Source organism: Micromesistius poutassou (assembly GCF_964030765.1).
Source record: "Micromesistius poutassou genome assembly, chromosome: 2".
Taxonomy (NCBI): Eukaryota; Metazoa; Chordata; class Actinopteri; order Gadiformes; family Gadidae; genus Micromesistius; species Micromesistius poutassou.
In genome coordinates, this window is record NC_140272.1 from 13,089,202 (window position 1) to 13,233,380 (window position 144,179).

The window sequence follows — 144,179 nt, forward strand, 5'->3', positions numbered from 1 at the left end:
TCATTTGGGCTGGGGCACCCAGCGGGAGACACTGGCTTGGCGGTGTACAGTCAGCTCCCCGCGACGCTCGTTAGAGGCCACTCGTCCCCTGGTCAGCGAGGACGTTTTCATCCGAGCCGGAGCAAGGATCTTGTAATTAACACACACATTGACTACGCCTATAAATAATTGCTCAATAAAACACAAACAGACGGGGAACACATGGCAGCATCTGAAAAACAAAACAAAGTTAAATAAAATGACAAGCCAAAGCCGCTAATAAGCCAGAGTACCTTTGATCTCGGCGCTGTTCGGTGGGAGGGGGGGGGGGGGGGGGGGGGAAGGGATGGTGGGGTGCACCGTTCTACCCAGAGCCAGGGGGTGAATCGGGGCGACGCTGAACTCACCGCTGAAGAATGCGGGGATATTCGCTGAGTAAGCAAACCTCCCTGAGCTCCAGCTGCCCAGGACGACAGAGCGCTGAGCCATCTAATAGCGCAGGTGCAGGTCGCTGCCCCCCACCCCCACCCCCACCCGCCCGCCCGCTCCATAACATGCAGTAAATCCCTGCGGTAAAAGGGGCATCGCGTGTCCGCTACAAACCACCGGCTCGCAGCCGGATGGACTTTGGCGAGGAGTTTGACGGCCAACGATACGCAAACGATAAACACAGACCTACCACTGTCCTTACCTGCGGGAGGGAACCAGAAAATAAACCACATGGCAGGGTGGGAGATAGTGCATGTGCACTCCGGATCGGGAGCTGCCGTCTCCATGGCCATGCAGGGCCCGGATGGCCTGAGATGGACACTGATCATGAGACGGACACTGATGTAGGAAAGGCAGAGGGATTACCAGAGAAGAAAAGGGGAAGGATTTGCTCGGTGAAACCCGCCCTCTGCTATGTTTACAACAGTCTTTTGATTTGTCCCCCCCCCCCCCCCCCCCCGCGGGGGCATTGAGGTCATTTGCTGTCATGTAGATTTAACTGAATATTTAGCGTTAGAGTCTGAATGGGATAACACAGTACGGGATGAGCTGTTCAGCTTGGGTTTTTATGTTGTGAAAGTGCAAGGCCGAACAGGTTTATCAGCCTGGGAGTTTGCAGGAAAGTGTGGTAACATCCAAGCCCAAAACTAAATAGAGATTACGTTGACGTGAACTAGGTGAATGTTGGTGATCCACCTGGCCCTTTGCGACCATTAGAATCCTAAGATCAAACATACAATTTCCCCCGTTACATTCTGAACATTTTATGACACTATCTTCTTCATGCATTTATGGTCTTATAAGTTAAAAAAGAAAATACTAAAAAGACACTATAACAAAAGTAAAAAAAAAACAAAGTCTGACATAGTCCTCAGAGATGAGGAGCATGGTGGCTGAAAAAGAGAGGTACAAAGGTTGTGGGAAGGTTAACCAGGAGGCGTCCATCTCCAATAAGAGACCTTTGTTACATTGCCATCAATGAGTCTCAAAGCGCACCAGTCAGACACACATCTCCGTTGTTCATGTGAATATTCTCCTCAAGGAGATTTAAGTAAAGAATGGGATCTGGGATACTTCAATATCTTTATAAAAACATCTCTTGTCTCTGTGTCTGGTTCCTATTCATGTAAGGGTGTGCCAGTTGTATGTTTCAGAGGAAAAAGAGCATGGAAAAGATTATGTTCAATAACAAAGTTTAAATGAAAGCCATTTTATAACCTTACAAAGCGATAAACGCTTTAATGCGAGCTCTGCCAAAATATGTGAAAAAAAAAAGATTGAAATCCCTTTTGCGCATAGTTTTTTGTTACTGATGGCTGTTTTCTAGATAATAATGAGTCATAGTCAGAAGGACTTAGTTTAAAACCGCCCGGTAAAATACCATCATTTCTTGTCTGATTCTGGCCTCTATTTCCATCCGAACCTCTTGCCACAGTCTCTGTCGTCGTCTCGTCTATCCTCTTATTTGTTTTATGACCTATTGTCACACTGCTGCTGATACTGTGTTGGACTGGCCCTGTTGTCAAGGCAGCAGCCGACTCCAAGCATGCTCATCGCCTTGGCAACAAGTCAAACAGCACAAATAAACTTGGTCGGATGAGGCACAGAAAGAGGGGCGGGGGTGCAGACAGACAGAGAATGAGTGGAGCAGTCAACTATGCATAGTCTCCTTAAGTCGTTAAGCTGCAGCACAGGGACTGCTATCTTGTGCTCCGAGTCTCTGATGGTTCAGCGGATTAGAGTTGTACAGGCTGTAGATGGTTTGAGTCTGATACTGGGAGGCACTCTGGAAAGTCAACCTGACCTAGTGTCTGCAAACCTCACCCTCTTTATATTCTGTCCATTTTAACCCCCCACATTGTTTTTTTTCTCTCTATTTATTATTTCTCTCTAGTGCATGCACACACACACAGCCTCCTTATCTAAGGACTTTCCTAATTAATTAGCAAAAACTGCAAATGTTGTGATGCACAGTGATGCCTATGAAGCCAGGGTGTGTGTGTGTGTGTGTGTGTGTGTGTGTGTGTGTGTGTGTGTGTGTGTGTGTGTGTGTGTGTGTGTGTGTGTGTGTGTGTGTGTGTGTGTGTGTGTGTGTGTGTGTTCGTTCACAGGAAGCTAGCAGAACCTTTTATTAGTGTTTACCTTCCCTCAGCCATCCGGTTAAGTAATGCTACCATATCGTCCATGCAATACAGAGCCAACATAAAAAAAAAGCAGAGTACACACACAAACATATGGCGAGGATGTGCAATAATAATAAGCGATTGTTTCCTGACAATGCAAATAGCTTCCATGAACCTCATGAACCCGTTTATAGCACGACCGGAGGAGCATTGCATATAAAAAGTGGATAGCGCGTCCGATTCAGCTTTGACTCATTGAGAGACTTGGCTGTGAACAAAGTGTGGATTGCACTCTCAAATGATGAAGAAAACAGCAAGAGAATGAGCAAGAGAGACAGACAGACAGACAGACAGACAGAAAATCTGAAGGTGGGAAACATTTATATGATCAGAGAGAAAAATAAGCAAACCGGCCATTAAATGAAGCATTACAAAAGCCTACATTTAGACACACACACACACACACACACACACACACACACAGGCTGTGTTTGTTTAGATATGTTGAGCTTCTTTTAAGTAATCTCCAGGAGGTCTCAAAGTGTATAATCAATACAGCATATTAAGCCTAGTTGAAGACGTTGCAGCCAAGGCATTTCTCCCAAATGTTGGGAAATAACCAGTTAATTATCTGGGTTCTGTTGGCTGTTGAGGACAGCCAATACTGGGGGATCTCTAGGCATCAATAAACCGCTGAAGCGCTGCAGAGTCATCAAGCCTGAAGACATTTGGCTGTGGCTCTGCCCAGAGATGGGGTTGCTCAAGTACCAGGTTGGTGATTGAGAACCATTACAGGATAAACCTGCTGTTTAAGTTTCACAGGTCTGGTGTGAAAGTGTTTAGAACTGAAACCATAGTATGATTTATATATGGAAACAACTCAAAATCCTGTTCAGCATAACAGCAGAAAGACCTTCTAAATAGGAAAGAAATATAGCTGAGTAAAAATCCCTCCTTGGTTGATTGTGCAACAATACTGACCTCTACTGGCTGCCATTGATTGTCATTATATTAGAAAGTTGTCAAAAACACAGTTGAAAACTAGAGCGGTTTTATAAGCTAGTTTATTTGTGGACAATTCTCTGATCTAGGTTAATTTGCTTTTATGTTCCTTCCCCCAGGATGAGACCAGGTGGCTGGACAGTGTGTGTGTGTGTGTGTGTGTGTGTGTGTGTGTGTGTGTGTGTGTGTGTGTGTGTGTGTGTGTGTGTGTGTGTGTGTGTGTGTGTGTATGTGTGTGTTGGGGGGTGGGGAGAGCAAAGCAAGAGCAGGGATTGAATCAAAGAGCCTTTGAAGCAGTACAGAGCTTAAGGCCGAGCGATCTGGGCCGGTGCTCTGCGTGTCTGGATGGAAGACGTGATGCATGGTTGGATGCAGGGAGACAGTGGAGTTTGCGGGGCCCCGAATCAAGGTTGGATTACCCGTACAATGCTAAGGCTACAGTGAGACATCCAGGAGCATTGGCGGGTACAAATGTGTTCCGACAGACATGCAATGAATGTGGACTGCTTTTCATAGAGCACGCATCCATCAACCCGAAAACAGAATGGATGAGCACAATAGAGAGGGAGGGAGATTGCAACATCAGTAGAATGATATAACTTAGTTTAGACAAAAGAACAACAGGAGAGGGTTGAGAAATGAACTGACTTTAGCCCCATTCTATCTACCTTAGCAAAGGTTTTCAATCCTCCTTCGCCTCACTAACAGTATCGCTCTGATCGAGTCTTAATATCAGCAAACATAATGTACAATTTTACATTCCAGCAGCCAATGTGCATTATAGTTAAATGAAAAAGGAGGGGGGGTGGGGGGGGAGGCAGCTGAAATTACATGAATTACCAGTCGCAAGGCAGGGCCTGGGTGGGTGGAAAACTCAGGCCCTGCGCTGTCTCTATATGATGATACCTTCTTTTATTCCAGGAGACAGTTCAAAGGCAGATTAGCTTGCTAAGCCTACATTAGGGCACGGATCAGAAGCTAGGGCTAAAAGAATCAGGGGGGAATAACCAGCATTGCTAACACACGATTCAGGAGGAATTAGCAATGCTTTCTAGTGCATGAAAGTAAAGCTAAAAGTATTCTAATCTTCAGTTGAATCAAAAGGAGATCAACTACGGTACAATAATATGAAATTAGAATGATGGTGTATGATAAGCCCAAAAACATTATAAGCCTCACATATATGATACAATATAATACTGCATTAACTACTGTTTTTAAATGGTTAATTAATGATGAAATAATGTTCCATTCTTGTAAAGGGTTACCAGTTAAGGAAACAGACGATAACTTCCATAACCCATCTTGGAACTTCTGAAATTTGTTTAGCGTGATCACAGGATCTGGCCATTGCTTGCTGACTTTCCAACTTTTTTTTCCCGACTTTCCAATCACTAGAGAAGGCCCACGAGACCATCTCCCGCGACAAAACACACTTTCCAAACCATGGGACTCATTAACACTGTACATGCATACGCCTCCATTATCTGTCCTCTTGATTTCAATCCTGCCTGGCTTGTGGTCCTTAGAAATAATCGGTCCTTCCCACTCACTACTATGGGAAAGTGTCCCCTCCCCGTGTGAGGAAAGAGGAATATGAATCAAAGCACCATGACAGTTAAAACATTTATGAGCAATTTATCTTCAGATGTTGACCTTGCCATGAGAAAGAGAAAGGAAAAGGGCGGTCAGACTGGTTTCCGACACACACACACACACACACACACACACACACACACACACACACACACACACACACACACACACACACACACACACACACACACACACACACACACACACACACACACACACACACACACACACACACACACACACACACACACCAGACTGTCAGAGGACTATTCTGATGTCTATCTTGCTGAGCTGAGGAGCCAGGGAGCTCAGGCACCTGTTAGAGATGACCTTGATAAGACTAGTTGGGATAATGGAGCGGAATCACGAGTGATGTCTGCTTAGTGACTAAATATGAATAGGCTAATATTGTTTTCTGTGAAGGATCAAACATTTTGGTTTTGTGGGAAATCTCCAGTTCGCTCCTCAGGTTGGACGTGCTCGCCCCCTAGTGGCCGGTGGAGCACATCTCACAGCCAGCGCACATTACTGTCTAACGCCTCCACAGTTGGTCTTAAAGATCCAAAGAGCTCCATGTGGAATCTAAATAATCCCAACAAATATACTGGTCATAGTGTGGATAGTAAAATCCACACTCCTTCCTCCCTCAGTGACCTTTACACGGCACAGCTTATAAAATAATAAAAAGGCCGTCCCTACATTTCCCAAAAGCAGTGCAGCGAGAGGCCGGCCCCGATGCATGAAGGGGACGCAGACAGTGGACATTAGGGAATATCTCTCTCTCTCTCTCTCTCTCTCTCTCTCTCTCTCTCTCTCTCTCTCTCTCTCTCTCTCTCTCTCTCTCTCTCTCTCTCTCTCTCTCTCTCTCTCTCTCTCTCTCTCTCTCTCTCTCTCTCTCTCTCTCTCTCTCTCTCTCTCTCTCTCTCTCTCAGTTGCTTGCCTGCAGCAGACGACGTGAAAAGGGTTAACGTATGTTATTCTGCTATTTGTCGAGGCGTAATTGCACGACTGCTCGTTGGGGCACGGCGCTATCGTCAGGTTTCATGGTACGTATGTAAGCCCTCACTTCTAGGTGGAATGTCCCCATCTACAGGGTGATATTATCTGAAACCTATACAGGGGGCGAGCTATGTGGAGGTGGAGAGGGGCACCCTACATCTGCACACTCTCTCCGTTTACACGTAGAAAAACTCAGCTGGTGCACACACACAAATGCACACACACACAGACACACACACACCTGCTCCAGAGGTTCGGCAAGAAATCATGGCGTGGTTGCAAGATGGATCGGGTCCAGGAATGACAAATAATTTCATAATTTCACAAACAAATTAAACAAGTGAAGCAACACTGAATGTGGGTGAAGAAAGACTTCTAGAAATTGTAATGATGATGACCCACGGCATTATTTAGAAACAGACAGCAGACGCACATCTGTTCAAGAACAACAACACCAATCCAACTGCCATGGCCTGCACTGTTACAAGGGAATGAGGCAAAGCGTGCTGAGTGTGTGTGCGTGTGTGTGTGTGTGTGTAATGGACGCCTGCCCGTTGACTCCTAATGCCAGGTCCCTCTTTGGGATTCTTCAGCAGCACAAAGAGCTACCATGGAAGCTCGGGCCCAGCGCATGTGTGCGTCCAACCTCCCCGTCTCCGTGACCACGGGGCCTAATCCTCACAAGAAAGCCCAGGTCATTACAGCCAATCAAAGGCTCTCCTTTAGCCCTCGTGTAAACACTGAACAGCACAGACACAGGAAAGCTGATCCAGGGCCGAGCAGCGTGGAAGGCCGGGAATCAAAAGGGAGAGAGGGATCGAAACGAAGAGAGGGGGAAGAAACAGGAAGGGGGCAAAGGAGAACGGAATGAGGAGGACGTATCAGAGCAAGGGAAAACCTACGAGGAGGAGGAAAGAAGGGAGAAAACGATGGCCAGGTCAAATGTGGATTACCACCAGGTGCCCCACGGCTCCTTTCGTTCACATGATCACCGAGCGGCAGCCCCAGAGGACGTGTCAGAACACCACTCTTTTCGACACGTATCCCCTTTACCCTAGGACAGACTCAACATGTGGAAAATGCAGTAAAAAGTAAAAAAAATGTTTAAAATAAAACCACCTTCCAACAACACATTTCCCCACCTCACCCTATGTGGGTTCTGCGAGTGGGCACAGATGATGTCACTTTCCTCTTCAAAGTATCGCTAAGGCCCCCGGGAGGGAGCAGGGCGGTGGAGAATAAACAGCACTTTGGTCCACTTACTGATACAGCTTCTCCAGCAGACTCCATTCCTCTGGAGCCTTTCCAGCTCCTTGCCAACAGACAGACAACGGACATGGTGATGAATGGTCTAAAAAAAGTTCCTTATGTACCGCACTGGTCCACCAGTGTTTCCTTCTCTCCCCTCCAAACTCCCGTCCATCACTCTAGCTGTAACTGTTAAGCCTCCCCCCCCCCCCCCCTTCCAGCCCGCCCTTGCAAAACACACTTTTATTCTTTTTATGAGGGCCATTCTTCTGGCCGGGCGCACTGACAGATTTATTTGCTGGCCATCGTGTTAACACTATGAATAGCAGGATGGGCTGTGTTATGTAGATCAGTCTGGGTTACCCAGGGGACAGACGTCAGTGGAGCCATTCAGAGCTAGGTTAAAACTCAACCCCAAGGCCTCCTGTTCAGCACCGGGCCCTCTCCCTGCTTGCACCCCATCTTCCTCTTAACCAGACTCCCTCCTTTAACAATGGACCTACCCCCTCCCTGGTCCCCAACCAACCCTGTCCTGCTGTTGGTGTGCTATGGTTCCAGCTGAAGCCCCGGTCAATACCAGAACAAGGTTTAATTTACCTACACTGTGACTGGGGAGTGGTATTATTCAATCTGTTGAGTTTAAATACAGAATTGCAATTGAAGACTTTCAGGAACAAGTGATCTTCCAGAGGCGGACAAATTTGCCAACAGGTCAAGTGTAACCTTCAAGCTAACCAACAGGTCAAGTGTAACCTTCACGCTAACATTAGCATTGGATAGCGGTAGCACTTGGCCGCTGTGATCTAGAAGTGGGTCATGTGATACGGCAGATCAGATAGCCAACGCACCACACATTAGGCTGATGGTAATAAGGGTAGTAACGAGTCTCATTAGCACACGGTAAATCAATCAGCTCAATGGCAAACATTTATAATTCAGAAGGCGTGTATTGTGCTGGCTATAAGACCTGTCTGTTAAGAGGTGCCTTCTCGTCTTACAGAGTTACACGGACACACACTAGCCTCTCAGAGAAGCTAGCGTTAGTTTCAGATTCCAACATTTGGACACAATTTGAACATTTCTCATGAGGCACTTGCTCACATTCTTTGGTGGAAAAGAGAGGTTGCAGATACGTAGTGTCCAGATGCTGCTATTTGAACCTAAAGAATCTGAAGGAGGATTTTTTTTGTGGTTTTCTAAATGGTTCGTAATGAGAAACTAGGGGATTCAATCATGTACTTAAGTCAAATACCATCTCAGATTTATGCTGGTGGATGAGCTGAGTGAATTTTAAATATGGTGACACTTGACTGGATTCTCTGTTTTCCCTGAATGGGAAACAGTGCAGGCAACCAGCACTATAAAAAGCAGTCACAGTGCTCCCCAGGATGCAAGCTTGGCTTAGATAGAAAACCTCTTTATATAGAGGCTGCACTGAAGAGGAACGGAAAGGCAGGGAGTGGGGAAGTGTGGGATGGTGGAGGTATCTGCTTTCCTTGTGTGCGCTGTATACCAAACTCTTTGATATTGTGGAAAAACATGAATATTTTAGTGAATCCAGAGAAAGACGTGTAAAAATATGATATGACACATGGGGTCAAATTGGGGCTACATAACATAACCCAGTTTAAATCATTATCAATTTAGATTATTTTGTGCTGTGTCTCATTCCATTAATTGACGTATTCAGAATGGAGGACATGGGTGAAAAGTGCTTCCAAAGAAAATAAAAAATGGGCTATGAAACAAGCATGAAGATCCGTCTGGAAATCTATAGAAGCTGGTTTTAAGGCTGTCGCTTGACATAGACACAATCAACTCCTGGAAGTACCTCTGGATCTCCCCATCTCTAACTCCAAAGTCATGGAAATCCAACCTCACAACTTTATCTGTGTCAACCACCATGAACATCTCTTATTTGTGCTTGTGAAATGCACTAAAAATGTGAGATACTCTGGGGTTTCTCCTCACAAACAAAGATTTGTTGTCGTCATAAAACAGGCTTCCACAAACACAAAGCAGGGATTCCTCAGACTCAGCCCATTGAAACGTCTTCCCTTTTTATATAGAGACTGCAAATACAGACAAGACTACATTTAAGACTTAGCTGGGTTGTCTATTGCCCTTGTAATAGTTACGAGGCACAGATGTCCCATGTCCCAACATTGTGGACGCTACCTTGATCCTAGATTCAGAGATCATCAGCATCATCTTTACATTTTACGGCTACTTTGATCAAAATGTTGGTTGAATAATGGACACGCCTTACTTTTACAATTTAAACAAAATAGCCATGTTGATTGTGTTGTATTACTTACGTGGGGTGGTACAAACCAAGGACATAAAAATAAAACCTCTCACCTGAACGCTTAAATGAATGATAAAACATGTTAAATGCTGACTACAGTCATTTGGCTTAGTTTTAACATTGATACTGATCCTGGAGTGACTGGTGCTAAATGAGACCCTGGGGTACTATAATGCGAGTGAACATTGGACGATAGCTACCGAGTCTCTGCCCCTTTCCTATCCACTTTACATTGTGTTTAGTTATGTGACGGTTAATCTGATTTTAGTGAGATTGCAAGTGGAATTCTAGCCATGTGAGATCACTTGTGTATTGACGTTGTTATATATTCAGATCCGATTCGTCAGAATTAGCTGCAAGCTAATAAAGTTTGGGGGGGATTTGGGAGTGTGAATAAGTGGTGGACTGTAGCACAAATCCCCTTCTCCTACACCGACTCTAATAGCACTTATAACGCTTTGCTATTTTCACCCAGGCCTGATCCACAAGGCCTTCAATTGTTTCACTTTTTTGTTTCACTCTTGCTCTCAGAAAAAAAGAAAAAAAATAGTCTTTAACACACTAACTCAATATTCATACTGAGGTACCTTACACATGTGGATCCTTTTCCCCATTAGAGCCCACTGAGAGATCGCACTGCTTCATTAGGTTTTGTTTTTGCAGTGGCTGCATGGTTATTTACCCTACCATAATAAAAAAGTGCTGTTTTGGGACATGTTTTTCGGAAAACTTCTGCAAAGGTAACGGTGATAGTAGTGTGGGCAAGAAAAGGCCAGGGAAACAGGACGCGAGAAGTCAGTAGACCTCTAACAGTTTGCCTTACCTGACCTTCAAGTCGATTATTATTGATTCTTACGCTCAGTGAATTGCTTTTTTTAACCACACACTGCCAACAGCCAACACTCTGGCTGACATCCACCATTAGAGCGATGATTGACAGCTAATCATTATCCTCTGTGGACCCGAGCAGGGTCAGGTGAAACTAACACAGCAAAATTGCATGGGAAATAGCACAAAAAACACAAAATTCTGCCAAATATATGTGAAATATATGCGAAGAAATATATCATCCTGAGTATGTTGACTGTCATTGGGTGAATTGTTTTTCCCTTTACTCTCATGTGATTTAGGATGTCAGAACCATGGAAACACAAGCGGTGTTGCAACTATTAAACATCGAGAAGAAGAAGGGCAAATAGTAGGCTTACCTCCATGTATGGAGGCTGAAGCCAGGACACTGATCTCCGCAGACGTTGCACGGCTGGCCTCTCTGTGACTCGTCTGCAGGCTTCACCTACAGCAACACATTTCATGTTCAAGTAAAATAACAATTCTCAGCTATTACTTGTTGGTCTACTTTACTTTTGACTAATTCTACACTAAGATACTGCACTGATTCTACTACATTTCAACTAAAATATGTCCCTTTTTCTTCACTACATCCGATTATGTAGGCCTATTTACTAAAATGTCAGGTCAATCAGGGAGAATGTATGTCAATTGATTTAAATAAACTGTATTGTCAGTTCACTTCACACACTTCATTTTTCTTTTAGATATTATTTCAAAATTGCCTACACAAATGTCATAAGCAATAGGCTATATTGTGGATAGGTTAACCATCTGGAGCAAGATGAATGTTGATCATAGGTCAGCGGCCAAATAGACAACGCGATCTGTTCCATTTCATCACCGATGATGTCTATAATGAGGCTTGTGTCAGCGCCTTATCTTCACTAAACACATGGAACTGTGTGCTTCCAGCCACGGGGCAAATAATAAGAACCGACGAATCACGTCCAAGAGTGCGTAATAATGCGTAATCTATCGTTTGTTTTAATGACAATTTATATCAACATCTAAAAACTTGAACGATGACAATGTATCGAAAGCACCAAATATGCACGATAAGTTAAGTTAAGACTACATACCCATCTGCTGGAGTTTCTCTTCTTGGAACTGCGACTAAACATGACCCTCTCGTTTTTGGACCCCCCAACTTAGCAACCTAGAAACGAAGACGCAAATCAGCGACTTCAAAAGTACAGGAGCAGGTTGGTCCCAACGGCAACAGTGGACGCTCGTGTTTCCAAACAAACTCAACACATTACAGTGGGCTATACGGGTCCTATCCAATTCCCAGAGTGATTAATGAATGAAGCTTGTGTCTTCCGGATCACAGCTCCACCCTACTGCCCTCCACAGCCAAAGGGACAGGAACAGTGATACACTGGACAACTGCACCGTACATTATAAACTAAATCTCAATATGATATAATCGAACTTGTCCGTTCCTGTAGAAGTAGCTGTACGCTTTGTGATGTCGTGATTCATACAGGAATTAAGCAAGTACCATTACTTCTTGCCCACACAGTGCTTATATGCTTTTTTGTCCAACGACATAACAAAATTGACTTGCATCCACCCACGAGCATGCCACTTATTTCCTAGAGATAAGCACAGACGCACTACAATTCTACTGACATTATTCTAACTTTATCATAACATATTTGAACCAAAACATTTACCCTTTTTAAATTGATCTTAGAACATTTGTAAGAATCTCACAATGTGTATATTTCCTATAGTAATGCTCCCTCTGCAACTGCCCAGTCGACTTGATCATTGAATTATAAAAGTATTGCAGTGCTCTCAGCACAGCGTGCACTAAAAGAGGAGAGCCATAGAATCCAACGAGTTCTACAACATATTGTATCTTACAAACATGCACTCTTTTCTGCATTCTCTCTAATAGTACCAATAGTTAAGGTGGGCTAAAAAGGGCAATAATTCCCTACAAGAGCCTGATAAGCTTCCACTGAGTTCCACTGAGTATTCAATCCAACATGGTCATTATCATGCCTCCTTTGTGCCTTTTTTTTCAAACACTCTAAATGCCAGGCCGTCACAAAGCAGTGGGATGATGTGGTTGTACTCCTGAATAGCCACATCTTAAATGTCTTTGTATTGCATACGCAGAACAATAGCTGTAGAACAAGAGCGCTGCTAAAACCACAGTTGTTTCTCTCAGTTATTGCAGCAGAACGAGAAGCTGAACAGTCAGACATGCAGTCGAGGGGTGTTAAGTGGTACACTTAAGTGCTACACTTTTCAAAGGCTGGCTTGATGCTTGTGTATTTTGGAACAGGTTGCACAGTTCACCTGCATGTTGCATGTATGCTTGAATCATGTGTGAGTTGTGTTTAATGGGGGAATAACATTAACCACACACACACACACACACACACACACACACACACACACACACACACACACACACACACACACACACACACATATATACATACCCTCTCTCACTCCCTCACTTTTACATGCTCTCTCTCTCGCTCACTCTCACCCACTCACTCACACACACACTCGCTCTCTCTCACTCGCCCTCTCTGGCTCTGTCAATCTCTTATTCTTCAACTCTGTCTGTCACACTTTCATTTCCACACTCTCTCTCGCTCACTCTCTCGCTCACCCACTCACTCACTCAATCTCTCTCCCTCACTCACTCACTCACTCACTCACTCACTCAGTCACTCACTCACTTATCCACCCTCTTTCTTGCTTATTCTCACTCGCTCACTCCCCCCATTCCCTATCTCGCTAGGTTGCGGGGTAGCCCCCCGACATGAGCCGGGGCTGCGTGCTGAGCTGTGGTTCTAAGGCCTTCATGATGATCTGGAGGAATGGGGCTGATTAGGGTGGCAGACGGAGATGCCCGGAGGACCACTGTGTGATACACAACTTTCATTTTCAAGTTTTAAGGACTTTTTTGGACTACGGATTTTAAACATTGACTCGTCCTCATTTACCTACAGAGGATTGTATGCAGTTTGGGGGAATTTTCTCTTGGAACAGACTTGGTTGTGTTTCTGTCCTTTTATGGTTAATATATCAAGACAGAAATATACACATAAAGTAGCATATCTTTCACTTACTAGCTTCTTAAAAGATTTGTAATATCATTTGATCTCATACAAACCAAAGAACCGTTACTTTGCACTCAGTACCAACCTTGGGCAGCACTCATTGAATTTCGGACAATCGGGTTTAGATGGCGAAGGGACAGCCAGCGTCATTGTGACAGATGGAGGTGTTTGGGACATCTGCATCAGCCTGTGGTCCAGCAGCAGTCTAATCTGTGTGGGAAGGTCTCACAATGTACCTGAGAAACAACCACAGCTCTGTACTGTGTGTGTGTGTGTGTGTGTGTGTGTGTGTGTGTGTGTGTGTGTGTGTGTGTGTGTGTGTGTGTGTGTGTGTGTGTGTGTGTGTGTCCGTGTTAGTGAGTGTAACTACTGCTCAATCTCGCAATTATTAGTGCTATACGGAGGAGGTGCTGCTTTCTGTATCTGTGAAACAGTTTTTTGTAATGTGTCATTTCTACATTCTGCTGCAAGTTGTTACATTTGTTTGCATCTACTAATCTTTATGTCCTTTATAATGTATTGCATTAATGTGGACATAAATACAGATGTTCAGTTGTAGGTGTGCATGTGTGTGTGTGTGTGTGTTTGGTCCTGTGTTGCATTAGCAGGGTTGCACAGTGGTTACGCAATAGTCTTTACTCTTAAATCATGTCATGTCATGTCATTTCATCATGTACCCTAACAATCTAACAATAACTATAGGCAATAGACTTTGCTTTTGACATCTGACAATAAGGTGTTTGATTGCTGCAATGGTTGAGATGCTTCATAACTGTAACTGAGTAAGAGAACAGAGCCTGAGATACAGGCCAGGTATATCAGCAGCAGAGTGTGAATGGAGATAAAGGGCCAGAGGGAGAGCTGCTTTAATAGTTCCTGCCTCATGACTTGCTAATGAGAGGCTATGCTGAACAAATGCCAGAGTCAGGAGCTGAACTCACCAATAAGTGCTTGATATAGCTAACACTGTGGGATTAATAATGTGATAGTCACAAAGTTGAATAGTTCTGTAGGCTGCATTATGTAAAACAACAAACCGAGGGTCATACAAACAGAAACACACCAAAGGGACTCTGTTTAAAACTTTTTAAAATCTTGAGGAATTATAACTTGCTGTATATGTCTGTAGGTGTTTGGCTCTGCTTCTATGTGGGTGAACTGAGCTGTGAATGTTTTTACACGTTGTCAGCCACCTGGACTCTGTCTACAGGTGTTAACTGATCTGTGTGCATGTGTGTTTTTGTGTATGTGCTTGTGTGTGTGTGCATGCATGTGTGTGTGTGTGTGTGTGTGTGTGTGTGTGTGTGTGTGTGTGTGTGTGTGTGTGTGTGTGTCCGTTTGTGTGCGGTGACCAAATGTGACCAAACAGATCACATGTCCACGAAGGATCCATGGTAACAGCTAACAATAGGTGATCCACAATGAGTCAGAGGGCAAACACTCATACACACGCACACGCACACACACACACACACACATTATGAAAGTCACATCCAACACATCTTGTTATAGAGGCAAAGTGCCGTTTACCACCATTTCACGCTGAGAATAAACAAAAAACATCAAATTTCAGCACTACTCTGGCTAATCGTTTGGGACAGCTCTTTAAAAAACACATTGTCATTCTGCAGGTCCTTCAGTCTACAGAAATACCTCAGATATATAAATGAGATCAGACAGATTGTTTCTAAACCACTGAGCGTGACATATTCCCTGCTGCTGTCGATTTCCAAGTTCTGTCTGGAAAATGTCATGCGAATCAGGGCTCATTTCTTTGCATATAATCAAAGCAGGTGTCTCGACTTAGTTTCCGACTATAAAGCTGCCAAGCATCTGTGGTTTCCAGTAGACAGAGTGCCATAGGCTACCTTGATTTGACTCGTACTTTTACCATGACACCTGTCAGCGCCCAGCATTCAGGAAGGAGGAATTTCTAATTCGTAATAACCTCTGGGTACTGTTTATTGAACAATAAAATTGGAACACCACGCTTATCACTATTCATTAAGGGAAAAGACATTTCTATATCCTTCAACCACGGATTCAGTACAGAAACTTGTTTTTATTACATTATATATATTACATAAAATGGAATATAATAATAAAATAATAATATAAAAGTATAAACCTGACAAATGACAAACAATCCTTTGGCATCAAACCACTTAAAGCCTATGAAAGCCTTTTGAATGGGTTTATTGGGTTACATTTGACAATTATTGTGTGTTATCACTGTTAAAACGGTGCTATGTATTATGTATATTATATTTATTTATTAGGCGCTGTCGTGATTTCTTCTGCTTATAAGCAGAAGTCCCAACTGTAGATATCCAACCTTCATAACAAAATAAACATTAGTTAGGGACCGTTCTGAATTTATGGGATGGACCACTGGAGAAAAATAGGGGGGGGGGGGGGGGTTATGTCTTAATATTTTTCATTTTTCGTTGAGGGGTGGGTCACCCAGCAATTTTTAGTCTGGGGGGGGGGGGTTTCCGATAACCTTCTTAAAGCCTTCCCCTTTTTTCATTCCCATGGCATGAAAATTTCACTTTATGAGGTTTTCTAACATTAAGTTGAGTTCCCCTAGCCTCCCTATGGTCCCCCAGTAGCTAAAAATTGCATTAGGTGTAAACCGAGAAGTAGCTATCTTACTCCGTCTTTGAAAAAAGGATCGCTGAAACGTGTCGATTTGGGATCTGGCCCCATATGTTACCTCCCCCAGGCATGCAAACTGGTTTGGGGTGAAAAAGGTGAGAATGATGCGTGAGCCGAGGAAAACACATACCCACTAGGGGGTTCCAGGGTTATACTCTGGGGAGTTATAAAAAAAATAAAAAAATAAATGGCGTAATGAATTATATTCATCAGACAGGAACCTTTTAAAGGTGACATATTATACCACCAGGTTTGACTGTGATAAGCCATTACAAGCCTTTTTGATCTATCCAGCACACATATAGGTGGACACACCCACTCTTCTGACATCACAAGTGGGTGTGTCCACCTATATGTGTGCTGGATAGATCAGTCTGCCAGCATACACTGGGTATGCTGGTAGACTGATCTATCCAGCACACATATAGCAAACGTTGCTCATCTATCCATCATACATCTAGATGGACACGCCCACTTGTGGTGTCAGAAGAGGGGGATTTTCGGCTAACGGCTTATTAAGCGCTTGTAACGGCTAATCACACTTACACCTGGTGGTATAAAATGTCACCTTTAATCCAGGTTTGCTCGAAATAACATAAACCATAAATTTCAGAAAGATAGTTAATCATACAATTTATTAAAGTGCTTTTTGGACTATTGCTTATCATTGAATGACACAAGTGTTATTATTGAGTTGAAGAAGCCAATGAGCTTAAGAAAGCGAAATATGCTGAAATGGCTGGAGAGGCAGCACAGCGAGGCTGGAGTACGCGACTAAGGCCTATTGAAATCGGTGTGCAGGGGTTTGTGGCTAGATCTGCTACTAGCTTGCTGTCTGAACTGGACATTTGTGGGCGAAGTCTGAGGCAGGCCTTGACCTTGACAGTAACATCACATTCCACAGCTAGCATCTATTCCTGAGAAAAAGCTGATATTAGCATTATCAAGTACCACTGCATGCACCATGTATTGCTAGTACTTACTACATATGTATATATTAATTACTGGGTAACTACCCTCAAATAAGTTGCTACTGTGAAATCAATAATGAAAGTATTTATATGGTTACAGTTAATGGCTGGCGATGTCTATTTTGCTGCAGGTGAAATGGTTAACTGACAATATATTTATGTTTATATGTTTCTTTTAGGCAACGTGATCTTGGGAGAAGAAAAAGGAGGGCTTCCAAAGCAAAATTAAACAGGGAGTTGCAGAAACTACAGGATCAGTTGAGGAAAGTCGAAAAATGAGCAGAAAAATTCTGAAAGCGGCTCCAATGATCAAAAAAGGACCATCTATCTCCAAGATCCAAAGTCAACAAGTTGCTTGGCAAATCTCGGGCACATCCCTAAGGAGAACCCTGTAGTTCCATACAGCAGTAGCTGAGGAAGTACGTACCAAGTACGTACATTCAAAGAGAGAGATGACAGATAAGTCATTGCAGGAATAGTCACCAGCAAAATCCTGAAGAAGTACAGGCTGCAGAGATTGGCAGAAGAGGTTTTGGGATTTTCAAGGAGGAGGTGGACAAAACTGGCAAATGAAAATGTCTGCAGGTACCAGAGGAAGAAGCACGAGGGGATTGCTGCCATGCTGAGATCAACGGTGAGATTGTTCTTTTCACGTGACGATCAGCAGGATCACAACTGGAAAAAAGCAAACGATGACAAAAGAAAAGAAGAAAATGCAGAAAAGATTGCTGGTGGATTCAATGAAGAACCTCCATTTGAAGTTCCTGGCTGAGCAGACCAACCTCCGTCTATCATACTCACTGTTCTGCACACTTCGCCCCTACTGGGTTGTGCATCCAACATTGGCAGATTGTGAAACATGCATGTGCAAACAACATGAAAATCTAGGCTTTATTGACAAAAAGCTTCACCAGATGCACATCATCGACACATCCAATTTGGAGAGCCTGACACAAGCCATCACGTGTGACACCACAAGCAAGCAATGTATGTATGGGGAATGTGAGGAATGCAGCAAGAATACCTATGCACTCACAAGCCACTACAGAGCCACCGATCGTGTCTCCTACCTTCAGTGGGCCACTGTGGACAAATAGCACAAAAATGATCCTGGAGCAGCCTCAAAGATCACTTTGAAAAAAGAATTTAAATGCTCCCAAGAAGAGCTGGTGGAAACGTTTGTCATTTTGCTCCAGAAATTCAGGAGCTATCTCTTTAACATCAGGCAGCAATATGCTTTCTCACGGGCCCTGAAGCTGAACCTCCCTGCAAATGAATGTGCAGTCCATATTGACTTCTCAGAGAGCTACGGCCGCAAGTACAGCGCTGAAGTACAAGCTGTCCATTTTGGTGCATCACACCAACAGGCCACTTTGCACACTGGGGTTTACTATGTGGGGGGGGGGCATCTGCCCCTACCTCCTTTTGCACTGTATCGGCATCCAGACTGAAGGGACCACCTGCCATGGAACACCTGGAGCCCATCCTGAGGGAAATCCGAGAGAGATTCCCGGATGTGACAACGATCCATTTTTTTAGCGACAGCCCCTGCACACAGTACAAGCAGCGTGGTCATTTTTACCTCTTTTGTACTGAAATTTTCAAGAAGGGGTTTACAAGAGGAACCTGGAACTACTTTGAAGCCAGCCATGGCAAAGGCGCCCCGGATGGTGTGGGTGACACATTGAAGAGGAGGGCCGACAGGCTTGTCAGCCAAGGAGTTGATATCCCCACGGCATTGTCCCTGTACCAAGCTCTGAGTGAGGGACAATCTTTTTTCTGGCCGTTGAGGGAAGATCTCCATTGGTATCCCTTGGAGGATGTGCTGACTCATTCCTCCCCCAGAGAACGTTACCTCACGCCACATAGCCATCGCAAGAGAGGTATGGGATACTCTGGCCAGCCATGAAAATTAAATCTGAACATTATAACATCAGCTTTTTAAAATATTGATCAGTTCATGACTATTTTTGATATGCTCATTCATTTTAATGCCAGGTTGTCGGCCTACTGTAATATGACTATTTTTTATGTTTGTCCATTGAATATTTGATCAGATTGTTCAGTTTGTGGTCTTGTTGACATGATAATGATTTTTTTATCATTCCTACTCATCCTGTTGATCCTTCATCAAAACGATATATAAAATATTACTAAACAGTCCTGTGGTCCTGAATATTTATTTGTCACATTTATGTCATGATCTACAATCAAAAGTAATGTATCCATTCAACCGTTACTTTGCACAACCCTGTTACCATATAATTTTTATTAAAATAATCTTAAATGATTTTCTCAGCTCACAAGGGTTTAACCTATTGTCCTTTTAATAGTTTGAATGATTATATGCATAATGTATTTGAGCAAATATTTGAAAATAAATACTGAAATTAGTAAAAAAAAAAACGTGTGACTATTGAAAAGTTGGGCAAAATAGATTTCAAAAGTTGCTTAAATTAATATAAGTCAAGTCTTATCTGAAATTCCATGTGAATGTGACTTTCTTTACTTAATGGTAAAGGATTTCTTAAACAATATTTTAAAATGTACTTTTTTCAGGTTCCTGAGTATTCATAAAAGGGTTGCGCCAAGCATAGCACACAACAAATAAAACATCTCATAAAAAGTGTACCTTTGATGCCTGAGCTGGACGAATCAAATTATTTGATGGTTTATTACCTGTTTTTCTTAAATACATAACAGAAAATGATCAAATAATGGGTCAATTTTTCAAAAGTGTTGATGCCTAAATTATCCTCCAATTCTGGAATGACCCGGTTAGTAACATGTCCTTGGCAACAGAACAAGCAAGTAAATGGCTGTGGGTAAGGAGAAAACATACTTCCTGGGGTGAAAGCTAAGGTAAGCCAGCTGACTAATGTGCTAACGTGTTTGTTTGGTCAGGGTTAGGGGTAGGGCTAGGGGTACGATGCAGTAAAGAGTATTTGGATGCATTAAATGTGGCAATGTGGTGGCAGCATAGAGGGGGGTGACTCCAGGATGTTGGTTTCATTGTTAAGCCCTCAGGAGGTGTTGTGGGCCTAACTTAACGAAACATCAGTGAAAGAGGGTGCCCACTTGATAACCCCAATGAAATGCTGCATACTGCATACTGCTGTTAGATGGGCCATTTGTCTTGTGTTTTTCACCATTGGTTGGTAGCTTAGTGGCCGGCGTGCTTGTAAGGTTAGTTTTGGCAGGGGCTCCTGAATATGTGTTTTCCTTGGATTTTGGCACAAGGGATTATAACATCTGATCCTGTGTATTAGTGAAATATTGTAAATTACGATACTTAGGCCAATATTCAGGGTGGAAAATATTTATTAGCCAAATTACCTTTTAGGTTTTAGTACTTTCCTGTAATTATCTTAATTTTTCTTGCACATAAAATGTATATTTCACATGAAAGCACATTATCGTCTAGAGATGTTATGTGATAAACATGTGATGCCAAACGGCTCAATTTATGACACCAGGCTTTACATTTCACGTGTCACGTAAGACAAACAGAAGTATCTTTGTACAAGAATGCATGTGTAGGCCTATCACACATATATTTAAAAATTAAACACAATATTAATAACATTTGGACGTTTCTATGACCTGATACATGTGGTAAAATATGTAAAATAAAATAAACAGTTGAATAAATACAATTAAATATCCTAATCATCCCTTTTTATTTATGGCACCTGAGAAATTCTGACACTGAATTGGTATTCTGACATTTATAATGACAGCTATGCTCACATGGTGGTGATTGTCAGGTATATTGTATATCCTAAAATAAAAGTAAAATATATAATAAACATTATATTCAGTTGTGTTATACATTTCATATGTCAATACAGCATTCTTCATTTAAATGTTGTATTATTCCCTTTTCCTTTTGTTTTGTGCACATATATACTCAAATAGAGGAACGTATTAATGAAACTATTTCTCAAGTTCTAGAAATCATACCTCTGCTTAAGTGGCTTATGGTGCTGACTGTGGCTTTCATCACCTGATGAAATTCAAAAGACTATAGCTGCTATAAGTGGCCATGTTAACACAATGGCTGTTATTTGACATGACCTGCTTCCATTTCAAAGACTATTCAGACCTCAATTCACAAAATGCATAACGTATGTACACGCAGATTTCCGTTTTCTCCAAAATGGTTCTCAATAAGTAAAAAAAAAACAACAACACAAGACACATTAAAAAAACGAAATGAGTACCCTGATATAGTTGCAAAAGTTAAACACATAAGTGTGGGCAGCGGTGAATTGAACACAACAGTGGCTATAAAAGGATGTGAGGTACCGGTTCGCAAGTGTTCACTGAGGAGGTGTGGTCAGACAGACACAGAGCTTCAGGCAGTGTGGATAGACTGGGCCACTGGAGAGATCTCTGCGGTGCACCTCAGCCTCACTGAAGAGTGAGGCCGACGCATCCTTCCTGGCCCGAGGTGCACGCAGAGCTCTTTCATGTTGCTCCAGCGCTACAGATCTGTCTGCTTGGCTAAAGGCTAAACACTGTTAGCGCTCCCTTGTGTCCCTGAGCTCCACCTGAGAGACAGGCCCCCCCACAGGGGGAAAGCGGATCCCCTCTGATGTCTGCCCGTCAAATCCCGACGGTACCTTTAGCCCGCTGAGCCGTCCTCCCGTGTCAATGGTCACGTGTGCATTGTGTGTACAGTATGTGTGTGTGCTTGTGCCTTTTGTGTGTATAAACGTGTGCATATGCTGTGTGTGCCAAAAAGAGTATACCTTTTTTCTGTTGTTTTGTGAGTGTTTGTGCGTGCGTGTCTGTGTGTGTTTGCATGCGTGAGTGTATGAATATGCTTCTGTGTTAAATATGTGAACGAGTGCAAAGAAGATGTTTTTGGAATTGTCTTCCGTCAGGTGTGTTAAAGTCTAGCACATGTCTTGCCTTTTCCATATATGCACCATTAGTAGCACTATGACCATAAGGCTATGTGTACAGTATTTCCCAGAGTAAGACTGTAATACGATAATGCTGACACACAGATGTACTCGCCTCTACACTATTGGATACACAGTATTCAGTATAGAGACAGCAGTCAGTCTACAATTACTGTAGAAGAAAAAGCACAAGAATGAACATAGCTGCTCATGAGGTATTCGTTAAAGGCTTTGATTGGGTAATAGCTTGTAACACTGGGAAACTGTGAGTTGGTAACAGTGTGATGCTAAAAAAGGCAGTTTGAGCTGAGAAAGTGACTGGAGATAGAGACAAACTAGGATGATGACAATCATTCCAATCAATATCAGAAGATTGGAGAAGATTATAGCTACAGATAGCTATACCAACGCTAGTGAACAGTGGAGTGTGGATGTACCACAATGGCTTTAACAAGACAAAATGGTCCATCTTGCCAGAAAGAAACAGCATATAGCAGGTTTTGCCTCACACACGGCAATCAACAAACAAGTTACATTATTATATAACAAAAGAAAAGCATTATATAATAAATATATTTATACAGTACTTACAGCACATTCATTTACATTATGTACACATTGTGTGGGACGAGGACATCTGGTGGACAGAGTAGAGGCAGTGATTGAGACAGCTTTAGCACCACTGAACAAGAAGGCACGTCCTGGCACGATATAATCACCTGAAAAAGACCTGCCAACAAGATCAAAAAGAAATGATAAGATAGATTAATGACCCTGCTTTTAATCAAGAATGCAAACCTTTAACAGAGATGCATTCTACAAGTCAACATTTATTTTTAGTTTACACAAAATATAATATTGTAAAGGTCCATTGTAAGTGACGTTCTCGGGGACAATTGTAGCATTCATTGGTTGTATAGTACACCTGTTTTATGTAGTGGATTCTATTCCAGTATTACGGCCAGGCTGGAGGAGGCGGATGGAGTACATGTTCCACAGTATCCACCGCACATTCCTGTAACTCTGCTGCCATCCTGTGGAGGCAAGAAGAAGTGCACGGTGAGGTCTTTCTAAAATAGGTTTATAATAAATACAACTTGAGTAAGTACTAGGCCCTGTGGATATGGATAAACAAAAAGATTTTTGTCAAATGCAACTTTAAAGCATCCGAAATGAGGCATTCCACTTTCAGGTTTTTATTTTTTTGAAACATGTGGAAACAACCGCTTAACACTTGCTCATGTTCTAGTCATGTCAGGTCAAAAGTGCTATGCACAAACATGATGTCAATGAGTAGCCTTAGGAAAAAAACATTTAGTGCTGTATAGAGGGAGGATGGAGATCCTGTTCAGTTGGTTAAGGAGTCAATCTGTTATAAGTAAGCTATTTGTGACAGGCTTGTCTTGGTTAGATAGGTTTGCAATTAACCTTTTTAGAAAGTACATGCTCAGCAGCTTAGAAAAAAAGGATACTAAAAGTTTAAAGACCACCATAGTGAACAAGCTCATTAAATACAGACACACAGACAATAACATACTTTGCATGCATAAATCGACTCCCACAACACAATGAGGAAGCCGTGCCAGGCTAACGCCCTATCCTAGGGCATAAACAAACCACAGGGCACAACGAGTGGCTTGGCTGTTCATACCCAAAGAGCCCTCTCCATCTCACTAACATAACCTGTGCTCCCTTTACACCGGCCGCTCTGTGGAAATCAGACCAGGAACGTATCCCTGCTCCCTCCTGTGATGCCAGGAAAGCACTCTACAGCCTGATCTCCATTTCAAAGAGAGAGAGAGAGAGAGAGAGAGAGAGAGAGAGCGGGAGAGAGAGAGAGCGAGAGAGAGCGAGAGAGAGTAGGGGGTTGAGGGTACTTGAGAGAGCAGCTGCCCAATAAGGGTCTTTCCCAGCAGGGTCTCAGGGAGCCAGAGGAGTTTTGGATGAGGGAGCCCACTTGGGAATGTGCCCAGACAGCCTTCTCCTCAGCTCAAGAGTGCAAAGAGGACGGGAGCGAGAGAGGGAGAGAGAGAGAGAGGTAGGGAGGGAATGAAGGAGGGAGGGAATGAAGGAGGGAGGGGGGAGGGAGGGAGTGGGGAAGGTGGGTGATTGGAGGGATTAAATGTGAGCGGAGTTCATGATGAATAATCAAAAAAAAACGAGAGTGGAATCAAGAGGCACTGATGTAGGGAAGTAGTGAAAGATGGGGAATGAGAATGGGCTGCCAGGAGCTAATGAATAACAACTTAGGACTGAGTGTGCAAAGACTCAAAGCCGTTATTCCTTGGTTTAATGGAACTAAGATACCAAAGGGGGCTCCAAGAAAGATCGCTGGCTTTCTGTCTTTTAATCGTGCCGACTTGGAGAGCGTGATCTAGCGTGAAGTGTTGACCCGGTTCATCTGTACCTGTGATCTACTGATCTCAGCCACTGCATAGTTGCCCTGGGTGATCCAGTGGGTGTCCTGGGCCACCTGCAGTCCTGTACCTGAGAGGTTGACTCTGAATTGCCCCTGCAAAGGAGGGAGAGGTTTGGTCAGAGACAAGCTTCAGCATGACGACAGGCGATTGGCAACGCTGCACACATTTCCAGTTCTAAAAATATAGTATATACGTAAACTATATATGCCTATATAACAGGGCTTCATGACATTTTCTCTACCACAAACACGAAGAGAGAGAGAGCTGGCTAACTGGTAAATCTGGCTATTCCAAATAGAGTAAATTAAGCACTCAATGCAAGTTCACATACAGTACAGGCTATGAGCTCTGGAGCCGACTATGGATCTGGTGAGATTGATTCATTCTCACACCTTATGATGCATATACATCAGGTGTGAGAATGAATCATCCTCACACCTGATGTAGCATTTACATCAGGTGTATATACTGGCTTGTCTAGCATATACACCACACTGTGTGACAGCACAGACAGATCACACAGAGTCACACACACACACACACACACACACACACACACACACACACACACACACACACACACACACACACACACACACACACACACACAATGAAACAAACAGAGAGGGGGGCTCCCAACTGCCCAGCTCCCATGTTTCCAAAGGCAAACCGTGGAAAACACAGTAGAGGGGGAAAAGTAGGTCAAAGGGTGCATTTGAGGTACTTCTTTTTAACTTTTGTCTTCCCCTCCGTGTTTTACTGGCTTTCCCTGGTGGTTGGCTGCTGATCATTAACAGGGTGGAGACGCAGGTCATCTGGGCCGCACATTGGGAGCAGGATAGGACTAGAGGGGTACGTGGGTACTGTGGGAACCTCGGGGCCAAGAGCACGGCAATCGTGCACATAAAGGAGGAAACACCATAGGGGGCAGAGTGTGCACGTTAAGCATTTGCACACGGCCATAAATGAACCCACAGCACAAACACAGAACACACTCAAATGCAACTGTGTGTGCGAAAACTAATAAACTTGTGTGGGTTTTGTGTGTATGCGCTCCAGTGTCTTTTGATATAATCATTACCAGCCACATTGGGGGTTTCCTTTCCAAGAAGAAGAATAGCTCGAATGAGTATTGGTTGGAGCCACATTTAATGATGACTGGCACGGCTGCTTTAAAGCTGAACCCTATGATACTATGAAGACTATGTTGACTGGAGAGTAGATTGGAACAATGCTGATGTACTGATATTCCTTCCCTCGTCGTAGTTCTCACCTGTGGACAGTGGGCGGCGCTAAAGCAGTCTCCAGCTGTTGCAAAGGGGACTCGCTGGCCTTCATGGGTGGATGCAAACTGCCAGTCTGTGGCTAAAGGACAAAACAGAATGACAAGGACGTAGAAGAAGAAAAAGAAAGAAAGCAGTGACACGTGACGTATTTTTTTTTAATGCTGGAGTAAGTTCGTCTTTCTGAAGCGTCATTATACCAAATATTTTGAAAAGCTTTCCAAGACCTTTTTGGAGCTTGTGAGATGCTGGTCTGTTTACAACAGATGATCCTAAACGTAACACCAGTTTTGTGTAGTCGTGCAATTTTAACCTAAACCCTGCTCCCTTTTAAGTGTGTCTCACAAATCACCTGGCAAGACATCTTGACTCCATTAGGCCAATCAGCTATGGGCATAATTAAGTGGAAAAGGAAACTAAACCTTTAGTGAGAGTGATGACATAGGAGAGCTCTAATTAACGCAGGCCTAGGAGGGTGAGGGAGACGTTCTGTGTCTAGCTGTCTCCCCGGCTATTACCAATTAGCTCTTTGTTTAATTGTTAACCTGGTATGCGTCTTACTACTTTTCCGTTCAGTAATCCCCTTAGTAGTAGCAGCATTGAAAGTCTTCCCTCATGAAGTGAGTGTGTGGGGGTGTTCCCATGCATGGTATTTATAGTAAAACTTAAGTTTACGACAATCATTCCCGGAAATCCCTGTTTAAACAACCCCAAGATTCTCCACTTGAAGCGTGAATGCTAATGCCTGACTTGACAAACGTCTTTTCTGAACTGTAAAGCCCAGATCTCTTTATATGGAAATGTGGTTTGAATGCAGCCTCCCTTTTTCCCTCGGTCAGGCTTCTGTGGGATACGGCTTTTACTTTAATAGTACATAAGGAGCATGTAAAAGTCTCTAACAGACACGCACTGTAACGTACACCTTGTTTAAGCTGTCACTACGAGCAGCAGACAACCTGTTCTTACCTAGAGGGATCCTTCAGGTGTTTCCTAATTGCATTGTGACCTTGAGTTGATCACGGAAAGCCCTCGGCGGTGCTTTAATGAATTCTGAGAAGGTTTGACTGATTCATGAACGCTGAAACGATTAATCGTTTAATCGTTGAATAATTGAATTGTCATTTACTAAGTAGAAAGAGTTCCTTGACAGATGTGTGTGAGAGAGAGAGAGAGAGAGAGAGAGAGAGAGAGAGAGAGAGAGAGAGAGAGAGAGAGAGAGAGAGAGAGAGAGAGAGAGAGAGAGAGAGAGAGAGAGAGAGAGAGAGAGAGAGAGAGAGAGTGAGTGTGTGTGTGTGTGTGTGTGTGTGTGTGTGTGTGTGTGTGTGAACTCACTGATGATGTGCATCTTGCTGAGGTCCAGGCGGACCTTGGAGAAGGCGGAGAGGCCAGCTGCGCTGTAGTCTTTCCTGCACTCACAGTCCTCTCTGCTGGAGCCGTTTGCTGGACACTGGGTGGGGTCTATCAGTCTGTACAATGTACGACCCATAGAGCACACACACACACACACAATAAAGAGGAAGATATGTGAATAGACCGAAACTCGCACACACACACACACACACACACACACACACACACACACACACACACACACACACACACACACACACACACACACACACACACACACACACACACACACACACACACACACACACACTCTTCATCCCTCATTTCACATTTCACTTCAGCCTTCTCCAAATAGGCTTCAGTCTAAGTGAATCCCTTTTTCTGAAGTGTGTAGCATATTATATTAAAATAGGACACTAGTTCACCATCATCCCCATTAGCAGACATTACCTGAAGCCAAAGACCTCGGAGAAGTTCTCCCGTTCCCCAGCAGTCAGGGTGAGGTACTCCTGTGGCGTGTCCGTCTGTAGGCCAGCACAGTAGACCTGAGGGAGCAGAGGAGGAGGACCAGGAAGATGAGAAGGAGGAGGACCAGGAAGATGAGAAGGAGGAGGACCAGGAAGATGAGAAGGAGGAGGACCAGGAAGATGAGAAGGAGGAGGACCAGGAAGATGAGGAGGAGGAGGAGGAGGACCAGGAAGATGGTGATGAGGAGGAGGACCAGGAAGAGGCGGAGGAGGAGGACCAGGAAGATGAGGAGGAGGAGGAGGAGGACCAGGAAGATGGTGATGAGGAGGAGGACCAGGAAGAGGAGGAGGAGGAGGACCAGGAAGATGAGGAGGTGGAGGACCAGGAAGATGAAGAGGAGGAGGAGGAGGAGGAGGAGGAGGAGGAAGAAGATGAGGAGGAGAACGAGGACAGTAGGTGAAAAATAGGTTGAATCAGAAGGATAGGAAATGGAAAAGTAGAGAAGGTGAGGTATGGCACAATGGAGAAATGTTACAAACATAACAAATATTAATAAGGAGAAATTTAGAATAAATATATACAGATAACATATTTAATCATATAACTTATCATGATACTCATATGATATACTACAACCAGGTTCGGGGGTGAGAGGTTAACAGCGAGAGAATGAATTCAGAGGGAGAACGCATACATTGAAAAATCTGGACTGAGTGACAAAGCCACATGACGTGATCTGGTTAAGTTATATTACTCATGGACAGCGAGAGGACAGGATGTCTGTCTGAAAGATTCTTCCACCACATGTCTTCGTCTGCTGCACCATGGCGTGAGTGAGCTCAGTTATTGTGAGTGAGTAATATAAATGTTCAAGCGTTGAGGTCCATATGTATAGCCCCCACCATACACACATGTGCATGTGTGCACACCACGATGGAAAGAAATGTTAATGCTAATCCTGTCACAGAAGTACAGAAGTACTTCCATTCTCTACCTCTCTTCTTAAATGCAGATGACTGACACATGCATTTTAAAGGGCGTGTCTTCATCAAGTTAGAATATCCTCCAAAGTTACCTTGAGTGCTTTCCCATGGATTCGGAGAAAGTGCTCCCCATCTGGGACGCGCCCATGCAGTCTCTGGACGTCCTGGCAGCTCACAGGCAAATGGCCTGGGGGACAAAGGGGGGAAGGAGAAAGGTTCAACTCAATAGGTGTTTCTTTGAGAAACACAGACTGTATGACTATGCATACAGACACACACCAAGCACACATACATGCACACACCCATACTCAATCACACAGGCACACACACACACATACACACACACACACACACACACGTACACACAAATTTCAAAAGGCCGGTCAAGTGTGGCAAATTGCTGTACTGAATCACAGAAAATTTATAGCGCCTCATTCTTTGATGTTGGTCCATTCTACTGTATTCTACTGTATTGTACTGTACTGTAGGCACACAAGGGGCAGAGAGCTCAAGCTTGCTGTTTGTCTCAGACGGTAAACATTTCACCCTCAGGCCAGACGTTGGAGATAAGGACATCAAGGGCCGGCTAGACTCCAGGCCTCTGTTATTCCACAGATACTTTGTGGCGGTGGGCGCAGTAAGGCGTGCAGCTCCGTCTGCTGAGCCTTCCACGTCAGGGACAGATGTTTGTGGTACTCACAGTCCAGGTTGCTGCAGACCTTCCTCCTCTCTGGCATGGCGTCCAGGGAACACCTGGTGACCTGCTGACCGTCTGCCGTCACACACTGTAGATTCCTCTCCATCACCCCACCCCCACAACTCACCGAGCACTGGTGGACGGAGCACAGCAGAGCATCGTTTGAATACTTGATTCTGATATGTTAACGAGGTTCCAAGGGTGTGCATTGTTTTTCAATTACGGGACCACTCTGTCTTTTAACTGTTGTGAATCAACGCGCTACAGCCGTAGACCAGCTTAGAATACTGTTGAATTTCTGAACTATTTTGTAACTGTTCTTTAATAACATCTCTGCTTTTTACAAAAGAAGAAGGACAATGCAAAGTCGCATGCACCCCTAGAGGAAGCCTTGCTCTACTTTTCTGCTGTTTTCTATATGCAACAATGACAGTAGACTGTAGGCTGACATCCAGGAGAGAGAGCACGGCCAGGCAGGGCTCACTAGGATAAATTTTGTTTAAAGCAATTGATGCATATGGGTTTATGGATCAAATATTTGTAATAGACAACAAAAGAAAGTAAAGCAAATGTAGTCAGGTTTTTGGAGTATGAATGAATGCCTGTAGGCTCATGGTCTTATAAATAAATGAAATATTTGATAAAGGCCAAGCCATGCTCACCGGCCCCCAGGTTCCGGCCCTCCATTCCTGCGGGGCCAGGCAGGGGCCCATAGTACAGGGCAAGTAGCTCTCAGGGGGGGTCCCGGGGCAGTTTGAAGAAGACTGATGTCCGTACTCATAGTTGTCATTCCCCGAATGCACCTCACTGCAGGATACCATACGCCGGCGGAAGCCCTGGCCACAGCTCGCTGAACACTGGATCATGGAGAGAATCAAATCCATGATTTATACGTGGATTACCTGCCACTAACCCTATCTTGAGTTTGAGTTTATTTGAAAGAATTATCAGCACTCACGTCAGTCCAATCCCCGGTGACCCAGACAAAGTCACAAGGGTGGCTGTTACAGGGCTCAGAGTCCGGGGCTCGGACCTGGTTTGAACAGAACATGTCATGGACCTCGTCCCCCAGCTGGTCCACACACTGCATGGCCCGTCCCCGATGGCCCGTCCCGCATGACTTACTGCACTACGGTAGAAGGACGCAACCAAGTTAGTTGTGCACCTGTTTGTAAATGGGTAAATACATGGTGAGTGCCCACTTGGTGTATACCCCAATGTATACCCCTACCCCAGACTAAGGACATCATGGCTCAAGGAAGTTCTCATTAAAATCGAGTCCTATGAGCTCAACTCAGAACAATCTATTATGTGGAATAATGTCAAGAGAGCAGTATGGCAAGATCAGCTCATCACACCTAACTTTGCAGTGTGTGTTTGAGATTGAAGGTCTTAAATGAACCACCTATCAGTGTAGGTGCGTTTGATTGGACCGGGTTAGCTGTTGCCTACAGTGTACTGCCAGAACTAGCTACACCCATTTTGACCCAGAAAGATTTTATAACACCTTTCCATCTTGGACTGTGAACATCAGCAATGTTTTGGGAAAAGACGTTAGCCTTTTAAATGTTTTTACTGCTTTGATTGATCTTTGAGTTGATAGTCGAAGGCTGTGTTGAATCTAGAGTCCATCCTGGGCCATGTATACATAAGGGGTGTTAAAATGTCGTAGTGTGCTTTTGGCTTCGACTTGGGGCAGATACACCATTAGGAAGGGGAGCAACTGAGTCTGGTCCATATCAGCCTTCCACAGACACTGTCAAACAACAATGAAAAACGCGGTGCAATAGGGGTGTATTTTGGAAGTTGAAGTGTGGATGCCAATTTATTCTGCAGAAAGTGGTTTAACCACAATACTTTGGGTTCATAACTTTTGTTATTAACATAATTAAACACACCGCCTGTGCATGGTAGGACTCCTTTTCTTAGGACTACGAAACACACATCAGGTGAAATGTGCTAATTAATGTCTAGCTGTTCTTTGGAAGTTAGAAACTTTTCACATTTAATCAGGAACATGTTAATAACATCGAATGTTAATAACATCCAGCATTTAAACAGACTACTCTGCGTCGAAGATATCTAATTGCGCAAGAGCCGGCCTCTGCGTGGCAAAAAAAATAATAGATCATCTGACTTTGATCATAGGTCTGCACACATAGCAACTCTCCTCTCCCTTTCTCTCTCCCCAACGTGCGCACAATGCGTGCGCGGTGCGCCTCCAGAGTAGAGCGAAACTCTCCATCAGCAGGACAGATCCACGCACTCCTCGTGTCACCACGTGTCACATTTTAGACGGGTTTATTTTACAGTTATCAAAACTGATCTTACTTGTTGCCATTCTTCTTCCCGCCATTGGTACCGCGAGGGACACTCGGTAACGCTGCACGGCTGACCGGAAGCCGGTCGCGAGCGGTGGGAGCAATCGGTCTCGTGCGGACTCCGTCGGTTCCCGAGCCGACAGGAGACCTCGCGCCGCTGCGTACCGGCGCCACATGTCGCCGAACACTGAACAGACAACGGGTAGGATTTAGAAATGACAATGCTTTTAAATCGTTATTTTTGTTTTGCTACTGTACTGAACTGCGCATTTCGAACATAGTATAGCCGTTTGTTTACTCACATGTGCACGCATTTGATATCACTGATGATGTCAGGCCCTGTAGCCTAGATTTCCGGATCGATTCGGTAACTTCATTTGTGAATTCGTTTTGTGACATTCAGACACACTAACTATCAATAGGCTAGGGTATTTATAAAATGACTATATAATAACCAAATCATTTATTTATTACTTATTGTACTTCATCCAGTTTATATCACCATATATTCATTTATGATAGGAACCATTAAAAAATGTTTTATTGAACACTAAAAGCCATGTCTTTTTTTTTATTATTATACCAGGCTTTTGTGCCTTCTTAAAATAAAAGAAGAGCAGGATTTGTAAAAAAATGAATAAAGTATAGTCTAGTATATTTTAGTTCCACATCTCCAATATAAATAAGATATGTAAGGGTAAATATGACTTTATGACTGTATTCTATCTGTTGTACTGGCACTGTTATTAATGTTTCCAATGTTAACATGTGTCTTGTGTTTTTCCAGCATTAAATAACTTCCAGGCACCCTGTTGCAAGACCATGCTGCACTTCCACTAAGACCCTGCAGGAGCGTCATTCCCTGAGAGAGAGAGAGAGAGATACACTGGAAGAGAGAGAGAGAGAGAGAGAGAGAGAGAGAGAGAGAGAGAGAGAGAGAGAGAGAGAGAGAGAGAGAGAGAGAGAGAGAGAGCAACCATCCAGCAGGGATGGAGCACACATGTCAGAGGGAGCCTCGACCAATGGGGCGAGTCGGAGAGGAGAGGTAAGAAAAAATTTGAAAGGAAAGAATCAAAGAAGAGCAAAAGAAAAAGAGAGGGAGGTTCTGCCAGCCCAGATGCAAGCCATGAGTGACTGGCCTGAAATCACGTAAAGATGGCTTCTCTTGCAGGCCACTAAAAAGAGAGGGGCCGAAAAGTGTCACGAAAGGATAAGAAAGGAGAAGGTAAGAGAGACTCAAATGTTTGTTCATACGTAAAAAGGGGTGAGAGAACTAATTTTAAAAAAAAATGCAATGAGAGAAAACACAGGGAAAGAGGTTTTGTTTTGTGGCATTTTCTAACATTTTCTAAACTGGATCTCCACTAGTCCGGGGTTGAAAGAGAGCTTTGGACCTGCCTTCCTCCCTGTGCCAGTTAGCTGTAGTGTAGCAGCAGCACATGGTCCCACTCCGTGGCCCCCAGCCCGCCTCAAGGCCGTGGGCCGACCAGCCCACCGCTCACCACAGAATCATGTGGAACACCACCCTCAGCCCAGTTAGCCGCCTTGCTCGGGGAATCAGTGACCACGGCAGTAAGCCCCGTTGTGCAACAGATGTTTGGACACACATCCACACACACAAGCACACACAAGCACACACACACACACACACACCACAGAGCACCAGTAAGCTGTTACACATTACAGCATGAAGAGAAAGAAAGAAGGTCTTGCAAGTCTGCCAGTGTGAAAGCATCAGGGTTATTTGCGAGCAGAGGCTGGGTGAGGGTAAGGATGGGGGGGGGCAGCGGTGCCGTACCTTTCCCCAGCCGCCCGTCTTCCACTTGGGGCAGCGGCTCCCGCGGCAGCGCCTCTGCCTGGCAGGCTTGGGCAGCAAGCGGCAGTTCTGCTCCGGGACGGGGAGCCCTGACCCGGTCACACAGCTCACCGGGCGGTTCCTGAAGCCTTTTCCGCAGGAGGCCGAACACTGCAAGGAGCATACAGGAGTTCATCAAAAAAAGGAGGACAGGTGATCCCGTCAGTGGTCCTTTGACTTGAGGTGTGCCGCTAAAAAATAAACGATGAATGCGCATGCAGTGGCTGAGCAAAAGGTATGGAGCCCCCTGTTTACACAATTATTACTATGATAAGGGAAGAAAATAAAAGTTTATTTAGCAGACACACATTAACATGAAACATCAGTGGAAAACATTAGAATGGGAAACATGGTTAAATTCACAAAGCAACACTATTTTTAAATAATAAAAAGCCAACATACTAAATTACTGAACAATATTTAGAATGTCGTTTATTTTATCTATCCTTTTGATTAATGTCAATGTTAATTGTCCATTTCAAGAATAAAATCCCACCTACAGGTTGAAAAACGCTCATCTAATTGTTTTTCATTTTCTGACATTGTCATGGAAATGGAATCAGTATTTGTTATCTGTTCCAAAAAGCATTGGGATGTTTAAGCTTTGAGTAGGACAGGTTTAAGTTGAATCATTTCAATGTATTATTTCAATAGGATGAATAATGTGAACGAACCAAATGGTTAAAGGGTTCAGAATTCAGGCATTCCTTGTGATAACTGTTGTTGAATAGTTTGATTTGTTCAATTGTTTTGTCTTAAATACTGAATAATAAAAAATAAAAAACGACAGCATGCACCACGTGGGCTTCACGGACCCCGTGTGGAAAAGCGCGCCATGCCAGTCCGCCAGCGGTTCTGATCCACTTCCGGGTTTCTCCTGAGCCACTGGGCGTCCTATAACACGCTCCGACAGTGGACGGCCCACACCAGCCATGCGCGCCAACAAACACACGCACAGACACCAGAGTGACAGCAGGGGGAAGTAGGGTGGGAGGGGCTTGGCTCGGTGGTGCTCGGGTTAATCAAAGGGGGCGTCGGGTGTAGCGATGGATAGGAGGTGACAGGCTCTGGAGCTGAATGAGTCCAGAGCCCCGCAGCGAGGGGCACCGCTCGGCCCAGAGAGGGACAGCACCAACACTCTGTGACCCTTCACCTCATTCTGGGGATGCGTACGGGGTCCACCTCAACAACCATTCATAAAGTGGGGAGAAGTGTAGTGATGAGCGATGAGGTTAGCAGTGATGTAGATGAGTCGCTGTTAATACGGTGTATGGGTGAGGAAATAAATAATCATTTCAGGTTTGGTTTCATCACACTGTTGCGCTGCTCATGGGTGAGTTACAGAGGCACAGCCAAACGATGTTAACTCTGTAGGATACAAAACCAATAAAAACAATTCAATGTGTCTTTCTTCTTCCTTTGAACCAAATAAAAAAAGTAATATGCCAAATAAAATGTGACTAATGATTTTTTCTTTCATCCAGAATAAAAAAGTATTGGTTTTAAGTTTCATTTTGAATTCCAGCGTCTTTAAATGTATTGCTGTATTATAAATATCAGGGGAACTACGCAGATTTATTTTAACATTAGTGTGAACTCTTAGTGTGTAACTCTTTCTTGATGGAGCATTGAAAAGAAAATCTCTGTGGCTGAAGATAATTCAGACAAAAAGATAATCTTTCATTGATGCAGCTGAATATTGATCAATTTAGAAAAAATATGTTTCATATGAATATATAAAACATGTTTTACATGAACTCGGGTAAGCCAATTGCACACTATGCCCTGGGCCGTGCTGGAAATTTTATGAAGAATAGGGCTTTACAGGGAAGGCTGAAGTTATTAAAAACAGACATTTACAATCTAAGGCAAACTGCCAGCATGCTGTTATGCTTTTCAGGCCAAACCATCTTGGTTTTATATAGTAAAAAAAAAAAAAAGGAACCATTTCAGAGCACTTGAATACCCAAGCTTGGGAATTATTAGAAAGTAAATCACCAGCCACTTTCTCAGTCCATGAAATCTCATGCAGACTACATTAATGTTCTCTGGGGCGGAATAAATAACTTAATCACAGTAGCAGTTGTCTTAAATTACCCTGGAGCACACACACACATACTTAACGTGACATATTTCTAAACGATAGACATTAAACCCACGTTCACTCATCTGACAGCTGTAAATAAACAAAGGTATATGATTATTCCTTCTTGTGTGATTCAAATGCAGACCACAAAAAATAGGTGAGTTAGGTGAATCTGCCCTTTTGCTGCAAGGTTCAATATGCTTCATTTGTACCATCTAACTTTGTGTACAGAATTAGTTCAAATAAAACCTTCTTTCAACCACAGTCTCATTCCGCATTGTAATGCAGGCGCTTTGTCCGGGCCCCAAGCAGAGAACCTCTATTCTATGGAGTCTATAGAGTCTATTGGACTCTTCCGGACATCAATAGATGACATGGCTGTTCCGGGAACTTTTTTTTTCCCCCTCTTTCTTTTCTTTTTGTTTCTTTTTTTTTCTCCCCTGGCATCACAACCATTTCCCAGAAGCCATGTGTTGTGTGCTGATGAGAAGAACCGGGCCCCTTCCCAGATCAAATGTGACCCCCTGACCCGCCAATTCACCGCAGCATTGTCTCATCAGAGTCCCCTTCATTGGAGTCACTGTCACTGGCCCCCCAGCATCGGAAGAATGTCATCAGCCCGCATTAGCAAATGGGGCAGGGGCTAACCAGGTTGAGGGGTGGGGTGGGGGGGTGGCGTCGGCAGTGACTTTATAGAAGAGTACGCGTCACCGGGCATCCCTCCGTCCCCTCTTCAAAAAAAAAAAAAAAAACAGCCATAGTGGGCATTAGGAGTGAATGAACATACCGAATGCGATGGGAGGTCCATGGATGCATGGTCACACAGAAAAAAAGATTTACCTTGATAGAAAAAAAAAAACCTCTGTACCCCGCCACCAAAAGCATGATGGCTGAAAAGAGGGACGGTAATGCCCTGACCTCCTGAAATAACAAAAGATATTGCTCAGTGATTTGTACATTTTCATTCAGCAAAAAAACTGCCCTTTGTAAACACAAGTTGGGGAGAGGACTGCTTTCTAAGCTCTTTGCCAGGCCTGAGGGGGTCAACATATTCTCACTAGAGGATCTATGCAAGCCATAGGTGAAGCGCTCTATAACCTAGGCCACTTCCACGCGGACGCTGTAATTACAATAAATCCCAGGGACGGTAATGACGAACTGAATGTTTTAATTGATGTTATGCAGGTTTTAACAGGGCTGCAAAGTTTCCCAGCAGCGATGGCTACGGTGGTAATGAACGTTTATTAGACGTTTGTTAGTGGTTCCATGCAGTAATTCAGGCTTAAAGCGGGAGTTTACCCGTAGCTCCTCTACTAAGGAGTGTGATTGAGATAAGCTTGCACATGGACACACATATGTTTAAGTCTTTTATGGAAGCACTCTTGGTTTAAAATAATAAAAATCAAAGAAGACTTTAGTAGTACCTCTACTTCATCTTTAATCGTAACCTTTTTCTGCAAATAAAAACACAAATTCCAAATACAAAATCCATAAAAAAATTAAATATTTGACATGGCATTATATTGTAGTAGCAATAAATACAATTAATTACATAAATATACACACATTGTCTTGAAACACAGACTAATACTGCCATGTTTTAATGATAGCAACAAAAAAGACAACCTTATTTCAAGAGCCTGTTGGTTATGGTATTAGAGGTGTTATGCTTTACATGAGATCGACTCCATTAGTGACATAAGAAGGGAACTAGGATAACAATGTTTGATTTGATGTTTTTCCAACCGTCACCAGATTTGAGATTCACCTGTATAGATATTCACTAAGCCGAAATCATTGAAAATCACTTGGGCATATATCACCCATATTTGAACCCATATTTTACTGCATTACATTGACTGATGTGGAATAATACTCTTGTGCCCAGCCCGACTGAACAATCGCTCTAATATGTAATTGGTCAAATAACAGCTTGAAGTAGTAGGACATGTTGTTGATGTGTGGAATGTATGCATTTGGTGAACCTTCATTATGTTAGCACCTTTAGCGTAGCGGCCTTGTTTGCGTGTTCTATAACTAGACGGTCTATCTCATATCCGGTAAAGGTGTGAAGTGACGTCAAAACTATGTTTACCAATCCAAAAATGTTACAGGTGAGCAGAAAATAAGGAAGGAAAAAAACAAAACATTGATATTCTGGAGAATCCCTTTACCCATCCAATTCTACACTGATATGACTCAGACTATGCGCCCTGACTTTAAGGCTTTGAGTTTCTGCTTCCATTGAATGACCTGTGCGCACACACACACACGGCAGTTATTACAAGAAATACGTCTTCCAGTTAGTCGACGCCATGCGTAAAGACGTGAATTCACTCGTGTTAACAGGCCCTTAAAATAAGGTATGCTGTCAGAAGAGACAGTTATGACATTTATGAGGAGAAGAGCTGACAAATGGTGGGCGGGCGGATGGGCTTTTGTCGGCGAGCAAAAGATTGCTCCTAACCACAGATACAGAATTTTAGCTTTCACTACCCCCCGTGCCCCCGTCCCGTGTAATCACTAGGAGGTAGTGGCGGATGCATTCCCCCTTCCTCCGGATCTGTGCTTAGGCCAACCTAATGCTGCTGTTACAAAAGCCCACAACAAATACATGCTTGCAAAAAAATATCCATCGAGTGAAAGAGAAGAGGGGGGGCTTGGGCGGTGGGTGGGTGGGGTGGGTGGGGGGGTTAGGGGTGGGGTAGGACTATGAGGGGGTGGGGGGGGGGATGGGGGCAGGTCATCGTAAAAACCAGAGACTGAGGTAGACACATGAAGTTGGCTCAGGGGTGGAGCTACAGAGGGAACAGGTTTTGTGCGGTCCACAAACACACGTTGGATAGACTGCGCGACGGGACAATGTTCTTCAGAGTCAAGTGAGTTGAGTGATGTGTACACAATACAAAATAAAATGCCTTCAAAAAGATTCGAAACTATGATACACTTTTCTATTTGGCTACGTTATTTCGATCAATAAGCAAACCGCTGTTGGTAAAAAACAAAAATGAAATTTACAAACACAAAAAAACGGATTATCATAAAGCGAGGTGCAATAAACAGTAAACAAACCCACTAAACCATTAATTGATTCTCTTTCCTTTGATTTGTCTGTCTCGCGTCTCCCTTGTTTCGCTTATAGCACCGTCGTCATGCTGGTGGTTGTGTTTTAAATGGCTAGCTGAGCTGTGTTTGGTTCCAAGTGAGGTATTGTTGCGCATAGCATTAAGCAACTCCAAGTATTTACAAAGCAAACAATATCGAAACGCAATATAAATATACTCATACAAAGCACCTTTCGGGAAGAGTGATTCAAATGTATTGGCTTGGCATAGTCCACAATAAGGAAATGTGGTTTCAATTCCTCTGCCAAACAATACAATGGGTATTGGCAAGATGTAAAACAAAAGTACAATGCCGTTCTGAGTTGCTGTCGAGCCATTGTGTTGAAAGGATGGTTTGGAAATAGTAATCAAAAAATAACACTGTTCCGATGACATCGCCACTACAAAAGCCACTAAATGGTTAATTTCTTCACAGAATCTACATAAATGAACTGCAAAATAAAGTGTCAAATTAGGATTAGTAACTGCTCTCTAACAAACCACATGTGCCTTGAGACAAATTGAATTCTCGGTACATAAGCCAGTCCAACATCAGCGTTGTCATAACGATGTATTCTTCTCCAAAGTACACAGACAAAATATAGTTTGGCCCCATGAAGGCCGGCGCTCTCAACCAGCATATATCTTGGTCTACCAAGAAGTCGTGTGCAGCACCACATTCTGGAGGTTACAGTTGACTCTTTGGATGATTACAATAAAAAAGGCATCGTATATTCCTGATATACAAAAACATTCATCAGTATTTGCATATGAACAACGATTGGCTACATGTGCGAATACAAAAAGCTAAGACACAAAATAAATCATTTGTTAAGGTTAATGCTATATACAAAAGATAAAAAAAAAGGAAAGAAATATCTTATGTAATAAATTATCTTTAAAAACAATATTTTACAAACTAATTTTGATTGTAATACAAAGTGATCCTGATGTTTAGATGATGTTTTTCTCCAACACGGTAACGAAGGACCGACAACAGTTGGTATGGAAACGAGAACACACCAAGAAATGTTCTGGTGGTTCAATAGCCGTCGGCGGAGCATTTGGTTCAACACCGTCGTCGTGTTTGTTAGCATTAATGTTCACCCCGCGAGCGAGAAGCTCCGACGCTACGAGGAGAACCTCCAGCGATAAGGGGGGCGCCCCCTCGGACGCTAGGGGGGGGGGGGGGGGGCGCCTCCGACAGCGAGGGTAGCACCTCCGACCTCCTCTAAGCGCGACAGAAACACCATTCCAGCGGTCTTGAGAGCATCGACCAATCAACAGGCGGGAGAGGTGAGATGGGTTAGTCGATGGTGGGGGTGGTGGGGCGGGTAGGTGGGTGGGTGGGGGGGGGGGTGTTGCAGGAGGGCGAGGAACAAAAGTGTGACCGCGTGATTGTCCAGCACGAACACACACTTCAAATGTCATCCTGCCCCCAACCCCCCGCCCCCTTCATTCGTGTGTTTTTTTTGGTTTTCGGGGGTCATGCAAAAACAGCTTCAGCCATGAAACTCCTTGTGAGGTGGAAGAATAGAGACTGTTTTAATGGAGGAAAAAAAAAAAAAAAAAAAAGCAGGGGTGTTGGGAGACAAAACCAAAAAAAAGGGTAAGTATGTTTTACGAGCGTACCGAGCTCCATGGGTCCGTGCTCCAGTGGGGGTTCGCCGAACATGACTGAGTATTGCACTGCTCGCGATCCGGCGGCTTGTCCAGGATCTCGCAGCTCAGGTGGTTAAAGCGCTCGCCGTTCGGCCGCTGGCACACCACCAGCCTGGTCTTCACCCCGCCTCCGCACGGCTTGGTGCACTGCCACACACACACGCACACGCACACACACACACACACACACACACACACACACACAGGAACAGGGGCTGTGAGTGACAAGTCATTACAGGCTTACATAAATATACATTAAGGACGCCTCAGGGTTATTACACACCATGCCAACCAGCCCACTACGATAGAGGACGGACCCAATCGGAAAGACAGTTTTACCAATAGTAACAGACAGACGGACAGATAAAAAGACAAGTCGATTCAATTGCATAGCCATTAATCACAGTTCCAGTTCTCAAGGGGCTTCACAAGGGGGGGGGGGGGGGGTAGAAACACTTTTCCCCCCCTCCCCCTGAGAGGCAAGGAAAAAAAACTCAAGGAGGAAACCTTGTGAAGGAACGCAGAAAGAGGCATCCCTCCCTCCGGGGACGGTGAGGAGGTGCTATGAGCGCCATAACGGACAGGGATAACACAGAGACGTGATGGATGTATTAGTTAGTCAGCCAGGCGGCCCGGTCCTACCTCTCCCCAGTTGCCGTACACCCACTGCGGGCAGGGCCCGGACTCACAGGAGCGCTGCTGGATGGGCTTGCTGCGCTCCTCACAGCTGTTGGCAGAGTAGCCGTTCTCGTCCTGGCAGACCACCACGCGGCGCTGGAACCCCCCCGCGCACGTGCTGGAGCACTGTCGGCGCCCCCCCCCGCAAAAAGAGAGAGGAGGTCAGTCTAGGCCCCGCCCGGGACACTCAGATGTTGTTGACCAGTAACCCGGTGCGATGGGTTCCCGTATTGTGCACAAGCCACCACATGCATCACATACACAGAACATGTTACTACTACTGAACTGAATCACAAATGGGCCAGTGGTATTCGGCCAAAGCAAGCAAGTTGAGTCGAGTTCAATGGAGAGAGGATCAGTCGAGGATAAAAAAAAACCAATGCTTTACTTATTGAAGAATCTAACGTTAGGCTATTTATTATGAAACTGAAGCCTCCTCTAAATCCCTCGGCAAAGAAAGGCTGAAATATTCTGGGGGACTTTAAAGTAACACACTCCCGTCTCACATCTCACAACCCCCCCCCCCCCTTTCCCAAAACAGACACAAAGACACATTTCAAAAGCTTGACAGTTCAAAAGGATTGTTGGTTTAACTCGCACAGAACAATATTAACAAAAGGCTGAACAATGTAGAGAGCCCCTTGCACCACGGCTAGCTGCTATATTAAAATACGTATCCTCAGGATGGAGAAAGAGTCGCTCAAGATAGCTTTCATTGTTTCCCAGGATGATTTAAAAAGGGTTATTTTGGGCAGATAGACGGAAACAGACAAACCATCAGTGACCCAAATTTAAAATAGCCACACGATATTGAGTGACCGCAGTGACCTTTAAGACCGGGGTCAAACTTCTGTGGCGCTGCATCTCACTGGACGGATCAGCCCCGTCATAATGAGGAGGGCTGAGAGGGCTGCGTTTGTATATGAGGTTTGATAGACAACGATAGACACAGGCTAGCAATATCACATTTATATATCGGACACCACCTTGAGCTCAAACACACTGGGGGGGGATTTATGTTACCATAGATTCGGATGACAACGGCATGTCTGCACTGCAATATTTATGCTTTTACCATATTTGATTATGTTTAGCTTTTGAATGATTGTCTTTGTCTTTTAATAATTGCCTGTGTTTTTAAAATATGATATATAAAGCACTATGAATAGGCACTGTGTGTGCAGGATGCTACGTATATCAATATACTTGCCTTGCCGTACAACTATAAAGCATATTTGTATGGGGAAATACATAGATAAAGCTTGTAATATGCTATTAAAAGCTGTTTAAGTTTGCTCTAAAACACACCATAACGGCCAATAGGTGTGTTTCCCTTTAACAACTGGCTTACAGCAATGTCTTTAAGGCAGTGCATCTTTACGCCATTTTCTACTGTGAGAAGCCACATTTCATATCCAAGTGAGCCTTGATGGAGGAACAACACATCTGCTTTACATACATCATGTCTTTCTGCACTTTGAACCAATTTGCAGACCTTAGCACGCGGCTGAACTCACCGCACCCCAGGGTCCCGTCCTCCACTGGTCGGCCTGGGAGCGGGGCAGGTTGTTCCTGGGGCCCCCGCCGGCCACCGAGGGCAGCGAGCGGGGGTCCCCGGAGCGGGACGGGCACTGGGACATGGCGCAGTCCTGTTCGACGGGGGGCTGGTCCTCCGGGTCGCACTCCGACATGTTCACTTCCTGGTCGTTGAAGTTGACGCACAGCGCCTGGCGCGTGGTCTTCCCCTGGCCGCAGGACACCGAGCACTGAGCGCACGCACACGCACACACACACACGCACACATGCACGTGGACACACACACACACACACACACACACACACACACACACACACACAAACACAGACAGACAGACAGACAGACAGACAGACAGACACACACACAAAACCAATGAAACAAAAGTGTGCATACACACAACCACAAACAGATGAAATACAGGGATAATAAAACACACACTGTCTACACTAATGTAGAAACGTGTGTTACTACTGAACACCCCCAGTTGGAGTGCCGTAGCGTCTGAGGAAGACATTCCCCAGAGACACCAAACTGTCTGCACAAAGGACATGAAACATCGCACCACAGTATGAAACACTTATGCTGCTCCGCGCACAAAGAATGTACACCCCGACCGAGGCTGTATGCAACATGTGGCACCACAGCCAGTTCACATTTAATATTATAATACAGGGCTTCATGTTTCCCTGTTTTTGCGAAACGCCTTGGTACAAACACACGCATACGCTGTGATGATCACCGCTCACAAACAAGAGGATACCACTCAAAAGAAAAAATCACCCGACTGTACATTCTTACTCCTTTCACGTTTTTTTTTTTTTTTTTACATACAAATTTATCAAGAGACACCGGCTAACCTTTGGACCGAAACAACACTATCCCTCACTCTCAGGGACTTCTGTTCTCTGGAGCGGACCTCATGCTGCTTCCATTAGATTCTCCCATGCCGGTCCCGCATTCCCTCGTGCAGTAGGGACATCTTTTATCCTTACGCAACAGCTGTCTAGTGTAAACCCTTTCCCTAGATTACCAGCACGGTCTGTCTTCATAACATCTCCGGCACGCCATGCGGTGAGCGGCAGTGCACTCGTGGTATCGCAGAAAGAGGGAAATTTGTCAAAGTGTTGGAAAGGCCTGAGATGGAGTCGCAGCGTTTTTCCGCTGATATGTTACACGGTAGAATAAGGTGAGGACATTGTTCATGGTGTTATATTGCATTATGTCATGAACCCTTTCAGGGTGGTGAAAGAAAGGAGACTGACACATTGTTGTACATTTAACTGTGTTTCCCACATGTATCTATGATGTGTGGATTCAAAAGGGAGGGTTTATGGTGTGTGTGTGTGTGTGTGTGTGTGTGTGTGTGTGTGTGTGTGTGTGTGTGTGTGTGTGTGTGTGTGTGTGTGTGTGTGGCTGGGGCAGGTCTTTGAGGATCACACACAGCCTTGGGATGAACTACTTCCTGTTTCCTGCTTGAAGGTCAATGAGTGCCTTGAGCATGTGTGTGCGCGTGTGCGTGTGTGTGTGCGTGTGTGTGTGTGTGCATGTGTCTGTGTATTTGGGTGCGCGCACTTGTGGATATTTGTGTGTGTGTGTTTGTGTGTGTCTGCATGCATGTGTATGTGTGTGTGTGTGTGTGTGTGCCTTTGTGCGTGTGTGTATGAGAGTGAGGTGGACAGAGGTGTAGGCTGCAGCACTGTATCACCAGCACTTTGTTTGATGAGAACCATCTGTAAACAAGGAGAGAGCTCACAATATGTCCCAGCTCAGCCTCCTCATTCCAACGTCTCTCTCTCTCGCTCTCTCTCTCTGTCTCCCTCTCTCTCTCTCTGGCGCTCTCTCCCTCTCTGTCTCTCTCTTTCTCTTTCTTTCTTGCAAAATATCTCTCTTTCTCTCTCCCTCTATTTTTTGCAAAGCATATCCCTTTCTTTCTTGCACACATAAACTCTCTGAAGTATCTCTCTCTAGTCTCTACTCTAGTCTCCTACTAACCTTCCACAAGGCCCCACAACAAACCCGCCTCTCCCCTTCCAAGGATTTCTCCCAAATCCCTTTTCTCCGAACGCAAGCTACGTAGACCAGATGAAAAAAATGTTTAAAAAATTTAAATGTATTAAATCACAACGCAACAAACTGAATAATGTGTGAGGACATGGTGGACTGTCAACGGGGGGGGTGGGGGGGGGGGTGGTTTAAGACACAGTGGACACCTGAAGGGAACAAACGCCATCTCCTACGCGATGTTCACGAACACGGTCGTCCGTCAACCGCGGTGGACGTGTAACGTGCTGACGGCCCGAGGGGGAGGGGGAGACCTCACAGATCCACCGTGACAAGCCTTTCAGGATGCTTCTTCCCCCCGCATATTGTTCTCTCTAACAACCAGCTCAGGCCAAGATGAGTTCAGCGTGTGGTTCCAGCGTGAAGGGCCTCAAACAAACAACAGCATCGTCCGGGAGGAGCTTTTACGAGGACATAGTACAGCAAAAGTTGCTTACCGCCGTCCATTCCAGAACCTTCCACTGTCCGCACGCCACCACGGTGCACACCTCCCGCGCCGGCGGCTTCTGGAGGTGGGCACAGGCAGACTCCTCCGCTACCCCGCCCTGGTTGTCCCGGCAACTCACATAGCGCATCCGCGTGCCTTTGCCGCAACTGGCGCTACACTGTTGTTTGGGAGAAGAGAAAGAGTGAGAGAGAGAGAGTGAGAGATTGAGAGAGAGAGAGAAACAGAGATACAGATACACACACACACACACACCAGGACACACACACACACACATGCAAGAGAAGGCAGAAGAAGGGGCACTTACTTGTGTCCAGGATCCAAATCGCCACTGTGTCTTGTGTCCCTGGTTGGAGGGAGTCTTGGTCCCTGGTGGGACAGGGTGGCTGCTTGGACATTGGGCAAGCTCACAGTCCTATGGAGGGAGGGACAGCCAATCAGAGGTATTGACGATGATGATGTTTGACGCCTCACATATATCCACATACGACTGATTGTAGCACAGCAATGTTAAATACACCGTTTTGGATATTGAAGTCAATAACATTGCAAGGATGTGCATTATTTTTCAATCACAGGCCACCTCTGCTTCGAACCGTTCGTAATTGATGCGCTACAAATCCAAAATGAACAGAACTGGTCGGATAAAACTATGGACCAGACGTTATGCTCCAATAACAACATGCCCAAAGCACCGCAAAACAATATTTGAAATTCAGCTGATGAAATTCAGCTGATCAAACCACTATAATATTATGGACGAAAGTATGTTATATCTAACCTTTGTCGGTAATTGTGTCATAAGCAGAATAAACCACTCCTGGGTGTCCCCTTATTGGAAAATAATGTACACATAATGTACATCGAGCGCCCTGAGCGTCGCCTCAGAAGCCTCGCCACCCCCGCGGTCGCCTAATCATGGTTTATTCCTTACAGCGTTTATGAACGTCTGACCTCTAGGGCCAGCCTTGGACTGGGTTCACGTTTTCTCTTTAGTCATACATATGGTAGCTGACCACGATTTTTTTCACCCTGTCGGGCACCCCTAGCTCCCCCCCCCCCCACTACCACCACCCCCCCCACCCCCGACCACCTTAGCATAACAATGTGAGCTGGGGTTTGCCGCGTCAGTTCAAACTATGGATTGTGGTTCTAGGCGGCTCAGCGTAAAGCCCTGATCCCTGTCATAACAGGTCCCAGTGGAGCGCTATCCAGAGCTCCAATGCCGATGCTGGCGTGGTTGTTCTGAAAAGCCCCACCCCTCGTTCGACCCCGCCTCACTCCCACCTCACCGCCGCCGCCGCTATCGACCCATGACCTCTGACCTCTCCCCCCCCTCCCGAGTATCCGGGGGTCAGGGTTTTTTCCCCCCCGTTCTAAATGGGTTTGCGTGGCAGCGTCTGAGCAGGCTCCACATTCCACACGCCTCCTGCCTCCCAGCGGAAGCGAACAGGTCCTCTCTCAGGTCCTCTTCTCTCTCTCTCTCCCCCGGCACACAACATATCTGGAGCACACATACCTAGCTTTGTAGACCCGGGATGGTGCACGTTTGTGTGTGTCTATGTGTGTGTGTGTGTGTGTGTTAGTGTTTGTGTTCATGTGTATAAGTGTGTGTGTGTGTGTGTGTGTGTGTGTGTGTGTGTGTGTGTGTGTGTGTGTGTGTGTGTGTGTGTGTGTGTGTGTGTGTGTGTGTGTGTGTGTGTGTGTGTGTGTGTGTGTGCATAATCACAACAATAAGCACCCTGATGGCTGGGGCCCTGCCAAGGTTTGACACAAAACCTATTCATGTTTCCTTCCCTTTGATTAACTCAGGTAGCACTTCTCTCTCCAAACCTGGCCTTCCCCTCCACACAGTAACACACACACACACATACACACGTGAGCCCTATTGAGCCCCAGTGAGACCAAGTGAGTCCCAGTGAGTCCCAGTGAGTCCCAGTGAGTCCCAGTGAGCCCTATTGAATCCAAGTGAGACCAAGGCTGTCCTATGAGTCCCAGTGAGTCCCAGTGAGGAGCCCTAGCATGTCCTAGTGAGTCCCAGTGAGTCCCACTGAGCCCTAGCGGGTCCTAGTGAGCGCCAGTGAGTCCCAGTGAGTCTGAATTAGTCCCAGTGAGTCTGAATTAGTCCCAGTGAGTCTGAATTAGTCCCAGTGAGTCTGAATTAGACCCAGTGAGTCTGAATTAGACCCAGTGAGTCCCAGTGAGTCTGAATTAGACCCAGTGAGTTGGCACTGTCCGTTAGAAAATCTTGCAGTGTTTGATTGTAAATGCTGAACTGTTTACCATGTTTACATTTGATTTTTTAAGCTGATGTGTATAATTGGTTAGTGTGGACGACGTCATTGTGTTGCCGAGACCTAAATAAAGAATAAATTAACTGGAAAACGAGCTGCTGTCCTCTGAAATGGGTCCAGGGTGAACTTGCCCTCTAAACCAAGCTAAGCACCACCACACTAAGCACCTAAGCACCACCACACACATAAGGTCAGTTTGTGGGGGGCGGGGGGGGAGGATAGAATAGGTTACGATTATAAACAGAATCTGCAACACCTTAATCAGTGAGGTGGAAAGAAGGTAGTGTTCCTTTGAGATGCCTGCTTTATCATTAAATCATCCGCAAAGCGGAAAACATGATACACCCAGGAAAGCAAAGCCTGCGCTATTTCTGTGCATTACAATTATCGCCGTATGTAATCAAGCAGACTTCCTTCCGAGAGGTGTTGCTGTGGTCATCCCCGAGGCTAGTGGTGAACATCCATGTTGGCTAACCGACAGCAAGCTTGTGGTTAGCTAGTGGTGAAGATCCATGTTCGCTAAGAAACGTCAAGCTAGTGGTGAACATCCATGTTCGCTAACTGATGGCAAGCTAGTGGTTAGCTAGTGGTGAACATTCATGTTCACTAACGGATCGCTTAATTCCACATGGAATATCTTTGAACATCCAGTATCTCTCTTACTCAGTCCAAGAAATATATATGTACAGAACGCATCATGGGATTTTCCGCCATTTTGAGATCCCAAGAGAGAGCTGTAGTGAAGTAAAATCCTGAATAAACATCAATATACAGTCAAACTTTTTGTTTTGCCATGTCTGGCAAGCGAAACACTGCGGCAGTTTCAAACAGAACAACAAATACCCATAATGACAAATAATTTCACAGATGGTCATTGCGATGTGACGCCACGATGTGGATCCTATATAAACCATTCCAAACATTATGCCCACAGAAAGGGAGGCTGATCCCAACGTCTGTCCCATCCATAGTGCTCTGTCTGCTACCAAACCTCATACTTTGTAGGGTACGCTGCTGTCATTTAAATGTCAGCTCTGAGAGTTTCTCTCTGTTTCCACTACATATTGCTTTTGCCTTACTTTTTCATAAAAGAGAAAACTAAACTGAGCTGAACTCTGCTTAATTGATTGAACGAAGGCAACTGCAAACATAGTTTTATGAATTCCAGATTGAGGAATGAAGTGGAGTCCTCCCCATCAATTTAATTTAATAAAATATCTTATTCCCAGACTAGCATACATTATCCATTTGCACCACATTGAAACGTGACATTGATTTTCAACTGGGAATGTTTAAAATAAAAAATAAGTTAATCCCTTCAACAAGACAAGAAGAGAATTGACTTGGACTTTCACCAAAAGACGCGCTTGCTTGCGTGTGCGTGTGTGTGTGTGTGTGTGTGTGTGTGTGTGTGTGTGTGTGTGTGTGTGTGTGTGTGTGTGTGTGTGTGTGTGTGTGTGCGTGCGAGAGTTGATGTTCTACTTTCCCCTTACCACCACCACACAAAATGAAACCATTTCCATTTTCCCCTTTCCCTCCCTGAGAGATCAGAGAACGAGAAGACGAGAGGCCCTGCTCACACCTGGCATAAACATGAGTCCTGGGTGATCTGATCACAAGTGGACAGCTCTGAGTATGTCCGTTCATTAGAATGAGCCTCCACATGCGTCTCGAGTGAGCACTCGTGATTGGCTCTCACTTCCCCGCTCAATATGCAAACAAACACATGCATAATTTCCGTTTGCAAAGGCCAAATGCGTTCAAGGAGGAATACATCAAAACCATACAGACTGGGGCTAGGGTTAGGTGGAATAGTCTTTTTTGCGTAGGAAGGTTCCTTACTGAGTGAAAATATGGTTTTGGTTGGTGAAAGTCTGAAAGGAGCCAATATAGAAAATGTCAATGTAAATAAATGTCTGTTAAGTCACTATCAATCGCCTAATAAGGTATGGGGACTATGGGGATAATTAAAACTATGGCCCACTGATGGATTATCCCTTGTATCAACAGTTTTAGGATTGTTACAAACTGGGTGTCGGTGGCGTTACAGTGTTGGGATCTATGGGAATCACATACCACTTATCACCAAAGGTGTAGCCAATGAGATTGTTTAGGGCAGGGTGCTTTGTAATTTGCCTTTTGTGTAAAAACATTGACCAAGCAATGTCTCTTTAGTGGAGAGGAGTGCTGCTGCCCAATGGCCCAATATATTTCTCGCCTTTTCCCTGATGGTCTGAAACATTTGCTCAATTTGTCGCAAGGTGCTTTTTAAAAAATATAGTCACTAAGAGGATCTGAAAATTCATCAAATCTGGAGAGAAACCGGCCAGTTGGCAACACTGAGGTTATGTGTAGAGAGGGATGAGTGGAGGCTGGACAAACTGAAAGCAGACAGACAGACAGACGGGGGGGGGGTTACCTGGGTGTCGGTGGGTCGTGTAGCGGCGTTGCACTCCATGTCATCCATGACTCCACCGTAGGAGCCCACCACACACTTCACTGCCCGCATCTGGTAGCCCTGGCCACACGAGGTTGTGCACTGGGTGGGGGAGGGAGAGAGAAGGACAGGGGGGGATAGAGAGAGGAAAAAAAGGGGGAGAGAGAGTGCCAAGAGAAAGAGGTAGAGAAAGAGAGAGGGGGGAGTGATGAAGGACAAGTCAGAGGTCGGGAAGGAGGGAGAGAGACGGACAGAGAGCGAGATGGAGAGAGGGAGAATGTGGTGCAGAATCAGTAAGAGGGAAGTCAAAAAGAGAATGAAGAGTAAAAAAGAGAGGGGAAAAAAACATGTTCATTATTAGTAAAACAAAACAAATGGAGACACACACACACTCACACAGATGCACCTGGTACAAAAGCCAGACTCGTCTTCTCTGCCCCCCCCCCCCCCCTCTCCTTGAGCCTCCTACACGCTTCCGGCCTCTGTCGTGCAGATGAGAATTTGGCTGTATCACGATGCATGAGTAACTTATTCGACACCGCACTGACACTTTTTCCACTGTAGCCAAGTCGGCTCAGCTCCCTCCTGCCGGGCTCGGTGGGGCCGCGGCTGCTGTGTCTACCGTCCAGCACATGCTCCGCTAGACGGCCTCAAATATACCTTAATGTGAGCATGCCCTTTGATGGCATGGTGCAGAGTGACCCAATGGGACCGGGGTTCCATCAGCACATAACTCTATCCTGGCGTTAGGAGTGCATCAAAAATGTGCCGCAGCGTACATTTGTCGAACCGTAGAAGTGTTGGCATGACATGGCCACACCTCTGCGCTCACGTACAAACCCAATGGAACTGAATCTCTTGGAACACACATTGAGAACCCCCGCCAAAAGTTCTATCTTTAGAGCCCCCATCCCGGCCATTTGTACAGTAAGCTCATTCAGTGATCCCAATAGAATGTACTGACCATCGGATCTGGGGCCTAGAAAAAAATACCATAGTACCACATTTAAAAATTCCATACGCCCATAAACCCATAGAAGAATAATCAATCTATCATTATTATTAATCGATATATTTAGCTGTTTATTCAACATCTCCTCCCAAAAAAGACATAATCAACTGCGCAAACTTGGCCTTTTACTTTGGACTCAGAGTGTAATCCAACCCAAGGGTTGAGCGGGTCAGGGTTTAACAGAATGCCGATCAAGGGCACGGTACCACTGCCCTGTTCCTATCCATCCCAGGGCTTCTGGCACGGCAGACACAACTGCAATGAAGAAGCTCACCCAGAGGAGATACGAGTATTAACCCCTTGCGTTCTGTCGCTTCCATTCGTCCCAATGTCAAAATATCCTCACGCGCCAGTGACACGGGGAGATACAAGCACTTATCCTGTTCCTGTATCACTCCCATGTGGTTCTTTCACCTCCGTCCGTCCCGACACCAGTGCACAAATGTGTTGACCCAGGCAACCAGCGGAAAAACACAGTACAATATTAACCCAGGCTCCTCCTCACCTGTCCCCAGTGCCCGACCTGCCAGGACGCACACTCCTGCTGCTGACAGGTCTGCACGGACTCGGGCTTGGAGGAGTCGCAGAAGCGGTCGTCCAGCCGGTCCTCACCAAACTGACACCAGGTCTGCCGGTGCTTGTAGCCCTTCCCACAGGTCACCAGGCACTGAGGGAGACACACAGGTGTACGGTGGTTAGAGGCTGCACTCAAGTGTTAGCATGGGTGTTATCGTTGGTGTAAGTATGGGCGTCAGCATCAGTTTTTTTAGCATCTGTGTATGTGTTTCCCTTGGCATCTGCGGCTGACTGGTGAACATGGACACATGGTGACCATGTTATGCAGGATACGTTGATATGAACACACAAAATTGTCTGGAATACAGACTGTCCATCTACACACTGGCAAGACGGGTGTGTTTATGTGTTGGAAATCAGTGTCTGTGTGACTGCGCGTGTGTGTGTGTGTGTGTGTGTGTGTGTGTGTGTGTGTGTGTGTGTGTGTGTGTGTGTGTGTGTGTGTGTGTGTGTGTGTGTACATAGTACAGTGTGCCTGTTTGCATTTAGGAGCACCACATGGGAGATGCAAAACATTTGTGGAATGTGGTCGGCAGCTTTGCGAGCCCCTTGGTCTAGAATGTGTAAACTGTTGGGAAGTTAAGTCCAGCGTTATCCTCTGCGTTGTGGATCCACAGCACAAAGCTTGGTGTATGGTGGCAGAGACTCACGCTAAGCTAAAACATACATGACAGGATTTCTGTTGATCACTACATTTTGGGGTCTTAACACTGTAAACGCAAGCTACATGAACGGGAGGTTCCCTTGCACACACACAAAAAAAAAGGATAGATAAATAAATACGAATGCATTTGAGTTTGAGAACATAGACACACTCCAAGGCAAACAGACGCTAAGCGGCGGGATTTGTTCTTCAATCGCGATAAACCACATCTAATAAATCCACCGAGCCCGCTCATCGTAGAGAGAGAGAGAGCTCTGGTCTGGACGTGGAGAGTGATCTCACCTCAGACCATTCACCGGTCTTCCACTGTGGACAGAGGAACTCGTTGCAGGGCTGGACATTCAGCTTGTCCCTCTGGTTACACTTGCTGTCGTCTGTCCCACACACGGCCCCTCGATGGCGGGTGCCCCCCCCGCAGCTCTTAGTACACTGGGGGAACACATGAAGAGGACTGATGTCACACCCTCATGTCTGCAGTATATAGTACCATCGCAGGTCCGCTCGCACTCACTGCACACATGCACTTTTACGCAGGTGCAGCTATGCAGACCACTCACATGCATGCAGGCATGCATGCAAGCTCATACAACACACACACACACACACACACACACACACACACACACACACACACACACACACACACACACACACACACACACACACACACACACACACACACACACACACACACACACACACACACACACAATAATGAATAAGGTTGAACATTATATCCGTACAATACTATTGATTATGAATGGGGAATTGTCAAAGCAGGCTTGACACACACACACACACACACACACACACACACACGCGCGCACGCCCGCCCTCACCTCGGACCAGGACGAGTACTCCCAGCCGCCCGGGCTACAGTCCCCGTGGCAGCCCTCCTTGTCCCCCGGCCTGTGTTGGTTGCTGCAGTAGCGGTCGTCCACCTTCTGGGTTTTGCCATCACTGCGGCTGATCTTGACACAGTGGATCTCCAGGGTGCGGTACCCCACGCCACACTGCGCCGTGCACTCACTCTTACGGGCCACTTCCCATCTGTGTGCAGCAGTGTCACAAAGCGCGAGGGGATGGGTAAAACAATCACGTCGGTGCTCTCTATTTGAGTATTTGAGCGCGTGGCGATAAGTGAGGACGGATAGAGCGAGTAGAGGGTAGGATAAAGGATAAAGGGACCGAGGTGTTGAAGGATGGGAGGGGCTGTCAAGAGAGCCTAGGTGCTCAGCAGATACGAACAAAGAGATACGACGAGAGTGCAATTCTACACGGAGGACACATTCACGGAGAAGTGCTCACGGCAACAGATGAAGGGGGTTTCTCGGAGCAATAGCGACGCTGTTAAAGGGAAAGGGAGAGAGGGAGAGAGGGACGCTGACTGACCTGAGTTCGCACTCTGTGTTGCAGTGCTCGGTGATCACGGCGGGTCTGGCCGTACCGTCACACCTCTGCTCCGACACCACCACCCTGTCTGACTCTCTGCTGCAGCCTATCTTCCGCTTGCGCTCCCCTAAGAACACACGGGTACGAATGTTACAGGTGTGTTGTCTTTGTCTTTGTTGTTTGGTTTGTCACACAATTACTGAGAATTGACCAACCCCCAAAAGTGTCAAATTCTGCATTTTCAGTGATGTAGGCAGAATTGCCCTGACCTGAATAGTGTACCAAACCCGATTAAATAAGTACAACAATTGGATGAAACATTTTTGATGAATGACTTTCTGTGTTGATGTGTCAGTATGATGTGTGAGTATGTGTATGCCCTGTCTAGTGGTTCCTTGCTCTATGAGTACTTCATGTCCTTAAGATTTTCAGCTCAGTACCGTGTGTGTCTCAACACTGGCTGGAGAAACTCAACATAAATCAGACGTCAACCAGATTAATTGCTCGTGTGTGTGTGTGTGTGTGTGTGTGTGTGTGTGTGTGTGTGTGTGCGCACGTGCGCACATGTGTCAATAAGACTGGTCAGGCATAGAAGGAATTCAGAGTCAAGGCCGACCAAAGTTCCAGAGAAATAACACCGAATAGATTTTGCAGTTTGCTTGCAAGCTAGACACAAGTTCACACACCCACCTACTCCCAACATCTTCAGCCAAGAAGATCAGGAAGGAAAAAAAAAAAGAAGCAGACCCAGGTCTGTGCTGCTATGAACTATCATTTTTGGATGTGATTCCAAAGCCAAAAAAAGAAAAAAGAAAAAGCACAGACCTGTTGAGTTTAGTCAGCAAACCACACGCTGTCTGCCCTATGTCTTGTCCTTTCTCACGTCTGCTCTCTCTCCCTTCACATCTCATCTCTTCTTCCACTGCTCCTTCATAACACTACCGCAGAGCCCACCACCACACGGCCCACCACCACCCCAGCGCAACCCTCTCACCTTGGCACAGGCGGCTGCACTCTTGCCACGGCCCGTAGGCGTCCCAGAAGAACTGCTGCGGTTTGTCCTCGATGGGGATGTTAAAGGAGAACCTCACATCTGGGTTGTAAAGGTTTCCCACTGACAGAACCTGGAGGAGGAGGGGAGGGAGGGGAGAGGGGGCGGCGGGGTAGTACACTGTGAACCGTGTAATAAAATACTGTATAAGTCAAGGAGATGGAGTTATTCCATTTTGGCCTGCGGTGCTGCAGTGGACAGCGGTGAAATAGCATGGTGGCTCCTGTATTAAACAACCTGTGAAGAGTGCTAGCCGTCGAAGGTGCACAGAAACAGACACACATGCACGCACACACACACACCCACACACACACACAGACAGACACACTGGGAAAAGCAAACATTCCTGAAATCCAAACATCTCAAGCGACACTTGCTCCTCCAAGCTACAGGCCGTGGAGGAGAAGCAGCCCCGCATTGCCTAACTAGGGAGTCCTAAAGCAGGGCCCGTTTGTTTACCTGAACAATGATGTCCTCCTCGATGCGCTCGGTGCAGTTGATCCTCTCCACGACGTGGTCCGACCCGCTGTATTCAATGACCACGTTGCCCACTTTGATTTCCCTTTTGAACATGCTCACCACAAACTCCCCGTTGAGCAGGTATTCTGACCGGCTGTTTGAGATGGCTGGGCAGAGAAGAGAGCGAGACAGTAAGCTAAGAGATGGTCCACCATTCAGTATCTGCGCTCAAAGGCGTTTAATGCTCAGTCATAACAAGGAGCACAGGTTAGTGTTCGCAAAAGAACATAAAAGAAAGTATTGTATATGGACATGATAAGATTGTAAGATTGAAATAGGTAGAATATTCCCCTTATCTTTTGGGTCAAAGATATATTTAAACTCAAATAAAATAGATACGGAAAAACAGCAGAGTGTTGCCAATTTTTATCGGAGCACAGCAGGACAAATAGCTCAGGTTGCCATTACCAGGAAGGCCTACAGTAGTCCACATATCTGCATAATTAGTGCAAAAATAATAATCCTCAAATTTCCGGATCAGCCCCATCCAGGGGCCTACAGCGCTGCTCGACAGTCAGAGCCCGTCCTCCTAACGCGATTACCTCGCTCGTTTCCTGCTTCTCTTACTTTCCTCACCATTTCACACATTACATTAAGGCATCCACAGAGAGCACTAAAGCCCCTTTCCCCTCAAAGAGCTGAGCGTGCTCAAGGCCTCAGATGAATGCTTGTACAGACACTCTTCGGACGCACACAGAGAGGCACGCCAGATGAATGACCATAACAATAACAGGCAGAAGCAAATGCTTGGGGACACGCTGTGAGAAACACACACAGAAACCCACACATGCATGTGTGCATGCACATGCACACACACACACACACAGGTTTGCACACATATATAAACATGCAAATGAAAACACACACGCGCGCGCACACACACACACACACACACACACACACACACACACACACACACACACACACACACACACACACACACACACACACACACACACACACACACACACACACACACACACACACACACACACACACACACTTCAAGGAACAGTAATCAGCCTGTCTAGGTCTGTGACTTAGCATTTGCCTTTGCCAGAGCCAAAGACACACATCTTGCACCCACAGATGAGACAAAAGCGAGGAATCCGGATGCTAGATACACAAACCTACACATTGACCGACACATGTATGCAAACATTCTTGAGTGCAGAGCCAAAGGAAACCCACAAGCCAAGTGATTGAAGGATACCCAGAGGATCATCTGTCTATCAGTGAGTTCTAGCTCATTGGCTGGCCTGCGTCTCACATTCGCATTCACATGACGTCTACAAATGGAGCTAAATGCTACCATCCAGGCAGACTAGCAGACTCCAAAAATGCCAAACTCATGTGGAGAAAAGGCCATGCTTAGTTGCCGATGTCCTCAACAAACAACAAGCATGATTTATCTGATCTATTCCGGTGAAACCTTAAGGAGGAAGGAGGATTAGACGATAAGGTCACAGCTGTTTGCAACTTACCAAGGTAGTTGTCATCCTCTGGTTTCCCTGAGTAACTGTGTTGACGCACGTCTATGTTCGTAGCGCCGCTCGGAATCCGCACCACCTCATTGTACCCTGCAAATGGCGAGCACATGGCGCACACCTTGATAAAGTCAAAACAAAAGAGACTCCTCGCCATGGGAAACAATAATACTGTCTCGTTTTACATTTGGAGAAGATCAGAGCAGTTAGAGGAGTCATAATAAGTAAGGATGAGGGGACTGAAGTGGGGAACTTGTGCTTTGTACTCGGGCGGTGGTAAACAACCTCGGCTCAGCCCCGGTCGCTTCACCTTCCCAGTGACGGCGGTGGTTTGTTGTGCTTACACCACAAGCACCAACGATGATCAGATATAAGTCACCATCATCTAGCGCGTCGTGAATTCTTTATCAATTTAAGCAACTAAACATCTGGGAAACAGGTGTATTTGAACGTTGTTTATAATGTTGGATTTGGAATTTTGAAAAAGGCAAAGGCGTCCTAGTTATTGAAAGCCACTGCACAGCCTGTGAACAGGATGTGTTCTACCAATCAGGATCAAGTATTCAACAATATGTGGTAGGAGACTTTCCGGCGCTAGTGTGAGGCCGAACAAGGACAAAACAACTCACCGTAGCGGACAATGTTGAAAGTGCCTGCAATGGTTTTGCAAGAGGAGTTGTCACCTCCGCACACGCCACACTTGTCCCTCCTGGCTTTGGAATTGAGTACGTGGTCACAGCCTGCTTGCTGCGGGGACACATGGGAAGGAAATTTCAGACTCTCTCCAAATACTTTGTGTGAGAGGGAGTTGTACAGCATATTCCCCCGTCTGTCGGTAGCTATTATTCTTAAAACCAGGAAATTGAAATTTGTGCAGAAACTGCACATAAAAACAAAAGTAAAAAAAGTATCCGTCTCACAATTACTTTGACCCGAGAGAGATATTTAGCATGTTGGTCAGCATCCATAGGCATTTCCTCTGCAGCTCATGACCGAGGGGCTCTGGCAATGCTCACCCTGCACAGGCCTTGCACACAGATGTCATTGGTGTCTGGTCCACACGGCGTGCCGTCGGTGACCCGGTCCCTGAGCTGGTAGTAGGCCGTGCTGCCGGCCACCCGGCAGAACAGCTTACACCTGTCCTTCATCAGAACTGACCGGGGGGGGCGACAGAGAGACAGAGATCTGCTGTTTTAACGTCCTCAGCACACCCGGCACGCTGTCAACGCTGTCTCGTTCGGCGGGTCAATCAGAAAAGAGGCGGTGCTTACTGCCGCTGTACTTGGGCACCCAGCGGACGTTTGGAGGTAGGCCGTTGATGTTGAAGTGCCGCCCGTCGAAGGAGGCGCACTGCTCCTCCCTGAAGTCCTTCTTCTGCTTGGAGCACGGCTCAGAGTTGCAGGAGCGGAACTTCATCCTGCGGCCCACGCAGTACATCCCCCCGCTCCTTGGCCTGGGGGGGGGGGGGGGGGGGGGGGGGAAGAGGACACCATGATCAACTACCATCCAGCCAGCCGGCCGGCCGTCCTCACGCATTCACCTACGCAAACATGCGTCTCATGGGTCGCGGTGCCCGGCTCATGGGCTAGGCAGGGGGGGAGGGGGGGCGCTATGTTAGGCCAGGGCTATATATGGCATAGCCCCCGTGCGTTGGGATAGCTAGCGGCATTGCCTGATGAGTCGTTCCTCCTCCAGCAACCCCCTAAACCCAGGATGAAAGGTATCTCAGCAAAGAGGCGCCATCTCAATGTTTTCCAAGAAAAAGGGAGAAAAAAAAAAACAACCGCAAAAAAGCCTCAACACATCAGCGGGTGCATCACCCCCCCCCTGAAAAAGGCCTTGGCGAACGCCAGCTATGGGAGGAATTCCCTTGAAGACGGATGATCCACGGTGCATTGACTAAAAAGGCGACTGGGGTGGGGGGGGGGGGGGGAACGACGGAGACGATGTTCAGGGTTTGTGTTGCGTGACTACAAAGACGGAGGGCGAGCATAAACCACTTACACGGGTCGGTTGCACTCGCGGGCCGCGATCTTGATGCCCCCGCCGCAGGTCCGGGAGCAGGTGCCGAAGGGGCTCCACACGCCCCACGCCCCGTCCACGGGCGCCGCGTCGTGCTCCTTCACGATGCACAGGCCGTGCTTGCATTGCTGCGCGACGCACAGGGAGAACAACAACGACAACAACAGCGGTGAAAACGACGACTGGCGTCGGGAGAGAGGACGAACGTCATCGGGGAAAGATGAGCGGGACGGGGTTCTGGCCCGCGATTGAAGTCAATGAGCCGGAGAGATTAAAATAGGGTGAGATGGGCGAAAATGTGGAGAGAGAAGAGAGCGAGAGAAAGAGAGAGAGAGAGAGAGAGAGAGAGAGAGAGAGAGAGAGAGAGAGAGAGAGAGAGAGAGAGAGAGAGAGAGAGAGAGAGAAAGAGAGAGAGAGAGAGATAGAGTGACCACATGAAACCTAAGGTTTGGAATTGGCAACACATCTATCTCATTCCCCCCCCTCGCATTGCCCTTTGATGTTAATCTGGGAGAAATTATACAGTGCAGCAAATGGAAAAAGAGGAAACCAAAAAAAAAAGGGGGGGGGAAAAGAACAGTTCACTGCTGTGCCTGTCTGGCGGCAGGACTCGGGGAGAAACAACGTCACCCAGATGGACATGAAATAGTACATCTCAGTTTATTGCGGGGATAATGTTACAGCACTCGACCCACACATACATCCCACGGCGTTTAGCGCGGTGGGGTCGGGCGTTAAGAGAGGGGACCAGCGGCTGGTGTAGGCACTCAGAGAGCCATGTTTTTGCCCTGGGATCTCTGGAGTTCAGCTAGTCCACGGCTCTTTCATGTCCCCCTGGTCTTAGTGGCAGGAAGTGAGGGGTTTGTACAGGAGGGGCTAATTATAAGGTACGCTAAAGCTAGCTTTAAGTCACCAAGAGGGAAATCTCCATTAGTCACAACTTCCACCTCCACCTAGGCATGCTTAAATCCCGATGACCATGCAGAGCCCTAAAGACAAGCAAATCAGCCCCTTCAACACATGGCTCAAACCAATCTGGATGCCATCATTGTACATGTCCTTTTTTTGGTTGTGTATCAAAATTCCCTGTCAACCGTTTTGGGGTCATCGTTAATCTACTTGATGGGAGAGGAAAATAGGAAATCTTCTCTGGCTTCTGGAAAACATTACCCTGGACCTATGTCAGTTGGACGCACTGGCAGCCAATCACAGTGGAGCGTCCCCCAGCGAGCGCTTTAACACACTCCAACGCGCCACTCGTGTCATTCCATCTTTTCTGTCTATTGCTTCTACCAACGAGACGTTTGGCTCTGTGTTCCCATGGCACTTGCCTTTCCAGGGGAGCACTCTGTCCCGTCCGCCCAGGGCATGTGCTGCGTACGGCAGCCCCTCTGGGGCCCCTCTGGACTCATGCACCACAGCCGGCGACACTGGATCTGTGGTAAGGGATGGATATGAGAGCAAAACAGCTTTAGAAACAGGCAGTTGTGTGACATGTTGAAGGCTGTCTGCACGGTAAAGCAGGGAAAACTCCAGTCATTCCCAACTGCATTGGCTGCTCGACCGCATTCTGACCAAATTTGTTTGAATAATAAAGTTTAACCTGGAGCAAAGTGGACCATTAGGATTTATCATGGGCTTTATTCTCAATTGATTTGTTTAGGCCAAGACAATCCGAGAACGAATGGCTGATAAATCTTCTAGAACTTCTTAATAATCTTATTGATTATTAAGAAGTTCTAGAAGATTTATCAGCTGGTCACAATTGATAGAAGCTCTATCAATTGTGACCAATTTCAGACGCTCATAGCCTGAGAGATATTTCAGGAGGTTCTCCTCTCCTTCATGCCGGTCCAACATGCATGAGATGACTGAGTTTACGTTCACTCAGCGTGTATATGTATTGTTCACTTACCATATAAGGGCACACCTGTGTCCCAGGCCCAAATATCAGTTCACACTGTTTATTGACGTTGTATATGCGCCCCGGCAGCTGCTGTGAGAGGCTGTATGGCCGAGAGACTGGCTCATCCAGCAAACACTCACCATACCCTGTGCTGTTAAGGAAAACAATACAAATGAGGAATGGAGGAATGGAGGAAAACACATACTCAGTAGGCCTGTCGCAATAAGCAATAAATCAATTAATCGCACGATAAATTCAAATGAGACGATCATTTTGCCATCCGCGATAAATAAGCTTTTTTTTTTTTTTTTTTCTCTCGTGTCTCTCTCTATCAAAGAGACTGGATGACAAGAGTTTTCACTCCGGAGCATCGGTCTCGACAGACCCCTCTCGCTTCCTTGGCGTAATGAGGAGTTAACCCTCGAGTCGTGTCAGTCACTGGTCAGCCGCATGGTCTCTGTGTGGGGAGGCGGAGCCCTGGCGTTACACAGAGTCAGAGCCCGTCTTCCACACGTCTTCCTAGACATTCTCTGCCAGAGTGCCGCATGTGAGGAGCAGCAAGCCAGAGAAAAGGCTAGTTGAGATGTGGAGGAATGAAAAACAAAGATGGAATTGGTTTCAAAGCCGAACGCGACAGCTGCCATGTGGGAGCACTTCGGATTCAAACCGAATGACCGTGGTGAACCGCTGTGCAAGCTGGTATATCGCATTTGTTGAAAAACGGTAGAAACTAAACGTGCCAATACAACAAACATGCATCTGCACCTAAAGCATAATCATCTGATGCAGTTTTCCCAGCTGCGAAAAAAAACTGATCATGGGACATCTCCGTCTTCAGTCCACAATCACTGGGGCGTTTAGGCGACAAAGTACAAACAGGACAGTTCAAATGGTGCGCACTCACTCACCGTTGTAGTTTGCTTCATGTAGTTTTATTTAAATTTTATTTATTGTTTTTGGTTGTTTTGTTTATTTATTTTGGACATTTAAAATGTCTGCCAGTTCCAGTGTTAAACAATCTTTAGAAATAACAGTTTATTGATCTTTGAAAGGTTGTACTTGCATTATTATGCCATTATCATTATATTAGTTGAAAATGGTCTCAAAACGGCAATATTATCGCTTATCGCAATAATTTCTGGGACAATTTGTCACCCAGCAAAATTTGTTATTGTGACAGGCCTAATACTCAGTATGCTTGAAATGGGGCATTTGATGAATAATCTGGCGCCTTATTGTAGAGCCAGAGCCTCCTTTAACGTGGATATATGCAATCGACTGTAATGTACTGTTTGCATTATCGAAGACACGGTGCATTATGGGTAGTGTATGCTGTGACCATGGCAGCTTCAAGAAATAGAAAGAACATGTCATGTATGCTTTAACGTCTATATATCATCAATTCAAGTCATATTATTATTACAGTACATATAATATACTGTATATCAAATGGCGATTACGCAATTCAATTGATCCTTCTACTTTGTCATGTCACATTTGAGCGAGAATATTCCTTAATCTCTCTTAATCTGCAAGCAACACAGGAAGATTAACTTGGTAATCCTCTCGCACGTACGCAACAAGAGCTTTTTAAAACAGCAGTGCAACTTACTCAAGGAACTCTGTGATGTACTTCCTGCTACACTTGGACCACATCCAGGGGTTGGTGTTGTAGTTGAGGGTGGGGGCCATCACGTGCTGCTGGATCTTCACTCCATCCTCTTTACACTTGTTGCTGTCATCATGGGGCATGTTGAACCTGACGATAGCCAACACAAAGATTGGTTTAAAACATGTGGCCATGCAAGATATAACCTTACAACGCATGTTATGCCATCAAAAATATCAGATCTAGAATCAAAATCTATGAATCCAAATGGGAAAAACACAACGGATTAATTAAAGAGGTTGGGGATTTGGCCCGACACTAGACGTTCCCTGTAAAAGCTGTAATGTGTTGTAGATGATTTGACAAAGGTCAATGGCTGAGTGTTTCATTATGTGAAAAGTTTGAAACCAACAAAGACGTTCTCTGGAAAATTGTATTTTAATGACTTTGCGTTTACTCAGGAACTGATGCTGAACAGCCAAAACTTAATACAATACAACTGTGGTTACTTGGATATTGGCTTGCAAAGGGATACCCATTTAAGGCAGTATTAAACAGTGTGCTGCATTCTGACTGCCAAGCAGGGGAAATCAGAGAACTGTGAACATTTATAAAAGGAGTGGCAATGATTTTCCTTATTGTTGCTATCTAAAGCTTATTGTTGCTATCTAAAGAGAATCGAGGGAAAGAAACTAGTACAGTGACATAATTAGCATACTCATAATTAGAAAACACTACATTTTAACTCAGTACAAGCAAAAAAAAATTCCTTCCCTGGTCATGAAACCCTTAAATTGCAAAATGATTCAATCCCTATGTGTACAATACCTACATATCAAGAAAAGGGAATAGGTAAAATAATCTTGTCATCAACACCATAATAAAAAGGTAAGAAAACAACTGAACCATCAAAATGAACAAAATAAGTGATGAGAGAAATATACAGCGTTATACAAGGACCATGGCAGTGTCAAAACAGGGCCAGCACAACCAGATTTCTAAATCCCCCCCCCCGCCACCAGCCAATAACGGGTCCATTTGAACACTTTGTCACGTAATACAACTCAGGGTTACAGATTTAAACTGATGCCATGCAGGTATAAAGTCATAACAGTTAATGTTGGACCCTGGGCCCACCCCTGGCTGAGGGACGCGTCCCTCTGGTGCTAGCCGGCTCCCCCAGCCGACAGGTACCGTACAGCACCAAGCCCCACGGCTAAGCTAAGTTCTCCGCAACGTCGTCGCCTGTTGACGCGGATGTGGAATTTGACAATCCCACCGCTTGTACGCTCGGGGGTTTGGAAAGAGCATTTGCGGGAGATGAGGAGGGCTGTTATGGTCTGTAACAGTCTCCACCGTTGCGAGCTAACCCCCGGGGCTCCGGCCGACGCCGGGACAATGCTGACCTTACTGGGGGGCCAGCAGACCCCACATGGGGCACTTGGCCTTTTTTTGCTCTTTCATTTTTGAATCCTTGCGATTAGAACTTCAGAAAAACTTACGCTCGTCCGTGTTCAAATCTCAGTTTAACAACATAGCCTCACAAAAACAATACATCCACAATACATTTTTTTACCCAAATACATTCATGTTTCCCTATAATCTGTAATAATAAATAAAATAATAACATTAATAATGAATAAATAATGTTTTATTTATTTGATAGGCACGATGCAATTTAACATAGTTCCAGTAAGGTCATGAAACTGATGCAATGAGTTAATAGCTATTGCTTATTTTGCTCTGTGTTGGCTTTTAAGGCTAACCCTATGTACAGTATAATTTAAACATAAAGCTTGCAGTATCATGAAACAACTGAATGTATCAAGTTTGATGCAATTGGTAACATGAAGTGTCCTGGATCTATGAAAAGTGTTGGGGATACTTACACATGACCAAGCTCATGGGCGATGGTGAAGGCAGTGCTGAGTCCATTGTCCTCACTGATGCTGCAGCTCCTGTACGGATCACACACAGTACCCAGCTCTGCAAGGCCTGGAGAGCAGCGGTCAACACTTCATTAGTGTATATTTATCATCAGCATCATCCGGTGTGTCCAGTGTTTATGGGAGTTACTCATCTCCACATTGAAATATCATTGGAAACAATTGCTAACTCTGCCTCTTATAGTTCTTGGTTTCTAGCCCAGGCTCTGTGCTGTCTCCCTCAATAAATTCTGCTATAATATAGTAGGACTGCTTGATCTGAAATGAACCCTGTTCTAATTTTAGATATTTTAGATACACTTACCCAGAGTGTCACACTTATCCCTGGCTCTGCAGATGTCTTGTCTACAGTAAGGACAGTAAGATATCCGTTATTGACCTTAATAAACCTATATAACCGTTACAACCAAAACATGCTCATTTTACACAACCCTTGTGGTGTCCAGGCAGTTTACTGCTGAAATATTGTATTTCTCCAAGCTTTATAGGTGTAACCGATCAGGGAAACTCCAAATGGGTAGCACTGTTTGGAAGTTCAAAATAAGGCTTTTCTCTGTGATCTCTTGTGCTGTTTTCATGCCGTGTACCTGGTGATGAGGATGGCTGTGTCATGGTGTGAATGGTGGTTGTCATCCACAATGTTCTGACTCTGCTGCCAAATGCAGAAGTTCTTCAACGTGGTCTGTGCGTTAAAAGAAATGACTGGACCGTCCTAGTAGACAGACGATGAGGAATGAGAGGAGAGATTGATGAGAACGAATGAGTTAATGACCAACCTGTAGCATTGTGTTCCTTTATAAACAAAAAAAGTAATTAAGTGAGTAATCCTACCAACTCGTTGTTTAATATGACCAGCTTCACGATCACAATGTTGATCAGATTTCCAATGCTGGGGTCTTTGTAGATGGAGGACACCTTTAACGACGGACAGATCAGAGGAACGGCGGTTATGGACACAGCGGTGGGCAGCTTGACAGAACATAACAACCTCAGAGCAGTCCACGTCACAGGGTTCAGGCGTCCCCCAGCTGTGGGCAGGTAACAGTGGACTTGGACGGATTGCAGTGAGAAGACGATAATGACCCGAGCCCCTGTGGAGGAACCAGCTTTTTTTTGCCAGGACCCCGACTATAGGTCATCCCGGCCTCCCCTCCGGGGTCCAGGCCTCAGGCGCCCGTGGGAGAAGCCATTCTTTGAAGTGGTCGAGGACTATGCGCTCTATGTGACATACCTCAGCTTATTTTTTTACATTCATCAAAGCTGTCAGACAGGCTATGCCTCCAGCTACCCTCCCACCCCCCTCTGCTTAGCGTTTGAAAGCGGTGTTTACCCCTGCCCTGGGCTGCCCTTTCGCCTCCATGCAGCCCCCTACGAGACTGACTGACGAGCAAACAGCAGGAGCAGCACAGACGTGTATATGAAATACATAAGAGTCGTCACAACAACATACCACACACACACACACACACACACACACACACATGCATTTTGTAAACGTCCCACTTCTACATCAAAACAACATGTTTCCCAGTCAGCTGCGTTTATGGCCTCCGGGGCAGAACTCACAATGGACATCAGCGTGAGGATGTAGTGCTGGAGGTTGCTGCCGTGGTGCTCCACCATCTTGCTGTCCGCCACCAGCATGACTTCAACGAAGCGCGGGTAGGAGAGGAAGCGCTTTGATCGCCGGTGAGGTCCTGAGTCGCCGCTGCTGTCGTTTGACGCTCGACTGGAAACGCTGCCGGCGGGGCTCTCCTCCCTGGTCAGGGTGCCGCTGAGCAACCCGGAGCTCAGCCTCTCCAGGTCGCTAAGGATCGCGCTCCCCAGGATGGGTGGGGACAGGCTGGGGGCCCCGGTCACCCCAGCCCCTGGCCGCCGCCTGGGCCTGTGCCTCTTATGTCGGTGTTTGTGACCTATGGGACGTAGGGAGAGGAACGTGGGGAACAAAAGAACCAAACACACACATTGATTTACACAAATGAATGGAAAGGACTGTGGACACATGACGCATTGAGACCAGCTGAAGGCAGAGAGGATGTATATTGAAGAAATTCATGAAGTGTGCATGAGGTGAGCACACAGACTGATTTATGATATTTTGCTACACTGTCTACCCACCGCATCCCAATTTTTATAGTCTCAGAATGAATGGGCTGATGGATAAATGCTGCCTGGAGTTTCTTGCTCAGAAGAGGGAACCGAGAGGGTCAGAGAGTTCATGCTAGGTAGACCTGGCACCCAGCCATAAAAATGGAATGAAAAGTGTGTTAAACCCCAAGCAGGCAAGCCCGGGTCATGGCACATGCAACCGACAACAAAAATGTGGAGAGGCTTGAATGCAATCACGATATGCTACCGAGGACAATCAACATTTATTCATTCACTGATTCAAAACAACAGGGCTAAGATAGATCTACACACACAGAGCACCCATGTTCAATGGCTGCAACCACAAAGAAAAACACACGTTCTTAGTTCAACTGTCACAACAATGGTGCTTTGTCTCATTTTACATATCCTTCATATCACGATGGATCAACTTTGACATATCCACCAATTGAATGTCAAATCAGGTCATGATGCCACAAAACATTGTATATGTAGGGTATTTACACAAATCTCAAAACACACAACAAAAGCAACATAAACAGATCATACACATCAACATAACCCCTATTTATTTTCTTTAGTTTAGATGGCTGACGTTAGTTTGAAGTCGGCATAACTTTTGCTTTGATCCATTTTACACCGGGTCAATTTCCGACTTTCTTATCAAACAGTAGGGGAAGTACAAACGTCAACAGGAAGCAGTAGCAGTAAACTGAGATGGGACGATACAAGAGTCCCTTTCCAATTTACTTTTCCTGTGTTTCTGGCAGAAGCAGGCTGACTGCTACAGCTTTCACTGTGGCCTTTAAGGTACATCTTTGTTCATTGCATTGAGTTTTAGCAGTCCAATATGCACGTGTATCTTGAATAATATTGCATGGAACGCACAATCAAATTAATCTGAAACACTACAAACTCAATCACTTAACTGAATTGGTTTTATATTGCATTTTACCAAATGAATGAAATTGAAACAAACTGAATCTGTGCAAATAACCAAGCTTGAAGATAACCTTTTGTTGAATCATTTACACGTCATTTTGTCTAAGAATCTACAACGTCATGGCAGCTCTTAACTTAACACACATTTACCCATGAACTTCAAACCCTTTCCGGTGTCCATTCACAACTCCAGCCCGCACAGGGTTTGCCCCTCTCTAACAATCACTGTACCATCTCATCTACTACATTGCATAATGAGTTCCTGCAGCGATCACACGGAGGACATGAGCGGTGATGCAGTAGCAGCGGCAACTACGTCTGCTTACGTCTGTGGGAACTCTGATGACGAGGCCAGATAATGACAGGCGGCGTTTAGCACCAAATGACCACAGACAGCCAGCAGAACACACGTGCACAGAATCGCATGAAACCTTGGTCGGTCACAGTCAAGAAGGCTTTTGTTCAAGTACTATCTCTCTATGCTGAGAGTGTTGGCTCGCGGGCAGAAGGAGGACTCTGAATGTTGAGTGGAACACAGCTTTATCACCAGTGGACTGACCCAGCTCACTGGATAAATAAATAGAGACGTCTGTACCAGCAGCCTGAATTACCAGGCTGTGTGTGAGGTCAAATATGGTTGAATACCTATCAGACCAAGTACAATCATAGTACATGTGCGCATCAGTAAATGTATGTGAGCATGTGCATTTGGTTGTGTATATGTGTGTGCACATACGTATGTGTCGCTTCTTGGTGCGTATGTGTTTGTGTGTATGTAAATACGTGGCTGTGTGTATATATGGGGCTGAGTATGTATCTGTGTCTGAGTATGTATGTGTGTGTGTGTGTGTGTCTGTACATGTGTCTGTTTCTGTGTGCGTGCGTGCGTGTGTGTGTGTCTGCATGTATTTGTATGTGTCTCTATTCGGTGTGTCTGTGTGTGTGTGTGTGTGTGTGTGTGTCTGTGTGCGTGTGTGTGTCTGTGCGCGCTTGTGTGCGTGTGCGTGTGTGTGTGTGTGTGTGTGTGTGTGTGTGTGTGTGTGTAGTTCCACCCTTCAGCCCCCCGGTAACCACAGCACACAGTACCTGAGGTGTCACAGGCCGGCTCCTCCCCCTCCCTCTTCTCCTTGGGAGTGCTCTTCCTGTACACAATGTGAGGTTTCATGTGTTCTTCCTCATAGTGCTCTCCTTCGTAGCTGTGGAGGGGTTCCACAAAGTACTCCCCTTCCAGAGACGTGAATGTGCCCAGCTGGGTGGATACAGGGACAGAGCAATTTGAGGTTGGTTAATGTATGTTTTCCACAGGTTTGTATGTGCATGACGACGCCTGGATTTATTCTTGCTGTGTTGTGCAAGTAAAAATGAGCCGTGCTTTAATAATTTAAAGGTCAACAACATGTGTGAAATGTGTGGATTTGCAGAGGGCAGCCAGGGTTAAAGGGTGATCTAGAAAGCTATTCAAATTGTATTTTCTTGGCAGACTCAATGGAAGGCCTGTTACATTTCAGACACACAGTGATTGCTACTCGCTAACTTGGAGGTCAAAGACAGGCCTGTACAGGGAAAGTGTCAAGTAAGCAAATGTATTTGTTTTCATGATTTAGTGCAGGAGATCTAGCCGTCAAGTTGAAGACCTTGTGGCAGCCTTACAAGGAAACTAGTGATACAAACTAGTGTTACAACGATACAAACTAGTAAGGCCCAACACTTTAATATACATATTAAGAATGGAAATTATATCTAAGCCTACCTTGTGCTGTAGAGAGTTTATGAAACCAATAGAACAAGTCAATAAATAAATATTTTAAATTTTAAATCATCGATCTTCATGCAAAAGTAATTAGTGCAGCTTTTGACCCTAAACTACAATTTTGTAAGAAAGTGCAATAATTCATATTTAATTATATGTGTCTCTTACATGTTTATGTAATCTGTAAGATGCCCATATGGATTGCTGTTTCTATTCAACATCAGTGTTACATCACGTCGGGCGTGCGTAGAGACGTCACCGGCGACTACCGGAGGAAATTGATTTAAAACGAACTAGGCAAGTAGGGCTGGACTTTACTACGCCGCATGAAAGGTTTCCCTCTCACAATATGACTATGAAGTTCTGCTTTGAATGCACTTATATAGAAGTACACATTAATCACTTGTCACGATAATAAAAATAGTATTGTTTTCACATTTTTAAAGCTAAAAGGGACTCAATGTCGAACTAAAAAAGGCTGTGGCGGGAGTTAAACATTATTCACACTCAGAATCACCGCGTGTGGTGGTGTAAAAACCCAACTCACCAGTCCGGAGCACAGACTGATGACCGCGGCGTGTTCTGCGTGAGCGTTCACATGTCCTTTATAGAAACAGTGGTTCAACTCGGTGTCCTCCTCATCCACTTCCCCCTCTCCTCCTCCTCGCCAGAAATCCGTTATGTTGCTCCCTCCTCTCGGTACTCCAAGAACGGTCACGGTGTACATCGGTGCGATAAATCCAGACTCTAGCGTGAGGTTCAGGTGATAGTCCTGCCCGAACGCAGATATCCTGTAGTGGATGTTCGACGAGGCCCATTGGTCCGTGGTGTTGCTGGCGTCCCGGTCCAAACTCCGCCGTTTCCTCTTGAAGTGCACACTCGTCGGGAACTCGCTGCCTGCTTCATTCACTCTCACCGGGGTAACAATCTCATACGCGCGGAGCCCCTCTGATGCTACTGGGAGAAAGTTAGAACCATAATAAAAAAAAAAAAGTTTTCACCGTAACGTGGGCGTAATGTAAAATAGTTTGATTCTACAAGAGATGTCTACGTAGTATTTGGTACCTGTATCCTACACACAAAAGTATTATAGCCTGTATGTTCAAAAAATGCAAAAGTCAAACTTTGACATTCATTCTAAGAAATGTCAATATGTTTGCGTATTTTTTTATTTTACGTTTCCAAGAATCGTCACAAATCATATGCTTGGTTGACCGTAAACATTCATTCATTCAGAATCAGTTGTAGGCTATACTGTTAAGCAGAACGCATCACTTCTAAAACAACCCGTTGCGTTTTAAAAAGGGAGCAGCCTGACTTACCTCTGCTGGTATTCACATGCAATATCTCCGTGGTTGCCACCGTATTCAGTAAATCAGCGACCAGTAGAAACCCTAGCCCCCCGAAGAGCACATGCATGATTGTCCACATTGTGGAGAGCGGCAGGCTGAATACCGTGCTCCGCTCACTCCAGCGTGTTCCCTCGCTCAAGCGCCTACAGTCTGGGTGCCACATCCAATACCGTTATCCGCGAGTCTTGTTTCTGGCCGGTAAACTGGCGGGACCGGGACGTGAACGTTTTGCGGAATCCCTGGCCAACATTGCATACTGCAAAGAGGAGTGGGGTTTGCTCAGACAGTCAACTGGTGGTGGTGGTGGGCTCTGCGGCTGCCACAAGGCTCGAGCTCTCCCGAGCAAGGGGCGGGCTCAACGAGACAAGTGCTAGTGGTGGAGTGAGGGAGCCTGCCCTGTTAGCCTACATAATATACAGAAAGAAAAAAGAAAAAGGAGTGGAGGGAGAGTAAGAGGGTCTTGTGTTATGAACGAGGCAATGCAGAAGTGCTGTCTCTGTATGCTGGACCTCCTGGGGGTCCTCAAAGATGCGCTGGAGGTGTCAAATAGCGACGTCATATAACACGAGTCAAGTCTTTAGTTGCCACTGAGGAGGGCATTGTTGACAAGAAATACTCATGGCTTTATGGGCTACAGGTTTCGGGGTAAAACAATGGTATAGCCACAAATCTGTTTGTGCCATTGTATGGTCAAAGATCAAAGAGTGTTAAAGCCTGTCACCCGTCAGACCTCTAAAACACTGATAAATAATGTCAATGTAGGACCCCCTCTTGTAGTAGCCCGTTTACGCCCTTACTTGCCCTCTGAGGAAAGAACAACAAAGAAAATTACTTTAAAATCGTTATTATACCATGCTCAAAAAACATTGATGTTTGGACATAACATCAGCTATGAATGCATTACTCCAGGTGATTTAATTAGAAGCACAACTCTGTAGATACCACATTGTGGCAAACACAATGTAATGCATAGCAGACAAAACACATACTTAAAAGACATGAACAGCACTGTAAACAACTCCCTTATAAACACATACACCGCTTTCTATAGACAACTTCTCTGTGAGTAACACCCAATAAATTGAACCATATTGCACATTAAAAGAATCTGTCTCGCCCCTTTGGGACCTGTTGTGTACTCAAGCTGTTCTGGCGGACCACATCCCTCCAGGCCTCTGAGGGTTCTCTTGGTGATGTCCATGCAGAGCTTATGTGCTGCTAAATGTTAGCAGGTGGCACATGCCTTCGGAGCTCATTTGCAGCCGGAGACATCGACCCACAGGTGTGCACACACACACAGACACACACGCGAGCGCTTGAACACATACACAGGTGAGCGGCACACACACACTCACATGCACACACACACACACAGACACACGTATGCTGTAATGGATGCAAACTTACTACAGGTGCAAATCGAAAGACCTAGGGTCATAGGAAGTGTCTCAAGAAATGCGGTCATGGGAATCTCCCTGCACTAAACAGTCCTAGGCAGTGATTTAATAGTACTGTGTTTCACATCTAGGACACAGAAACGTCATGAGTGCCAAACACCCAAGCTGAGGGGTTAAATATATTTCCTCTAGAAAGAAAAGGTAAGTCTAAAAAACATTTTGTTTGTATATTTAGAATTAGGACAGATAGCAGTAACTAACAAATGGTTGGTGGAACAACCAAGACTGATGCAGAAGCTCAGCATCAGCCTGAATGTGCCAGGGTTTTATCGACCATCTGCCCTCTATCAATGGATCTAACTGCAACAGCGGTGGCTGGCTGTCATAGCCCAGAGATGTTGACGGTCAAGCAATAGTCAACATCGCAACATCATAGTCCAGCAATAACTACCTGGCAGCGGTCCACCAGTGTACGATGTACCCATCTCTATTCTATGCAGATCTCTTATCTCTATTCTCTATTATCTCTATAGTATTATATTCTATGCTTAAGCCACTGCATGCTGCTTCCCCTACCAGCTTCACCTCTGTAGAGCTACACCCCTCGTGTGTAGCTCTACATGTGCTTCATTCATATACATTATGTACATGATGCGGGAGGTATGCACTCCCTCCTCCGAGATTCTACATAAGATAAATAAACAATCCAAAATAAAGTGTATAAAAGTAATCAAAAACAGAAGAAAAAAAATTGAGACATTTGCCTTGCAGAATGATAGTTCACAAATCAGGAACCCCTTTAAATACCCCTTTAATCCCTTTCCTTTACAATTTGTCCCTTTCTGAGAACTCACAATAAACTCTTTTTACAGCACAGGGGTCAGAGGTCAAACCAGCCAGGAGAAAGCTGCCTTCAGGCAACACTCTAAAAATGAGCAGCAACAGCAACTTGGAGCACACCAATCACATACCCAGAATCCAGCAAAGGTTAAAAAGAACACAAATCAAGATCGTTGTCATATGCAGTTTGTTCAATTATTTGCCATTTAGAAAGAAATACATAATAATGGCCACAAATGACCATATTTGACAGAGGCTCAAATTGAACGTTTTTCCAACCAAAACAACTCTGCAGCCACCATCTCCAATGCTTCTTATCACTAAAGGAATTCCCCTCATGGATTCCTCAATGACACAAAAGCTTGTCTTACCCTGTGTGTGTGTGTGTGTGTGTGTGTGTGTGTGTGTGTGTGTGTGTGTGTGTGTGTGTGTGTGTGTGTGTGTGTGTGTGTGTGTGTGTGTGTGTATGAGTTCACTTGGTTGTCTAGGGGAACCAAGTATACCACGTAAACAACTCTTCACGTAGTAAAGGTAGGCCACTTTACTGTAGACTAGTGGTTCACAACTGGTCTAGCCTCAGGACCAACATGTGTCATGAGTCTCAAGGCCAGTGGTTCACAACTCGTCTAACCTTAGGACTAACTTGTGTCATAGTAATTATATTACTATTACCACTCTGCTACCTCTCAAAATGCCCTCAATATACCCACCAGTTGGGAAGCATTGAGACCTCACCTCTTCTCGATAGCGGCCTCTCTGGTCATCAATGGTAAAATCCTGTGGGAATAAGTGCTGCAAGTTTAATTGCAGCACTCAATCAAATTGGTACATAGCCAAACCCTGACTTAACTTTGATTACTAACAGATTCAAGCACTGATACTAGATTAATATTCATCTCTACAATAGTGAATCATTGAGATTAAAGATGATTTTGATTCTGGCAGTTTACCATGGAATGCAAATTGCATGTGAGTGAGTGCGTGAGTGAGTGTGTGTGAGTGCACGTGCATGGGGTTGTAGTAGTCTTCATAATATACCTTCAGCATTTTACTTACTTACATTTTACACTTAGCATGGTCCTGCTCGCCTCGTCAGTCATAACAGAGTCAACATCCCAATGGCTAATTCAGACCTTCAGACAGACAGTCTCATGACCTTTCCATGACCATCACGTATGCACACCTCATGCACAACAAGTCCACAGTGACGCAGCATCACACACTGCAGCAAACAAAGCCGCAGAGACAAGCTTGGAGCTCCTCAGTGCATTCAGGGGGCCTTCTGAGAGCAGTTCACTGGGAGAGCAGCAGAGAGGGCCCGGGGAACGGGTTCCGGTACGCGGCCAAAGCAGCCCAGCAGCTGTCGGGGTGTCCCTGCAGAACCCCGTCGCTTCTCAGATTCCACCGCTCCTCTGGTGGAATGGTGGTCAACAATTATCCTCTATTATATTCTATAATCTCTCCCCCCTTTTGGTCCTCGGATTGGAAAGAGGGAGAGAGAGAGAGAGATGGGGGAAGGGTTGAGAGAGAGAGAAAGAGGGAGCGAGAAGTGAGGGGTTAGGGGCATCATCACAAAGGGGCTGTGGTAACATGATACCAGCCGTGACATAATGTGGGTCCCACAGCAAGGGGGGGACCCCTTAAAAGTTACGGTTCTACAAGCACTCAGCGCTTCCACGAATTCTCTGTGTGTTTACAGTGCACCGAGTCAAGTCACTTCCCATTGAGTCATTTCTTCTTGGGGTCTTTGGAAAAGGGAACGCATGGGCCTACTTTTAATAACGGCATTGTGTTGAGTGCACTTCAAGAGGCTTGTTGATCACGGGGGCCACACACACACACACACACACACACACACACACACACACACCATGTGTGTGTGTGTGTGTGTGTGTGTGTGTGTGTGTGTAGGCGGTGAAGTTGTTGCAGAGTTGGACATATGGACGACTCTGAAAATACTGTAGATACAAAGCCTATCTCTCTGTGGCGAGTGTTGAGCTGCTGCAAGATCACCCACCTAGCCCTCCCACTCTCTGTTGGCCCGAACGCTTGAGGAAAGGACCATATGCTGACCTGAACACTCTCATCAGCCTCAGGGGAAAGAGACTACAGTGTTGGGGAAGGGGAGGGATATATATCGTGACACCCCTGGACCGTCTGGTGTGGTGTGTGGACGCATGACAGCTGGAGTGAGAGAGTGAAGGGACGAAGGGGAGAAATGAGAGCCTGCCCAAGGTTATCGTGTTCCTTGTTTGAAAACCGCTTTTATTTAACATTCCTCGCTCTCTTCGTGTCTAGGTGTCGAGAGGAGAGAAACGCAGCTGACTCCATCGGTTTTGTTGTGGGTCTGGTGCTCAGGACATTTCTTTGATCTAATACCAAATGGGCGAGTGGTATAAGAGAACATTATTTAAGAAAAAATAAAGCATAGCTTGTGATCGATTATCATTCCTGGATACAGCTGCTTGTACATGTCACGTGAGAAAATGTATTAACATGAAACATCCGTCCTCAACACAGCTTTATTATGTTCAGTGGTTATCAACTGTGCTCTTTTTTTCTGCATTGTGGAGAAAGCAGTGAGTGACTGCCCGGTGTTGACAGTTTGGACCAGTTGGCTGGTGAAGGACAACAGCATCAGGCCATTGCCTTTGGTCTCATACAACGTGTGGCTTGCTTCTGCTTAAGCTCTGCCCTCCCCTTGTCATATTAGATATAGTTTAGCCTCACGGGTGAGAGACTACACTGTGGCTGTCAAGCCTGCAGGATAAAGTGGCTGGGTTCCTGCTGTCAGAGCTGGTGGTTTAAAGGGCCTGCCATTGGCCAGTAGGAGCCAGTAAGCTCAATATAGATGACAGATGAACACAGCAGCAGTGCAAAACTTGGAGCCCAGCAGAATAAAGGAAGGAAGGGCTTCACTGCAATCACAGCCCACGCTCCCCAAAGAAAAAGGAGGTTAGAAACAGAAAAAACAAGGAATATGGTTTATATTAATGCATAATTCATGAAACAATTGTAGGATTAGGTTTCAGACAGGAAAACAACTCACTTATATCAGTAAACCTTCATAGCAGTGGATAGATGAATACTGAATGTATACTGAATGCAAAGAACAACACCACCATTCCCTTAAAAATCGTTACCATTGGAAGAAGTACCATTTTAACATTGACTAGATCTGATAATGGTCGAGATAGCAAATTGTTATTTAGGCTGCCTCACCAACATAAAACAGTGAGTTACTTTGGTCATAAGAGCTGGTCAGCATGTCATTAAAATTGCTTCATCCCAATTCTATCAATACATATTGAAAAATACCTGTTTACCAAACACAATACTTGGTTGATGGACTTTGTGTATTTATTTGTTTTATTAAACAATTGATTAACTTCTGGTATGTATTACAATGAGAGTGATGTTCAATAGCAGATAATCCCGCTGTGATTGCTGAGTGAGCTTATCTTCAGGGGAGATGGACTGATTCATATATTTAGCTGGAAGTCATCCAGCTCTTGTAACTCTCAGGGGCATGTTGCCTTTGGGGAAGCTTACGTTTTAGCTTTCGGAAGGATGACGGCTTCAGAGTAACAGGAAGTATCATATGTCAGACGTCTTCAAATGAAATTCCCAGAACACTTTGCTGATAGAATTGGGACAAGGTAGCGTGTGAAGCATTGTGAAGAAGCAGTTATCAGACTCTTACAGCAGTTTTCGGTGAAACCAAGGGATAGCCTAAACAACACAACATATGTATTCTGTTTTTGATGCACTTATCTGTTTCCTTGTATCAAGTGCCATTAAGGTCAAGTGCACACATGATTGTCATTAAGTCAAAAATGTTTACTGTTATAATCACATAATCACCTCATTATGCAACATTCATTATGAGACTCTTTTTGTCGTCTTGTAAAAGAGTTGGATCACAATTCCGTAAGGTTCATGTGAAGTTCATCAAGTGGCCATGTGAAAACTTGACCACACTGAAATGACCCTGGCTTTCTCCTCATTCTGAACCATTATCCACCATGCAGCTCAACTGTAAACCAAGCAGTTTGGGAAATGTCCAGGGTCTGTAAGTGATACCACTGGGGCTTTCATGCTAGCTTACAACATTAGCTTTCGGACCCAGGGGACGAGGGCTTGGAAACCAGAAGAGAGAGAGAGAGAGAGAGAGAGAGAGAGAGAGAGAGAGAGAGAGAGAGAGAGAGAGAGAGAGAGAGAGAGAGAGAGAGAGAGAGAGAGAGAGAGAGAGAGAGAGAGAGAGAGAGAGAGACTCTCTCTGCAGTTCAAGTGTTGATGTGTTATTGCAGAGGTCACACCTTAATGCTGTGCTCTCTCTTAATCAAAGCCCTGATCTTTCACGGTTTTGGACCAGTGTCATAATGTTTGATAGTGGATCATAGATAATTATTTTGTTTTCATAGTTAAACGTGAGCACGCCAGAGAGAACATTTGATCCCTGCTGTAAATGATAAACTAAATCATAACCAGATATTTTACTTTGGGTTTTCTAATTCACACCTGATGTTAAGTCTGTAGAGCTTTGGTTGGGTTTGCACAGGTAAAAGTGAATCTAAATGCATAGTGAAGGAGAGGGAGGGATCCCTTTTTGGGCCTGTGGCTTCATGTAATGAGGCACTGGTCTGTTGTGAACATGGCCAGCGGACCATCGTGGGGCCAGGGTGAAGTGGCTTCATGCGCCGTACCTCCCCACCACGCCACAAATAATTCATACTCATTCATGGATGTCACTGTGGCATGGATCTGACTCGATGGCATGCCTTTGGCCCAACAAACTCGAAAATGATTTCTCTCAAGAAAATAGAATCATCTGTCGTGAAGATTCTCTGTGGTGTCTTGTGGTGTCTCTTGTGCCCTGGTATTACCATACAGAAGAGAGGTGGGGACGTAAAGACAGTGGGTTCAAGATAAGGCCATAACCTTAATGCAACGAAACACTCAAGCGGCTGATTAAAGAACAGGAAGGAATGTAGGAGAAGCAAAAAGACACTGGCTGGTACTTTTTGGGGAAACCAATATCACCTCATGCAGACTTCTTTGAACCCCAGGACAGTGGCCAATCAGGACGCTCCTAATGTTCTCTGAAGATAAAGAGGGCCTTCTCACAAGTTTCAGCACATATGTGAGAAGAAGAATGGGAGAAAAAAAAACATAGGTAAGACAAATGCTGCTTTTCCACCCACAGTACCAGCTCGACTCGACTCGCCCTGCCTTTTTTTGCGTTTCCATTGGCAAAAAAAGTACCCGGTACCGGGTACTTTTTTTAGTACTACCTCCAGGGCTGTCAAGTTTTGAACTGAGTTCAGAGTGAGATTTTGCAGGTAGCCAACTTTTGGTTTTTGGCCAGAGTGAGACTCTGTAGAATCATATAATGCTTACATTATAGGTCCGCGGTGGAATTGTTGAGGGGGGGGGGGGAATGTTGATGGGAGGGGGGGATCGGGCGGGCGGAATTGTTGACGGGGGGTGGGGGGGTAGTACGGGATCACGGGCGGACGGGATTTGATTCCTGTTCCACTGTTAAATAGTGGCGCAAATTGGTGGGCGCAATCCTGGTAATTTCTCTGCGTGAGAAATACAAAGTGTGGTGTGTGAGCATGTGCATGGGTTGAATTGTGTGTGTCTCACGCCGAATGCGTGAGACTTGAGAGCCCTGTACCTCCGTCGAGGTTCCAAGCGAGCGGAGTAGGCACTTTTGTGTGACGTAAACAGGCTGCTGGCAACTGATTGGCCAGCGGCTGTAAATGGGAATAATCAATCAAAGTTAAGTTGTGTCCGGCGTGGTTGGAGTCCACGGACCCGCTCCCGAGGGGGACACTGATCAGCGTTTCGCCGTGTGTGTCGCTCCTTTCCCGGGGTTAGAGTAGGCTGCGCGTGGTTGTGTGTGTCCGGCGTGGTTGTGTGTGTCCGGCGTGGCTGGAGTCCACGGACCCACTCCCGAGGATCAGCGTTTCGCTGTTTCGTTTTTAGTGTCGTTCCTTTCCCAGGGCTCGAGTTTCGCCTCCATCAACGTTACCGTATGACAACAATAGACGCGCAGTCATTGCACTTTTTATTTTATTTTATTTCCCATCATAACCTTTCCCGGGAATCAGGAAATTGTCTTGATCAGATTCAGATTTCCCGGGAATTGCGTCTCCCGTGATTGACGACCCGCCCATGTTGGAGAGGTTCTTTTCTACGACCTGCCCACATTGAAGAGGTACTTTTTTAGATGGAAACGCGACGTGCCTGGAACCAAACCGAGTCGAGTCGAGGCGAGTTGAGTCGAGTCGAGCTGATAATGTCGGTGGAAAAGTGACAATAGATAAGCAGTGAAAATGGAAATCTAGGCCTGACATTCTTTATGTATATGACATGTTTAATTAATTATGTGTGTTGAATTGTTTTATTTCTACTTGAGACCTATATCCATTGGAAAGTCCTGGCCATAGAAAAATGATATTTCCTATTAGCATATATGCTAATAGAGGGTAACCCCCTGCTGCCATTAACAATACAGATGGAGCAACCTCCTGCAGGTTAAGAAAAAATATCCCTGTAGCTCCTCTATATAAATCAGTGAGGAAATAATAAGGAAATAGGAACAGCAGGCGCATAATGCTTGCCCCTGCAGTGTTCTGCAAAGAAGGTTATATTTCTACCTACAAGTGCAGGCTGTTATAAATGTGTTGGGAGGCCGGTCAGCCCTATGTTCCCACAGCCAAATGGTCCCACAGCCCTATGTTCCCACATTTTTAAGGATTTCTTTTCACAGAATTTTTTGAAAATTAGGCCCCATGTTCCCACAGTCCTATGGTCCCACATTTCTGGGACATTTTCAAAATTAGGTCTTCTGTTCCTTATATTTCCTTGCAATTTATGCCCTATCCTCCCACAAGATTTTTTGGAAGCACTTTATAGCAATTTAATGAATATTTTCTTTCCACAATATTTGGTGAAAAGTATAGAAGACAGGGTTAGGGTTTGGTTAGGGTTAGGTTGGGTTAGGGTTAGGGCTAACCCTAGCTCAATTCTGACAAGATGTTGTGGCTCAAGTGAGGCAGGATCCAACGGTGCCTGTGAAATGTGGGAACATAGGGCTGTGGGAACATAGGCACGCTCTCGGTTTGGGCCTCCAGCTAGGTTTGGACCTCCACCTAGGTTTGGGCCTTTAACCAGGTTTGTGTCTTTAGCTAGCTCTGTTAAACAAATAGTTGGCAAAGCATGAGAAGCCACAAGAGTATTTTATTAGTAGGGGGTAAATGTAATGTTCTTCTTTGATAGACCTCTCCACAATATAATATATGTATAGAAAGATAAACTAAAAGTTTTTTGGTCGAAGACACATCTTGAACTAGTTCCAATCGTGCATCAACAGAGCTCTGGAGAGGGTTTTCTCTTTGAGTCTCTCACAACGAAACATAGACTAAGCTACACTTGAACATGTGCATAATTCTATATTCTATGTATATGATGGCCAGTGGTCGTAATACCCAAGGTACATACAAGTCAAAAACATTTTAGTCATTAAAAAATCTGGCAGAACAACAATTATTAAAAGCAACAACAGAATGACCACACTAATCCCAGACCTCACAGTTGTTCATAAACTCAAAAACAAACCAAAAACAAAACATGCAGAAAGACCTGGGGTCTGGTGCCTGTTATGAAAGTTGACCTTCTCGTTTTCTTATTATTTATGTAAAAAAAAAAAAGATTAAAACCACAGAAAACAAAATGATGTCATGAATCAGATGTCAACAGAGGACTGCCTGCCGATCTAACAACATAACAATGCTACGGCTTTCCCAAAAATCAGCATTGGTCAAATAAAATACAAAATAGACATAGATTATGTTTCATTGGAATTGCAAAACCATCAATGAGCATTGGCCTAAACAGAAGTAGACATTTATTGCACTGTTAGCGAAGAAACTACATCCTTTAAGTCGCCCTAGGGCAACGTGCACTCTGGTCCCTACAGTAATGTTAAAACACAAAAAACCCAATTCATATTCACTCAACACAAGGTCCTTGTCAATTAAAATAGTCTCAAGTTCAGAGTTAAAAGAGAGGACTTCACAAGAGGCTAACTTGTAAGTCTGGAGTTCAGTGGCGCTCTGCGCACCTTTAACCTTCTGTGAGCTCCACTCCACTCCTAGGATCAGCAAGCCTCTACGAGCACAGGCAATGCAAACGAAAAACAGATGAAACCAATTACATCATTTCCCCTTTTTATTAGCTTGGAGCTTTTAAATCGACAATTCCCCGGGTTTTCTTGCCTATCGGATCAGCCATCACCACTATGTGCCCTTCCCTTGGGGGGTGTGGGGAGGTGGTTATGGACCGCCCCTACCACCCCTAGCCCCTTCCACCACCACTCCTGCAATGTAGGTTATCAATTTATGCAATGTTTTGCGCATTCCTGTAGTATTGTTGTATTCAAAGGTTCAGATCTTCAAAGCATCCACGGGTCAGGTCAACTATATCCCCCTATCACCTAAACACACAGTTCAGGAATCTCATTGAAATTCTTCCATTTCCCAGTGAGACTCTTTGTGTTTCCTAGCAGTACCTCACGTTGAGAGAGTCCTCGTGGAAATCTGTGACCAGCGTCTAATGGAAGAAGAAAGGCTCACAGCTATGCTCTGTATGCCAGCGCTAATGCCACTGCTGATGTACGAATGGCTGTTTCAGATGTTCTACAAGTGTTCTCCTTCAGATTAGTTTTCCCACATGACAAACGCAGCCGCTCTGGTAAGCCCCCCCTCACCCCCCTGGCCCCCATATGTTTCCTAAATGAAGAGGCTGGTGTGCCACCATATGTTTTCATTCAGTCACTGCTGGAACCATTTCAAGGTGGTGACACACAGGGCATCACATACAGCCCCACCAGCAGATAACACCACAAGTCGGTTGGATTTAGCGCCTGTAAAACCTTGAAATGGCTTAGACACTTAATGTGTCTAATCCAATTCACATTATTTTGTGTGACAAGGATGAGAAAAACATGATGTTTCTTTAACAACCTTTTGTCTCTTGTCTGTCTGGCAAATCACGGATTCATGCTAATGTTTTGCACCAAAGACTAGTTATCTGCTTACTTGTGCCCCCATTGGTCATTTCAATGAACGAAAAACTAAAATTACACCAGCAGGGTTCTTTAATCCTCATGCATTAAGTTGAAATAAAACATATAGCTGACAGAAAACGTAGCTCATCCCATCTCCATCAATCCTTCAGTAGAGCCGAGGCAGTCAGTAGGCTTTTTTAGGCCTTCTCTATCTGGATGCAATAAACCAGCAAAAATCAACTAAACTGAAAACCTGACGCATCTGTTTTAGATGAGTCGTCTGCCTACCGCTACACATGTCGTTAAAATTCCTATTTACATCACAGAAATGATTGTTCCACAATTTTACCAATATTCTTCTCTTGCTATTCTCATGACATCAATTTTAAATTCAACTGACAAATAAATGAAAGAACAAAGGAAATAAAGAAGGGCAAAGCACGAGAGGAAAACCTCTCTCTCTCTCTCTCTCTCTCTCTCTCTCTCATCTCTCTCTCTCTCTCTCTCTCTCTCTCTCTCCTCTCTCTCTCTCTCTCTCTCTCTCTCTCCTCTCTCTCTCTCTCTCTCTCTCTCTCTCTCTCTCTCCTCTCTCTCTCTCTCTCTCTCTCTCTCTCTCTCTCTCTCTCTCTCTCTCTCGGCCCCCAGGCGGTCCTGCCGTCCGCCTGGCAGGGCCTCTTCCAGGGCGTTTAATCAGTGTTTACAGGAGAATCCGCTTGACCCCGGTACGGGTGGGATGGGGTGTCCCAGTGGGAGAGGTGCACTGGCACCCTCCCATCCTGCTGGCTCAATGGAACTCAAACGGGAGATTGCATCTTCAAACAGCGGCCAACTATCATAGTACTACGCAGCAAGCCTCACTCATGCTCGTTTTCTTTGGCAGAAGTAACGGCACTGCCGGTGAGTTGAATGGTTTCCAGCTCAGGTCACGTATGGGATGTCTCATCCGAGCAGAATCCAGATGTGTGCCACGGAGAAACCTGGGAGGAAGTGCAGTGAGTCTCTGTCGCCTGGTATTGTTTTCTTTGTGCATCGATGAAATGTGCACAATCTTTATGATCTTGAAGCGGTGTATGGATGCACAATCTTTATTATGCATTTATCATGGCGACCACATGGAGTCGATGAGCTGTTGGATAAAAAACGAATAGATCTGCAGATCGCAATTTAACGTTTTGTTCAATAACTTCACCATTGGTACCCCTCAAGCACAAAAAAGAAACGGATGCCCTTCATGAAGTCACATCAGATCTGTAGATCATATTACAGATCAGATCTGATCTGTAGTATGATCTATGCAAGGTTATACCACAGCATGGTAAATAGTTTATACTGATAAAAAATAACCTGAAAAATTCAGCAGTGTACATTATTAATACTTTCAGCAGTGTACATTATTGTACCACTGCCCTTTATCAATTCTGAATCAATGTGCTACTAATCCAAAGTTAAAAAAATCCTCAAATATACCCATCGACCAGATGTTTCCTTTACATCGTAAAACACAATGCTCAAAGCAACGCAGGAGAAAACATAATTTTAGCTTATAAGTTTGATTTAAAAAAAGAATGACCTTAAAGATGACATTAACTAATATCTGATCATTTTTGGTGACTGTGTTATAAGCAGACTAAACTGATTTGCTTATGTTATCTCTGGATTCAACATCAAGTGAATGCAGGGACAGTGCTACAGGCTACCACAGGGCTATGGTTAGGGGCCCTCTTGACAGCAATAGGGCTCTACGGTGGCAGGGCCCCTGAGTACCGCAGCCCAGGGCCCCCACGGCAGTGCTGGGGCCCCTGCATACAGCAGCACAGGGCCCTGCAGGGACCCGCCAAGCAGCAGCGTGGGTCAAGGGCTCCGGCACCAGGTGTTCTTTTGCCAGAGCGGCTCTGAACGAAATGGACCGCAGACAGAGAAGTCACAGGTGCAGGAGAGCTCAGAATGGCAACACGGAACACGCAGACGAAGGATACACACATGGCTCTCCCCTCCCTGTGGAGAAACGTGCACATGTAGACTCCCCCAGACACACACAGCTGAATGTGACCGAAGTGTACACAGATGCCGGCATATTGCAAATAAAGTCTGCGTAAAACCAGTTGTTTCTTCTCTTGAAGGTTTGGATGAGGGTCTTCTCAAAATGCACAAGGAGTAGATGAATACTAATACAATTGAGACAAAGCATAGCATGCAGTGTAAAACCTATATTATAAAACAGGTGGCTTAAATCAAGCGATCTGATTGGTTCCCAACTGTTATGAGCATATACACACAACTATGACGCCCGTTCAGTTTACAGAGTTCAGTATCACTCTGCGCCTAACTTGAACTGTTGTTTATTTATATATAAAAGCAATAGCATAGTTCACTGAAGCCTAAAAATATGTTGATTGATGGAGAGGGTGGAAATGTTGTAAAGCAATAGGCACACGTGAGTGAACTGCTCCATAGTAGGCTAAATTGCCGGCGAACCAAGCTACCGTCTCTAGCCTTCTCTCTGAAGGACGCTACAATGTGTTGCATAGCAACAGCCACGCACTTTGCAGGCAGCCAGGAGGGACTACATTTTTGTATTCGTTAATTCGTTTTTGCTTTTCCGACTTTATCGTTTTTTCAAAATTAAGAGTGTCTATGACTTTCATTTCGCCATACTTACGTAACCGTTTTATAAAAACAATAGATCACTTCAGTCAGTGAAATGTTCTCATTATACCACAGTTAAGGGGGTCGCCGTCCCTCCGTGTCGGGACGGACAACGCCCCTTAACTGTAGTATAATGAGAACATTCCACAGCCTGTCGTGATCGAGGGTTATCTATTGCTTAAGTGTACACAATATTCCTCAATAGTTTTTCTTTGCACTGCCTTCGTTGTTATCTCAAGCACCAATTTAACTTTTAGGAATTTTGTGTGCATGTGGTTATGATGAATAGGAAAGGATCCAGTTGATGTTAAACTCGCACGACACAGACACATGATTCATTTATTTAGTTGTTCCAGTTCTACACATGCTGAATGATAACAGATAGTGACACTTTTTAAAACAATAAACCTAGTGGCACTGATCAAAAAGCGATGTCGGATAAAGGGAGTGGTGGAAGTACAACACAAACCTCTGTTGTTTAAAGCCTATCTCTACCTCATCAGAGATACAATATCTTTAATGGATCCTCATTTAAAACAGGTGTTAATGAATCAACAACCCATAGGAATGCTTGCCTCGGTACCTTGCCTTCATTAATATGCCTCCCACGCTTCTTTTAAACTATTCACTTACTACAAGTTGATTGATAACGATGCGTGACTGGTATTCCTATCGTATGCCTCCTCACAATCTTAAACACCATCTATACACAGCTCTGGCCAAAGATGGAGGTTGTAAAAATGCCCCCAAATCCAACAAACAAATCATAACAAATCATAAGTTCAAAACACTTTATTCAAAGTGTGTTTACAACTAATTTTTGACTCATAGACCATGGCGATAACACTGCCGGGCTTAGTGGTTCGAGTCTCCCTGGGGCCACATGCTTAGAACTCTGCATGCACACCGTTAGGTTTTCATAAGGCGCATATAAAAAAGGTATCCAGCCCATGGCATGCAGCATATTACATATTGTTGTATAGGAGCGTACAGTCGTGTGTGGGAGGAGACAGGACAGATGACAGTGATTGATACCATATCACCATCACTTTGCCCTGCAAACGACACACGAGAGACGGGCTCTGAAGCTAAATATCAGCAGTTCCCAGGGTGGCCGTGAGATGTGACTTCCTCAGCGCCCAGAGCCAACCGCTGGCATCCTGCTTCTACAGGAAGTTGATTGCCAGCAAGAGAGAGGAACCATCTGCTGCTGCTAATTGGAAGGGTTTGTACATGGAGAAGTTTGCACAATCAGCTCCAGGAAAAAGGATATTATTGAGTTTATTGCTGACTGCGGCTGCAACCAATAGAATCATTAACATCAGATAGTGGTGCAGAAGGCATGAGAGTGGCTTCTATCAAGTAACTTTACAGTGCCGCTAATGAGCCAATCGGATGTGAGCCATTCTTCATAAGAATCGTTCAATTTAATTTCAATGAACTTGAATGAACTCAAAGTCTTTCTAGGCCTGCAGCAGCTTTTTTGGTAGTATTTACAGTATTTCAGGTTGTAATTGCATGGCCTTTATGTGCAGCATTTGAGTGTGAGTCATGAGACATGGTACAGAATCTATTGTCTAACTTAGGAGAAGGGTTAACACCGACTTGCATGCACTTCCACGCCACACACATGGAAACAGAGAAGATAAATGAAAGGAAGCGGTCGCGAGAGTACGCTCACACACATGCACCCGAACTTGCGTGTGTGTCTTTGTTTTTATATGCATACGCATATACATATTGACATTGATGAGTTGCCCTTGTGCTAGAATATCAAAGCGGGCAGGAATTCTAAGAAGGGCAGCGATACAAATGCATTCCGGAGATGTGCTCCCTGTAACCAAGCTTTTACTGGGCTCTGTGGTTTCCTGTCAAAGCATTTTTTCAGTGTGTTTTGAACATAAATAGTCTAAATAGCGTTTGCTTGTTTGAAATATGGTGGTTTAGTTTGCATGTTTTCTGAGCCTCTTGAGTTTAACAGCCTCACAACCAGGTGTGTTATCACTTCCCAATCATCCCATCCTTTTTAGGTTATCGTCCAAAGGCTCTCCACCATGATCTCCTTCAACGCACCTTTTATGTTTTAGTTTACATATACCAGTGATACAATCTGACCTTCTAGTGAAGTCTGGCAACGAGCTATTCCTCTTTGTATCACAGCCAAGTAGTTCAAGACTACTGATTTTGGGATGAAGGACTCACTTGAATGGCGAAGTAGAGTCCGTTGTACACAAATGTCCTTATAGTCTGGTACCAATAACACTCTGCTCGTCAAGTGGTCTCACATACTCCTGAAGTCCTCTGCATCAAACAACAGGAGATGTTTACCGTTTGTTCCGGTCGACTTGGTTTGGTTGTGTTTACAGCCTTGACACGAGTGCGGGGACGGCGATTCACCATTATCAAAGCCTCCGCCAGCACTCCACAATGTCCAGATGTTCTCTACCATGGAGAATCCCACAGAAAGAAAACACATCAACACAAGCTACGGCCTCCTCAGAACCCCGACTTGATGAGCATATTTTGGAAAATATGCAGTTTTGTTAAATTTCTTATTTGAGTTCTCAATCTCCACATTTAAACAAGGATGCAACATAAAAGGCCTTTGAATCGTTTTTTTGAAAGTCAGCACTTTTTTCTTCTCCTGTTTCTGTGGTAGAGGAAGGGTTGTTTGTGCCAACAACTTGTCATCGTGGGCAAACAAATCTTCAGCGAAGAGCCCAGCACATCCCTCTCTATTTTTAGGCCAGCTGCATCTTGGTTTGTAATTAAGACATTTTTTAATTAGGCACATCCCTTCATGAGGGCAACCACAGTGGTGGCTCTTCCTGGGAGAGCCAAGCAAAACCACCACACACACACACACACACACACACACACACACACACACACACACACACACACACACACACACACACACACACACACACACACACACACACACACACACACACACACACAGAATTAGTTTGAGGTCGACAATATTTCTGTTCTCTGCCCGCTGTGTGCGAGGGGTAGGCGTGTCTTTGCAATAGTTATCCCCTGTTTTAGTAATCAAGTTTATTTCTCCAGTTCTGTTGGCGGGCCACATGAATAAACGTAGTCGAACAGAACGGGACAAAATGACCCAGGCGCTTGAGGTCAATTTGGGTTACGTAAGGAGGGATTATCAAGGTTCTCAACTGAATGCACGGATGTACCCCTGAGTAATGACACGGCGACTGGCGGCTGTTTTCTCCTGAGGATGTTGCTAATTCTTCCTTCCTGGCCACGCTCTGAAGCCGTTGCATTGTGTTGTGTTGTCGGGGTTCTGATTCTTACCGTAATAGGTGGGGTAGCCGGGGCACATGTCCTTCGCTGAGGTGCAAGGTCAGCGCCGGATGCCCATTCCCAAGGCACAGGATTCACAGGATAATAACAGACATCTTAAGTTCTTCGGCCCAATTTAGAGCCTACAAATTGTGTTTTTTTGCCCTTTTGTTTGGGTCCTACCTCGGAATGTAAAGCATACCCATTGGGTCACATTAGCGTTTGAGAAGGAACCATTCACAAGCACTCCCTTTCGGTAGGGTCCTGAACAGCTCTCTCCCGTTCTCCATCCATTGTGTTTGCATCAAGCTAAACAAATCAGAGCGGCTGGGAAAGAACGCTAGGTGCCTCGTTAGCTATATGAGTTTCAGCTGTGCCAACAGACAATGAGGCATGTTTGTAAAGAACAGTTGAAACCTTAAAAACCCAAGTGGTCCGGTTGCAGGCTGTGGTGACAACAACAATGCCTACGGGGTCTATGCGAAGATGATACACGTGGTCGTCCTAGGCCACCACATTGCCTGAAGAATGGATACATATTGATCATATTATATTACTTATTATTTTGTTGTCGACGTAGCTCAAGGAAAAGCATACCAAATGAATGTCTGTGTCGATTCTCTACAATACACAACAGGGACGTCGTCATAATAATACTGTTGTAGACTAAACCCTTGATAGGGGTATATTTGATACACTTTGTGACTCCAACCAGATCAGAGTGACGAGCCGTGGAGAAGTAGCTGCAGACAACCTGTCAGGAAAATAACAGCATAACGAGGGAGAGAATGAGATCTTCCTGAAGAACAAGACTAGTTCGACTAATGAGACTAAGGGAGCGAGAAAGATAGCAGGGAGGACGGGTTAGGCCCTGTGTGTGGGTGCGTCTGCGGGGGGGTTTGTTTGTGTGTGTGTGTGTGTAAGCTTGTGTGTCAATGTGCATTAGTGAGAGAGAGAGAGAGAGATTCAACGTGGGAGCACCTTTATTTACAGCTCCGCTGTGGGGATGTGGGATGAGCTCAGAAAACAGCTGCTTGCGGTGACATGGATTAGAGCGATCACACACGTACACACACACACACACATGCACACACACACACACACACACACACACACACACACACACACACACACACACACACACACACACACACACACACACACACACACAAACATGCACGCACACATAAACCAAACAACTGAATTGCAAAGCAGAAGAAACTCAGGAACTCAAATGCATCAAAGTCTTGTAAACGCAGCAGGGGGCTAAAGTCGCAAACATGGCCCCTTAGCCAGCCGCAGACAACACACACACACACACACACACACACACACACACATACATACACATGCATACACACAAACACACACACACACACACACGTATACAAACACACAGCTTGCGGCCACATACACAAACAAAACAAGGATTGTTCTGCTGAGTCTGTGAAATGAGCGGTGTGGGTTAGGAGGTGAAAGAGGAGGAGGAGGAGGAGGAGGAGAGGCTGGGGGGAGGACGAGGAGAAAGCCTGTTAGTGTTATTCAGCTGTACACTTCCCACCCCCCCCCCCCCCCCTCACTCCCACACACACACCTCCCTCTGGACACGGTGACTGAAGGAGTGATAATAGGTTTAGGCTGGCCGCTCAGGTGTAACCGTGCTGCTTGTGCAGGAGTCTCATACAAGCTAGTGGTGGGGGTGGGGGGGGGGGGGGGGGGGGGGGGTTGGGAGTTGCAGACGACCGCAGTGTCAAGGGAGCAAAAAAAACGATGGTTGAAGCAGAGGCAACGCAACGAAATGTAACACATCAACACATTGTTTTGTTTACTTTAGAAAAGAAAATTGTTATGGCAAGACGTCAACTTGAAGCCCCGGCCTTGGAGGAATCCCTACAGTCTTTACAACTCGCTGGGTCATGTGGGGCAGATCCGGCAGTAGTTGGGAGCAGACGATGGTCGTAACTCAGGCCTGTTCAAACCTTATCGCCAGACCTCAATCACCACAATAAGCCTTGTTCACCCGCAGCCATCCCCCTCCCCACCACCACCACCACCACCATCCCAGGCACCACAGAGAGATGCTAATCTCTCTTTATTTAAGTTATGGTCCTTGGAGTATCGGTAGTATCGGTAGCTGAGTGGCGTTGGGTTGTGCTTACCTTGACCTTTGCACTGAGATCTGCACAGAAACTATGGGAGATGTAGTGGGATGTTTAGATGAGATGCTATGAACACAGACACGGGCATCTTTCTATCTAGCGGCTAGGGTAAACCTGCGGCATGTTGCAGGCAGGATCCATCTAAGAGAAGGAGTGCTCAAACAGAGCAAAGCCACAACCAGAACAAATGGACAATTACACGGCCCAGCACAGACTCCCTGAACATACCCCGAGCAGATTGTCAAATGCCCCCCATCCCACCTAATGACTACTTGCAGGTAGACCTGACAAACAGCCCCATTGAATTATGCCCACCCACACCCCTAACCTCCACCCACGGCACTGAAGATGAAAGACCACCCCCTTCTCCTCCCGGTCTGAGGGGGCGGTGGGGAACCTGCTGATGTGGCCACCAGGACCAGAGTGGTGGATGAAAGACCTGACTAATGGACACAGCTCTGTAGGCCGATAAGGAAACCAGACAGACTGCATGATGATAAGTCAGAAACCTGGTCTGCAAATGGCACAGCGGCTGACGGGGCGGGGGTGGGGGGCATCTAGAGGGAGAGAGAGAGAGAGAGAGAGAGAGAGAGAGAGAGCATCCCAGGAGGGGACTAGGAGGCCTGACCCAATCCCTGTAGGAGGAAGACAAGAACTGATGAAAGATGCAAATTCCTCTGTTAATGTTTGTTTGAATCAATGGTATACCTTGCAGACAGACACAAGCCAGCTCAGCCGTTTCTTTGGCGCTGTTGGTGTAAGTGTTAGTGCGCTCTCGCACAAACCGTCATCCGAGAAGCAGAGCCAAGGAAACGGTTTGTCATTACTGCCAGGCTGCATTGTGACAGGCCCATTCAATTATATACAAGTTACGTTCAACTGCATAACTTTGTATTCATATTTTATCAAAAGCTAAAAAAATGTATAACCATGCTATAGTGACAGAGAAAAAAGAATCCCAGTAATGGACAGATGACCAGAAGAGGATGTCCGGTACATATGGGACATAAGTTGGCAAAGAGTAAGAAATAGGAGACTTCTGACTTGGTCTCGTGGTCTTCCTACTGGCGCATCCACACCCCTAAACCACAGCCCGTCACCTGGTACCGGTCTGTTGCTTCTGTGTTCAATCTCTCAAAGCCTTCCCTTGACCCTCTGATACACACACACACACACACACACACATAACCCCCCACGCTGTGACTTACTCAGATCTCGAGATTTGAGAGAGTGAGCATCCAGAGAATGAACCTAAATCATCAACAATGTCTAACTGACCAACTAATGATCTGGCAAATAGAGGAGGGGGGAGAGGAAAACAGGGAGAGGACTTCCTGCCTGTTTCAATCTCATGCCCTCCCTTATGTGTCTATATTTGTGTGTGTGTGTGTGTGTGTCTGTCTGTTTGTGCAGGTGCAGGGAGATCATGCACACTCTGGTCGGATGTGGAGACTTCTCTGCTGGTGTGAAGGACAGAACAAACAGGGAGTCGGAGGATGTTCGGAGAAGGAACTGGAGAAAAGTACAAGCAGGGGCCTGATTGGAGGGATCAGAGATCAAACTGGAAAACATAAATACGAAAAGCAGTGAGATTGAGGAGCAGGCAGCAGTTGGATTAGTCGAGATCATCGAGAAAGGGTGAAACATCTGCACATCTATGTCTCTTAAAGAGTGCGCTAACCACATAATGACTTTTTTGGGGTTGAAAACTGTTTGAGTCTCAAAAAGCCTTGAACATCTCTGTTATTTTTGACTATAATGTTTAAAGTTGTTAAACTAAATTCTCTATAATATAGTCTGCTACTTCCGGATAAAAATGCTTTTCTTTTTTTGTTCAATATTGGCTGCCCACCCAAGCTTAAGCGAGCGTGACGTGGGTTTGGACAATGTTTGACCATGCCCCTTGCCCTTGTTCCCATGGAACCCAATGTATCAGTTTTTTGCCAAAACCTTTAGAAATGTCACGACTGCTGAGATTGATTTTCAGACAGAAGTTACCCTGCTTGAAAGAGGTTGACTTACGATTTAAATATCCATTGTTCATGTTCCTGTATTGATCATGACCACCCAACTTGAAGTCCCCGGATTCTACAACCCAACCATCAAATCATCCACCATAGCAACACTGCCAGTTGCACACTCTCAAAAAGCTGTAACAAACATCATTAACAAACGTCATCCACAAGGACCCCCTCAGCCCAAAGGGGTGCATAGAATCCATAGAGTTCAAAGGTAATCTAATCATCATCCTCATAACATATACATATCAGTGAACTGTGTGTGTGTGTGTGTGTGTGTGTGTTTGTGTGTGTGTGGGTGCGTGTGTGTGTGTGTGTGTCTGAAGCATACTGTGGGTGTGTCATCCAAGGTCAAGACCCTTGTGCTGATAACAGGCCCTGATAACCCCCCTCCCCACTCAACCCCTGCCAGCATGCACACATTTAGCATCAACCAGGGGAGGTCACTACCAGGCACGAGGGAGGGGGCATGCCCCACTCCAGGAGGTCCTGGGGATCACGTCTACACCAGGGGCCGGTATGCACTTTGGAGAGGATCAGCGAGGGGTTAACATAAGGTGGTCAAGAGACTGAGGAGGAGGGTGTCATGGTTAACCTGGTCTTCATCATCAGCCTCCTGGATCAGCCTGATGTGGGAGTCAGGACGGGACATGGTCAATGTAGTTTAATTGCACATTAAACACTTTATGAGGTATTTTGTCGTAGAGTCTGGTTTACATCTTAGGTCAGTTAACTTTAATATTATTGCCTTTTTTATTGTGTTATATAATTTCTTTATTACTATTATTGTGTTTTTTTATGTGATTTTTTGTGATGCAATGATTTCCCCTCAGGGATAAATAAAGTACCTATGTATGTATGTATGTATGTATCTATCTATCTTATGTTAGTATGTGTGCATTATGATAAACTTGTCATTTGTTATCATTGAAATGACTAATCAAGGGTCAAATGATTTAATAGGAAATCCTAGGGGTTCCTATGGGTTACCAGTTTTTCCTTCTCTCTGGCTGTTTTGTACCCAGAAGGGTCCTTTGCGTGTATTGGCTATGGTATTCCCAGGCTCAGAACAATAATCATCATACTGAAAAGAGCGACACAGTAACAACAAGTTACGGTGACGGCAACACAGGCCAAACGGCATGCCTTATGTCAGCGGTGCGTACCTTCACCAAGAGCCTGTGTCATCACAACAAGGAGGACTGTGTGTCTGCTTTATCCCTGAGGAGGAGGGCTCACGTCACTGTGCCTGAGAGTCTGAGAGCCGGCACGGAGCAGAGCGTCAGCAAGGACAAGTATGGGCGGCAGTACGGCCCGTGACGCCTCTTGCAAAAAAAGGAACAAGGAAAAATGTAAACAACTCTAAAGACCAGAGATTTGTTCGCCTAGCCGAAGCTGGGGAGTGTCACGGCGTGTTTGATTAACCTAGAAAGCACAAACACACACACATAAATAGGACGGCTCACGTAAAAATGCTACATCTGCTTGCATATGTACAAATACTAGATAATAGACTGTAAATAACAGTTTGAAAATCCAGGCAACTTAACAAAGGGTAATAACCCTCGTTCATCACTGAGTCACGATATCAGGGACTGAAGAGAGAGAGAGAGAGAGGGAGAGAGAGAGAGAGAGCGAGAGCGAGCAAGAAGAGTGAGAGAGACTGGAAACAGAGAGAGGTGAGAATATGAGAATGAGAGACAAAAAAGAATGGTGAGAAAGAAAGCGAGCACGAGAAGGAGGGAGAGAGAGAGAGAGAGAGAGAGAGAGAGGGAGGGAGAGAGAGGACAACAACAAGTGTATGTTGACCTCCCTCTTCCTGGGCGCAGCGGGAAGCAGGGTGTGTTCTGCTCTGAGACCGCTCCCTGTGGGACCCCTCCAGCGGCTCGATGGGCAGGCAGGTCAGCTGGGGTCACGGAGCATGCTCACTGCTGCGTTCCCACAGAACAGGCCCCTTGCCATTGCGTGGCTCGGTCCCAGGGGTGTGTCCAGCCCTTACGACAGGCGGGATCCTGTCGTGCTTGTGGCCGCGTCACTTCCCTGGGAGCGCAGGGTCTGCACCGTCACCCTCTATCGGAGACAAACACTGAGCCACTTTATAGCGCACAAGGAATGATGTCAATGACACGAATGACGATACCATCCTTATCGTCATTTCAAACACACACTTTGTACAAATGATGATGAAGGAGCCCCACCCCCCCTAAAGCCAATTCTATTCAAATGGTTTGAAGATGAATGGAGAGTCTGCATCGGTTCTCTGTCAGGAGATGTGGACACATGATGGGTCCCAGCCAGGGACAGCAGGGGACTGATTGGAGGGATCAGATAAAAACATACAAACAGGAATCATATTTAGGGTTCCAGCAGCCGCTGGAATAGAAGATCTACACCAGGGAAGGGGCAAACATCTGCACAGCTTGACCTTTTGTCTCTTAAAGAGTACGTAAACAACAAAATCACATTTTTGGGGTGAAAACTGAACAGTTTGAGTCTCAAAAAAGCTTGAAACGTTCCGGTGTTATTTTGGACTAAATGTTTGATGTTGTTAAAGTTCTCTGTCAAATACAAGGAGTCTGCTTCTCCAGCGTGAAAATGCTTTTCTTTCTTTGTGTTGTATTGGCTGCCAACCGTAGCTTGAGCGAGTGTGACGTGGGAACCTGATTGGAAGGCTGACTCAGCAACCCTACGTCCATTTCCCCCAATAAGGGACTAGGAAGGACTGCATGTTCCAGCCTGGGGCTTGGTGGACAGAGCCCACGTACACGACATTAAAAGGGTGTAACGCAAGCTATCCGGCAAATCGCAGAACCCGGAGGTCCATCTCCTCATCCTTGCATACCGTTTGTCGCCGACACCTTCCCGGTCTGACCAGCCCACCTCTGCATTGTTTGAATCCTGCAATGTCGTTCTCCCCCGCTGGATATTAGGGTGACCCGCCCTTTCATTCCTGGCCCTACTCTCGCTTTGGGTAGGACTTGAGAAGGGGCGTAGTACTTGACACACTACTACGCACGGATCGGATATGATGCGCATCATCCTGCGCTAACCAGAAAGAATGCCTGGAAGGAACACAGACCTCCCGCCGGACTACAGGCCTAGTCACCAGCGACACGGTTTAGGTGTGGAAGTGCTGTAACCACCAACCCCTCCACCAATCCCCCCCGCCCACCCACCCATAGACCACGTCGTCCCCATAGACCACTACGTCAGGCCGGGGGGGGGGGAGGATGAAGCTGTGAGTCGCCAGAAGGCATCCCGTAAGTCAAAGAGTTTTGCTCGGGAGGACCCCCTGAATACAGGAGGAGTAAACAGAAGCAGGAAGCACTCTTGTTTTCTCTTCCTGTCTTTGTACGCCTTGTGCTTTCCAATCTTACGAAAGCAGCGGATTTATGCAAAGCCCCGGCTTCTCCTGTCCTCCCTCCCTCCCACACAAGGATAATACAAATACACCGAAACATGCCTCATTTATTTTGAAATATTCCTGGAAATAACTGCCGCCGCCCCGAACATATAACAATGCAACTTTGAAGTACGTCAAATATCTAGGTGGGCTTTACCTCGCCATACCATCCCCATTCTCTGTGGATTTAACTAAACAAATAGAATCTGTATTCCCAGATTCACTCTCGTCTCTCTTCCCCATGCCTTGAACTCAGTAAATCCACCTCTACCACCGCTATGGTGGATTTACTGCTCTATGAGTAATGTGCAGGTCTTGCAGACAGAGCTGCTGCAGTCCCATGTGATAAAGCAGACTTGTTATAACGTTGATTCACAGCAGCAGAACTATTGGCCGGGCTGCATGGACTGCTCCTCAGAGCAGGGCTTTTGGTCTGAGCTTCCGGGACTAACGACAAAGTCTTTATTTGGTACTGAAGATAATTTAACCTCTTTTTTCCCAACGACAGATAATTATATTGTTTGTCCTCTCCGTTCTCACTGTGGCAACAACTCAGGGAGAATCTATTTCCTGATGTTTATCCAACCAAAAGTATTTTTCATTTAAAAGAAAAGAATAAAAAGTGAGTGAGATCTGTATTCTAATATACGGTGCTTGATTTATTGAGCACAGGCGGTCGCCAAAACCATCTTGACTTCATCCACATTACATCAGTGGCTACCACGGCAACCGCATACTGACACAGTCTCTTACTGCATGCTCGCAGCCAAGCTACGTCTGCAAAGGCCCACAGTGAGTCCCACAAGGAGGGCTACAGACAGCACACCGCCCCCTGCCCCCCCCCCCCCCCCCCACCCCCCGCCCCCGCCCCCTCCCCTGGTGGAACTGTTTCTGTTTGACTGTAGGTGCTGCATGGATCCTAACACCTGGGGAAACAGGGTGGAGGGACTGTTGTGGTAGCGCTGGATGACAGCGAGAGCCGGGAGAGACGGCTGGAGAGAATGCTGTGGTGCCTCTGGTGTAAGCGTGTGATCCTGGGGGGACACCATCGCCCTATGGAGGATAAATCCTCCGACTTGTGTAAGCTGACAAGCGAGGGTGTACAGAGAGGCCACGGTGTGTCTGGTGGAAATGTTTATTGCAAACACAACTTGCAATATTTGTGTTTTGTATTCTGGGGCAGGCCGCGGGTGGGTCAATAAGCAGATGTATATCTGATTTGTGTGTTTTTCTTGGCAGATTGCAGGCTCATTACAACGTGGTAGATCTCGCTGCAGACTCTGCCTCTGGTAGACATTGTGGTGCGTGTGTGTGAGTGTGCGGTGTGTGATGCTGTGAGGGTGTAGTGTGTTTGTGTGCGTGAGTGTGCCTGTGTGTGTGTGTGTGTGTGTGTGTGTGTGTGTGTGTGTGTGTGTGTGTGTGTGTGTATGATTGTGTGTTTGGCATAGTAAGAAAACAGTTCAGTACTTGTACATGAGATTGCACAGACTTCAAATAGCTGCACACTCTGAGCTGAAGAAAGGTACTTTTCCAAACTGAACCAAAAATATTCCACAGCACACACACACACACACACACACACACACACACACACACACACACACACACACACACACACACACACACACACACACAAGAGAGAATAAGAATAAGAAAGAATAGGTCAGGAGGAAAAAGCAAGACTGTGTCTGCTCATCCTATTTGTAAACCGAGCTGGTCTATGATTCACCTCTCTTTAGCCGTTCTGTTCCTGGCGATTAATTCCTACTTAAATATCAATAAAGTAGGAAATGTCGTTAATGTCGTTGTATGATGTCATGTCAACATACAACGAGTGCTTTTTGCGAAAATGCAGTTTAACTTTAATATGACCGGGCGGTGAGTTCCTTACTACTAACCCATGTGTCTTGTGTAGAGCGGGAAGGGAACCCACATTACAACACCCACCCGCAACCGCTCTGGGCGTTCTCAACACTGTCCAAAGACCCATCTTTACGAAAGTGCGTCAAAGCGTTCAAATGCTGAAAGAGAGCAGTTGTCTCATCTTGCATTCAGCGTTACTCTGAAACGAGACTAGTGGCCGCTTTTAGATGATCAGCTCATTAAGACATGCACGACATGGGCTGTTTATAAGGTCTCGCCTCTTGCGTTCATTCATTCAGCAACATAAACGCAGTGACAAAGTTTACAAAGGGTGTGGAGTTTCTGATTTATTAAATAAACAAAAAAAGTTTTCTGTTTGATCCAGACAGGGCAACGGACGTAGCAACACATACAGTTCATGATTTATTTTACTCAAGATTAAAATATCGGATTCCTGGGCAACATAAAAAATGGATCATACCTGGCAGCCTGTAGAGGGCGTGTTAATGCAACAAGACGTGTGTATGTATGTGTATGTATACCAGCCATAGATGATAAGATGCGAGCATATATATGCTCGCATCTTATCATCTATGGCTATATATGGCTATATATATATATATATATATATGGCTATATATATATATATACGCTCGCATATTATCATCAGCATTCTGTAGCACTATAGGCCTAGAGGACTGATGAATAACACGAATTTGGGAGTTTCAATCATCTCGCCAGATCTCTCTCCCTCATACACGCGCACACACGCGTGCAAACACACACGCGCACACGCAACGTACAAACAGTAGCAATTTGACTTATTGGTAATTTTGTGCTGACATCACGTGGCCTTTAATGTTAAATGTATAACACCACAGGCTGAGCTCGTGCCGTGATATTGCTGACGAGACGAGTCCTGCTCTTATTGTCGGTCAATCTTTTGCTATACCTTCTAGCTGGGAAATGGCTGCACATGTAGGATTTAAGTGTCTGACAGATTTAAGACGATCACGCATGGACACATACTATTGGACCAGCTAAACGAATGGGATTAACGTGTGATGTGTGACATTGTCCACTAGATGGCACCGCGGGGCACATATTTATGGAAACTAAATTCGAAGCTTAAGCCTACTGTCTTTTTACTTTATTTGAACCTCTGCCAGTGCATTTGGAACAAATGGGCACCTCTGAGAGTGTCATCTTTAAAAAAAACACGTTAAAAAAATCATTATGATCGCTTCTATTTGAACACAAAATCGTACCCATCCCTTATATTTTGCCAAGATCAGCTTTATAAATAGCATAAAAGATATCTTTACTTTCATATAAAGAGAAAAACAACAACTATGATGTTGGACTGCAGAAGATGACATCACTGTGGGACCAACCATGCCGGCATTTATTCTTCTTAGGAGTCACAAGTTCATATATTAATAACTCAAGCAGATAAATCATTTCAATAGAGAAACAACTACATGCAGTGGAGTCACTAGCAGTAATAAAGTCATCTACTGAAGGAGTCTATCGTTGCCAAGCTACGTTGCCATGGTGACCATGTTCGAGGATCTGTACGTTCCCAGTGAGCGCACACAGATGGGTGTCAGTCACTCTGCACTCAACTTTACATCATTAAAACACGGCAGCTATTCATATTTATTGATGCAGCGAATATATGATGTCTCTGCCTCAACGCATCCTCCTCTCTTTGAGGTAATCTGAGCTGAACTCACTTTGTAGCCAATGTCTAGGGTCTATCTTCACCATATCACCAGGACGGCAGGTGGGAATTCCAGATCTAAGTCCCTCCCAACCACCCACACACAAGCACACACACGAAAAAAAAAAAAAAAAAAAATATATATATATATATATATGCCGGTGCATTATTGCCCCTCTGCTGCACCAAAGTAACTGTTTCCCGCTCACACTCGGCCCTTTGAAGCGACTTCAGTGCATCAATATTTAACCTGACATTGTGCAATCTAAAAAAAGAAAGCAGGAGGAAATGAAGGCAGTGCTTTGAAGACTCATACACATCTGAGTGGAGAACTGCATTGAACCACCAACCCCCCCCCCCCCCCCCCCCCCCTCGCCCGCCCGCTCCCTCACCCTTTGCTCTATTCCGTTCCTCTCTGCTCTCTGCTGTTACCTATAGAGAGACCGCTAAACAAACAAACAAACCGCGGCGATGTAGCAGATCAGAGGTGTGGCGATGACACCTCGGCTCGAACGCTAACAGGATCCGAAACAGCTCGCCTCAGAGAGGAGAGCCCCGATCTACGGTCTGCCCCAGGGGTCTACGCACTCACTGGGTGATGGATTACACTCCTCCAACACCACCCCCCCCCTAACACCACCCATCAATTCCTGCTGACAGTGCAGGTTGTGCAGGATCATCTCATGAGAGCTGTTATAAGGAGCAAGTGACAGCTGGAGCGTCTGCCACTGGGGAACACGCAAGGCCTTAGGACGTCCTGCCCACACGCTGGGACAGACAAGACAAACAGATGGACAAACAGAAACGGACAACCCGTGGACCGGAAGAGAACCGCCTTCTGCTACGCTCCGGGACTCCGGGACTTCGGCGGCGGCGTGATGCGTAGCCCCCTCGCCCCATGAACACCGGCATGGACCGCCCAGCCAGGGTCCTGAGCCATTCTCGCTGCGGACCGCCCCCCCCTCCACCCCCCCCAACGAGCTCTTCCTCTTCCTCATCGGCTGCCCCGTCGAACGTCCTCACACTCTCTGTGACGCGACCGTCAAACATGCGATGCTCCGGACGCCACTCGACTGTAACCCACATCCTGGGAGAGACCGACCTGTTGACGGTCGTAGGGGTTCACTATCATTCAAATACGTCCACACACAGGGGGGGTGGGGGGGGCTTGGTGCTGGGGAAAAGTGGGTGTCATGTAGAGGGCTGGTGGGATCTCCACCTGGGTGGCGGTGGTGATGTTGCAGACCGGTGGGTCTGTTAGATCCTAACGCCTCGGGAGTCTGCTGCTATGCGCACCACACAAGTAATGCCATACAGTCGTGTACCCCCATAGTGTTATCTTTAGGTAATCTGGATTAAAAAGTGATTTCTTTCCACATAAATCATTCATGACTCTAGCTGCTAGAGCTACCACTTTACCCTGCATCTCTTATGCTCGTATAACTATTTCATTGAGAGGGCCACCGAAATTCACTGAGCTAGTTCTTCGGAAAGGATGCATCACCTAATAAAGTTGGGTTACTCCAGAGGCCCTCGCAGATTCAATTAAAAGCTACTTGGCAGAACCGACAGCAGGCTCCGCGGGCTGAGAGGAGATGTTTTCTCAGGGCTACCGGTGTTCACATGCACTCTTCACACATGGATCTACATGTCTCCATGGGTCCCAAGCTGTCCGACATGTGAGTTATAGCATGCTTGGGAACACACACATGCTTGTGTGTGCCACAGTGTGCAGCAAAACCAATGATTTATACATCGCGAGCACAAAGCTACATGGAACTGCTGCCCTACTGTTCTCCTGAACGCATCATGAATGACATCATCATGAATGACATGCATCATGGAGTGCAAGAAAAGAAAAATAAACCTTTTCATTTGAAACAGGCTTGAATGTGTTGCATGTGTCGGTGTGTTTTTCTTTAAGAGCATTTCAAGGTTTGCGTTATACAATAAGCAGCATTTGAAAGAAACTCCAACAAGACCACACAAAACTAGCCTGAAGCACTCTATGCATAATAGAAAGACCACTGTCTGAACAGAGCTGCTGTGTTAACCAAGAGATCCTGCTTTTGTCATAACGGCTTTGGGCATGCAAAACAAATATCGCGACTACTTCTCTCTCCAGGATAATACTGATCTCAGGCTGTCCAGTTAGACGGACATTAACCAGTACTTGGCAGCAGAAACGGCGACATAACGGCAGTCTTAGAGCACTACCTCTTGACGGTGAACGTGTGTCAGAATCCCATCACGTTAATCGAGATGAATTCAAGTTGAGCTGCAATGTTTTTAATAAAGAACCACCCATGATGGGGCTGCGTGCCTCTCCCTATGTCTACACAGTCGAAAGAAGTGGAAAGAAGAGCCAATGAAATACACCTCGACTCAAGTCAGCTTTAGGAAATAATCCAATGCACCAGCGTTTCCATGACAACGATGGATGGAGCGGAGGGTCTCCAAGGTCGGAGCAAGATTGCCCTCCCCCCCACCATCCTATTTCCTTCAGTGCAGAGAGGGAAAGCAGACCTGCCAGGGTGGGCTTCTGTGGGGGGTGTCGCCTTCAGAGATTTCATTACCACCACCCACTCCCTTCCACCCTCTCCCCTCCCATCAGCCCTCACCCCCGAATGATAAATGGTCACTATATATTGGTCCCTTCATCATCCCTGAGGACATGGGAGCCCAGAGAATACAAATAATAATAAAGACCATTTGTCCTACATGGTGGAAGGAGTGGAGAGCATTTCCGCAGCATTGTGCAATTAAGCAGGAGGGAGATATTTGAGTGGATGAGGATGAGAGTTGTTGTGTGTTTGGATCCATAATTTAGAAGACTGACTCCTCAGTTTAGAGTGAGGAGAAAAGAATGGAGTAGAAGGAAAGAACCGGGTTAGGAAGCAAGGACTCTCATACACTGGGTCTCCGTTATTCCTCATCATGGTCCTTATCTTGATCTGCATTACATTCACAGAATGTATCTTCTCATCCACAGCCGTAACATTAACATGGGTAATTTTTACAAATTCCTGCAGAATGCATATATGGTGTCTGCAGCAAAAACATCTTAGATCCACGCTTCAAACGCGGGTGGGTTGAGTTAAATCTGTGGCAGAAAGTGGGGCGAGGCACTGTGATATGCTATATGTTTGATCATGAGGTTTCATCTCTGCTTGGCGTCTTCCCCTAGTGTGCTGCAAAAATGGTGTCCACGGGGTAATCTCCCATGCACTTTTTCTTTCTCACATGTGGTACCGCATTAATCGCCATGTGCTGTAACACCCTGTGAAACCTTTTCATAGCAACCAGAAACTTTTCAGTTGCTATGAAAAAAGGACCTTGGTTTTTTTGGGGTGTGTACAAAGAGGAAAATAGAAAAAAAGGAAAAGTGCAAGGCTTGATTGCAGCTGAAAACCCATACACTGACGTGTTTGAATCGAGTAGCAACACTTCCAACACTACAAGTGGGTTGGATAGAGAGGTTGCTTTCACCATGCAGCGTCTCCCTCTCTCTCTCTCCACAACATCATGGCTGACCTATCTGTTCTCTCCCAGTTCTCACCCATGCCTATGGGAACAGAGAGAGAAAGAGACAGAGAGAGTGAGGGAGGGGGAGATAAAGAGATGAAAGATGTAACGAGTGATCAAGATATAAAGATTATTACAGAGTGTGATTATTACAGAGAGAGAGGAAGATAGACAGTGACAGAGGGAGAGCAAGGAAGAGAAAGAGAGGCAGAGAAATAAAGAGCAACAGAGAGAGAGCGAGATAGAGAGAGTTATTCCAAAGAGAGACGAAGCCACTCTGACTTTATCATCCGCCCACGGTTGTCAGAGTCTCGGCATCCAGGGACAGAACTCCACAACTTTCATCACCGTTTTATGTCACTGGGCTGAGCACTCACTAGAGTGGAGGGCGAGAGGGCGAGAGAGGGCAGGGGGGAGAGGGGAGCAGAGGGAAGGCTGGGAGTGTAAGCAGTGCTGACACTTTGTGGTGGGATAACGCCTCCATGGCACTCTCCTAGTCTCCTATGGACAGACACGTCTCCTCTCCCTGTGTTTCAGCAAGGACTGATCATCAAAAGTCTACTGCATGCCCTGACAGGATTGGTAACACTTTGCAATAAGGGTACATTAATGAACCATTAATTAGGTAAGGGATAATGTACCGAGAGTCATTAGGGTCTTTGTGTTGTTTTAGTTCTTCTCTAACATTCTGACCATCTAATGATATGGTTAACCCTAACCCACTGACTCCTATATCAAGGCTGCAATAATGCTTCTTACTGCATTAACTAATGTTACTTAAGGGTGGATTAATGTATCCTCATTGTAAAACGTTTCCACTGTTTTGTATGTATGTGTATATATATAATAATATACATATATACACACTAGCTGAGGTGTTTCCTTTAATATTCTTTAATCATGGCACACACACTACCAATCATTTTGTTCAGTGTTGGAAATAACCATTCTTGAGCTCCGGGTGTGTATATTTGACCAACATCACAACCACAACAGAGCACTAGTGATTTAATGCACAAGCCCTGGTGATCTAAACTGTTTACGTAGTATGCCACATCCACCCACCGACACCCACACACGGCCAAACTACCGGTCATTTGTTGAATATATTATTTTTATTTTAACATCATAGATTAACTTTTAATTTCCCTTCATTCATTTAAAATGATCACCTCTTAATGTACACATACTGCAAACTGTCAAAAATATACAAACAAATGCAGGCTTGTGCTATAGTCTGGTCAAATGTCTAAAAAACTGTGGCACTGGGGGAGAGAAATAGCAAGAGAGAGAGAGAGAGAGAGAGAGAGAGAGAGAGAGAGAGAGAGAGAGAGAGAGAGAGAGAGAGAGAGAGAGAGAGAGAGAGAGAGAGAGAGGAGAGAGAGAGAGAGAGAGAGAGAGAGAGAGAGAGAGAGAGAGAGAGACACAGCCAGAGAGAGAGAGAGAGAGAGAGAGAGAGAGAGAGAGAGAGAGAGAGAGAAACAAAATAAGACAAGATAGACGAGAGAAGACATTGAAACCATTGAAGACATGCACAGCATCATTGTGAGCACCAATCACAGCCGGTCTGTGTGTACGGTGTGTCCATGGGCTCAGTGTGGAAAAGTACATACATTTCAATTCACTGACGGTGCGGCACAAAACGCCCGTCACATTCTGAACAGACAGACAAAACCAACCCAGTACCCGACCCCCCGCCCCCCCCCCCCCCCACCCACCCCCTCCTTCTTCAAAAGGTCGCTAGTTAATGGAACTTGTTAGGCACATCATTGTTTTTTGTGGTTTTCATTTTTCTGGAAAATCTGAGATACTGTAAATGTACAATGCTAAACAAAAAAACTAAAAAGAAAAAGGAAAAAACTAATTGCAAAAAACAGCAACACCCACCTCCCAAAGTAAAGACAATTGTACAATACAAATAAAAATCAACTTCGAAAAGTTATTAAGGAATCACTGTCTGGTTATTACCATGTACCAGGTCACAAATTTGATTTCTTCCAGGGGTTGGGTGTTTTTGTGTCCGTTCTCGTGGGAATTTCCGTATTTCCGTGTGCTTGTCTGAGGGCCTGCATGCACGCGCGTGTGTGTGTGTGTAGTGATTGTGTTTGTGCATGTGTGTTTGAGTGTGACGTGGGGACAAGTAAAGGAAGAACTGACGGGGAGACGGGGGGGGGGGGAAGTGGAACAGCTTGAGGTGCTTTGCGGTGGCAGTGTGGAGGGGGGGGGTCAGAGCCAGCCAGCCAGCCAGCCAGCCAGCCAGATCAGATGCTCAGGTCCTTGGGGCTGTCCTTGTAGGTCTTCTTCTTGGGCTCGGGGAGCGCGGTAGAGAAGCGGGCGCCTTCGGACTTGAGGGTGCTGCTGCCGCCGGAGGAACGGGCGGCTTCGGACTTGAGGGTGGCGTTGGCGGCCGAGCGCCTGGCTCATGCTTGAGCGTGCTGTAGTACTCCCGGACCTTGTCCGCCACAAGGTCGTCGTCGTCGTCGTCGTCGTAGGAATCTGCGTCCGGCTCCGCCCGGCCCTCCCGCCTGAAACTGCTGATGGGGGAGATGTCCCGGCCCAGGCTACGCCCCCTGCTCCGGGGCTCCGGGTACGGGTCCCTGCTGGACGAGCGGCCCGCCCTTTCGGGGGAGTCGCTCCGCAGCAGGGAGCTGTACCTCTTGTACGCCGAGTCCGAGTCCGGGGTGCGCGCCCTGGGCAGGCTGAGCTCCCCGTAGGGCCCTCGCGAGGCCTGCCGCGGCGGCGGCGCTGCTGCTGCTTCCCTCGGGAGGCCGCTGGGCTGGTAGGACCGCTCCAGGGACGAGGCCCTGGGCAGCAGCAGACTGTCCTCCTTGTAGAAGCGCCCCAGCGCGCCCTCCCGGCCGGGCCGATCGTAGCCGGGGGGCTCCCGGAGGACGCTGTCCGGCACGGGGCTGGGGGGGGTCCAGGGACCCGCGGGGCTCCCGGGGCACCGGCGCCTCCCCGTTGGGCTTGTGGTTGCCCTGGGAGGCGTAGCGGTAGGGGTCGGAGGATGTGGGCGTGGCGGCGGCGGCGGTGCGGGGACTGGCGCGGCGAGCGGTAGGGCGAGCGTCGGGGCGAGTGTTGCCCCGAGCGACGGGGGGAGCGGCCGGCGGCGGCGGCACGGCGCGGCGAGCGATGCGGCGAGCGATGCGGGGAGCGGTGGCGGTGGCGCTGTCGGTCCGGGGAACGGCCCTGGGCGGGCGCCGCCTTGCGTCGCGAGTCGAGCTCGTTCTCCGCGCTGCGGGAGCGTCCGGGGCGGTCCGGGGAGCGGTGGCGCCCGGAGGACTGGGTGTTGGAGTGTTGGTGGTGGTGGTGGTGGCGGCGGTCTTTGGAAGCGCTCTTGCCCTTGTTGTCCTTGCTCGTCGACTTCCCCCCCTTGCGCTTGCTTTTCTTGTCCGGTGAGCGGTGGCGGCGATGTTTGGAGTGGCTGTTCTTGGCAGGCTGACCGCTCGACGCCTTCTTGCTCCGAGACGACACGGGGGGGGGGTCTGGCAGGTAGTCGGACACGGACGGCGCGGCGGACGGGAGCAGCGAGCTCACTTCCGAAGCGTTTTGTAACCCTGCGGTTGGCTGGACTGCGCCGTCGCCGTTTGGCTGGGTGCCTGCAATGGAATGTGACACGCGGTTAAGGGACGGGGAGGGGGGGGGTGGTGAATGCGTTCAAAAGAGCAGAACAAACGCAGGACGGCCTTTGAGTTACCACGGTTACAGTGCATGCTTTAAACCACAAAGCCGATGAGGTCACCAGATAAAAGCCATTCAGATGGTCGTTACCAGCAAGGCCCCTTACTGCCCCACGCCGACGTACGATGGATCTAAAGTTACCAGAGCTTCTGTATAACAATACAAACGGCAGCCATGTGGAACAGTCAAAGCTTGACGATGATACTTTGGACAGGCAACCAACCTTCACTCCAGCGGTAACTGGACTCACTTAACCGAAGCAGTGTGGGCCAGTCCGGCGACTGGATTGATGGCCAGACGGCCGGCGAGCAGTGGGTTGGCGATGCTGCTGCGTGATCAGATTTGATAGGCCATGCTCTTTCATGCGACGTCACAATATTTTCAAAATGGTTGATGTCGAAAGCAAAAACAGTTTGGGATGAGATCCATGAACGTGAACGGAGCAGTATTGCGCAGTATCTTGAGGTACAAGTCATGAGGAGGCTCAATTTGAACTAGTAAATGATCAGACCTAATTACATAGTTTAACCTTCAACTCGAGATGCATAAAAGGTGACATCGTGTTAAGACTATTATCACAAATGATATGGTGTCATCGCTGTTTTGTGAGTGCTGCAATCTTTGATTATATACATTTTGCACTTTTGTTTTTCTTTAATCCGAACTGTCCCACGGTTAAACACTTACTTTCTTATTTTATGCTATTCATATTGTACGCTGCAACTTATGCTATTTTTATCAAAAGCCAAGACACAATGTGCAAACCACAAGACAAAGAGGTACTTGTGGTTTGCACATTGGGTGCTTAAATGCAACCGTGTCAATGCTTCTCCCATATTTGCAATGCATTGTGGGTGAATGGGTTTGTATGTATGAAGTCTGGAACAGCCTGCGTTGAAGCCACGCATAGTGGTGGAGAGCAAGAGGACATGAGAGCCACCGCAAGACAGACAAGATAGACACACACACAAACAAACAGGCAGGCGCAAAGGGGGGGGGGGGGGCGGGGCGGGGGTTGGGGAACAAAGCGGTTACAAACCGTGGTGGGGTTTGGAGTGGCCTCCCCCATCTTGTCATTTCTCATACATGCAGTGAGATGGGGAGCGACCCTCCCTGATGAGGACAAGAGCCGGGCACAACACCAGCCGATTAACACAGAACACACAGAGAGAAGAAGAGCACAGTGTTTAGAGCGGAGTGCGCCTCGCTGGAAGGAGGGGAGGAAAAAAAAGGGAAAATTATCGTGTGGAGATTTCAATGGAAAAAAATGTGTTTTATTTATTGATCATTCAGAATAAAGACAAGAGTCCCAGAAAACGTCCCGACACTTTGGTGGAAACCATCAGATATAGAGAATTGTCCTGGAACCGAGCCCAGGCACACGTGTGAAAACACACACACACGCGCACATACACACACACGCACGCACGCACGCACACAGACACGCACACAAGCATACAATAGAAGCAGCAGAGAGAAAAGACAGAGGACACCCATAATAGAAGCATTTGACGCAGTTTTTTTTTTTACAATGCCCTCGGGATTTAAAAGAAACACTGACAAGAATGTCGAAAGGGTGTTTTGACTAAAATGAAAAATAAGAAAAAAAGGAAATGGTCAAAGAATACACAGGTCCAAATGATGTTTAGCTGAAGGTTAAGAAGAAAAAATGTCTTAACGCTTGACAGAAATAACATGAATGACCTTCTTCCAGACAGGCAAATTATCTTTAAAAACATAACACAAAAGTAAAAATGCAGTTTTGATGACTTGCGACAATCCATCACAACAGGTCAAGTACGATAAAAAATGAAAAGAATGATTCCATAAATATTATGGAAAAATAGACAAAAACCAAAAAAATAACACTTTGGACAAGATCATGCACCAATAGACTTTCACCTCAAATATGTGTATTCAATTCCGCACTCTGTACATAACACGAAAATACTTGTAAAATGCCTCTATTCGTTTCACCACTGTACAAAACCAAGCAGTGGTTTTTCTGCCTCGTGGAAGACGGGAGGTGCGCTCCGATGACATTAACAGCAGGTGCATATAAATCCATGGATTAGTGAATAATGTCACAATGCACAGCAGTGAGATTTCGTTGTTGCATGGGCGGGGGGAGCTGGGGGGCGGGTTTGGGAAGAAGCGTCACGGGTAATTCGACTTTAGTCTGAACACAGTTCCTGTTGCTGAAAAAAGCCTTGGAATTCAGTAGCTTACATTCACCTTCAATAAATAACATAAATATGCTTCTCATCGCACCCTAACAGAGAAACGCCCCGGGAGGATTCTCCCTGCCCCGCTTGAATTCCATTTCATTATGGGATGCATGGTATACGGTCCCCCCCCCCCCTGCCCCCAAGCCCCTCTCCTCCATCACTAAGCTAAGTATGTCACTTGGGGGGGGGGGGGGGGGGGGGGGGGGGGGTGGAGTATGGATGACATTTCCTGCTCACCGCAGCCCCCTCTCAGTCCGTTCCAGTAGTGGGGGGGGGGGGGGCTTGTTCTGGGGCCTGGCGGTGGGCCAGGAGAGAGATGGATGACGGTGGGGTGACATGGAAGTTGCGGTCAGGTGATCAGGTGATGATCCAATGGATGTCGCCGACTGGCCCCCCCGACCCCCAACCCCCCCACCCCATCGACCCACCCATGTTTCAAACCCCCCCAAAAAACCCACAACATATCTATCATGAGTCCATCCATGAGCGGGGGGCAATGTGACCGGGTCCGAAGGGGAGAGCGCCACCACCAGCACCTCCACCAAGAGAGAGTGAGAGAAGAGATGCACCCTCCCACCAACACCACCACCACCACCACCGACACCACCGACACCACCACCGACACCACCGCAACCCCTCCCCCCCTCCCTGCTCACGGCCACCCGGCCGGGTCCTCAGGGCGTGAAGACGGGGGAGAAGGGGATGTTCTCGTAGATGGACCCACCATATTCGGGCACCGAGCCGTCGCCCCGCTTCAGCAGCAGGTGGGCGCGCCGGCCGCCGCTCTTGATGAGCTCGATGGCGCGCGCGTGCTTCATGCCCTTGGTGCTCTCGCCGTTGATCTCCAGGATCTCATCCCCTACCTGGAGACCGACACAGAGGAGAGGAGAGGAGAGGAGAGCAGGCCGGGGGGGGGGGAGGAGGAGGAGAGGAGAGGTTAGAGGATGGAGGAGAGGGGAGAAGGGGAGGGGAGGGGAGGGGAGGGGAAGAAGAGATGAGGGGAGGAGAAGAGGAGAGGAGGAGAGGGGATGGAAGGAGAAGAGGAGAAGAGGGGAGGAGAAGAGGAGAGGAGGAGAGGGGATGGAAGGAGAAATGGAGAAGAGGAGAGGAGGGGAGGGGAGGAGAGGAGGGAGAATGGGAGGCCGGGGGGAAGGGAGGGAGAATGGAAGGGTGAGGGACGGGAGGGAGAACCGGGAGGAGAAAAGGGACGAAGGTTTTAGGAGTGAAACAGGGAGGGGGGAGAGAGGGAAATACAAGGACAAATAGGGAGCGAACATGAGCTAATGCCACAGATCGTAATCCTCAGTGCAAGAACCATCCTCCGAACAGCATAAAACAAACAACAACCCTGGAGAAGAAGAAAATCTAAAAAGCGCCAATTGCATTGAAAAGCCCTGACGGCAAAGTTGGCACAGAGAGACTGAGTGACAGCAAGGAGGAGAAAAACGGAACAAAACAACAGCTCCCTTTTTCTATTTCTCCCCCTTCACGCCTGCAGTTAACTGTCAGTAGTGTCTGTGCCCAGGGAATACCTCGCTGGCAGAATGTAGGTCTCACACACACACACACACACACACACCTCACTATTAATATCACACATAAATTGGCATGTACGCAAACCCATATGTATATGTACCCACAAGCATTGCACGCACACCCGCAATGCAAACACACACACACACACACACACACACACACACACACACACACACACACACACACACACACACACACACACACACACACACACACACACACACACACACACACACACACACACACACACAAAAAATATGTCAAACAGTCTCCTCTTGCCATTCATCTGAATATGCATGTGGATAAGTGTGAAGTCTTCAGCCCAAATAGCGAATTCTATCTCCCGCTCCGATCACATTGCATGCGCTTTTGGCAAATGTGTTGACAGTTAAGACATAATAAATTAAAAAGCATTCCTTATATCGCCCCAATCGGCCTATAACAGCCTGTCTTGGCGTGCTGCAGTAGCGTTAATGAAGGTGTGTGTGTGTATGTTCCAGGGGACAGGGGTACAACAACACCTTTCAGCTAGCATGTTAGCTCGTTGCAGCTCCTTAGGCAAGCGGTTCCGATTCAGTCAGTGCGTTTACATGACACTCAAGAAAGTCAAATTATTGGGTTAGTCCAACTATGATTGGATTACTAAGATGCATGTATACACCTTAGTCGAGCTAAAATCGAATCGAATTGGGTTTCTCATAGTCGAATGGGAATGGGATTGGATTAGGCGTTGAATTGCGATCTGCGCATGGTCGAGATCTTTTCCCGGGGCCGTGAGCCGGAAGTAGAAGGAGACGATAGTCGTGTTGTCGCCGTCGGAACACGAGAAACGGTGATTTATTTTAAAAGGTGGTGCAGAAGATGGAGGCGGTGAATGTAGTTACCCCTATAAGAATTATGTCTGGTACTTCCACAACAAGTAAAGTAAGTTCAAATGATATGGACCCGAAGTGAAGCTGTCTACTGAAAACATCTTTCTCGAATGCAGGCTCCTGAGTTTGTTGTTGCTGGTGACGTAAAGAGGTCAACCGGTGGCTCTATTACCACTAGTTGAAATGGGCACAGCGCCACCTATCTACCAGGGAATGACACGCTTTGGCCAATGAATGGATTTACTCACCGCCATGTATACTCGGACAATTGCAGTTGTCCAATTGCGGAGCATAGTCAAACTATGGCTTTAATCGGATTAAGCTGTGCATGTAAACGTACTGACTGTTTCACATCTCACCGTAATTAGGAGCCACATAATGCAGAGCCAATTATAGCCATGAGTGCTGGCTGCTTTTTTTTTCTTCTTCTAATGGATACAGAGGAGAGGAGGAGGGGCTGCCTCCATTAACTGCTCTTTAATGAACCGCTAGAAGTGGGTATATAGCCCATGCAAAGCAGTGTGTGAGTGTGTGTGTTAATGACATCTCAAGCGTTTCCCCCCCCCGGTCCCTGCTATGCAACACACTCAACACCACTTTGAGAGCGATCTCATCCATTTACTGACCGACAGGTCTCTAGCAGACGCGGAATACAGTGTACGCTCCGTCCCTTTATGGCTTTGGACGGGACGGGCCACTGCACACGTGAACAACAACCTCTTGCCGTCAAAATGAGTAAGACGTAGTAGAGACTTGGGCAATATTGACCCTGAATCCAGTCGATTCTATCACATTTATATTCAGCGGCCGACCAGCTGAACGACGTGTTCGCTCCTCCTCCGCAATCGCTCGTCAAGAGAGAGAGAGAGAAAGAAAAAACAAACAAACAAACAGCACAGTCCTGTGCGGTTCGTCGGATACAAACGCGCGGCCACGCGCTCAAAATAACTTCCCCCCCGAGTGGGCGTGGATGAAGAGGCAAACACGGCGATGAAACCCCCGGGAAAAAAGCAGAAAAAAGGACGAAGAGTCAGCTGCAGCGGTCGCAGGGAGCGGAGCGCGTCGGGTGTGTTGTAAACAACCTCCCCCAACCCCGGAGCCAGCCTGCTAGCTTCTCCTAGGCACAGAGTCTCAGATTCCCCCCCGAGGTCACACTCCACAGAGAGCTCTAGGCAGGCTGTTCAGCACGCCCCGCGCCCCAGCCAATTAGCGTTGCCGGCCTTGGTGTGCGGGCGGTGTGTGTGCGGTGTGTGTGGGCGGAGCCTCGTACCCTCATCATGCCGTTGCGTACGGCCGCCCCCTCCTCCGCCAGGCGCAGCACGTACAGGTCCATGTTGTACTCCTTCCCGCCCCGCAGACTGAACCCGAAGCCCTTGTTGTCCCGGTCCAGGTCCACCGAGTACACCTCACCGTCCTGCTGACACACGGACACACACACACACACAGAAAAATAAATACAATTTGCATCAAGGTCACTTTAGTGACATCTCCATCAACTGAGTGCATGTGTGTGTGTGTGTGTGTGTGTGTGTGTGTGTGTGTGAGTGAGAGCATGTATAGTTTGAAGTCGACTCCAGGGGACGCGATGTGTGTGTGTGTGTGTGTGTGTGTGTGTGTGTGTGTGTGTGTGTGTGTGTGTGTGTGTGTATAAATGGCATCTTCAGGACAGTTGCCTATTTCTAATAGGAGACAGTATGTGTCCCACAGTGTCTGCGTCTGTGCGTTTAGAGGAATCAATAAATGATTAATGCTGTTGGCTCATTATGGACAAAAAAAGGGAGGCATGGAAATGTATGTCATGGTGAGGGTGAGGGGGGGGAGACAGCAAAATGGAAGGGGGAGGGAGACTGAGACGGCAACAGAGAGCGACAGAGAGAGAAAGAGACAGAGATAGAAAGAGAGACAGAGATACAGAGAGAGCGAGAGAGCGACAGCGACAGAGAGACAGAGACAGCGAGAGAGAGAGAGAGAGAGAGAGAGAGAGAGAGAGAGAGAGAGAGACGCACAAGGGCACAGAGAAGGTCGCCGCCCGTGTCCTCCTGTCCTCCTCTGGCGGAGGAGCAGCCTATCTGTGCGCGCCATCTCCGCGCCGTCACATTAATTCAGCGGGGCGGCGCGCGGCCCGGGAGCTCACCGTGAAATCTAATGAGCCTTTAGCTTCCTGAACCTTCTCTCAGAGGACAGATGGCGCAGGCGAGACTCGCTTGGATTCAATTTTTTTTTATTGTGTTGGTCATCGTGTGCAAGCAGGGCAGGACAGAACAGGTGAACGACTGGAACAAGGTTTGGCCGGCTAGAGGCCGGCTGTAAATGTCATCAAGACACGGATGAAGTGAGAGCTGTGGTGCGTGTATGTGTGGAAGGGGTTGAGAGAGAGAGAGAGAGAGAGAGAGAGAGAGAGAGAGAGAGAGAGAGAGAGAGAGAGAGAGAGAGAGAGAGTGAAAGAGAGAGACAGGAGAAGAGCGAGACAAAGACAGAGAGAGGTGAATGTGATGCATAGGTGACTTGGCTGGTTGGGGTTTCGTAGAGAGAAGGGTGACAGCCTGGAGGAGTGACATGGGCGTGCATGCGTGCGTGCGTGTGTGTGTGCGCGTGCGTGTGTACTTAGCGAGTTTGCGTGTGTGGATGAGTGACATGTAAAAATGCGTGTTGCGGTGGCTACATGGCGGTTCCGACAGGCTGGTAACAGGGTGGACAATAGGCTGGATGGACGGATGGCTAAAAGGAGGATGGAGGAAGGACCAGGGCGGGTTGAGGGGCACTTACCTGTGCCGGGGGCAGGGGCGGAGGTCCTTGCGGGGCTTTGAACTCATACGACTCCTGTTTTGGTTTGGTGTTTCTGTGGAAATGTAAGTGTAAGTGCCCGGTGAGTGGGTGCTACTATATGGCAACATTAAAACATGAACCTCATTACGGACGACCTGGTTGGCCCAGATAATGTAAGCAGTTGGTTGATGCGAACCCAGGTTTGAATCCCGCCTGTGGTCCTATCACAAGCGCTTTGAGTGGCCACTGGTTAGAAAAGCTATACTGTATATATGCAGTCCATTTACCATGGATGGCTCTTCACCGTCTCATCCATAAAAAAAATAAACACATTAACTAGATTATTATCATGTAGCTAGCTCAAGAATGTTCCATTTATCCAGCATTCCTTTGTTGTCCGAACCAACAAAACAAATCAAAAGGGAGAAAAAAAGACATAATAAGAATAATGAGATCAAATGACAGTGGTCCTGTCAACTTTGATAGGTGTAATGTTGAAAAGACTCCGGTTCCCAGAATGCCCCTTTACCTGGCCTCGGCCTGCTGCTGGGGGGCGTGAGTGGTGGTGATGGTGGCGATCTTCTCTGCGTTGGTCAGCAGGGAGGCGTTGGAGGACTCTGGAGAGAGGAGGCAAGGAGGACAGGCTGGATGAGAGCCGGGAGGACTCAAGACAGGCTCACGTGAATCAGCTCACACGGACGGGGAGAATTACGTTACGAGAAGAAGGCCACCTGAATACAAGCGGGCCACCTGCCCGGTAACCTCTTCGTCTGAATAAAGTCATCCGTTTTTACTGTTGAAATGTAAACGGCCAAACGTAAAAAACGTGTGAAGGGTAATTTGCCAAAGCGCACGCGGTGGCGTTGTGGAAGCTTCATTTTCCGCTCTTCAAGGCCGGAAACCTGGGGTTGCATAGACCTCAAAGGTTTAGCGCACACGCGCACACACGAACGCACACACTCCCCGCCCACACATTCTTTTCAGTCTCAGTCTCTCGTTTGTTCTCTTTAATCCCCATTTATCCCGTTCTCTCCGTCCGCTCTTCAGCAGACGTTGAGCCTTCTGTTGGAGTACCCGTCTATCGTTTTATACATCTCTACTTCTCAGTTTGCACTCTGATGCCTCTATACTGCAGGGTTGCTACGCGTGAGCATTTTCCCATGAGTAAAGTTCTTTGATGAATAGATAAAGCATTGCGAATATATAATATACAAACTCGGTATCAATGATCTGAGCGAGAATATAAACAAACAAATGATTGCATTCGTGAGCATGCAATTCTTTGCTCTTCCTTACTTCATAAATGGCAAACAAATCATAGAAGGTCAAGATGAAAATCTATACATTTTCTCAGAATCCACTCATCAATCGGCCAATCAATTCATCCACTAATGGTTTCAGCGCCGCTCTACACCCGTAACACTCATCATTCAGACCCGTCTGTGTGTGCTCCCGGCTCTCTTCATGAATTCCAGACACATCGGAATGACGTCATCCCACACAGAACAGAACAGAGCACGTCCGCTTCAAGGTGAGCGGGGGACAACTCGGGGAGGAGGAAGAGTGTGTGTGTGTGTGTGTGTGTGTGTGTGTGTGTGTGTGTGTGTGTGTGTGTGTGTGTGTGTCTCTATGTCTGTGTGTCGGTGTCTCTGTGTGTGCGCGTGTGCATGCGCGCGTGTACGTATGTGCGCGTGCGGGATGGGGGTAATCTAGTCTCCAAAATCTCATTCCTTCAATGCCTTGGTGAAATCTCCCGTTTGGCCATTGGTTAGAGACGATACCATCTATCAACACCGTAGGATTGCAGAACAGGCGCTGGTTGCGGGCCTCGGTCAATCACGTATGCATTGCTGTGCACCCTGCCCGTCCTGAGGTGTGCCGACAGGGTGAAGAGAGGGGACACGCTGTCAGGTCAATATGGTTCCAGACCTCCAGAAAAACGGCAAAATACACGAAAGAAGAAACCAGACATGGCCGGGCCTTATGAACAGCGGCGTGCTCATCCATGTGCGCATGAAGACACGACAGGCGTGACGTGAGTGATGGGAGATACAACTCCAGAAAGCTAAAGAGACAAGCATCCGATATTTTTTTGTTGGGTGGGGGTAGGGTGGGGCTGTCATGTTCTGTGCCGGTGTTTTTGTCAAACTGTCTGTCGGTCTGTTTGCCTGGCAGATAACACGAAACGCAGGGCACTGCTTTTATTGTCTCACTGCTGTTTCCCCCAATCGGTCCTGCTGTGAGTTTTTTCAGGCAGAACAGTATCAGCGCACGGTTTGTCACCCGCGCCGTGCAGAAAAACAGCCATCAAAAAAGAAGGATAGCTCCAATTTTCAAATGCACGCTGTTTGATAACAGGCACACTCGCACACACACACACACACACACACACACACACACACACAAATACATTCACTTACACACACACACACACATCCACACACAAACAGTCTCATCTCCACGTTACGCAAGGTGTGGTGGGAACACTTGTATAAGAGGCCCCATAACAATTCTCCATTATTGCTAGTGTGTGTACACTGACACACACACACACACACACACACACAAACACACAACAAACACACACACCGTATCTAAATTGCTCTACCATGTTTCAGATTTTTGGGGATGCTGGAGGCATAAAAAACAAATGCTGGAAATAAGAAGAAGAAGAGGAAGAAGAGGGAGAATGGGTACAGCCCCCCATCCCTTCTGTGGAGAGCGTGGGAGTTCCAGTCCCCTTTGAACACTCCATAGAGGGGAACTCTACGGAGGAGGCTTTATATAATGGATACGGAGCGGCTGACTTCATCGCCAAACAATGTTCTAATAGAAAGCCACCACACCCATCATCTTCACCATCACCATCACAGACCTGATCATTATCATCACACACCGTCATCCTAATAACCATCATCATTATCATCATCTCCATCAACGTCATCATCATCATCATCCTCAAAGGCATCAGCATCACCATCACCACCAACACCATCACAGTCCTGATCATTATCATCAGTCACCGTCGTCCTAATAGCCATCATCGGCGTCATCATTATCTCCATCACCATCCTCAAAGGCATCACCATCACTATCACCGCCCTGACCATCGCAGCCTCTGAAGGGTTGAAACGCTGCCTCGATACGAAGGGCTCTGATCAGCCTCTGCCTCCAGGAGGCTGAGGTGTGGGCTGACGTTGCCGTTGTCTCCACGTCTGACTCAGAGAGGTAGACCGCTTGTTTCAATGTGCGCCGGAGTCCCCCGCGACGCACCGCTAAACGTGTCGGAGCGCGCTAAACGGCAACTAGAAACCCTGAGTCACAGCAAACGGGGCACTGTGGCGAGCCCGGCCACTGCTCAGGGCGGTGAACAACTGGGGCTGGGAGGCTCTCTCTCGCCGGCTAGGCTAACTGTGATTACATTCGGGAGGGGGATGGGGGATGGGGGGGGGGGGGGGGGGCAGATTAGCACACCCTCATACCGACAAATAATACTAAACATTTTTGGATTGACATTCACACACAAATACATACACACGTGAACATGACACGGACACACATACATGGAAACAAACAGTAACACATACATCTGTGCACGAACAGAAACGCACATCAATACGTGAACACTCAACACTCAAACACGTACATATATGAACACGTACAAACACTACAGACACAGATACACGGACACAAACACACACACACAAATATGTACATGAACAGAAACACACACACCAATAAATACATACACGCACACACACCCACTCTCCAGCCCACCCACACTGACCGTCTCCGGGTATGATGCGCAGGGTGACGGTGTTGCCGGCCTCCTTGATGAGGTTGACGATGTCCGAGTGGGACTTGTTGGTGATGGAGCAGTTGTTGACGGCCAGGATGCGGTCGCCCACCTTCAGCTTCCCGCAGCGGTCCGCCGGGCTGCCCTCGATGATGCGCCCTATTTTGTGGGGCATGGCCACACATGCATTGCCAGCTATGGTCACCCGTGAACAGAGTGCGTGTGCGTGTGTGCGTGTGTGTGTGTGTGCGTGCGTATGTGTGTGTGCAGCATGTGCGCGTAGGTGTGCAGCGTGTGTGCAGAGAGATAGAAGAACAAAAAGGGGGAAAGATGCAAAAAGGAGAGAGGGGCAAGGGAGAAGAGAGATAAGGAAAGGCAAGTTTAGGGGTTAGTTCACCGAAGCCCAGAGCTTGTTTAGAAACAAAGACAGAGGGGTCACACCTGGAGAGAAGGCACTCCGAGGTTCCGGCAAAAAATGGTTACTAATGCGTCAGGGTTTGTTTTATCATCTCCCCCGTTCCGGTCGACGCTCGTCGTAAATCAACTTCTCAAGTGAATCAGATCAGGGGAGGGGGAAAAAAAGACGGAGCTGAACTCTGATATGTTTTTTTTTTTGCTCTTTGATGTTCCCGTCCGCCCTCTGGCCGCCGTCCTTTCTCTGCTCTCAACGCAGAGCGTCCTCGGGCTGCTCTCCACCCAGGCGGGGGGGGGGGGGGCATCTGGTTCTATTTGTATGAGACAGCCTGCCTGCAGCAGCACGCTGGTAATGAGAACACACACCCGGGTCGACACTCACTAATACAGACACCTGTGCAAACTTTGGAGACAAGGAACGTGCACAGCCCCGGGGGCCACCGCCATCCAACCACCCCCACCGACCACCCCCACCATCCTCCTCCTCTTCCTGTGTGTCTGCCTTCAGTCATTAAGAGAGAGAAATGGACACACACGCGCGCACACACACTCCTTTCATTCTTTCCCTGTCTCTGCCCTTTTCCATGTCATATTCCGCTAACTCTCTAACATCCTCCTCCTGTTTTATGTGCTACATAGCCGCCTCATCCAGAAGCTCTCCACTTGTCTTCCCCCTATAGGAGCGGGCTCTGACGGGCTATGAGCCAGCAAGTCAAGAGAGGGGAGGGAGGAGAGAGGAAGGGAGAGGAATTGAAAGAAAGATGAGGGAGGGGGGGGGGGGGGGAGGAGGAGAGGGTACTTTTCAAATAAGCAGCTGCAGAGATGGGCACTAGCTTTCTTCCCCCCCTCCAACACATGAAACTTTGAGGTTTCAAACGTCCATTGCTTCTCTTGCTCTCTGCTTTTCTTCCTGTCCCTCCGTTTCTCCCTCTCTGTCTTGATCTAGCCGGCAGAGTGGACAGGCCGACTGCACGGACGGACGTCCACGTTTATTTTTCTACCTTGAGCGTTTCAAATCAGCTGATCAGTGAGCCAAGCGCAGCAGGGCTCCCGGAGAGAACAGCATTAGATACACCGAGAGCGGCACGGATCCACACAGCTAAGGCACCATCGGTAGCTAACACACTGCAGGGAATAAAGGCACTAACCGTATGTACACAGGAACATGTGCTTTGTTTGTTTTTACAAATTGATCTACAAAAAAAGGGGGGTGTATACGCAGCCGAATCAGAGAAATAAATGTACTTTTGAATAGCTACCCCTGAACATTAACACCACAGGAGAGACAACCAATGATTCACGTCATTTGAATAAAAACTGGGTAAAACTGGGTGAGAAGAGGAGGTGAAGCAAATAATGATAGGTTCTCTATTGTAGTCCCGCACTCTCGACTCAAATGCAATTCTGCAGACAGGTTCCTCTGTTAATCTAGCACCGCCATTCAGGTTCACGAGGTAGTCATTAGCTTTAAGGTGCTTAACAGGAGTCACTAAAGTGCTGCTGGCGCGGAGCATTAAATAAGATTCATGTTAATTGTCCTCGGTAAGAAGCTTTATGAGCAGCACAGAGCAGCGAAAAGGAGAACCAAAAGTGTCAGGGGTTTGACAGTCGCAGGAGAAAATAGCACAGAAAAAGATGAGGCACTTTTTTGAAGACGAGAGGATATTGATCTGAAGAGAGACTGTAAATAGCGCAGGTTCACCGGTTGTCTCAGCGCTTGTCAGGCGAGCGAGCGCCTCAGAGACTTCACGCGAATACAAAGCAGGGGAGGACAGATGCAGAGTCCAGTGGGGGGGGGGGGGGGGGGGGAGCGCAGAGAGCCACGAGTTTGTTTGCTTGTCTCGTTTTTAAATCGCTGTGCGTGTGCGTGTGTACTTTAGCGACGAGCGTGTTGTTGTGGACACACGTCTGTGCGTGATTCATCATCCCCAAACCAAACATTACAACATAATAACGTGACAATGTGCCAAAACGACGAACAAACCCCCCCCCCCCCCCCCCTCCCTGATAACACAACCTGCCCCGGTGATCACGTCTCTCTTACCGAAGGTGGTGCCGGCCTCGGGCCGCGACACGGAGGACACGATGACGAAGCCAAAGCCCTCGTTCTCGCCGCGGCGGATCTCCACGTCGTAGGGGTGCAGGGCGGAGGAGGAGGGCTGGGCGGGGGCCGGGCCGGGCCCCGCCGCCGCCGCGTTATTGTGCGGCTGCTGGGAAGAGGAGATGACCGGGGGAGGAGGCGGTGGAGGAGGACCCGCCGCCGAGGAGGCCGTCATAGGTGCGATGGTGCTGCCTATACCCCCGCCACCGCCGCCGCCACCTCCACCGCCGCCGCCGCCGCCGCTGCCGATGCCCGAAGTGGAGCCGCTGCCGGAGCTGACGGTGTTGAGGGAGTTCTGGCTGCCTTGCGGCGTGCGCTTGCCCATCTCCTCGGTGAGGCTGGGCGCCTGCGTGCTGCTGTGGTGCGAGGAGGCCGGCGATGGCGGGACGTCCCCCTCGGCCTTGACTGCAGGAGGAGAGCAGACGAGAGCAGACGGTCAAGCGGGGAACAACGACGACAGTACTACTCGTACATGTGTAATGGACGGACGGGATGGAGGGGAAAAGAGGAAGGTGCTGGGAATGAACGAATTAAAAAAGGTTGTGAGTGTGCACAACATTGGCTGTGGGAGTCAGCGGCGGATATATACATAGCTCACGTAACAGGCACGGCTCTTTCCACTGCAGTGTGCGGATAAAAGGAGAGAAGGGGAAAATAAAACTGGAGGCTTGCAGCCGCAACAGAGCGCTGGATGTGTTTTCACAGAGGGGAATAAGGAGCTGGGTGGTGGGTTTTTTTTTCCCCATGAGATTTCTGGATAGTTCATTTACTTTCAGGCTATGTGAGGGGAATGTTGTCGCAGGGCACACTGGTGCGCTGACGTCAATGTCCAATCTGTCTCCATTCGACTCATGTGTACGTTCTCTACCGAGGCGTCCTGCCAAGGACGAAACTAGGATGCAGTGAGAGAGACAGAGAGAGAGAGATCCAGAGAGAGTGAGAGATCCAATGAGAGAGAGAGATCCAGAGACACACAGAGAGAGAGAGAGAGAGAGAGAGAGAGAGAGAGAGAGAGAGAGAGAGAGAGAGAGAGAGAGAGAGAGAGAGAGAGAGAGAGATCCAGAGAGAGTGAGAGATCCAATGAGAGAGAGAGATCCAGAGACACAGATAGAGAGAGAGAGAGAGAGAGAGATCCAGAGAGAGTGAAAGACCCAGAGAGAGAGACCCAGAGAGAGAGAGAGAGATCCAGAGAGAGAGAGAGAGATCCAGAGAGAGCGAGAGATTCTTTACCGGTTCAAAGGGTCCAGCCTTGTTGCTGCCAATACTGATTACAATTGAACAGGTAATTTGACCCTGGTCACTCGCTGGCAGTGCACTCGAAGGCATTGTGATGAAGACAAATGTGTGTGTGTTGGGCAGATGCAGCACAACACACGGCTGCTTGGACACTGCGGCCTCAGACGACCTTCTGTCGACTCATTAAGGGGAGGAGGCAGGGACTGGGAATACACTGTGGGGCACCAGTATAAAAAGGTGATCCGTGCCAGGCTGAAACACCAGCCTGTGGGCAGTTTATCAAGCACTGCTTAGGATTTAAGAGACCTACAGGAAGCCGTGGTTTATGCTTTACGGCCGCGCTACTATCCATTTCTTTGGGTTGTAGACGGGCAGCCATTAAAATGCATCAAAACAACACAGACGGGAGCGGTAAATATAGAACATCAGGAGAGGGCCTCAAAAATAAATGAAAACAACAAACAGGGGGTTCCAAGCCATCTCGTTTGGATGTTCGCCCTATAATAGAGCTGGGTGTTGCATCAATATAACTACAGACAGGGGGGGGGCATTGGCTCTGAACTGTGTTATAGTCGTCTCAAGATATCTATTATTATTTGATGATTTAGATACAAGATATCTAAATCATCAAAGTTCTATGTTTTGAGTACTATGTTTGTCTTTTGTGTGTGTGTTTGTCGTGAAAAATCCTGTGTGTGTGTTTGTCGTGAAAAATCTTGTGTGTGCGTTTGTCTTCAAAAATCCTGTTTGTTGTGTGTGTGTGTGTGTGTGTGCGTGTGTGTGCGCGTGTGCTCCTAAATAGCATAGAACCCACGCATACATCAACATCAAGCCTTCGGGTACAAATCAAAAACTGTGATTTTGGGGACCAAACCCCACTTCCGGGGGGGGGGTGGTCTCTCCATGATTACCGGCGTAGCTGGTCTTGCGCCTCACAGTGAGGTTGACGTGGCCCTGCTTGGCCGCCTGCTGCATCAGCTGCACCACCAGCTGGTGGGACTTGCCCACCACCGCCGTGCCGTCCACGCAGATCAGCTCATCGCCTGAGCGCAGGCGGCCGTCCTCATCCGCCGCGCCATACTTCACTATGTGGCCGATGTAGATCTGGGGGGAGGGGGCGGGGGGAGAGAGGGTGGGTGAGTGCAGGTACACACATGACGCCAGTAGACCAGAGAGAAGGGACTGGGGACATGGAGCGGATTGCTTTTAATATGAAATCACCCAAAAAGTCACACTACAGAATTGATTCTAAGGAAGATCCCTGGCTTTGGTGTCGCATGCCAGCAACAAGCTTGTGGGAAGTGACGCAAATGAGCTAATTGGGATATTTTAGTGTATCCTTTGAACAATAGAGGATAGAAAAAAAAAAGCATTTGAGCTCCAAAACAGCTTTGTAATAGCTTTGAGTGGGAGAGGGATAGCTTGCTAATATATGTTATGTGATATAGATTAAATACATCTGGTAATTAAGCAGCCTGCATCTTCTGTCTCCATCAAGATCCTTTCTTCTCCCAGTCATGGCGAAAGCTTAGTGTTATCTGCCACAAAGCTGGTGTGTGTTTCTGTGCTTCTGTGTGTGTGTGTATCAGTGGCGATTTCTCTAAGACTGCAAGGGAAGCTCAGCTTCCCCTAAAATTTCCAAAATTAAATGGTCAAATATATATTGTTGTGTTAACATTTCATTTGCTAAAAATGCGTTAAAACACGTCCATCTCGAAGACGAGTTTGTTCAGAATCAGCTGCTTATCGCAGGTCGACTGACTCGATGTCCTTCTCATTCATTCCCGTAGCGTCACATTGCATTTGCCTGTTGAAGCTCAGCGTCCATCCACTTCAATGGGGCTGCATAGAACAGCTTTTTTTAGTGCGTCGAAAGTCGACGGTCATTGGATAATGCTGCGATTATGTCCCTCCCACGGACGCTCAGCGTCTCTGGGGGTGAATGGAGGAGTGGGCTGGCCTGGACGCTGGGCTTCTGCGTGATAATTGGAGGATTTGCGAAAGACTGAGTTGCCGTTTGATTGACAGCGATTTTGAACTATAAAAAGTCACCGGAGCTCTCTTCATTTTGCAAGCGAGTCGAAAGACGAACTGCAACTTATTTCTTGATATTTGCTTGGTGAAATTGCTAGACAATTTTCATAGTACATTTCATACACTTATTCACACAATTCCTTGCTTCAATTTAACATAATTCCCACATTTCCTTGTTCAAGTTTAATATCGTTTTGGTAGTTGGTAGCCATCACTTTGATTCAGGGAGCCTGAGGTCTGAACTTTAAGTCCTGTATTCAGATCAGGACTTGCAGGGTGACAGGGGAAAGCTGTGTGATTTCTTGGTGTTCCTTAAAGACATGGAGTTGGACAGTGCAATGCCTCAGCTTTACAAACTGTTCTCATTAGTGGCAACAATTGGAGCTACGTCTGCAGGTGTAGAAAGGAGCTTCTCCTGTTTTAAAAAAGTCCTACACCCGTAACACAATCGGCCATGGCTGTTTAAGCAGCCTAGCTCTGCTGGCCATTGAGAGGACACTGGTCAAGTCACTGGAGAATACAGCTAGTTGGTATGAAAGGAACAGAATTTACATATACATAAATTGACAATTTATATGATGTAGGCCGAAAATGAGCTTCCCCTCTTTGAAAGACCAGCAGCCGCCACTGGTGTGTATGTATATGTGTGTGTATGTGTGTGCGTGTGCATGTAGCCCAGGTGCAGTGTGACTGCAACCTAGTATGCTGGCTGACCCCCCCCGAAGCTTGTGAATCATTAGCTTCTGCTTTTAATCGAGACGTGCGGACAAGTGAAAAATAACAAACAACTTTATTTTCAAAAGACAAAAAAATAGAAAAAGCCACGCCCGTTCAGCGTTCAACAGGGTGATTATTTCAAGAGGCTGATTGAAGTTAGCGCAGCCGGATCAAAAGGAGGCCGTTTTGTTGAAATCTCTGCGAGATAAAATGGAGCCCAACAAGCAAAGCAATACGCTTAGAACTAGCTGGTGGTGGAAGTGGCGGCGTGAAACCACTTTGAATAACCCAGTGGACTCCAATTAGTCTGGCTGTCTGGATAAGCACAATCGGCCACCAGATTATCAACACTAATTTGATATGTATTTGTTACCGCATTCTTAGCTTGTTTCTAAACAAAGTCACTGTGACTGAAGGGACAGCGTGGGGTCCATGTCGCTCCGTTGGAGGGTGGTCCACAAACAGGAAGGAGGGACCAGGAAATGGGCATAAAGAGCCAGACTTACCGGCTCCCCCGCCTCGTTCCCTCCCAGGATCCTGAAACCGAATCCGGTGTCCTTCCTCCACAGGAATATATCTTGCTCCTGGAAGTCTGGAACTGCAACAAAAGATGACACATTCGTCATTAGCCTAACTGGCTGCAATACAGCACAACGTGACACCCGATGGCCAACCCAATTATGAGCGCGCAAAGAAGTGCAGAGAAGAAGGGAAGAAAAGTAATTGGCTAAAATGTGTGTTTGTTTGTGGAATTTTCTACATTTTATCAAAAACCTGGAGGCTCTTGGTGCTGGAACAAAATCTACTCTCAACAAGAGTTGTAATAACGTCTTGTACTGCTTCAATCCTCTGTACTGAAGTCAATTCAAACGTTTTTTCGTACAAACTGTCAAAACACCTCACCTCAATTGTTCTAGGAAAACGATGAAGATGAAGAGCATTGCGCAAAACAAGCTTCCAACAGAACAAAGATGACATCCATCAGAAGAGCCAAACGCATCTATACCCATCAAAAATATAAATTCCCAGGTACAGAGCAAAACTTTGGTAAGCAGCTCACACTGAGTCTATCCGTTTCACATTTAGCAGCCCATCTAGAGCCCCAAACAGCAAAAGCCTTTCCACTCCCCCAGTCGAGCCATCGCTCCACTCTCCGGGAACAGGACGCCCCTGGAGAAGGGACATGAATAATCTCAGAGACTTCTCCGTGGTCTGCTTTTCATGAATTGGCGTAGTTACTCTGAACTTCACTATTCTCCACTCCCCTTCTCAGTGCAAACGCCATTCCCACCGGCAGGCACCAGAGAGCCAACATGAGAATGGTCCATGTTTTATTGAACGGAGGGACCTCTGCCGTGTCTGGTTCATCGTCCACTGGGTCGGAGGTCGGTGGGGCTTTTCAAATGGCGCGAGTGACAGCTCTTGCTCCGTCTTACACTGGAGGTAAGAGAGGCCCTCCGGTAGGGGCTTTCAATGGGATACTGAGAACACGGGGGAATGTCGTGGTTTATCTCAAGTGAGAGATTGTGTCATATACATTATACGTTTATATATATATATACGCCTTGCATGAAAGAGCCGGCAGAACCTTGACCATCCTTATGCACGGGTGCCAGCATCTGGATGGGCGTGTCCCAGCCGGAGTGGCCGAAAAATAAACAAGCCTGCAACCCCTGGATATAGTAAACGCCCTTTGAACCGGTATCCCGTGGAGCCGCGAAGGGACGCCGGGCCACAAACACCCAGAAGGTGAGCAGAAGGAAGGGTAAAGAAAAACAGCCGGCTGCCAAGCTGCTGCTTCAGTGCACGCTTGAAGTCCCCATGGAGAGCAGGCATCTTTCTTGACCCATCAGTACATAGCTGGGGGGGGGGGGGGGGGAACGGGTGGAGGCAGAGTCAGAGGCTAACTGTGGCAATCTGTCCCTGTAAAGAGTGATGGAGAGGAGAGGGCGGTGCTATGGCCCGTGTCCATTAGCAATGATGGTTGCAGGAAGAGAGACTGGGCATGAACCCATTAATAACTTAAAGACCGGCTCCAGGTCTACCTCGGCTACTGTGGTGACTACTAAAACATACCACGCCTGATGAATTTCAATTTCAAGCAAATGTATCAAATCTGAACCCTGCGTCAAAAGCCTACCTCCAAAAAAACGATGCCCAAACAAACACAACCAAGTCTGACAGCTTTTCCAATCTTTTGTTGAAATTTTGAAAAGAGGTAAATGTGATTCATTTTCTTACAAATACTTTTTTAGAAACGAAAAAGTCCAAAAAAAGTTTTTCCTTGATCTCTGATGTTTTCCCTCAAATCCTCCTTCCCATGTGCTGACTAATATCCAGGCTGTAGCCAAGGTCTTAACCCGCCAGGCTTTTTGGAGGAAAGCTAAACACAGAATCAGAAGATGCTTGCCAATACATTATTGTCTTGTTCTGTCCAGCGTCATCTCTTCATCTTCAACTAATCCCCAGTTCCCACCATCTCATCAATAACTCAATAATTGATGACACATACAGCAATAACATCAATAACTACATGGATTTCAGGCAGGTCAAGTAAAGCTCTGGTTAAAAGCCACCGACAAGAGATAAGACCCGAGTGAAGGCAAGCCTTGATGAGCAGTGCCTTCTTAAGTTTCAAATATTTTTAATCTTTTACCATAAGCCCATTACCCAGCCCACACAGTCCTTATCCTGACCTCTAGTCTTAGGGAGCCGAACAATGGAAGAGCAAAAGCGGGGCAATGATGAGATGCTGTAGGTTATTGGGACTTTCCAACTCTCATTTTCCTTATTATCCGTTGTATTTTGATCTGCTCCGCCGAGCCCCGGACTGGAGAGCAGCTTATGGTCTTAATTGGGAGGCTAGGCTTTCCCTGCTTGGCTCATGGAGGGGGGGGTGAGGGGCGGGTAGAAATCTGCTGACATCCACTCCACCACTGCTGCTAATTACACAACCATTCATCAGAAGATGCGCCTCCAAAGGGCAGAGCGGTGCAAGAGTGTGTTAATGGGGTCAGAGATGGTAATTGGGCCAAATTGCCATCTAGAACCGTTGCGCGGGATTTGATGTAATGTAGAAAACAGCAGAGATTTTTTTTTAATTTTTTTTCCCCCACTTGATAACAAAGCAGCGTCTCCGGAAGTAGACCGAGCACTATTGTCTCACCGTGAGATTCTCTAGGGTTGGGTTCTGCACCGTGCTCCAAAAGGACTACCCACAGAAGTCAGCATTTCAATGCAATTATCCGCTAGGATATTCATAAAAAAAACCGAGGACTGTGAACCATTGCATGTGTTCTTGGCCCAAATCATAATTCCAAAATCTATAATCATGGATGATAATCACACTAATAGGATTACACCTTAAGAACCAATGTTTGCAATTTCAAACTTAGTTGGCTTAAAGGTCTTATCAAAAGCATTCTCATGTCTACAGTGTTGTTACGTCACATCAATTATATGAATATGCCAAGAAACAATGCACGTCAAATTTGTACAATTACTCCAATTAATCCAACGTGATACAGACTAATAGTACAGAATAATGCAGTTTCATGGTTTGAGAAAATATTGCAGCTACTCTGTCACCAAGAACTGCCCACATTTAAACCACTGGATAAGAGTCTGGACGACAGGAGCACCAGCGGGGAGGCTACCATTGGGCATATAGGCCTATTTCCATGATGCAGCTGAAAAACAACCCCACCAACTAGAGGAGGAGTCACCCCGAACCCGATCAGCCCCCTCCACCCCCATGTTCCAGGGTACCATGCCTCCACCAGTGTACCATGCCTGTACGCCTCCACCAGGGTACCATGCCTCCACCAGGGTACCATGCCTCTACGCCTCCACCAGGGTACCATGCCTCCACCAGGGTACCATGCCTCTACGCCTCCACCAGGGTACCATGCCTCCACCAAAATAATAATACTTACGCCTACTTTCATACATGCTCCTGGACTGGGCCCAGATTTTGAAGGGGTCGGGTTTCCTTTGGGAGGGGTCGTCGGCGGGGCTGTCCTGCACGGGCAGGCCCGGCAGCGGCTGGGATGGGGCCGGGGGGGCGGAGCTCTCGCTGAGTGGGGCGGCCAGCGATGAGTGCAGCGGGGAGTCCTGCGTGAGGACGCTCCTCTGGCTGGACACACTGTGCTGGGAGCTGCTCTGACTGTCCTTCCTCGACAACTGCTGAGGTGTGGGGGGGGGGGGGGGGGGGGGGGGAATGAAAAGAGGCGGTTAAGTGTCAATCGTATGGGTGTCGTGACGCGTGAAGGAATGACGGATGTGAAACTGAAAGATGATAGACGTGGGGTTGTGTAGTGTGTGTCCTCAGAGAAAGACAGGGTTACGGTTCATCAAGGGAGGAGGAAGAGACGGGATGAGAGGCTCTCGGGCTTGATAGGACGGGAGATTCAGGATGAGAGTAAAACAGGTTCCAGGACCACAGATCTCGATGTCTCCATGGAGATCTGTGGTCTGTAGACAGTAGACCAGAAACTGATTGCTAAAAGAGTCTCTAATGTTGGCGGTGTTGTCAACTACAGAAACGCACTCTCTTATGTAACACAAAGGATATTTTTCTTTCGACTGTTCCCTCTGAAATGGGGTAAGGAGAACGCACAGTGGTGTCTCATGATTAAGTCATTCAGCTCACAAAGGGGGAATAAAAGGAAGGAGCCCACTTTGAATGATGTGGATACATTGTCTAGTCCCTTTGGCTTAATAGAGTGGAATGTGTGAGCACGACCGGGTGCATTAACTACACTTGCTGGCTCATCCACAGTGAGCGAGCAAACACACACATACACACACACGCACTAAATTTCACTGATGAAGGAAATATAAAACCCCTCATCAATTTCCAGTGGCCACCATCAAATAATATGGCTCCTTAGGCAGCGTTGTAAAGGCTCAGTTTAGCAGGGGAGTCAGTTGTTCCCGGTGCCTTAGCAGTGTACAGGGCTGTTAACCGAACCTGCTGTCAAAGCTGTCGGCTACAACGCCGTATCCCTGAGCCTCGTCACATCGTTAGAATTAGCTAATTACCATGAGCGCCAACAGAGTTAATTGCTAACAATTCTTCTCGAGGACAAGGCTGAGGAGGAGTGTGTGCTGGCTGTAATTGATTCCAAACTCCACAACTGCCAAGGCAGAACAGCGACCTGGATGGATAAGAACTGCAGGCACTGACAGCGGGGCGATACAACAGTGGAGATTGGAGGAGGCGGGGACTTCAATATCAAAGCGTTTGGCCTTCAAAGTGCAGCTGCTGTGTCTTCAATAAATCCACAGTAATTATGACCTGGATCTGCCCGTCCCCACCACCGCTGTCCATGTTAATATGCCTCATCGCTCGTACGACGTGAACCCCCGCCTGACATTTCCGTTTACATGACGATATTTCAGACGGCCTGTTTTTAAATGCAAAACTCCATCAAAAGTACGGCTTTGAACGCAATCCCCTCCGCTGTTGTTTGAAAGCAAATCAATAGCCATAAAGTGAGTCACACCGTGGGGCGTTCAATCATACGAAAGAAGGTCAAACCTCAAGGATGAGGGCGGACAGCACCACTCCTCACTTCGATGCCTTTGGGATTTCACCGTTTCAATTGCCTTTTTGTTTTTTTAAGGAATGCATCCAATCAGCAAAGTGGTCGGAGAGTTGTGGTGTATCCAGTGGAACTCCCACCCTCATTAAACACAGCAGACGAGCCTTTGAGGACGTCCTGACTGTGTGCTTCTGACCTTCCACTACTACTCATTATGTGTCCTCAGGGCCTGGCCGGCGCATTGGTTTCTCCTGCTCCAATAACTTGTTAAGGAAACAATGGAGAGAGAGAGAGAGAGAGAGAGAGAGAGAGAGAGAGAGAGAGAGAGAGAGAGAGAGAGAGAGAGAGAAAGAGACACACAGGGACAGAGAGTGAGAGCGAGAGAGAGAACAGAAAGAGATAGAGAAAGAGACACGGGGACAGAGAGAGAGAGAGAGAGAGAGAGAGAGAGAGAGAGAGAGAGAGAGAGAGAGAGAGAGAGAGAGAGAGAGAGAGAGAGAGAGAGAGAGAGAGAGAGAGAGAGCAGAGACAGAGGGAGAGGAAGAGAAAGAGGGTTGAAATTAAGTTCTCAGAGCACAGCCTAGGGCCATGTTCATTCTGGCCACCAGTAGACCCCCCCCCCCCCCCTATTTCTCTGTCCGTCTCACTCTGAGCCTGTCAGTCCAGCTTTAATCATGTCCCATCATTCTCCGCCTGCACAGGGGCAGGTTGAAAATCCAATCCACCCCCAGCCGGGCAATTTTGCTGCCGTGTACAAAAAAGCAGCTTCTACACAGCACCTTATCAAGCAACCGAATAAAATCGTACAGGATTATACTGTTCTGTATCGAAAAGGGGGGGGGGGGGGGGCGGGGGAAGGAAAAGGTCATGAAAACCACCATCACCTTTAGGAATCTATACACTGCAAACCCTTCCACCGTTATCGTCTAGGCACCACCAAATCTACCCACCACCATCAGACACAGGGCCAAAACCCCCCTGTTCATCATCACATACCCTGCGTGTGTAATCTCCGTATGGAGGAGCCAGATCCTCATACATGCCCTGGAAAACATAATGAGCAATTACATGAATTCAACACAACCATCACCTCCCTCGTCGCTGGAGGAGAGACCCTCTCCCCAGGGCTGCTAGCTCAGCACAGTGTCAGTACGCTAGCGATGGCTTCAAAAGGTAAGCTTCTCCTCCCCCTCCCCTCCCCTGCCCTCCCTCTCCCTCCCTCGCACACCAAGGGGTGGGTTTGGGGGGGGATTGGGTGTGGGGGGGCAGGCTGTGGGCGGGCTGGAGGGATTCACCCCCGCACGGCAGCCCGTGCAGCCGCATGGAGAAACACAACAAGAGCAACAGACAGAAGGCAGGAGAAAGGTTTGGGAGTGGGGGGGGGGGGGGGGGGAGGGAACGGACGGATGGACAACACGGGGCACAACATGGATTGGTGATCGGTGGATGGATGGCATCCACAGGAGACGATGAGTGATGCACAGGGAGATGCAAAAAGGTTGCGTGGGGTCCTATTATGTAACATAAAGACAAAGAGTTCTTTCTTCTTACCAGTTTCGGGCTCTTCTTTGCAGGCGCCACCCCTGGGAAGCGGGAGAAGAAAGAAAAAAAAGAGACAAAGAAAAAAAAGGGACAAAGAAAGTGGTTACAACCAAATGTGGATAACTCCACTTTCCCCAGCAGCGGACAAACAATGGGGAGGACAGATAAAAAAAAAAAAAAAAAGGACTCCAAAACGATGACGGAAGCCCGCTCTCATCGAGCTCTCGCCTCCGCCTCCTCTCCTCCTCCTCCTCCTCCTCCTCCTCCTCCTCTCCCTATCGCTCTTCTCCTCGCTCTATCTCGCCACCCCTCTCTCTCCCTTGCTTGGTTCCTGTGCTCGCTCGTCCTGCTGCGCGGCTCACGAGGAAAGCATCGCAATCTATCCGCATTAGTGCCGTAGCCGTCGCTAGGCTGGGCTGTTGCTGCTGCTGCTGCAGAGGACGGGCGGGTTAACCCCCCCCCGCGATCGCTAGTAAACTTACCCCACCAACCTAGCTCTCTGTGAGTGTGTGTGTGTGTGTGTGTGTATGTGTTTCTGTGCAGTTGTGCGCGAGTGTGTGTGTTTGTGTGTGAGCGTGCGCGATTGTGTCAGCCCGAACGCGAGGGCTAAGCAAAGAATCAAAAGGAGGAAAATAACAGAATCCCATGCGGCCGTAAACAAGAGGGAAAAAAAGCACAGAAGTGGAGGGAAAGTAGTAGCCAGCGATAGTGGGGGAGAGGGAGAGAGAGAGAGAGAGAGAGAGAGCGTGCATGAGATAGAGAGAGATGGGGAGGGGGGGAAAGGAGAAATAGAGCGGGAGACGGGGAGAGCGAGAGCGAGAGCCGTGCCGCTGGAGCTCCTGGCCGTAGCATTACCCATAGAGAAGGAGTCCAGGATACTGAACATTAAATTATAGGCAACGGTCAGTTCCCCCCTTACTGAGACCATCTTCCTGTGTCCGCGGTGCCTGCCGCTCCGCTGTCGTGGGCTCCAGCATCTGGAGGCTCTGTGCGTCCTTCCGATCGCTCCCTCGTCTGCCGCCTTTTCCTTTTTTTTTTTTCCTTCCCCCCCCCCCCACTACCAGCTTTCTTACTCGCTCACTCGCTCTAACTCTCTCCCTCCTCCATCCCTCCCTCTCGCACTCTCTCTCTCTCTCTCTCACGCCCCCTCTCTCTCTCTCTCCCTCTCTCTCCCTCTCTCTCTCTCTCTCTCTCTCCCTCTCTCCCTCTCTCTCTCTCCCCTTCCCTTGGCATCCCGGCCGCCCCCCCCTCCCCACCCCCACTACCCCCCACTCCATCCATCCCTATCTCTATCTCTCTCCCTCCAGTTCTATTCCCTCTGTGGTAAACATGCATGAAACCGAGAGCCCGCACACACACACACACACACACACACACACACACACACACACACACACACACACACACACACACACACACAGATACGCTACTGGCCCTCTGCTGTCATGAATTGAGATGTTGAAGCTTTGACAGACATGCAAGTGTGATTAGGTCGCACCCTAAAAGTGGCCTTTGCGTGGGATTTTCAGTGCACGCACGGACTTACTCACACACGCACACACACACACACACACACACACACACTCACTAATGGATGGTTAAAATAGAAACGTGTAGCCTAGATCCACACAGTGCCCCTCCTTTCCTTTCTCAACCCCGATTCTTTTATTCCTCTCCTCCTCCTTCCCGCTCTGCCTCCCAGGGCACTGCGTGAACTAAACATTTGTATGGAATTATGCAAATGAAATGAGAATGGGAAACACAATTCGTGCCGGATGTAAAAAAAAATAAAAGTGTGGCGGTTGAGTGTTAACCTCAATTAGTTGGTGTTTTTTTAAAACATTTTTTTTACAGGATTGGTAGCTGCGGCAGTTGTGTGGGTGATCCTTTCGGGAACACACACACACGCGCACGCACGCACGCATCAAACTAAAATGTTACTTTCTTAAAAAAAACATCTGTGCTGCTTCACAGCTGTGACCCCCGCCTGCTGCTTCGAGTCCCTCTCTCTTTTCCTCGCACCCCTCGTTCTTCCCAGCCAGCTCTCGTTCACCCGAATCACCTCATCAACCAATACAAATCTTTCATTTCAGCGCCAAAGCCGAGATGACGCACTCACCGCCCTCTCTCAGACAGACAGACACACAAACACGCACACATTCGGTAACTCAAGGTAACCTCTCCTTGTGCTAAATATCCTGGCAGTCCGGCGATGAAGACGCCGTCGATTGCGCATCATCCTCCGAGCCGCAGACAGACTTTATCTAGCGCTGTATTCCTCACTCTGGTCTCGCTCTACCCTCACGCCTTCCCACCAAGGGAATGTGCGCAGCCGAAATAACACAAACACGCCACGTAAACAGCGCACATGAAACGGGGGAACAACACAATGTTAACGCAGCGGCACGGAACGGAACGCAGACATGCGGCAGTGGCTCAGGAGGTGGAGGGGGGTCGGCTGGTAACCTCAAGGTTGCGTGTTCGATCCCCGGAGCGTCGAGGGGGTCCCTGAGCAAGGCACCACTCACCCTAACTGCTCCCGGCGAGCTGGTTGTCGCCTTGCATGGCTGACACCACCGTCGGTGTGAGAATGTGCGCATGACTGGGTGAAGGCAATATTGTAAAGCGCTTTGGATCAAAGTGCTATATAAATGCAGTCCATTTACATTCGAGCACAACTGTTGAGGACTGCTTTGACCTGTTGGGAGGACCTTCGCAATCGCCCTTGATTTAGATGACGCAACAGACAATACTCAATAATTAATATGACGTCGGATACAAGCAGTGCCTACAATTAATGGCTTCTGTATATTACTTCCGCTCAACGATTATTATCTACGCCAAAAAAAAAAGAGAAGGAAATTAGAAGCTTTTTGCTCCTAGTTTACAGACACAGACAGACACCGCAGATACACGCAGTGCATCGCCATGGAAACTAACCATGGTGTGATAACAGAGACGTAAGACTCACACATCGCCCGGGAAGGAGTGAAATGGGGGGGGTTCGGGACGGGGCAGAGGACAGAGAGCGAGAATCACATCCATGTCCCTTTGCAAAACAGACGGTGGATCATTGAAAGGAAAAACAATAAATGCAAAGAGCCCGGGCGGCTGGCTGTGGGTCTGACTTTGGAGCCTGGTCACTGGTGCCCGGGGTCTAGAGCAGCCATTTTCTTATCTTTGCGGTGACATTCCCTAAGGAGCTACTTTGAAAGTGCTGTCAGCAGGATGTCTCTTCTTTGGTCCTCCAAGGAGACAGGAGACATCTAAGATTATTCATTTCAGGATGCATGCCCGGTGTGTATTTCTGTGTTTGTGTGGGTGTGTCCTAATGTGCACGTGGCTATTTGTTTGGTATATGTGTTTAAAAAAAGACCAATCCTTTGAGTGCATTTTGACACAAGGCATTTAAGGTAGTTGGCCGACGCACTAACCATTATGCCGATAAGTGCCGTCTAGCCTGGCAATGAGTTTCCCCCCTCCTACTGACGCTCACACACAAAGATCAAGATTGCATTCTTCCCTCAGTCTGAAAGAGGACAATACATCATTTTTAAACAGCCCTTAACACAGAAAAAAAAAACATAAAATGCACACAAACACGACCAAGACAAAAAGCCTTTGCCTGCCCAGTGTTAAAACATAACTACATGGCGATGATTCATTACCAGCTGTCATTGCCTCTCAAAGGGTTACCAGCAAACGGACATGGATCCATTGGGACGTGACCCCAACCTTTGAAGTGTTGTCTTTGCTGAGGTGGGATGGGGGACGGGAATGGGGGGGGGGGGGTGAAAGCCTTGGGAATACGAGTCTGTCTACCAACCCCAGACACTTGTCCTGCCCGCAGACTGTAAGAGAAGACCAGGCTCGTCCGCCGGTTCACGGACATAAGAAGTGTTGCGCGTGACTGATGACTCAGGAAGAGGGAGGGCAGGGAGACGATGAGAAAGAGCAGAAGGAGGAGGAGGACGAGGAGGAGGGGGGGAGGGGATAAACAGACGGGAAAAAGGATGCGAGGGGGGGGGTGGGGGGGGGTTGTTCTGCACCACTCTTTCATCATCCTGCCTCTGATCCCTCTGACATCCCTCCGTCCTCTCCCCCCCCATCCTCCTCAGCCCCTCCATCCTCCTAACACCCGCTCTGCCTCTGTCCTCCTTTCCCTTCAACCCCTCCTCTCTCTCGTTTCCCCCCCCCCTCCTCCTCAGCTCCTCAGCCCCTCATCTCTCCCCTCCCCTCCCCTCCCCGCGTCCTCCTCTCCCTTGGTGCGCTGCAGTTATCCTCTGAGCTCTGAGCCAACAGTCACGGCCACGGCCAAGCGCTGATTACCTCACATTGGCTGCAGCAGTAGCAGCTGGCGCCGTCTCACAAACAGGTGAGAGGCGAGACAATGTGTTGTGCATCGTGACATGCGATGAGAGCTCTTTTCGATGGGCTCTCTTCCTCTCGGGACAGCGTTGGACCGGTGTGTCCCGGGCAATCGGGGGGGGGGGGTATTGAGAGCGGTGGTATTCCGCAACAAAGGGCGATCTAGGCGGTTCTTCCCCCTACCCTCTATCTGATGAAAGGCAGCCCGATGCAGATGCAGGCGTCCCCAAAGACCCTGGGCATTTACACCTTCTCAAAGGAAGCAAGGGAGTGGAAATTAAAATTTGCGCTATGCAAGCCAAGTGGGGCCAAAATGTGTGATTTCAGCAAATCAGAGGCGGCCCACGGGAGACACGAGGAGGAAACAAAATCAACTTGCTAGGGCCCGGTTATTTCTGGACACCACTAGTTGGAAAAGCCTCGGGTCTACTCGGGGAGTCCCCGTTGGTCGTGTACTGTATAAAACCCCCAGAAGGATGCTCTGGAGATGACGGTGCCCTGGGAGGCTTTGGTCACATGCGTACCCTAATAAGGCGTTCTTTTCAAAGTGACACCGGCCTTGGCATTAAAAGTCGGGGTTGCGTGGGTTTGATGAGCGCTAATAGGATCCATGCAACACATTCCCACACGGGGCTTCAAAAGTACATTGAACACATAATACTCCTCTGCCCACAGCGGGATAACATACCTTTCTTCTGTACTCTAACTGCTCTGGGATCTCTTAATGAGTGTACATGTGTGTACACATCGCGCCCCCGCCTGATGTGTGTGTGCGTTCACCAATTACAAGGTCTCCCTGGCTAGATCCCTGGCTCCCTGGTTAGATTGGTAATTGAACACATTCCTGTGTTTTCTGTATATATATATATATATATATATAAAAACAAACACAAGAGCCAGGACACACACAAGAGAGAGAGAGAGAGAGAGAGAGAAAGAGACAGAGACAGAGACAGAGACAGAGACAACCAGACAGAGAGACAGAGACAGAGACAGAGACAGAGAGAGAGACAAACAGACAGACAGACAGACAGACAGACAGAGAGACAGAGAGACAGAGAGAGAGAGAGAGAGCTGGCACCACCTCTAAGGCTCATCTCATCATAAAGGGGGTCTGACTCCTCCCGCTGGGTAAGCATGTGTCTGGAGAGGAGGGGGGGGGGGCGTCGGTGTATAATCAACACAGACGACGCATGTTGGAAGGAGCTGTTGACACATGTACGCCTTTGGTGACGCGCATGACCAACACAGGCTTACTACGGCAAGGCACCCAGAGCCAAACACAACCCCCTGCCCGCGCCACCCCACACACACACACACGCACACACACCGAGACACACACCTGAACCGGGGCGGTTGTCAAGACGATGCTATTGTGGGAGCGTGACAAAAGGGAGAATACAAGGGGAGAAGGACAGGCGGAGAGAGAACGAGTGCGACAGTGGAGACACGGACGACAAGACCGCCGTGTACAAAACATATCATGTGACTTGCCGCAAACGCCCCTGGCATTAGGAACGAGTTGGTCTTAGCAGACACAATCGCGCACACACACACACACACACACACACACACACACACACACACACACACACACACACACACACACACACACACACACACACACACACACACACACACACACACACACACACACACACACACAAGCACGGGCCACACACTTGTATGCATGTGTGCATGGAACACGCACGCGCACAGATTTCTGGAGTTAAAAAGTCGCAGCGTTAGCCAAGGCCAGCCTGGCGGCTAATATGGACCAATTACTCGTATCACGCAGCGGGTAGGGAGCTTTGAAGGTCTCTCGACTCAAACTCCTCGTCCATTGCCTAGGATACCTGCCTCAGAACCCTTCATGTGGACCATGCTATATCTGTCTATCCCGTGAAGAGGAATAGTGCAGGAAAGGCCTTTTCATTTGTTTTGGTCAACGACGTAAAATATATTTCAATGCATTTTTTGGTGATTTTTGCGTGGTTTAAAGTCAATTCTTGAAAACGATCAATTCCAACATACCGGCTAATATTAGCCTAGTCGGCTAACGTAATAAATATTATAAATGTATGACATCCAACAGAGCTCTGTTCTGTCTGAGCACACGCGCGTATTCACATCCGATCATGACAAAACCTGCATCAATGAAGAGATCGTAGAAGCATTCGACTGATTACAAATGTTAAGTACATGAATGAATGATGAGTTTCTGCATATAGAGCAAATGTGGCACCATTCAATTTAGCAGAACAGCGAAAGTGCCCTATCGATAGAGAGAACCATTTTCACCCGCGCGTGGGGCATGCCATGACAGCTGCTGTTGACTCTGTTTGCAATTGACTTTTTTTGGAACATCTTTAATGGTTTAGAAATGCTGCCAAACTGCCAGACTTTTTTTTCCCTGAAATTGTGCATCCTTTTAGACTAACGGGCCAGAATGTGGTCCCCTTCGATAAATAAAGTGAAAGGATTACACATAGGGGGTATCAAACAAACAACTAGGACATTAACGTAACAAGGCTTGTCCTTCGAGTAGCCACGCAATGCTGTGGTATCACTCATTTACCCCCCCTCCCCCGTCTGAACACACACACACACAACATTGCCAACATGATTCGAATACATCTATCAAAAATGACAACCGACATCGACTTAACACAGTCCCATCGAGGACTTGAATCATCAATGACCCGAGGTCACCCCTCGTAAGCCTTCCTCATATCGCCTCCTGCATGACGAAACGCTTACTTGAGCTGTGGCAATGACCCCCCCCCCGACTTTAATGGGTGCCTCAAACTGCCCTCTGACCTTTCTGCTGAGCATGACGCACACAGCTCAAACGTATGCTATGCTAGAGCAAAGAGCTACCTGAGAAGGTTTGGTCAAGAAAAGAAAAAGGCAATCACTTCATCTGTAACCGTGTGTGTGTGTGTGTGTGTGTGTGTGTGTGTGTGTGTGTGTGTGTGTGTGCGCGCGTCTGAAAGCCCAATTCAAGGGTTTTGTGCCGGGACGATTGTCAATCTGAGGTGTCGACAGAAGCAAGATTGCGCTGTGAATGCGGCTGGCGACCGACCGGTGCGCAGAATAATTGCCATTTACGGACGACACACACACACACACACACACACGGGCACGCACACACACACACGGGCACGCACACACACACACACACACACACACACACACACACACACGCGTGTTCCAACGTTGCAAAACATTCAGGGCCACAGATAAAGCTAACCGTACACATGATGATGCAAATTATTTGCTCTGGCCTTTTGACTGAGGGCCACGTTTAAGCCCGACTAAACCTGACCAGACAGATTCACAACCAGCACACACAAGCCACAGGGGGTGGGGGGAACGGAGACAGAGAGACAGAGAGAGAGACACACACACACACGCAGAAAGACAGATGAATAGATGGATAAATAGACAGATGGATAGACAGAAAGATAGATGAGCCTGCGATCTCTCTTTCAACTCCCTCTGTCAACGCTCTGTCTGGCGGCCCAGTCCTGGCATCGCGTTCTCCATCACTTCATCTCCCTGATCAGTCCGTTGTTCCGACTGTACAAATTCAACAACTCACTGACAAAGTCTCACTTCGTCAGTTTCTTCGTGTCGCTCCTTTCTAATCTCTCATCTACTATTCCTCCAGTCTATTCTCTCCTGCCACCTGCTTTCCAGGACGCCATCAGGTCCTGGCGTGGATCACTAAATAAGGTAGTCAATATGCCGGGCGACGGAACCGCCCACAGCAGGCTGCCGTCTCGCACTCGCGTCTTCCGCGCGATCCGACGACATCATGCGGGAGGTGCCCACCGCGTCGTAACACGACATACACACCGACGGCATCAAAAAGGAAAAAAAAAATAGGCAAACAAAACACATTGACAATCCCACCCGGCCCGTCTCGCCACGAATCAACAAACAAAACACAAAACAAAACAAAACAAGCTGTGACTCATGCGATGCATACGCTAAATACACAAAACACACACACACACACACATTACAAACACCACACACACACACACACACACACACACACACACACCAGCCATGACGCGCCACCGAAGCACCCACCTCTCTGCACCAGCATGGTGACCTCGGTGCCCTTGGGACACTTGCTGAGCAGGTCCACCACCTGGTTGTGGCTCATGCTCTGCACGTTCCGCTTGTTCACCTCCACGATGATGTCGCCCTCCTTGAGGCCGCGGCAGCGCGGGTAGTCCACGATCTGCTTGACCCGCTGCCCGCCGCCGCCAGGGCTGTCGGCGATGGTGAACCCGAAGCCCTTGTCGCCCTTCTCCATGTGCACCGTGATGAGCTCCGGCTGCGTGGCGATGGACGAGGCCAGCGTCTGCCCCTCGCTGCCCGCCGCCTCCGAGGCCGATGAGGGGCTGTGGGGCCGCGGCAGGCCGTTGAGGGCCATCCCGCCGCCGCCGCCGCCGCCGCCGCCGCCGTTGTTCATGGCCAGGTGGTTGCTGCCGTGGCTGCCGTGGCTGGACGGTGGGGAGTCGTAGTTGCCGTGCGACTCCTGCCCGTTGACGATGATGGGCTCCTTGTTCTCCGTGATGGCCACCGAGGTCACCATGCTGGTGTTGGGGTCGTCGGGGTCGAAGGGCAGCGGGTAGCCGCGGCACAGCTCCAGGTTCACCATGGAGCCGATGCCGATGGACTGGAAGATCTTCACCACCTGGGCGTGGGTGTAGCCCAGCACGCACGTGTCGTTCACGCTCACGATGACGTCGCCTGGGAGGGGAGGGAGGGAGGGGGGGAGGGGAGGGGAGGGGAGGTGACGTTCAGCAGTGCAGGTTAAATATCACGTGGGTGGCTTCTGCAGTACAGCCGGGGGGGGGGGACAGCACACAGAACAGCACGGGGGCTCCCTCGGGACGGAGTGGATAGGGTTTTTGGGTATTTTTGCCCCCCGGGACACACCCACCTGTCTCCATCTTGCCGTCGAGCGCGGCGGGGCCGTCCAGCACCAGGCTCTTGATCTGGAGGAACTCGTCGGGCTCGTCGCCGCCGACGACGGTGAAGCCGAAGCCCCGGCGGCTCTTCTTCAGCTTGGTGTTGATGAAGGTCCCCTTCAGCTCAGCCGGGTTCCGCGTGAAGAAGGGCTTCCCCCCTGGAGCGACGGAGAAACAACGCTCGTCAGCGTCGTCAGCCAGGACGGGCGATCGTAGTGAAACGCGTTAATATGCGAGTTAACGGGCATTTTAGTGTGGACGTTGATTTGCGGGTTAATCGGCAGGTTAATGTGTTTGTTAATGTGCTTGTTCATTCACACGTGACTGCACACGTTAATTGACACGTTAAAGGGAAAGCAGAGATATCACCTAAATTGACGTTTGGCTTTGTCTTATCCAGATTCCGACGAGTTGTTTTATTCCAAATTCATCATTGTTCGTCCAGAAGGGGAGTTTGTGAGCAGCCAGCAGCGCATAGCTCTTACGGTTCCAGAATCGTTTTGAATGAGTAATTCGGAACACATTGGGAATCTTTGGAAAGTAATTAAAAGAGTATGTCCCTCAAATGAACAGGAGCCCGGCTACTGTAACTCTGCAAGTCAAATGAAGTGAACGGAAAGCCAGCAATCTTCCCTTCTTGACTCACCATTGGCTATTTTACATTATTTTTTGGGGTGCTCAAGCACATTTCATTCAAGCATTACTAAATATTATAATTATCTGGAATCATTTTTAGGGGAAGAAAAGAAGGAAGTGAATTTCATGGCGCAGTGTAGGAAGACAAGTAAAAACGACGGCGAATAAAGTGGTAAAAAAAATTGGGGTTGTTATTACGGTGACTCGCACATCTAGTTGGACTACACTTGTATTCTCTCCGCCTCAGCACAGACTCTTCTGGATCAATTCCACTCCAAAATGGATCCTCAGTGATGGCTTCTTTCTTGCCCTGACGCCATACTTGCACTGTATGCATATAACCCTCTCAGTAGGGGTTGAGCCGCCCGTAAAGGTCTGATCATAGAATTGCCCCTGAGACGCACAATGACGGATTGGGAATTAATCAACAGACAAATGCCAAAATACAGATATCTCTCTAAATGTAAATTCTCTTTGCATTCCGACAGAAATCAATAAATCAAATGTATAGATCAAATGTAAAATCAAATATATATTTATTGCCGTCGCTGCCCTGTAATAAACCTATCCAATAATTTAATTCAGCCCACATGCAATTATTGGACGACTCACCTGCTTGCCTGCCTCCATGCACTCATTGCGCTTGACCAGAGGCTTCCACAAGGCAAGTCAGACCTAAAGATAGCAAGCTATTTTGGTTGAATCCTTTCATCTAGCATACTCTGGCCGGTTTGCCTACCATACATTTAATTCACATGTCAATTCAGTTGTGAAACACCCAGAGGGGACCATTAACCCAAATCCGTCTAATCATCAATCTACCCCAGCAGTCCGTTGTTCGGGAATGCATTGCTCTGTGGTAAATTGTGCAAGAGTTCAATTATTAATACAAGGTCGTATATTTTCAATGTGTATTAGATGTTTTCAATGAAACTGTACGACTCCAACACGGGGTAATGAGACTGGGTCTTTATGCGTTGCAATCCTACAGTCGGACAGCTATCAACGGCACACTCTCACATGCAGGGAAAGGGACTAGCTCTACATTCCAGCCCTGGAAACAGCCAGCAGGCAGACAGGCAGGGAGACCGATTGTGGAGGAAATAAGACTCCATTTCACTCCACTGAACTCTTAAGACTCATTACTTGGACTTGTTACAAGTCTCTATTTTTTCGCTGTGCCTGGCCTTTCTGTCTCCAGCTTCCTGCCTCCATTTTGAGTGCAAGCCGCGACGGAGGAAATGAGGAGGATGTAGTAAATTATAAGCAGGCGCTGAGTGATACGAGATGCCATGAATCAAAACCACGAGAGGTCTCCATTGACTTACAAAAGGAGAGGATGTAGCGACACAAGAAAACCTGAGCTTAAGCAAGCAAGCGATATTTCTTAATGAAAAGAAGGATGGGACACTAAGCATTCAGTTTATTGGAGTGATTTAAGGGAGAGGAAACATTATATTGACTTGCGTTCAGAGCAGAGATGTAGTGGACGGATGAGACTGACCAAAGGAACGACTGAGAACAAGGTCTTGAGGGAAGGACAGACTTTTGTCATCCAATTCGAAAAACAAAACCCTTCTACGGTGTTGGGTGTGCTTTTTAGTATTTCTTTGAGTTTTTTGTGTGATGTTTGGTGTGTGTTCAAATCCAAGGCAGACGGAGAAGAAGAAGGAGAGCAAACAAAAAAACATGAAAAGCTGGAAAATTGCAGAGTTTGAGCAACGCATTTCTCTCGAGGGATGCGCCGGCCAAGACACATACGCTGAGGACAAACAAACAACTGATCCACACCAAAAAGATAGCAGAACAACAAAAACTAACAGAAGGCAGCAAGAAAGTCAATTTGAAACATTAAAGAAGAAGTGGATTGACTAAAACAATGGGCGAGAGGGAGAGAGACCGAGAGACCGAGAGTATCACAACAGAGGCGGTTGACCCTGTGGCTGTGTTAATTATAAGTAGAAAAAGGGTGCCGCACTGGTGGAACGTAAAAGGTCCAAGAGCGCTGGAGGAGGCAGAGGACATGTTTCACAGGTCATTTCTCCAGAACCATTTAGTTCAGTCTGGATGGGTGCGTGCGTTCAGCAGTGTGAGATTGAATGATCTGAAATATTGGTATCAAAAAAAGGCGAGCTACATGCTAAATGTGAGCAGTGCACTATAGTTAACGTTGTACGTGGTCTGAGAACGAGCGTTAAAGGACATAGTTCTTTAACCATACCAAAACACAAAAGGCTTTGCCGAGGGTGCTTAATTATGAACAAAAGTTCAATACCAAAAGAATGGCATATCATTACTTTACTTAATAAAACGTTAATATAAATGCAGAAATGTCATAGTAATCTAATTGATGGATTAGATTACTAGATTACTATCTAATTGATGGAAAGAGAGCTCTGGTGGAACTGCTCAGCAAGACATACGTTAAACTGAGACAGTCCTGCTAGCTACTCGACACATTTTGATCTTTAGTAGTACTACCCTTGATACCCTTTATGTGTAGTTAGAATAACTACCACTTGATACCCTATACATGTAGTTACTTAGTAGTACTACCACTTGTTACATTATACATGTAGTTCTTTAGTAGTACTACCACTTGTTACCTTGTACATGTGGTTCTTTAGTAGTATTACCGTTGATACAATATACGTGTTGTTCTTTAGTAGTGCCTCCACTTGTCCCATAATATATTATTATGTGTTTCTCTTTGGTAGTACTTCCACTTGTTACATGGGGGGACATTGGGGGCATCCGTGGCCTACTGGTTAAGGAGTTTGACCGATAACTGGAGGGTGGCCGGTTTGAATCCCGACCAGTAGGCAAAAGAAAATGTGGACGGGGGGAGTGGTTGTGCAGCACTCTCCTACTCGCCCTCAATCGCAGATGAGGTGCCCTTGAGCAAGGCACCTGAAACCCCCACCTGCTCCCCGGGCGCTGCACTGCGGCTGCCCACTGCTCCGGGTGTGCCGGTGTGCCCCTGTGTGTGTGTGACAAGGTCACTCCTCTGTGTGTGTGTGTGTGTGTGTGTGTGTGTGTGTGTGTGTGTGTGTATGTGCAAGTGTGTATGTGTTCACCGGCTCCCAGATGGGTCAAAAGCAGAGAAAGAATTTTCCCCAAAAAGGGACAATAAAGCATAACTTAACATTATACGCGTTGCTCTTTCGTACCACCCTTGATGCCGTATACGTGTTGCTCTTTCGTAGTACTACCCTTGATGTCCTATATGTGTTGTTTTTTTCAGCTGCACTACCGCTTTGTGGTACTCACGTTTCTGGCCCATGGCGTTGGGCACGGGCGGGCCCTTCTGCGGGTCCCTGTAGGTCTCCTGCTGGGTGGCTGCAGCGTAGCTGGCCAGCGGGGCCCCCGCCATGCTGGAGTCTTCGATCCATTCTGCAACAGCAAGGGGCACGTGAACTCCGGATGGGGGTCATGACGAGTGTGTGTGTGCGGGTGCCCACCTCCTATGAATTTACAGTTTATTCTTGGCGAGTGGGGTGGGGTGGGGGCGGGGGTT

At 47.0% G+C, this 144,179-nt stretch overlaps 2 protein-coding genes and 1 pseudogene across 4 annotated transcripts in view; 1 reads left to right on the forward strand and 2 right to left on the reverse strand.

Moving 5' to 3' along the window:
- Positions 1-17,969: 17,969 nt before the first annotated feature.
- Positions 17,970-19,220, forward strand: LOC311338185 (annotated as a pseudogene). The gene has a single exon. The product of its transcript is annotated as an uncharacterized misc_RNA (transcript).
- A 3,945-nt stretch (positions 19,221-23,165) lies between these two features.
- Positions 23,166-70,402, reverse strand: adamts9 (ADAM metallopeptidase with thrombospondin type 1 motif, 9; the record flags this gene model as incomplete). Its single annotated transcript, XM_084464723.1, has 39 exons — positions 23,166-23,255; positions 24,629-24,733; positions 25,915-26,006; positions 27,257-27,390; positions 27,725-27,819; positions 28,818-28,912; positions 29,426-29,555; positions 30,085-30,279; positions 30,381-30,551; positions 31,754-31,930; positions 33,542-33,709; positions 40,421-40,597; positions 41,093-41,254; positions 42,646-42,894; positions 45,164-45,331; positions 45,479-45,586; positions 49,885-50,004; positions 51,420-51,581; positions 52,437-52,583; positions 52,994-53,204; positions 53,547-53,673; positions 54,541-54,670; positions 55,057-55,223; positions 56,601-56,696; positions 57,233-57,350; positions 57,620-57,756; positions 57,875-58,056; positions 58,608-58,753; positions 59,957-60,061; positions 60,541-60,682; positions 62,144-62,290; positions 64,030-64,135; positions 64,391-64,431; positions 64,674-64,798; positions 64,918-65,001; positions 65,653-65,999; positions 68,224-68,386; positions 69,435-69,844; positions 70,210-70,402. The coding sequence occupies 39 exons, from the start codon at positions 70,400-70,402 to the stop codon at positions 23,166-23,168; spliced, it is 5,922 nt and encodes a 1,973-aa protein (XP_084320849.1).
- Positions 70,403-108,349: 37,947 nt separating this feature from the next.
- The window catches only part of magi1b (membrane associated guanylate kinase, WW and PDZ domain containing 1b), an 86,294-nt gene continuing 50,464 nt past the window's right edge, over positions 108,350-144,179 (reverse strand). For both annotated transcript variants that reach the window (XM_084464306.1, XM_084464305.1), the window contains exons 10-23: positions 143,933-144,055; positions 139,999-140,184; positions 139,137-139,805; positions 130,677-130,708; positions 130,122-130,169; positions 127,515-127,761; positions 124,086-124,177; positions 121,740-121,932; positions 119,536-119,997; positions 117,069-117,236; positions 113,811-113,898; positions 113,282-113,354; positions 111,786-111,932; positions 108,350-108,970 (exon numbers count right to left, since the gene is read on the reverse strand). In XM_084464306.1, coding sequence (XP_084320432.1) covers positions 108,782-108,970; positions 111,786-111,932; positions 113,282-113,354; positions 113,811-113,898; positions 117,069-117,236; positions 119,536-119,997; positions 121,740-121,932; positions 124,086-124,177; positions 127,515-127,761; positions 130,122-130,169; positions 130,677-130,708; positions 139,137-139,805; positions 139,999-140,184; positions 143,933-144,055 — 2,717 coding nt within the window. In that variant the 3' untranslated portion in view covers positions 108,350-108,781. The remainder of the gene's footprint in view (positions 108,971-111,785; positions 111,933-113,281; positions 113,355-113,810; positions 113,899-117,068; positions 117,237-119,535; positions 119,998-121,739; positions 121,933-124,085; positions 124,178-127,514; positions 127,762-130,121; positions 130,170-130,676; positions 130,709-139,136; positions 139,806-139,998; positions 140,185-143,932; positions 144,056-144,179) is intronic.